The sequence below is a fragment of the Meriones unguiculatus genome, chromosome 8 (genome assembly GCF_030254825.1).
Source record: "Meriones unguiculatus strain TT.TT164.6M chromosome 8, Bangor_MerUng_6.1, whole genome shotgun sequence".
In the NCBI taxonomy this organism is placed as follows: domain Eukaryota; kingdom Metazoa; phylum Chordata; class Mammalia; order Rodentia; family Muridae; genus Meriones; species Meriones unguiculatus.
In genome coordinates this window covers 13,532,423-13,675,635 of record NC_083356.1, presented here as the reverse complement: position 1 = coordinate 13,675,635, position 143,213 = coordinate 13,532,423, and the positions used below count along the sequence as shown (strand labels likewise).

Genomic DNA, 143,213 nt, shown 5'->3' with positions numbered 1-143,213 from the left:
CTGCCTCTGCAGAGGGTGCGGTTTTCTTTAATTCCAAGCAATGTAAGGGGGGGAAGGTCTTAGGAAAGTTATTACCCCTGAAAGCAAGATAAGCTTGGTGTTGTACAGGGTTCCCCCAGCCCTCTGCCACCTATGCCCTACTGAGGGGCCTCTATGGACAGAGTCCTACCAAGAAGGGGGTACAAAACAATTCCCAGTGAGCTAATGTACATAGCCATCTATTTGCAAGTTGAGGACATAAATTTTGTCATGTGTCTGCTGCCTCAATAAAGCTTGAAGGACCTAGAGAGGGGAAAGTGGGCTAGGAGGACTGAAGACCCTGGTGAGGTCTTCCTGCTGATCCAGCCCAGCCTCTCTCCCAGGAGCTCTGTGGTGCGCATCTCTAAGCTGTGCCCAAGGCCATTCCCTCTCAGGGATTCTCAACTTTCCGAACACTGCCACCCTTTAATACAGTTCCTCATGTTGTGGTGACCGCCGACCATAAAATTACCTCATTGCTACTTCATAACAGTGATTCTGCTACTGTTATGAATTGTAATGTGATATGTAATGGAATATGATATGCAGGATATCTGATATGCAACCCCCCAGAGGGGATCATAACACACCGGTTGAGAACAGCTGCGCTAGGGGCCTGTCATCCATCATCTTTGCCAGAGGAAGGTCTGGGTCCCCAGGGGAGCTGGGCATTTTAGAAAATGCTCAGCTTTGCCCGAATAGGGGTCAAAACCCTGGCTCCTGGCATTTCTTCCCAAAGGCTACTGCCTGGAGGGGGCCATAGCTCAAGGAGATAGCCCCACCCGAATTCATTGGGTGGCCCAGCAAGGGCTGCTCAGAAACACGACTTAGATATTTCCCGAAGTCGGCAGTGGCCAAGAGGAGAAGAGCCCCCCAAGAACCACAAAGCAGAAGCTGGGGGTGCCAAGGAGCTTCAGGGAGATGGAACCACCGTTTGTAGACTCTTGGGGACAGGCGCACAGCCTTTGACACATATACTCCAAATCTCCATGAACTCACTAAGACCACGCCACGGGATTCTCCCCAGACAACAGATGCTGGCTGGTGGAACCTGGCCTGTTTACTAGCCCTACCTACTTGTGATCAGGTTCCTGGTCAACAGGGACCCCTTAACCAAGCAGCCAGATGCAGAGGCTATCAGATCAGCTCAACAGCTGTGGGCAAGGATGGGTTCAGCCAGGACTTCCCACAGCCCTGCACCTGGCTTAGAGTCTCATGAAGACAGGAGCCTGACCTCTCAGTGAGACTTTTTCCTTACTCCATTTAACTCTGTCCCTCCAAAAGCACGCTGTGAGCCAGGTGTGGCAGCACATACCCTCAATCCCAGCATTGGGGTGGCAGAGAGAGGTGGATCCAGGCCAGCCAAGGTAAACACCTTGTACAGGTAAGCACCAGGTATACCCTAAACCATTTGATGCCCATGAGACCCTGTCTCTAACAAAACAATGGCGTGGCCAAAATCCCTCCCAAGTTGTTAGCAGACTTCTGCTCAGCATTTGCCAAACGCCTGCATGATATGTTTTTGGGTTTTGTTTTTGCATTCTTGGTTTGGGTTTTTTTTTTAGGTGGGGGCAGGTTACAATTATACATTGCAGGAATTACGACAACCTCAACATATATCCTGTTTATGAAGCACAACTTATTCTTGTGACCTGCAGAAAATCCAGTCACATGTCCAAATGTTTATTTCATGAGCAATGAAGTAAAACATTTTATGTTTATAAGTATTTGCCTATATGTATGCACATGTACCACCCATGCCCTTAGGGCCTATGGAGGTCAGAAGAGGGTGTTGGATTTCCTGGAACTGGAGTTTCAGATGGTCCTAAGCCACCAGCATGTAGATGCTGGGAATCAAATTTGGGTCCTTGAGAAGCCGGTGTCCTTAACCACTTCACCAATCATCACAGACCAATTAAAACATGTTTTAAAGCCAGGAGTAGTGTACTCCTGCCTGTACTCCCATGTACTCCCAGTACATGGGAAGTAGGCAGATCTCCCCAAGTTCAAAGCCAACCTGGTCTACATAGCAAGTTCCAGGCTATCCAAGGGTATATAGTAAGAACCTGTCTGAAAAAGAAAACAGGGCCAGGGTAGATGACTTAGCAGTTAAGAGTGTATACTGTTCTTTCAGGGGACTTTGTCACAGCTGTCTTCACATTACCAGGTTTCCTGGAGAGCCATTTGGAGAGTTCCTGAATGCTCAGCCAAGGGTCATTCACCAAGAACCTTCCACACTGTCAAAGGTAGATACTGTCATCTATCTGGGCTTGGGAGGGACTCTCACCTATGGCCCCTGAGATGGTATGGGTTATGAAGCTAAGCCCCAACGCAAAACAAGATGGGCACACTGGCATCAAGAAGGGATGTAAAGGTAACCATAAAACTAGGAATAGCTGAGCAAGTTACACAGGACAAGATGAGCCCAGGAGCCAGGTCTAGAAAACCTCCACAGACAGCCACAGAAGGGGGACCATGCTTGGAGAACACAGCTAAGTCAACACACCCAGGACAGAGCAAATGCTGGTCCCACACTGGAGAAAGGCCAACCCCACCCTCAGTCTGCACAGAAACCAAAACAGTTGCACCCAGAGGGATTCACATGGCACCAGTCAGGGGCAAAAACAAGAGATGCATCAAACTGGGCGAGGTGGCACACTCCTATAATCCCAACACTCAGGGAGACAGAGTTTGAGGGAAGCCTAGTCTATAAAAGCAAGCCTTAAGACAGCCGAGGCTACACAGAGTAAAACCCTGTCTTGAAAAACCAAAAACCAATCAAACAAAAAAACTAGAGATTCATCAGAATGAGGGACTCAGAAACAAGGGTTCCCTCAGAGAGAGGCCAAGTGTATGAAGGGACCACAGGGCCAATGCTGTGAGTTGTTCCCAAGCACAGTGAGGGAGCTGTAAGTCTGAGCCCCCAAATTTTTCTGGCCTAATCATGTCCCTAAGGAACAGAAAGATGTAGATATGGGAGACCCTTTTCCAAGGATCTGAAAGAGAATCGTTGCTCTTGCTGCCCAAGCCCCAGGTATTGCCCAGGGTAGGACTCATCATCCTGTCCTCTCCCAGCATGATCAAGCGGCTCTGCCTCCCTGGTCAGTGCCCAGCTCCCTGAGCCCCGGATTTTCTATCCTACCCACACTGCCATACACGGGGCTGTTTCATCTTCCGGAAGCTGGGGAGCAACGTGGGACACTGGGGCAAGGGTGCAAGACACAGAGGATCCCTGTCCCTCCCCTGGACCTCCACAGCAACACTCCAGCTGAAGGTACTTACACTTGTGCCAGCATCACTGTCTGGCCTTGCCAACTAGCCATACAACAAAGCACAAGAGCTCAAAAAATGGGAGGCAAGCCAGCTCCCCACTGTTCTCACCGGAAACTGGGGGCAAAGCACTGATTTCTAGCCCTTGCGGAATGACTAGACTAAATAAAAATATCTGATGGATCTCCAAAGATAGCTGGTGCTACTGGCAGGGGAAGGGTCTGGCAAGCTTGACGCTCACCCAGGTACCTGCCTGCACCTGAGCTCTCTACATAAAGCCTTCATCCTATGGGTTGGCTCATTAAACTCTGACCTAGGGGACATCCTTATAGCATCAGCAGAGCTGCAGATGGCACAGCTGGGGAATCAGTCTCCTGGGTAAACGGGCAGATGTGGTGATGAGGTTATGGCTAACCTGAGCCCAAGTTCTGATGATTTAATTGACAAGTTTTTCTTTTAAAGATTTATTTTTTTATGTATACGAGTGCTCTATCTGCATCTACACCTGCATGCTGGAAGAGGGCATAAGATCCCAGTATAGATGGTTGAGAGACACCATATGGTTGCTGGGAATTGAACTCAGGATCTCTGGAAGGTAAGACAGTATTCTTAACTCTACAGCCCCAAATGACAAGTTGTCTTAGTGTTCTGTTGCCGAGAAGAGACATCATGACCATGGCGGCTCTTATAAAGGAAAACATTTATTTGGAGCTGTCTTACAGTTTCAGAGGTTTAGGCCATTATCATCATGGTGGCATTCAGGCAGAATGCTAGGGAGCTGAGAAATGAACCTCAGGCAGCAGAAGCAACTGTGTGCCTCACTGGGTGTAGCTTGAGCATATATGACCTCAAAGCCTGCCTCCACGGTGACACACTTCCTCCAACAAGGCCACACCTCCTCATAGTGGCACTCCCTACGGCCAAGCATTCAAACTCCTGAGTCTATGGAGGCCCTTCCTATTGAAACCGCCACCCAAGCCACTGGGCTACTCATAGGTCTCTCATAGGTCAGACTTGGGTGGAACCCAGCAGCTCAGCAGCCAGCAACAAGGAGACTCAGCACTGCCTCAAGGCCTGGACTCGCTGACCTTTACCTCCCAATACTCTTGCTTCCCCACCAGCCCTGCTTGGCAGGCTCAGCTGGGGCACTCAGAAGTGGACAGAGTCAGGTGAGTCTTCCCCAGGACTTAGCTGCAGTAACACAGAACCCAGGTACCTCTGGGGGAGGGCCTGGAGCAAGGTTTATGGCATACAGCTGCTTCAGTGCCACAGCTCTTTCCCGAGAGCCCCATGGCAAAAAGAGGCTCCGGGCCTGAGGACTGGCATCCCATTGTAAGGACAGCTTGGGGCATGTAGATTAAATGACGTGGCAGGTTTCTGTCCCTTTGTCCCTGAGATATCACAGGCCAAGGGTTACCAGCTCATCCCTGCCCAGCAGGCAGACCTCTCCAACCTAACCATGCCCAGCATGGTAATATGTGATCCTCTTGGGCTCAGCTCTCAGGACCTCATGAGGCAATCTGCTTGCTTTCTCTGTGGTAGGACAGTGACCATCCCGACCGCCCCACTCACACCCCCCTATGCCTTCTCATTACCAGACCTACAAACTAAAAGGCAACTCCTTCACTGGCTTCACTCCTATTTCTATGACCAAGGCTGAGCATTTCTGCTGGAGCCATTAGGAATTACTTCTGCAATGACATAAGTGGGCATTAGGAGTGTAAAGTGGTTGAGCCCAGTGCAGCATTAACCCTGGGCCCAGCCGGGCTTCCTCTGTGGCAGCCTTCCCTTCTCACTGCTCTGGGATTCCTCACTCACTAGGCCCAGCACCCTAGACTGAGCATCCTATCACCTCGTACTCCCAAATGCCCACCTATCATCCAGGGACCAGTGGCTGAGGGGGAAAGGGGTCTTGTGCACTGTGTATTCAGATGCTGATGTCTGTGCCCTGAGATCTAGTTGCAGTCCAGATGTGGGCACTGTCATTTCTATTAAGAGTCCCCTATCTCAATGTTGTACAAAAATTGTTCTCCACCATGTCTGATTGGTTAATAAAGAGCTGAACAACCAAGAGCTGGGCAGAAGAGTTAGGGCCAGACTTCCATCAGATTCCAGGGAGGGGGGGCCCAGGTAGGAGGAAGCAAAAGGTCGAGGAAAAGGCCATGAGATTGCCATGAGGAGGTCACCATGAGGACAAAGATGGAGCAGGAACAACCAGGAAGAGACTAGAGGACAGGTAACAGGGCACATGGATGGGAAGTAGGCCAGACCAAAGTAGACAGGTTAGAATAAATGAGTACCTGCCCAGCTTAGTGCTTTAAATCTTATTAATAAATGTAATAGTTCTGTGTTATTATTTGGGAGCTACAGTGGGTAATAGTAAAAACAAAACAAACAAACAAACTAGGGGGCTGAAGAGATGGCTCAGAAGTTAAAAGCACTAGCTCTTCTTCCAAAGGTCTTGAGTTCAATTCCCAGCAACCACATGGTGGCTCATAACCATCTATAATGAGATCTGGTGCCCTCTTTTGACAAGTAAGCAATTCATGCAGACAGAATACAGTAAAAATAATAAACAAATATTTTTAAAAAAACACCTTATTTTATAGCCGGCTAGTAGTCTGCGAGGAGGAGTAACTGGGGTAACCGAGTCATAAGCTGCTGTCCTTAAGTTCATAAAATAGCAAGGTTTGAGAACTTCCATGAAGACACAGTGGCTGCCTTGTTCACTTTCTAGAAGCCCACTGACCAGCATGGAGGGAGGAAGTCCCCAGAGCCACAAGAACTCAAAGCTCTGTTTCACCATCAACTATATCTAAAATACCAACCAAAAGCCACTTAAACAAAACTGAACTAGGTCAGATCATAGGTTACTAAACTCAAAGGATTCCACCCTGGGCCCAGTGTCCATTGTTCTTCTTGCCACAAGAGAACCACATAGCTAGGGGTTTTTCCCCCTTGTTTTTGAACCATTAGAAATTTACCAACTGTAAAGAAAAATAACTGTGGGTGTAAAGTATAAGTGTTTCTATCACATAACAAGTGTTCAGGCCCACAGGGAAGTTCTGCAAGAGGATGCAGCCACAGGCCTCATCTGCTCTAGACCATCTATCGTATCCACATCCAAATCGCCATAAAGGAAAAGCAGGAACACAGCTCAACCCCTGGACATTTCCTGAAGCCACACTCCCATTCCTCCGATTGCTTGATCTTGATTTGCTGTCCTCCAGCCACAAAGGAAAAGGATGGGGAAGATCCTTTGGTCAGGTGAGGCTTTTGCAACCAGGGTATGCTATTGAGGTGAGGGCAGGTGGGGAAAGAAAGTCACACCACTTGATTTTGTTCATAGGCACTCTCACCTTATTTTTTTTTAATGCTGTTTCTACATTTTTACCACAATTTTTAAAAAGTTATTTTTATGCCCTTTAATTCCAACACTCACGAGGCTTTTTTAAAAAAATCATGGTAAGCCAGGCAGTAGTGGTGCACACTTTTAATCCCAGTACTAGGGAGGCAGAAGCAGGCGGATCTCTTGAGTTCGAGACCAGCCTGGTCTACAGAGTTCCAGGACAGCCAAAGCTACACAGAGAAACCCTGTCTTGAAAAAACAAAACAGAACAAACAACTTTCACAGTAAAAGGGACTAGAGAGGTGGCACAGTGGTTAAGAACAATTGCTGCTCATGCAGAAGACCTGGGTTTGATTCCCAGCTACCACATGGCAGCTCACAACCTGGAATCAAACAACCTCTCCTGATCTCCACAGGTATCAGGCACTCATATGGTGCACATACATACACTGAAAGTAGTAAATATATATATTTGGGGGAGGGGACTTCACGACAGGGTTTGTGTAGCCTTGGCCGTCCTGGAAGTCACACATAAATTCGCCTGCCTCTGCCCAGGATTAAAGGCATGTGCCTTTAAAGGCTCTGTGAGCTGAGCTATATGGGCTTCATGTCTTCTGGTCTACCTTACCTCTCAAAATATTTTTTTTCTCTTAAGTTAGTACACATGGTGAGCTCTACTATGCAATTTTCATAAATACACAGCAACTTTGATGTCTTAGGTCTGAAATGTTAGTAATTCAGAAGGCAACTGAGTGCTGTCTGAGAGCCATGATCCCACTTCCACAGAATCAAGGAAGTCTACCAAAGCGATGGAGGAAGATGACCTGCATCTTCAAGAGGAGGCACTGGCTTGGACCAGCTCTATTTCACTAAAGGGCAAAATCCAAGAGAGATGCCCAAACCACTCATTTCAGACCCAACACAGGGACCAGATGTGACTGGGACCTGGGCTGTTCTCAACCTTAATCAGAGTCGCTTCTTGTGGTGGGCAGCCATCCACAGAGAAATACACAACCAGCTGGTCAAAGCATGAAGAAGAAACTGAATGCTCAGCCCCAACAGGATACCAAGACCCTCACACGCCAGGGCTCAGGGAACATCATGAAAGAGGTGAGTAAAAGAATGTTAAGAGCTAGGTGATGAGGCTGAGTGTCGTGACATACTGTGTTCTGGACACAGCGCTTCACGTTCATGAACTCAAAGCAGACAGCTGTGATTACCTGACAAAACCAACACACTGCCAGCAAAATCCCACAACAGGTGAGGCCCATCATCTCCAGGGCCCCTCCTTACCGAGATGTTGGCAGTTAACAGCTTCTGGAGGAGGGGGTGTTTTGAGGGTGTTCCTACTGGTAGGGTTTCCAAGCTCCACAGATAGCCCCATACCCATACAGACAGCATTAACTGGAACTGGTGGGCTAGTAGAAAAAAAATTTCATCAAGTTGGGAGGATACAGCAAGAGTTACAGAACATGAAGTTGGGGGAGGGGCATGGGCATGTTTGGAGGATACAGCCTCCCAGGACTAAGGATTTGAATCTGAGAGGGCAGTGAAGTAAGGCCCTCCTGAGATACAAAACACACTCCCATGGTCCATGATGGCCCAGACAAGGTTCCACTCTAGGCTGAGGTCATACTCTGTGACCAGGCCATTCCAGCAAAAGGCCTCAGGCAGGAGGATGCTCACATTCCTGCCTCCGTGGCTGATGATACCGAGCAGGCTCCAGTGTGACCAGTCACCTCGTCTATCTGGTACCTACTATGAAGTGCTGATGTCGGGAAGTTCTAGACAGACTGGAACAAGTGGCCCCACCCCACAGTGTGTACAGGGTGAGACCCGGAAAAGGGGCTGGAGAGACAGGCAATGAAAGCTGGGAAATGCCAGGCTGGCTCTAGAAGATTTCAGACAATCTCTTGGGTGTGGACACCTGGCCCTAGCTTCCCAGGAACCAGGGATGATAGATGACAACAGGCTTCAATGCCAGGATAGCTGCCAGTCTCCAAGACCCACTAGGCCATACTCCTGCAGCAGCTCACACCCATAGCCCACACGTGTACCAGCTGCATCCCACAGGCTGACCCAGGGCACAAGTCAAACCAGGGCAGCTCAAACCAGACTCAACAGCAGGAGGCCAGGTGGGAAGCAGCAGACAACAGGTGGAGAGACAGCAGCGTCTGCCCACTGTCGGCATGCAGCCCCAAGGCCTCGGGCCACCCCAGTCTTCCTCACAGAGGTGGACAGGGATGCTGGGCACATGAGCATCTGCCAAACAAGGGACAAGAACTACCAAAGGAAGACTTTTTATTTTCAAGTTTCTATGGAGATATTACAAACATGTAGACTTAAAAGAACATTTAAAATTTTTTTAGTAACTATTTAGAGCTTTAAAATAAAAATATGATTAGGCAAAATAATAAATAATGCCATCCCAGGTCAACTGTTAAGATCAAGTGTGTCATCTAGCTGGTCACACCACCCACTCAAGGCCCTTTCATGTGCCTCAGGCTACAGCTCACCCAGCCTCCTAGTGATGCAGGAATGAGAGGGCGACACTGTCCAAATCTTCACTTTATTTTTAATATAAAAATGCAAATTTGGAAACCCACCCTGCCTTCCCCAACATAATGCTTTACCTCTTAAAAATAAAAATAAACTACTAATTCTATATACATCACATGTACCATACAAAAATGTATCCAAAGGTCTATTGCTACCAAAGTGTTCTAAATTAAAACAAGTTACAGAAAGCCCCTCATTGTAAACAAAAGATTACAAGTTACAAAATCAAAAGTACACACAGGCCAGTCATGTATATAACCACGCAACACATTCTGCTCCCACACCAAGTTGAATTTTTATGTGCCTGTATAAAAATGCATATCAATATACCTTTGCAAATTTATTTTTCATTATAAAGCAAATGAGTACACTTTCTACAATAAATAACCCGCTGGGAGGCACGCCTGCAGGAGTCAGGGCGGAGCAGGAGACTCAGGGCAGACAGAACAATGAGAACGGCCCTGTCCGGCAGCAGCTGGCGGGACATTTTTTGGTGATTTGCAAGTGATGCACACAGCATAAATTTATTCCCTCTTTGCACAAAGTACCATTCAAAATAATGTCATTTTCTTTCTTAAAATACACATTTGTCATTGTAAATTTACATCCGTCTTATTAAATAAGCGGTACTCTGTGTAAAGAGCATGATCTACAAAATTATTAAACATTCAAAAGTCTTTAAAAAAAAAAACCTACAGATTAAAATAAGTGAGGCCTCGGCACCACCAGTGGGACACCCACACCACACTGCTCGGAACCCGCCTGCCTCACTTGCAAAGCGCCAAGACGAGATGGTTTCATAGAAAACTTGGAAGTGAAACCTCCCCCTCCCCGGGGAAAAAGAATTAAAGAACTACACCTAGAAAATCAGAATAAGTTAAGTTCTGAACAATATACAAACATGTACAGCTTATATCAACACTATGGACAGGACTCCCGGCTGGCTGTGGCCTTGGCCACTGCCTTTTGCTGGAAGCCACCTCAGTCAATGTCACTGAGGTCACTGGCTGGCTCCCCATGGACCCGGCTCAGATGATTCATGGCTCGATCAAATGCGATCCTCACAGCCTTCCGGATGCTAGAGTTCCTCCCTTCCATCATTTTCAGCTTGTCAATGGTCTCGTCAACACCAAGAGGAACCATCTTGGACTTGGGAAGCCACTGCCTTTTAGAGAGAAGACAGAGCATATGAACCACCAGCCCATACTCAGTATGGCTCAGTAACCTATGGCCCTGTGCAGAAGAAGAAACCGGGTAGTATACAAGCTCCCCATATGCTGGGCCTCAGACAGGATGGCTGGGGTGCAGAGGGCATCCACCTAGCCAGGTCTCTCTGGACTCAGTTAAGGCATGAAAACCATGATACCACCCTCTTTCCCAAACATATCCAAGTGACTATGGAGATATGCCTGGGAACATACAGCTGTGCACACAGGACAAGCCCAAGGATACACATATGTTGGAGGTTGGTCTGACAGATGTTACTAGCCCTCAAGATCTGGGTACACCTATCCATGTTGTGTAAACCTACCTGATGGGCTAATTAAACAGCCTATACCAAGGCAGGGCAGAATGGGGTAAACGTGGCTAAGGTTTCTTGGGCTTGGAGAGAACAAGTACCATGAGACTGTGTATGGAAGGTAGACCAGATGAGGATGATTAAGGTGGATGGCACTGAATGGGGGCTGGGAGATGGACAGTGAGGTTAGTGAGCCAGTGTAAGTACAATATTTGACTGGCCCAAGGTAAATAAGGCAATTCTAAATTTAACAGATGACTGTGTCTTATTATTTGTGACAGTGAGTTGAGTAATAGTGCCATGATAATCTTAGAGCTAGTAATAAACATTGTAAGCCCAACGCTCTTTTTTTATTTACTACAGCATATATATATATGATATATATATATATATATATATATACCCAGGAACACACACATACGCACACAAGGGACAAAGCAAAATGTATGTGTGCATATAACATGTCAGTGAACCCTGGAGCAGATCCTAGGATGGGTGGGAAGACTCTACAATCAGGACCATCAAGTGGGCAAGGCCAGTGGAAGCTTCATTGATGAACTCCATTGCCAGAAGCCAGAGAGGTAGGGCAGGGAGAAAAGAAGGCCATAGAAAATCTGACAACTCCCCCAAAAGTTGCCACCCACGCCTATAAAGGACCCAGCTAAAACGGGCCAACAGGAAAGGGCTGGATTCAATTAAGTATGGTCAAGACTACACCCTCAGGGGGTCTTAGGATCTGAACCATGGCTTAAGAGGCTCCCCGTAGCTCTGGGTGGAGGTGGGATAGGGGAGATAGACAAGGAACTCCTGGAAGGGAGTGAAACTTGTGTCCTGGCAGAGAAGTAGGGTCAGAAAGTCCATTGCAAGAAAGCCTAGGGCAAGAGATGAAGACAGCCTGAGGCACTCGTGGATCTAAGGAGTGTTAGAAGCTGCCAGATAGCTCTGGAGTGACCGCCACTCCACATACCCCAGGTGTGCCCTTCTCAGTAGACCAGGACCAGAACACAGACTACCTGGAGCCACCCTGACTCAGCATGGGTCAAGCCAAGCCCTGGGACTGCAGAGCCAGCCCCAGATATCACACTCACCAGCTTCTCTTATTGTCGAAAAACAAAACAAGGAACAGCTTCTCCTCAGACTTGGTCTGCATGTGCTCGCCAATCTTCAGCACATCCAGGGGTGGGGCGGGGATGGTGACACCGTTGTGGTGGCCAGGCACTCGTGGCATCTTGGGGTCAATGATCTGCCAAGGACATGCTCCAGTGACTCAGAGCATTCTCAGACTCAGAGCCACATGCCTTTCAAGCTCACGGCCACTCACACACCTGCCTCCAGAGACTTGACAACCGTACACCTTTGGCAGCACAGGAAGTACAAGTACAAAGCATGCACTGGGAACCCACCCCACGTACCACCAGAACACCCTACTCACAGCCTCTAGACTCACCAGTGCTGGGTAGGAGGGATAGCCGCTACACTTGGCCCATACCACTTTCAGGGGCTCCAGGACGGAGGCAGCAGCATCAGTGGAAATCCACATGCTGTTCTGTCCCACCTCTAGGAAAGAAGGAATCCCATAGTCAGGCCCATCAAGAGAACTCCCAACACAGCCACAAAGCCTGCTGGCTGTCAAAAGTCTCAATACTCAGACCCTAGCTTCCCTAGCTGCTGGAACAGGAAGACATATTACCACCTCAGCCTGGAAGAGACAGATTACCTCAATGTTCTTCCTGTGGAGGTCAGGCCTAGAAGCCTATCTAAGGCCTTCTTGGTCTCCATCATTTCCAACTCTAACGCCTGACTCCAGGTTCCCCAATACCTCAGCACACTTGAACCTCTATTCTAAAGATGAAGTCCTTGGCATATATCAGATGCCTACTACAACCAAAAAACCAAATACAAGTCCTAGCTTGCTCCCACCACCTTTGCTCTTCTGGGCCTCACTAAGTGCATCCAGCAGCCCCGGCATGGCCCTGGAATCCACCTCACAGAAGCCCACACTGACTACTCTTGTAAGTAGTGTCCAACCAGTTCCTGTGATCCTGTCTCACAGCAGCAAACTGTATTAGCTTCTCCGTAACTCAGAACCTCCAGCGCTCCTATCACACCTCACTGCAGTCCAGATTCCCTGTAGTCTCTGGCCTGACACCTAGAGCACATGCCTTCAGAGAGCTGCCCCAGCAAAGCCCCAAGCCTCAGTCATAGCAGGTAGTTCTATCCTCGGAGCTGACATGGAAAGTCCACACAATGTCAGCCTAGCAGGCTCCCCTACCTTACACTGTGGCCTGAAGCTAGGAATGACCACCCTGCTGTGACAAGTTCAATTGTAAAGGCCCAAGATAAGACTTTGCTATGGGAGACCCTGCCTCTCCATCCATTGTCGATATTCCAAAATGCCCACAAAAAAAGCCTATCTCAACTCACCAGCTGCAATCCTGGCCGCCTTAGCGTAGTTCCCATTTTCAATACAAGATATCAGCTCACTGCGGTCTTCTAGTGTGTGCCTTCGCACAAGGGCAGGCTTCCCTCGCCCACACTTGGGTGTACTAAAACTTCAAGAGGAAAAGCAGAGATGAGTCAAACTGAGATTACAGTGAAGAGGCCCCTGCCTGTGGCTTCATCTTTTATCAGGTGCTGGGCTGCCAAGGGACTATGTGGTGTGGAGACCCAAGGAAAGTGAGCCTGTCCCAGTGAGGGTACTTGGATCATTCTTACCCACTTGACAAAGAGGCCACCTTAATACAGACAGGCAGAGCACTGCAGATGACACTCTCAATAAGAAAAAAAACTGGGTGTTAAAGGTACAAAGTACAAGTTTAATTATATACTAACTTAGATTAACCATTTCCGTGTTTTACTTCTGACTTCCAGTTAAATTCTACTGAGCAGGAAAAAAAAAGAAAGTATGTGTCCATAACAGCTGAGCTATTTTTATTAAAACCAGAGGTTTAGAGTATGAGAGAAACTTTGGAAGCTACTTCTTTTCACCGCTGTGTACCCTCGAAAATGCTTCATAATTTCAATGAAAGGGTTCTTGTTTTGTTTTGTTTTTCAAGACAGGGTTTCTCTGTGTGTAGCCCTGGCTGTCCTGCACTCCCTCTGTAGACCAGGCTGGCCTTGAACTCACAGAGATCTGCTTGTCTCTACCTCTGCCCCCATGTGTTAGGAGTAAAGGTGTGTGCCATTGAGCCTGGCCCAAGATGTTTTCAAGTGGGGGGGAGGGATGGACCTACCAAGCAGATCAATTTATCCCATGAGAAACTGTCCCTGAATGGCAGAGCACATGAACTAATCCAGGGCAGCCTTCCTCAGGTCTTCAGCCTGCTCCAGGGGACAGGGCCTACCTTGAGTCACAGAGTGGGCTGTTGCTGGAGCAAATACTGGATTCAGATGCACAGCGCCGCCGGGGCGCAGCTTTCCTCCCCGGGGCAATGCCTGGCTCCTGCTCACTTCTAGTGCCCCCAAAGCCATTGGTGAGACCTGGAACACAGGAAGCAGAGATTCACTGTCACCTACACCAAAGCAGCAGCTCTAGCCCAACTTATTCCTACACTTCTGTCCTATCTAAAGTTAGAATATGTTTTCCAATTAACTTTGCTTTTGTAAGGCAGGGTCTCATCAAGCCCAGGCTGCTCTTAAATTCCTCATCTTCCTGCCTCTATCTTCCAGAATGCCAGGATTAGTCATGAGCCATCACATCTGGTTCATGTAGTGCTGAGAATCAAACCCAGGGTTTTGTGTATGCTAGCTAAGCACTCTACAACCTGAACAACATTTTCAGACCCACAAAGAATATTTGTACACAAAACCCAGAATCTTATTTCTCATTTCCATGACCTTAGTGGACACAGATGCACTGGTGAGAGAAATAAGCACAGCAAATCAGAGTAGAAACAGTCAAAGCAGTTCTTCGCATATTCAAAAAGTAATTTTCACAAGTTCCATGAATTCAAAGCAAAAAGAAATCCTTAGCACCTCCCAAGTTAACATCACATAGACTGTGAGCTTACAACAAAAACTGGACTGCCCACTCTACATGGAATGAGCACTGTCTAAACAAAGGCCCTCCAGTACCCTAGAGTGGTGGAACACTACAGTACTCCACAAAACCAAACTAGGGAATATTAAGTAGAAAATTAGGTTTTAGAAACAAAAACAAACAAACAAACAAACAAACAGGGCAATAAAGCACAGTGGTAGAGCACTTGCCTAGCACGCAAGCAGGCGCTGGGTCTTACCACCAGCATCAGAAAAAAAGTAAAATTCCAAATACAGATGTTAACAAGAACTTTTTACAGATGTTGGACAGAACACTTTAAACTAGAAAGTATAGGCCCAATTCATCTGAGCAATCTCAAGCCCCAAACACCAAAGCCATGGGGCTTGGCCCTAATGAGGCAAGCCACACACACACACCTCCCAAAGGGAGCTGAACCATACTGGTAATGAGGTATAATGTCTGAACAAACACAACCACATCATCTGGATATTTGTAAAGTACTTTAATAAAGACAGATCTGAGTCAATGCAACCAGCATATTCCTCCCAAGGAAGTCTGACCTTCAATTTAAGTTAGTAGGAAAAGGCACATCCATCCATGCTCCCTGCACAGAGCTCCCTGAAACAGAAGGATCACGCTCCCAGAGTACACACTTGCCTGCTCCTTCTGGCTGTACCCACTTGAAACAGGGGAGACAGGAAGAGCAGACTGACATTTTTTTTTCATACATGCCCATCTTCCCCATAACTTTAAAAATGGGGGAAAAAACTACTTTTCAAAGTAAAACACTTATTTTAAAAAACATTTTCTTAGAAATACTTGAGATGACTGTCTAGATTACAAGGTCTTCGTTACATGCTCCCACATGCCTGTGAAAAGGACCTGCTTGTACTGAAAAGGCTTTCTGAAAAGCCTCTTGTTTGCGCACTGGCAAAGCAGAAGATACAGGACAAGGAAGAAGCCACAACCCATTCTTAAAAAGCCTCATGGCCCAAGAATCCTTAGGAAGTGGCGGAACATGTTGCTGCCTTGGAGGTTATAACACACAATACAGACTTAGGTCAGCAGAGTCACCACAGAGGCATCCCTGCCAAACTGGATGGACGAACAGAGGGGCAAAGTCCTTGCTCCAGGACCCAGGATCTTACAGACTATGAGCTCAGAATTATCTGCCACTGCTAGGTGGAGCAGGCAGCTGCAAGCAGGTCTGCAAGTCTGAAGGTCTTGGACAAGCAGGTCATCACTGGCATCTCTGTCATAGGAAGAGGCCCCAGGATAGGATCCATGTACAACTGGTGTGCCCAGCAAGGATGGCAACAGCTTTACCCATCACAAAGTGCCTTGTCAGGGCCTAAACAGCCCCTAGAAGAAAAAGGAAAAACTAAGAGGTTTATAATTCAGAGAAGGAAAATATGACTAAATACCTCTCTCTAGTTTTCCCAAGTGTTTAATTACCAAGGCATACTGCATCTGGGCTCCTAAGTTTACACAAAGTTTTTCACACCTTATAGAAAAACACAAAGCACCTGGAAAAGAAGCTGGCACAGCCACTGTGAAACCTGAGAAGCTTCCAGCAAAGAGCCCTGGGGACTGCTGAGCGAAAGAGTTCTTCAGGCCTGCTTTCCAGAGGGTGCTGCAGCATAAACAGGACTAGGGTGCTTTCATGGCCCAACCAGATTCTTTTGGTCTTCCAAGGCCAAGGGCATGTCCTGAGAGGCAATGCGGGCCACACACAGACACAAGCCTGAAAGGCTCTTGCAGCCATAGCATGGACAAGATGTGGCTTTGACACAAAGCCAGGTATGAGCCTGGAGTCTTTGCCTCCCTCCTTTGTGATCCACTTCCTATGTTGACTCTCCCATCAGCTTTGCAGGGTGGGAACCTAGCAAGGAGGCTTACTGTGTAGGATCATACACACACCCGCCACCCTTGACAATCAAAATAAAAAGATGAAATGGCTCCTATACAGAGCCGACAACCCCAAGCACACATTGCAAAGGGTCCTGAGGTCTCCAAAGACCAAGGCAGAGCTCAAACCCCTTCCTCCAGCTCAAAGGAATCCACAAAAGTACCACTGCAACTATGTCCCAAGGTAGGGCCGGCCCCAGACTTTTAACTACCACAGTACCCCTAAAAGCTCCCTCCTTGTGCCAGGTTTTCTATGGTACAACTTGGGTACACAGAGTTACCAGTAAAGGGGCCCCTGGGGTGCTCAGGTCTCCAACTCACATCCACAGGCCAGGAACAAGTCCCAAGTGTTCTATTGGCAAAGCTGAGGCATGAAGGTAAAATAGGAACACAGTCCTTTCTATCCTGGGCTCCCAACCCACACAATGCCAAGAACTCACAAGGCTGCAGCCAGTGAGATTATCAGGGCCTGGTAACCAGGCTCTCCACCCTCTACAGATCCCACATGGCCTATGAGATGTGCCTGAGAGTGTGGTCACTGTGTGCATCCTTATCCTTGCTGCTATACCTACCACCAGAGAGCTATGTCAGCAGAATCCATTGGTTCATCTGAAACATAACAACACAGGCCCATGCTGCCCACAGCTCCAACTTGTTCCCACCTGTTGCACATCAACAACCTTGTGTCCGATACTGGACACTGTGCCCCAGGCTAGGAATGCAATCATTTCAGTGCAATCATTTTAGGGTGGCGGCAGAAGTATCTATTATCATCTGATGACACTTTACTTTGTTGTCTCCAGAAGAACTTCACATTGGGTCAATCTTTCAGCCTTTCAATGAAAGCACAGCAAACCATGCCACCCCACCTACCACCCTGCTTTTCATGAGTTTGGTCTAGGAAGACACTGCTGCACACAGCCAAGACAGGCCAGAAGCCAGGCCAAAATGACCCCTCAAGGGCCATTCCAGCAGGACTTCTCAGTTGGCTCAGCAGGCATTTGCACAGCTACCAACAAGACTAGCACAATGCTTAATAATCCAAGAGAAATTAAAAGAGAAGAAAGGAAAAGGACAATCAGGCAGAGAACAAAGAAATAAAAGACGCTAACAACCAAGTAGGGAGCTCTATTCAGGCCCCGCTTTAGGCAGTGCGCATGTACAGTCCCTTCAGACACCTAGGCCAAGCTCCTCTAAAACCAGAGCCCCCAGTCATCACAGGCCAGTTTTGAACATGCTCAGGATGAGGCTCAAACTGTTGGATTGTGTTGTCCAAGCTACAGCAGCTCTTGCCACAGCACCGGAAGACCTGAGGTGCCAAAGATGTCTGCTCAGGCACCAGGGCTCCTCTCAACTGCTGGGCTCACTTAGAGAGGTGTAGGCTGGCCCAAGACAAAGAGCTCCTCCAGGGGTAGATGTCTGAGTGTCTGTTTAGAGGATGGCTCAGCAGATGGTTCCAATGTGATCCTCAAGAACTAGGAGCAAGGCAAGGAGGCAGCGAAGGCTTTGCATTCCAAGAGGCCATTTAGCAGAACTCCAGTCCAAGTCGAGGTTAAGAGAAAAGAATTAGGATCCAAAGAGTGAGTTAACCAGGCACATTAGTAGTTAACTGAGAACCTAGAAAACAGTAAGAAGCCATTTAGGCTGACTGCAAGGGGCAGGAATCATCTCCTCCCTCAACAGTCAACGGCCATGGAAGAAATTTTGTTTGCTCACCACCACCACCACACCACCCACTTCATTGAGAATCTCCACAGCACCGAGTATCAAAGTAAGAGTTGATACAGGTCCTGGCCTGATGGTCCATTGATGGAAATAAACAGGCAGAGTAAAGAATCTACAACACAGAAGCCAGCTCCAAAATATATATATATATATATAACCATAAAAGTAGTGACACCATGCTCTGCACTGCCCACATGTCCTGCCTGTCCTGCAGGCATGAGCAAGTGAGGTCTGTGGGTGGGCGTTTTTAGAATAAGTCAGTCCATACTTAATCTAACTTGGAATCTTGCAGTGCACTGAAGAGCACCAGAGAATTCCCTAAAAGTTCACAGTGCCAGATGAACCTGGAAAAGATCAGAAGGTTCTGAATACTCCAAGTCCTCAAACAGCGAAGAACTGCAACTTGGAACAAGAAATCCAGGTGCGCAGAGAGCACCAGAAGGTTCAGGTGGAGGCGCAGCCAGCACCGATGGTAGAATGGGCCCATTCAGCCCATGCCTGACCCACCACGGGCCAGGCAGATGCAGCAGTAGACGCCTCCTGCTCCTGAGGGTCAGATCTTAGTGCTAATAAGGCTCCCGGCTGCTCAGGAGTGCGATTAGGAATTCACCATGCATCCACTGAAATCTACTGCCATTCTGGAATAAGAAAGCAGAAATCTCCATTTCAGTCAGAATCAAAGGCACTGGGGAGCACACATACTACAGGTCTATAGTTAAGACTGCTTGGGACTCACCGTTATCACTGAGAACCCAAAAAGAACTCTAGTCATATGTGAACACCCATGACATTTCATGAACTCTGTGGTGTCAGCCCTCAGGTGACAAATGGTCTAGCAGAGCCCATATGGCTAACTGGGCTGCCTGGCAGAAGCTGCCAGGTACACAGCAGGGTGTCTGGCCAGCAGCAACATGGCGAGAGCTTTTCCTACAGTGTCCTGCAGGGTCAAAACAGACTTTTTGTTGCTGACAGATATGAACCCTGAGGGGCCAGAAGGCTGTTTCCATTCCATCCTGTGCACACGTCACCCGGTACTGAGACATTCACTGGGCAATCTCCCAGGACCAGAGCACAGCAAACCATGACCAACCACTTCAGTGACAAAGGTCTTTCAGTGAACTCAAAAAGCCTCTAAAGTCCTTCACATGGCTAGAAAAAGTTACAGAAACTCCCAAGAATTGAAACAACTTCAGTTTCAATCTACTTCTTGTGGCACATTGAAATTGCTTCATAGAAACCAAATGTTACAGAAATTTAAAGTGCTATTATCAATTCATCAAAATAAGATGGCTTTGAGAGAAGTTTCTATAAAATTACTGAGTGCAAAATAATAATGAAATTAGTTGGGCCTGTTGGTACACATACTCAGCTACTTCAGAGGCTGAGGTAGGTGGCTAAAGTGTTAAGGCCTATTTAAATTAGGGAAAAGGTTCAAAGACCAGCCTGTCTCAAAATTTTTTTAAAAGGGTCAGCAAGATGGGTCAGTGTAAAGGTGCTTGCTACACATGTCTGGGACCCTTGAGAGAATCTTCTGATCTACAAACATGCTGTGGCATGCAAGCACATGTGCTTGCTTATGCAAGTGCACACACATACACACACATGAATGAATGAATGAATGAATGAATGAATGAATGAATGAATGAATGAATATAAAAGAAACTACTTTAAAGGGACGGAAAACAACTTGCCACAGGGCCCTGGATTCACTCTCCAATACCTACACACACAAAAGAAATAAAAATTTAAGGAATTATTTTGATAACAAACAAATCACAATTTATTGCCTTTGGTAAGAAATGCTCTTCTGGGTGTGGTGCTTCAGGCCAGGTAACCCAATAGATGGAGAAAGGAAAGAATGAAGAGATGTCAACAGTCCACTGAGAATACCAGGCCAGCCTTGCCTACCCAACTCTCTGACCAGACCACATGGCAAGGTTCCAGAAAACAGAATTCACTCATCAGCAAGACCCATGCAGGAGAAATCATCCAACACTAGTATGCCTGAAAGGAAATGCATTTTTTAAAATGGTGGTTTGAATAAGAATGGGTCCCATAAAATCATATACTTGAACACTTGGTCCCTAGTTAGTGGAACTGTTTGGGAAGGTTTGAAGTGTGGCCTTGTTTGAAAAGCTGTGTTACTAGGGTTGGGTTTTCAGATTCAAAGCCCCCGCCATTCCCAGTTAGCAATCCTTCTCTCTGCCTCATGCTTGCAAGCTCTCAGCTAAGTCTCCAGTACCATGATGGTGGTGGACTCTCTCTCGAAACACGAGGCATAAATTTGATGCTTACTTTTACAAGTTAATCTTCACAGCAAAAAAAAAAAAAAAAAAAAAAAAAAGTAAGACAGAAGCTGGTACCAGGAAATATTGGGGTAACAGGCCTGACCATACTGGATCTTGGAAGACTTTGAACTTTGGACTAGAGAAGTGGTTGAACACTATTAAGTGGGGTTTAATGGGCCATTCTAATGGGAGCTTAGAAGACAGTAGTCTCAAAAGCCCCATTCAAGAGATTTCAGAGCAAACAACATTAGCAACTGGACTAAAGACCATTCTTGTGATATTTCTGCAAAGAATGTGGCTGGTTTTGTCCTTTTCCTAAGAATCAGCCCAAGAAGCCAGGAGGTGGTGGCCCATACCTTTGATCCCAGTGTGCTTGGGAGGCAAAGGCAAGCAGATCTCCAAGTTCAAGAGCAGGTTCCAGGACAACTGTGATTACACAGAGAAAGCCTGTCTTGGACAAACAACAACAATTAAAACAAAGAACCATTTGAAACTAAATTAGAATTTGTAACTTTGGGAGAGGGTAAAGATTTTACCTAATAACAACTCTGTCATATAGCTATTAGTAATCACTCTTACATGTATCTACAATGAAAAAGAGCAAGTGGAACAAAAAGAAAACACAAAATACATAGTTTAAGGACAAAAAGAATACCACAAAATTTAATTTTGGACCCAAGGCTTATGCTGAAAGAGATTAAGGAGAAATGAATGAAGGGAGCAGTATCCTGAGGATGGGACTCTACTTAGCTAATCCTGCAATCTGTGTGAAGAAAGGCCTAGGGGAACAATCTGTTCCTGAAAAGCAACAACAAATCAAAGCTTATGCCAACATAATTCAAGCAAGGGCAGGTTTCTACCCAAGCTGGAAGCCTGATACAGCCCTTTAGCCTAGTGCTTCTGAAGGATTCCAGAATAAAAGGGCTGTGGGATCTTCTTCCTCCACTAAGGAAAGCCACGGAGACCAAGTAGTTGTGTGGCAGGGGAATTCCTGCATGGGGACCTCCAGAAAGTATATTGTGTGAAACTGTGAAAGCAAAGCCTGGATTGCATTGGAGACTTCAAGATGTTCAAACTGCCAAAGTCATGGTTGTCTACCAAGAAGAGCTGCAAACACAGCATGGAACCAGCCCAAGAGAGGTGTGTTTTGCAGTCATAGGTGTGTTTTAGACATACTATGATTTGGAGTTTGCCCTACTGGGTTAAAGTCTTACTTTAGTCTAGTATTTCCATATATGCACCCTTTCCCTTTTGGAATGTTAATGTATTTTCTGTACCATTGTATGTTAGAAGTATGTGATCTGGGTTTTTGTTTGGGTTTTTGTTGTTGTTTGATTTAACAAGCGGTTAAAATTAAGAGACTATCGTGAGTCTCAGAAGACTTTGGACTTTTTAAATTAATCTATTTTTTTGTAATTTGGTGTTCTGCCTACATGTAAGTCTACATAAAGGGAGTTGGATTCACTGGAACTTGAGTTACAGACAATTATGAGCTGCCATGTGGGTGCTGGGAATTGAACTCTGGTCCTCTGGAATAACAGTCATACTCTTAACTGCTGAGCCATGTCTCCAAACCCAACTTTAGACTTTTAAACTGTTGAAATTGTGAGACTATGGAGAGTTCTGAAGTAGGACTACATGAATTTTGCATTGTGATATATGGGCACAGTCTATAGAGGCCCAGGAAATGGAATGTGGGTTTGAATGAAAATGGTCCCTACCGAATCATATATTTAAATGCTTGGTGATCAGTCGGGATAACAGTTTGGGAAAGATTAAGAGGTATGACCTTTTTGGAGAAGGTATGTCACAGGGGTAAGTTTTAAGGTTTCAAAAGCTGAGCCATTTCCAGTTAGCGTTCGTTCTCCTGCTTGCTTGAGCTCTCCCCTTTCCCAACAGCCCCAAGCTTGCAGATCAGATACAGGCTCTAACACCATGCCTGCCTGCTACCATGCTCAGTGCCATGATGGCCATGGACTCTAATCCTCTAGAATTATGAGCCACAAGTTCAAGGATTTCCTTTATAAGTTGCCTCCGTCATTGTGTTTCTTTACAGCAACAGAAAAGTAACTAAGACGGTTATCTAGGTGTGACAGGAGAACAGAGAATAACAACCAACTTTTAATCAAGGACCAAAAACAAAAATACAAACCTGTCTGAAACAGAAAAAAAGATGTTGAAAATCTGATGCTGGCAGTCATTGTTCAAGAACACAAATACACCTGTCCCTACTTTGTTTTATATGGGACTTAGATAGGAGGCTGTGAGGAATGCCAAGCCAGGTTCTTCAAGCACAGCACAGGGAATTTTCATGGAGATGCTAAAGATATAGGTATCTGTGGCGACATCTCAGAAAAAGAAGCACAGCTCAGTAGTGAGCCGAGGTGATGGTACAGTGGGAACTGAATTCCCTTACTGCCAAGCCAATGACCTGAGTTCAACCCCACATAATCAAAGGAGATAACAAACTCCACAGGTGTCCTAAAATTTATTCCCTCCCTCATATGTGCACACTGTAGCCTAGACCTGCACAAAACATACAGGAATAAATTAATATTTATATAGCTATTAGTAATAGCTGTCATATAGCTATAAGTGATTACTAATAGCTATAGGATTATAAAAAAATCTGTATTATAAAAAATAGCTATAGGATTATAAAAAAATCCACTAACTAGAATTTTTTTGTTGCTGTTCTTTTTTAAGTCAGGGTTTCTCTGTGCAGCCTTGGCTGTCCTAAACTTGAACTGTAGAGCAGGCTGGCCTCACAGCAATCCGCCTGCCTCTGCCTCCCCGAGTGCTGGGATTACAGGCATGCACCACCATGCCAGGCTAGCTTTCTTTTATTTTTAAAAGGACTATCTCCATTAAAAGGAAAAAAAGCTTAGGAGTAAATGAGAAACATTTTTTTAGTGTGATGGGGGCAGGTGTTAGCAGTACGATGGATGTATACTAAAACAAGCTACAAAAAAAAAAAAAAAAACACAACATTGAAGAAACAGTAAAATATTCCTTAAACCAATTATGCAAAGTGTAACAAGTAATGAGATGATAGATTATTTTTAGATGAGCCCAGGGAACAAGTAGTCTTCAAGAAAGAAAGGTTCAGGTTCAAATCTATGGCTCTGGGTTTGTGGGAACTGACCTCAGGAGACACATACACTTTGGGTCTATGGAAGTGCCAGGTGTCCCTATTCACAGGTCACAGTTTACACACATCCATGAACATGATAGTCAAGATACTCAACCAAACCACATTCAAAGCTAATGTGTGAAAAACCCACAGGGACAGGAGAAAGGGGACAAAGGACGGGCAGGGCCAGCCATACCCAGCTGCTGTGCTACCAATGGGCTGAATGGCCACTGCCTGCAAACAGCTCTCAGCTTTAGAATGAAAATCCATGTTGTCTGTCTTCACCTCCAGAAATGAAGAGAATGCTGCAGAAACAAGAGCTCAGTACCATGGTTTTGTATTAACAGATCCCTGGAGAGCGCTGCCCCTGACATTTACCTGTATCCAGGCGCTTTCCCGGGGACTCCTCCTCCACTTCGGAGTCTCCACATGTGCTCCTCGACCTTTTCCTTGGCTGCAGTAGAGTCTCCAACCTCGGAAGGACTACAGACAAAAAGGTTTTGGTCCCTAGCTGAGGAGAAGTTGGCTGGGTTTCAGTGTTCTTGGCAGACTTTGGGGGGCTTACACTTTTCGATTTGCAGAAGAGAACAGAAGTGCGTCTGTTTACATCGCTTGATGGCTCCGCCACTGCGGAGGCCGCCGCCGCCGGCACATCGCCACTACTGGCGAGGGTGGGCTCTGGAGGGTGTCCGCTTACCAGTGCGCTCTGAGTGCAAGTGCTATGTGATTCATTATCAAATGTGACTCTTTTGAATAGTTTACTCTGCTCGGGGTTGAGTTCTACTGGTTTGAGGGTTGGTGGTTCTGAATTAGTCTCCGAGTTTGAAGGAAGAGGTAATGCATCTGATGGTTCAAGTTTAGGGGGAGATTTATCTCCTGAAAAAATTATAAATAAAGTGATTTTGAAAACTGAAGATTATAAAATCTATTATAAAACTTATATAAATGTGAAGTCCACCAAAACACTAATTCAACTAAGGAAACAGCATCACACACAATGGTCTGCTGAGCAGCGTGCAGCCCGGGGCCGTCAGGTAACACTGTGTGTGTTTCCCTAACCAAAGATTTTGGGCCTCGTGTCCTAAGCCCAGGTGCACAAGTTACTTTCTGGAAAAAACTGTGAAAGAACATTTAACACACGGCAATATTAAAAATCTTATCTGAGTTCAAGACAATCTCTGTATCAATATTCACTTACCTGGAGGAAGGTGAAAAGTCACAGAACTAAGGGAGCCTAAAAAGGTCCCCACAGCACTTTATGCTGCACCACCAGGTGGTGAAGATAAGAAAAACAAATGTTAAGTTGTCTAACCAGGGCTTTGGAAGTCAAAGCCCAAGCTCTGGGAGTGGGGGGGCTGAGGAAGACTCTTACGAGGCAGGATGACCTTCCACTCCCTTGGACTATCCAGACCTGCGGGCACTACTTTCCCACCTCATTATCTTTAAAAATAAAAAAGACCCACAAAATCATTTCAACCTCTTTAAAAGTGTTTATAATTTACCAACATGGGAGCTAAGAGCTGGCTCAGAGCATCTACTGGTTAAGAGCATTTACTACTCCTGCAAGGGACCCAAGTTCAGTTCCCAGCATCCACATGGCGGCCAACAACTGTCTGTAACTCCAGTTCCAGGAAATCAAACGCCCTTTTCTGGCCTCTGTGGCACCAGGCATGCACACCTGGTACACTTACATAGAGGCAAAACACTGATACACATAAAATAAAAAAATAAAAATAAAGACAAGATGGACCTGATATCCTAACTTAAATTCAACCCCAGAGAGTATTATATTCCTGTCTTCACACATAAAAATCTCAAGCAACAGAATGGCAGTGAAGCTCATGGTGTGCGGTTAGGCCCTGCTTGGCTAAGCAACTAGCTAGGGGTTCTTTCTGGATAACACTTACTCTGAGAGTCTCACTCCAGGACATGACAGAAAAACCAAGAGCATCAATTTAAACAAGCCAACGTAGAATATATTATCACTAGGTATGGTTTTTATTTTGTTCAAACTACAAACTGCCCACAAAACATTTACACCACATCACAAAACTTTAAATTCAAAAGTCCCTTTGAAAATGAAAAGCTACATGATATGAAGCTCCACTCATGCCTCTGGATCACTTGATTAGCTCAGAACAAATGTTCTAGGCCAGAGAAGTTCTCCTAAGCACCTCCACTCAGCAATGCAAGGCTGAGGGTGACAGGAGATTCAAACAGCCGCCCTTGCAAGTGAGTTGGCTTTGGGCCGACTATGTGCAGGTGGAGCCTATTAGAGGCAAGTCTACCACCAAGGGGAGAAAGCAGAGCATCAACAAAAAGCCCGTTAAGAGGTCTTTTGTTGAAAAGCTTTATCTAGAAGATAACAATGCATAAACTCATGCCACAAGGGCCAAAAAAAAATCTGTGCTTGGAGATTAAAATTCAATGAAGTGGAAATGCTGAATCTTGAATCACTGGCATGTTGGCTGCTGACAAAATTCTTCCTGCCCACTTTGGTTAGGGGTTCATTAAGAGTTTTAGAAGCCACAGTGTGTGCAAAGCACACAGGGCCACTGAAAAGATGGGATTAGGAACAATGCAGAGCTATGCATGGCATTCTTGGTGCATATAAACGTGGAAACAGAAATCACTGGCACTAGATCGTATGTAGGCTGGTACAGGAGCACATGGCTGAGGCAGGTGACCACTATCAGGCTCACTTTCACTGCACACTTCTTGACTTTGCCTCCTGCCTCCATCTCCTACCTGAATGTCCAAGCACCTTATCCTAATTCAGGGTCCCAAAATGTCCAATCCAGTCTCTATGGCCTCTTCAGGGCCAAGGCTAATAGGCATCCCCAAGCAGTACAAGACCAGCAGACATGGGACCTGAGGGGCCTCCTGCCCAGGGCTCCAGACACTACAGATATCCTATCCATTCTCTCCATGGCTAAGAGATACCAAAGACCCACTTTCTGCCTATTACTTAACTTTTAGATTCAGTCACTACTGCCAAGACAAGAGTTAATTTAAACATGCCTGGCCCTTTGCACAAGGACTCCACCACATTCCACTTTCCCTAAGCAATGTCTAATCAAAAGCTGCCTGCCCATGCGGGACTGCATGGCCAGGCACACTGATCTGTGTTCTCCCTGGCTCTGTGGTAACCCCTGAGTAGGAAACCAGGTTCCCAGCCACCACCACATAGTTAACTGACATACTCCTGGGTGTTACAAAAAGAATCACACTGGATACAAGAGGCTATGTACAGGCCCAAGTGAAAGGCCATCTCCAGTAGCCATGGAGCCACATGAACCACTAAAATTCTGTGACCCCCAGCAACACTTAAGATTATTAGGTTCCTTGATGAGTGAACCCTCACACCAGCACACCGGGCAGCACTAGCGCCACAGCTAACAACCCCATCAGGTCCCTCGGGCAGAAATCTTATTGGCAGTTAATATACAAACGCAAAACATTTTTATTTTCAAAACCTCACTGTCTGCTAACAATTGGACATTACTTAACTGCATGTTCCAATTAGTTTCCAGAATCAACACCACACAACTCCAATATTCATATTCATGAATATGAATGCCAATATTCAAATAAACACCAACCAGGATTTAGAACATAAAGCAGTAAGGCAAAAGCTGCTCATATTATCACAAGCTGATTATACGGACATCTACTCAGGACCAGCTAGTCCCTGTTTGACCATGATTCTCCACTTACAAGGCCACCAAGCCAATTTAATGCTTCCACCAAAGCCACAGACAACTCTGGCTACCACAGCAAAGTGTGTGGAGACATTCCAATACATAGCTAGAAACTGTACCATCTCCACCAGCAATCTATCTCCTGCTCTCTTCCTCTGCCAGCCCTGAAGAAGCAGAGTCTACACTGTACTCATTGCTGAGTTTTAACATGGGGCACATACAGCAGGAGCAACACCTGGCTGCTGTGTAAACACTGATAACCCATTGGCAGTGTTAATATGTCCTGGAATCTTCAGCATGCACACCCCTACAAGCTACCCATAGACAAGATGTAAGCCCCATTCAACAGCACATAGACCCTGGTTTCCCCAAAGGTCCTAGTTAATCCACTAAAACCTAATGAATAAAAAGGTCTACAAGCTCAAACTTGTCCCACAGGCTTATTAACGGCCCCATTCCATGCCTCTCTCAGCCTTCAACTGACCAGAGCTCTTCAACCTTAAGGTCAACATGGAAAGCCTCCTGAAAAATAGCTTTCTGCTTGCAGTAGCAGCCAGGGCACGACTACCACCCAAGACAGCCAGAACCCATTTCCTTCCTCAGATGGTGGCCTTTAGGGCCTGCTGCCAACAGCTATACTGTTTCCTCTAATGTAAACAACCTAAATGTCACAAAATACAAAAGTATTATTTAATTACTATTTAAGTGAGACTGCTTATTTTACATTAAGAAATGCCTTCCTGGGTTTAAAAAAAAAAAAAATCTATGGTCATTCTCAAGAAAAGAATGGAAATTTTTTTTCCTGGGCTACTGCTATGTAGCCCAGGCTGGCCTCTACACTCAAAGAGTTCTACCTGCCTCTGCCTCCGGCATGTGTGACCTCACCTAACCAACACATGCTCTTTGAGAAGAATATGCTGAACTACCTATGTATTGTGTTGAATTTGGAGTTCCATCCTAACATACACATAGCAATTTCTGTTCTGCTTCTGTTATCCACACCAACATTTATGTACTCCCCTGTTGCCTGTCTGATATTCAATCTCTTTAAGGGCCCTAAATTCCATCCCCACAGTTCTGCCTCAGAATGGACTGCTAAGCTATTTCCTTCTCCATTCATTGATCCTCTCAGCTAAAAGGAAAATGTTCTTTTCCTGAGTTTTAAACACAGGCCAACAACTTTCTAGGCATTTGTCTCAGCTATCACCAATGTTTCCTTCAAAGTGACCCCACGAGATCAGTTCTTCCAATGACACTGCTGGCTCTTCCTTGAGTTGAGGGACTTAGGTGAAAAGAGAAACCTCAACCCTATAAAACTAGCACTCATTTTACAAGAGACCTTTTGGGGAGGAAATGAAATTCTGCACACCTGCACATAGTGGTGAGGACAGAAGTCAGGTTTCTCTTTCAAGAGCAAGCCACTGCAGTTCCAGTGAGCTGTCCTGTCTATCCCCTTCCTCCCTAGCTGACTCTTCGGCACAAACAGTGACAGATCACTGGGTGGCTAGGCCAAGGGTCCTCCTCAGCCAGTTGTAGCAGTAGTAAGAGGCGCCTGCAAAGGGCTATCATGGGAACCAGGAAACAGCTCTAGGTGGAATTCACCACAGAATGCAAAGAATAGCAGTATTTTGGGTGCATCTGTCTGCCAACAGTCCCATGAACAAATGTTCCTTAAAGAAAACATAAGAGTCCTCAACCATGGCAGAAGATTGCCATGTGCTAGTGATTAGGCTTTTAGACAATGAGGAAGAAATATGTCACACACTGAAAAATAATAACTTTACTGTGTGGACCAATCAAGGGAATATGTGAAATTTACAACTGGACATATTAGAAGTAAATTCTAAGGCCAGGAGAACTCAGTGGCGTTAGCCGTAGCTTCTGCTGGTTGCCTAGCATAAGCGTATAAAAGAAGCAACCAGAAGGAGAAAGTGGACTAGAAGATTGTCACCAACAATCTACAGGACTGGCACAAACATAGTGAAACCATGTCACTATGAGGAGTAGGTCAGAGCCATATCTGGCACAGATAGCCATACAGATTAAAATGCAAATCGCAACTACATCTGCCTTGTTTTACTCTTTCCCTATTCTTGTTTGGATGGGGCAGGAAAAACACACAGGCAAATCATAAGCCAAACTGCTAACAGTGGCAGGAGCAGCTCTTATTTTTCTTCCCATTTCATGGAACTGAAATGTGGTGACTGAGCCAAGTGGACTGAAGGGTGTGCTGATTCTCTAGACTTTCCACACTTAGATTCACCACATACAAAGGCCTCCTCATCCATGTACCCCACGAGCAGACAGTCTCTTCTGCCTCTCCGTCCTCCCCATCCTAACATCTCAGCTGTCCAGATCTTTCCCAGATGCCACTCAATGCTGCTAGGACAAGATGGTGTCCACTGAAGGTGGACAGGAAAGGCCTGAGGCTTCTGAGCAATCTGGGAACAGGCCTCTGCCTAGGAGCACAGCAGTTTCCTTCCCACCCTTACAGCCCAGGGCTGGGTGTGCTCTAGCAATAATTATTCCTCTCGGGAAGCTGTCACAAAGCCAGCAAAAGAGCTTAGCAGAGAGAGGTGCTTTCAAGTCCTGACCACCTGAGTTTGAGCCCCAGTTCCTGTAAGGTACCAGGAGAGACACTAACTCACACTAATTTTCCTCTAACCTACACACGCCAAGCCAAAACAATTTTAGGCTGTTTCATTCTCTAATACTCTACACCTCAGTTTACAAAATACAGCAAAGACATTTCTTGCTCCTACTGCAGAAGCCACCTTCAACACAGCATCAGCTCTAAACTACCCTTTTAAAAGCACTTCAGGTTCAAGTTAAAGAAAATCTCATTCCATGCCTTTAGGCTTGTAAACTAAAAGGCAAAATACAGCAGACAACAACCAGAAGAACATCCTTTCAAAGGGCATCAAAAACCTGGTGGAATATGCAGTGATCAGTGTTCTATGACATTCAAAACTTATAAATTCATGGTTACTACAGAGCATCACTCAAGCTTGACAAGAAACACCCATGTCCATGGGTGTGACCCTCCCACCCCTTCATGCTTACCTTCCTCCCCTGTGTCCGGCCCCAGTGGAGCTGCATCATCTTCGAAGCCTCCTGTACCTGCCCCTGTGGGTGGGGACTGGCTGTGCTGCTGGCTCAGCTTGTTTCGGAGAAGAGCAATTTCTTTTTTGAGCAGCTTTGCCCGTTTACTCCGTGAGCCGCTGGACTTCATGGAGCAGGTGAGGTCCAACTTGTCCAGTAGCTCTCTCAGTTGCTCCTCCAAGCTCATGTGGGCCCTGTTGGCTGGGTCCAGCAACCTGTCCACTGAACCAAACAACATGCATCATTAGTCACCTGATCCTTGGGCACCTCTAAGAATAACACATTGGTCCCAACTATTCTTTAGCCCGCCCCTGGCCAAAGCTCCAGCTTCACCATTTGATGCCATACAGTGTCCTCTACCCTCATTTGAACCCATGGGAAGGCTGTTGCCTAAAGGAGAAAAAAGACACTCCTAAAAGACTTTCTCTTCCAGTCAGTATGACACAAAGAATAGTGTGGCCACAGGAGAGGATATGCAGGTAGCATGTGTGGCCTCTCCTGGAACAGGACCCAACTCAGTCTTGCTGTATAAACAGTCCATTCCAAGTGAGGGGCACAAAGACCATCAGAAATGCAGGAGACCTTATGCATCAGCACAGACACAATATGGACTGCCAAAGGAAGTGACAGTGTGCCGACATGTTGACATGGACTGTTTACACATCACAAATGCCATCCTAGTTGAAATACTTGCTTGTGAACCACTGTGTCCATGGACACTAGGCTGCAGAGTCCACAAGTCTTCCAAATGCTGACTAAAGAACTTAAATTAGTGAAATTGCCAAAGAAATTCTTTAAAAGAAAGGAAGAGTCCCTAGGGATGACAGAGGGACAACATAAAGGAGATCTGCCCAGATGTGGTGCCCAGCCCAGAAACCCAAGTCCAGGTGAAGTGTCCTGTTTACAAGAACAACACTAACTAGCAACAGGGTGTGAATAAAGCCCCCTGTGGGCTTGCAGTTACACTATTTCTAACAAAATCTCAACTTAAGCCCTCAAATGAATTCAAGTAAACTAAACAAAGTTCTTTTCATTTAAAGCACCAAAATAAACAAAACACATAATCATCAACAACAATAACAAAAAAAAACCCATCTCAACTTTTCAAGGCTCATTTCTTTTTGTTGAGCCTCACTACATAGCCCAGGCTCGCCTCAAACTTTCAATCCTCCTTCCTCAACCTTCTGAGTGCTAGAATTGCAATCATGAGCTACCATGCCCTTCTTGTCTGCTTCTTTTTCAAAAGGACCAGTATCTTCATTATAGCAGGGCTCAGAACAGTGGCAGAGGGCTCAGAACAGTGGCAGAGGTACCCAAAGGTAGGCTTGCCACAGACCACCCCCTTTCTTTCTAGTCCAATCACTAAAGAAAATACAAATTTCTACTTTTCATTATTACTTTCCTCTTTGGCAAAAAGCCTGGCATAGAAATTTACTTAGCAATGGCAGAGTCAGTTTCCTCAAAGTGTCAACTTTGAGACCTCCAAGTCCCTTCCATCTAGAGAGCATGAGTATCAGAAGCTGTGAGGTAAAAGGCTCCGTATGCCATTGGGCTCCTCTGCTTCTAACAGCCAAGACCATCCAGAGTATAGTCACAGGCACGTGTCCACAACCAAGAAGGATGGAGCACCACGCTTGCCTGCCACACAGCCTGGAGAAGAGAATGTAGATGTACATAAAGGACTCTCTCCATAATCCACGGTGGCCATCAGCTCCAGCAGAGACTGCTACAGACATCTCAGCACAAGATGGCTCTGATCTAACAATACTGGATCTATCTAGGCTTCTAGAAGCTGTTACCTCTGTGCATATGAGATCGCATGCGTGCGTGTCTTATTTTTCAAGACAAGGTCTCATGGCTGGCCTTAATTCACTATGTAGCCAAAATGACTTTGAAATTATAATGCTTGAAACCACCTTGCCCAGTTTATGCTGTATTGAGATCAAACCCCAGGCTATGGGCATGCCAGGAAAACACTAGCAAACCATACCCTCCAACCTACTTGTGTTTACTTCCTAATTATATTTTTTGGATCACTTGTGTTTTTTAGACAGGGACTCAGGATGTGTAACTCACACTAGCTGGAAATCACTATAGTCCAGACTGGCCCTGAACTTTGACAATCTTCCTGAGTGCTGAGACTACAAATGTGTAGCACTACATCCTATCTTGAAAAGAACTCTATCTATCCTGTATGCCTTGCAGATGCCTGAGTACTAACAGACAGTCTCTCTAGGCCAGAAGTCAGGGGACCTTTGAGGCCCTGACTCCTCACTAAGACACAAATGTAGCCCAATGGAAAAGCAAAACAAAGAGTAAGGACACAGCGACCAGTTGGTCATCCAGAAGAAAACAAAGTATGAAGTGAGACATAAATCAGTACAGTCCCACAGCGAAACAGGAGAAAAGTAGGTCAGTCAAAACAGGATCTCAGGTTTTGGAAACAACCGTGAATACAGGAAAACTTCCTGCTCCAAGGTGGACCACCAACCCCCATTCACCTACTGAATTTCCACAGGGGCAAGATGTTTACAAAAACTAACTGGAGGCCAGATGTGGTGGTGCACATCCTTAATCCCAGCACTCAGGAGGCAGAAGCAGATGATTTTCTGTCAGTTCCAAGCCAGCCTGATCCACATATTGAGTTCCAGGCCAACCAAGGCTAACCAGCAAGACTTTATCTCAAAAAACAAAAACAAACAAAAAAACAAACACACCATCTTGCTTGGAGGAAATTGATAAGCAACAAAACAACATGTGATTGGCGGGGCCCAAAGTAAAAGCTCACCCTGGAGGGTTAGGCCAAGTCCTAGAGATAGGCTAAGGCCAGACCCTCTATGAACACCTGCGAGCATCCAAGAGAGAAGGTCAGAGGTGAGGCCAATGTTAGCGCCTGCTTTTGTTTCTCAGCTGAAATACACTACCAATAGCTGTCTTCTCGCTGCAAGACTTCCTGAAAAGCCAGGTCAGGCCCTTCAGGTACAAATCCTCAGCTATACTGTCTTCTCGCCCTATGCCATCCAGATCTGGGCTCAACTAGACATCTGTTGAATGTGAACTGTAGCAAGGCCCAAGATGTGCTGCGTGTACAACACACGTGGAAGCAGAAAATGAAAGAGCATCCTCAGGAGCACTTATGGTGGCCACATGTTGGAATCTTAATCACTGCAGTCTGAGGGAAAAGGCATCTGCCCTCTTCCTGGATGCAGTGCTGGCTTCTTACCCTCTTCCCAGGAGAAAGGCCGCCGAGGGGCTGCGACAGGTCGCTCAGGCAGGTGCATTCCCGAGGCCTCTTCCAGGCCAATGCTGTCCACCTCACGCCGGGCCTGCCTCAAAACAACACCTCCCTGATCCCGCAGCCTCACTGCAGCTCTATAGAACACGGTGTCCTTGGCATTGTACTTCATGCAGTTATCTACAATGAGATTAAAATCCTCCTCAAACGCATGGAGGTTTTTATACCCTTGAGCTTCTAGCCGCTTCCTCATTGTGGCAAAGTCCATGGGATGTTTAATATGATCCAAATAATCTGGTACCTAATTTTAGGAAAAAAAATAAACATTTACAAACCAAAGAAAAAAACAAAATTTATTGTATGCTATCTATAAAATCAATCACACCTGAGACGCACCTCCCACCCAGCAAGACTAATTTCACGTGGCAACAGTAAGCCAATCAAACTAAGCCCAATCTTTGCAGGGACCTTTCCGGTGCAATTTCTTTAACTAAAAATATATCAAATGGAGTACCAGCAAGGCTAACATCACCAGTGGCTAAATTCTGAGTAGAGATTTACACTGAGGCCTTTTCTGGGGGGGGGGGTTTTGTTTTGTTTTAAGATTTATTTATTTATTCTGTATACAACATTCTGTCTGCATGCAAACCTGCAAGCCAGAAGAGGGCACCAGATCTCATTATAGATGGTTGTGAGCCACCGTGGGAATTGAACTCATGACCTCTGGAAGGGCTGCCAGTGCTCTTAACCTCAGAGCCATCTCTCTGTACCTAGGCATTTCAATGCTTTACAATGAGACTCATACTCTTTTATAAAATTAAAATTAGTCATTAAACATTCATTAAATATTAAATAATATATTCATTAAATAGTAATAAGAATTAAGAATGCAAGTAGCCTGCTCTCCCAGTTACATGCTTACTAATCAAACAGCAATATAGATCCAGAGCCACACAAGAGACAGAACAGTGAGACACAGCAACACGCACCTCCTTTAGACTCACGGGCTGGGCAAAAATTTTTGCAGGGTCCTTCTCCTGTAGCTGCTCCAAGACTGAACGCAGCAGCACAGTCAGCGGTGTCAACCGGAGCTCCATAGCCATCTGCTCCACCTTCACCTGGCAACGACAGTACACACTGTCTCTAGAAGACTGTGGGTACACCTCTCTTAGAAACCATGGCACCTCACATACCGCACAGTCACAGAAGTAACACTCCAACCATCAGCACAGAGCAGCCTACACACAGGCTAGCATCCTACCACAAAGCAGCCTTCTCTATGCAAGGACATGTGCTTCTTCCAAGGCAGCAGTCTCCTTTAAAGGCCTTACAAATTCCGGGGTGGCTACCCAAAAATGACACCACAGGACCAACTAGAAAGTAGGGATATGCTGTGGGGTGGGGATAGCAGCATAAAGCCAGCAGGTACACAGGGCCACTCCAGAGCATCTCTAGCCACATTCCATACAGCAGCAGGAGGTTCATCCAGAGACAGCCCTGGAAGGTGGCAGAACCCAAGGGCCTCACCTGCTCACGCTTAAGTTTCTCCCGCTTGCGCAGCAGCTCAATTAGCAGGCGTGCGCGTTCTAGGTCGTGTCGAAGCCGCTGCCAGTACTTGAGCTTCTCTTTGGCAGCTTTCATCTCTTCATCATTTTCTCTCTGAGAAGATTAAATGAAACTTCCCATCAGTCAAACCTAGATGTTCTTCCTGCCAGGGGTTTAACAAGCTCATACAACAAGTGAGACTAAAAGGATTACAGAACCTGTGACCTATTCTCTTTTAAGAGTCCTGTGAATGTGCTGTGACAGAGGAACAGGAGGGTCCAACAGGAGCATAGTGGCTTGATCTGCAGCAGCTGGGAATGCAGGGAGTATGAGAAAGGAGGTATACCAGTGTAAGACTGAGCTATCCTGACTGGCTGTGGAGTATCAATCACACGGGCCCAGTTCTGAGCTCAGCAGGTAAGGTGTAGGGATCATTTCTAACCCCTCAGAGACCAGCATGGGCACTGCAATTGCCAGACACCTGTCTTCTCAGGTGACAGAGCAGTATACCAGATAGCACATCTCCTAACCTAGCCGGCAGCCTGCACCAGCTCCTCTCTACCCAAGTCACCAAACTGAAGTATAGCACTGGAAAGCCAGGAGATTCAAGATAGTGGCAGGAAAGCAGCTGGCTCTACCTGGCCACAGGAAGGCCAGTCCTTGAGCTGCTCTAAGCAGGGTAAAGCCACAGCTACCCACAATCATCCTGAGGCCTAGCAGAGGCCCTCAAGGCCAAAAAGTATCCAAGGGTACCCTTACTACCTCACAAAGGTAAGGGACAAGAGTCACTGCCACAGGGACAGCACACATCCCTCAACAGCCATCAAGGAACTCCAAATAAGATCAGAGCCCCATCTACAAAGAATCAGGTTTTCCACCCACTTTCCAGGTAAGTCATCATGCCACATACTCTCAGTATCTTCTTATTCAAGCAAGATCCTCAAGAGCTCTGCTCCCCAACCCAGATCTCACTTTCATGCCATCCCTTACTTCCCCATTCTGCCACCCCAGAGTCTGTCCAAGGCCCCAGGTCCTCATCTAACACCACAGTGCTCATTAGCCAAAGCTAACCCCTACTCTCTGCTATATGGAAAAGGTATGGACTACCTCCTCAGAGTAACCCAAATATCCTGTCCCTATGACAAGGGGATAGAGAATGGCCTATCTAGAAGTCTATCCTGCACTGCTAGAAGTACCACATCTGCCGCCACGAGTGATGTGCTGCCATCCAGCTGCAGAGTACAGACGTGAGTGAGATCCTTCTTTCTACAGACAGCTTTACCTGTCATGGCCCATCCTCAGAGGACACCACAGCAGGGACTCTGTAAACCAAGGTACCAGCACACTGGTCAAGGATGTAGGGTCTCAGGACAAAGTGTCACCGACCAAACTGTATGGACAGCCACTCTTCCTAGTATAAAAACGACAGCACAAGATGGGTGTGGCATCATCTGTCTTTATCCACACACTTCAGTGCCCACAGCAGTGCAGACTGCAGGGTGTACCTGGCATTACTGAAAATTCTTACGCATCTAATTGGGGTTGATGACAATATCATCCACATAAATGCTAAGTCAGTAAATACATAGAAAGGTAAGTTCAGAAACCAAATCCTGCAAAGTGTGGCAGGTCTACACCTTCAATTTCATCTCTCAGGAGGCAGAGACAGAGCTCTGTGAGTGCAAGGGCAGCCCCAGGTCAACACTGTCTCAAAACAAACAAAAAAGAATCCAAATACCCTAACAACATCTAGACAACTTTCTGCCCACTGGCTGCTAAGTAACCCTGGGAAGCAAAGGAAATCTCCAGATTACCAACAGGCCTGTGTGATCACACACTGTCAAAAAGAAACACATGTACTCCAATACTTCCATTCCCAACACACACTGGGATGAGGGAAGATGGCCAGACCCAACCCAACAAGGACCAGTTCAGCAGTCAGGCCAACGCCTCCCCCCCACCCCTAGTACATGGGGAACAGGTCAGTTCAACTGTGAAGCACACACCAGCTCAGCAGCAAGAGCTCCTGTATGCTACAACCATACAAGGGCAGCTAGGTGCAGCCATGTCAGAGCCCAGACCTCCAGGATGCTATGGGCAAAAGGGTAAAAGTAGAGGCCCAGAGAAGTGAGTGAGTCAGAGAAAGGGAAACAAGAATTTCAACGACTGGGAACCTGCACACAGCAAACTGTTTGACTACTTCTAAGGAGCCATACCAACCCAGCTCCTATCATAACACCACCTCAGCAGATGGCACAAGACAATGTGCCTGCCTTCCTACCAGACTAGGGCCTACAGAGACTCAGTACACAGCTGGGACACCTCTCTAAGCACCACACTTACATATTGGGGTACAGCACCAACAACCTCAGTGATCTCCTCTCTCAAAACAGCTCCACCATGTCCTGCTGTCCCTCAGGCCCATGCCTACAAGCTCAACCACAGTGGAGAAGAGGTTCCATAGCCCTTCTCCCAAAGCCAGGCTGAGCAGAGACAGCCAAAGCCAAAGGTAAATCAAATTCTATCATCCAGTATTTCCAGTTTAAAAACTCGCCACGGGCTGAGATGCTACATTTAATTTAAAAAGCTACATCAACCCTTACTGTCACTGTACAATGTGGGTACAGTTTACAGCCTTCAGCTTCATGTCCTGCCTGGACCAACATAGCACAGCAGACCCTTCTGCTATGGGTCATGACTTCTCCTTCCCTTTTTGGGAATTCTAGAATGCCCTAGGGCTTGCATCCTCACATTCTGTCTGCACCCTCTCTCCAATGGCCTCAATGCTCTCTGCAGAAAGGGATAGCTAGCAGCAGATGCTCTTCCTCAGAGCCCTGCCTCTTATAGGATGAGTCTTCATGAGTGCAGTACTGGACAGCTTTTCCAGAGGATGAGCTATGACCCTCCCAGTGGACTTTCCTTGCTGCTTGTCTTTTTTTATTTTTCCCAAAGCTGAGGACCAAACCCAGGGCCTTAGCAAGTCCTCTACCACTGAGTTAAATCCCCCTTGCTGCCTTGCCTTATTACCCTCTTTCCTTCCTAATGCTTCTTCTTCCCAGCTCCATCTCTAGGCAAGGCACCCACAAGGCCATTCAACATCCTATGACCTCCGTTCTAAGCTCCTATGTACACAAAGGAGAAGAACAGAACAGTCAAATGCTCCAGTACTGCACTGATTGCATTCCATTCTTACTGACAATCTACCAAAGCATTCCTACTCTGGCCCAAGGTCTGGAGTCTCCACTTTTCTCTCTAGATCTTCTTTCCAACATTTCCTCCATCACATAAGCAAAGACCAAAAGTATTGTTTCTACCAGTGCCCGGCATTGCCAAATACTTCCCACTTCATGACTGATATCCCTAAGACTCTCTTGCACTAAAACCTTCTTCTCTTCTGGTACCAGGACCAACAGGCACTCTGGGAACCCCCAATTGGGTTGTGCTCTCAGAGTTAAGGGTGGTAGAAAGAATGGCAGCAGCTCACAACATGTGAGGTAAAGAACATTGCTGATTCACTCAACAATCAAAACGGTCTCTACTGTGCAAAGCACCTCAAAGCCTGGTGATATAATGACACTCCTCAGATAGACTGCCTCACCAACCCCAGTGTCTCTAAGAAGGAATGTATGCCCAGTGAATATACACAGTTAGCCTACAGAATGCCACAGAGAAAAGCTGACACTGGGAAGACCCTGGATTGCCCATTCCACAATCCAGCAAGTTCTGAGATCCCAGAAGAGGGACGCCTGGTCACTTGCAAATACTGGTGTCTAATCCACACAGTACCACTGCATAGCTGCACAGCCAGGGTGCAGGATGAGAGCCCTGAGCTCATTCCACAGCCGTGCCTATGACAACCATAGGGGCTCAACCAGGATTCTAGAAACTTAAGTTTCATTAAAGTTGGTTGATATTTTATAGATGAAATGATTAGCATCTCCCACTGGAACCAATAGAGTTCACCAGATATGTACTTTTGGGGCAATGTGCAAAGGAACTGCATATGCGACAGCCCACTGAAAACACCTCTTTCCTCCTTAAGACACCCTCTCCGAACAGTCTTATACTAGATGGCACCATAAACCCAAATTAACTGCTATAATGGACAGTTTAAATTTGTTCTTTTAAAAAGTCACTTCCTCAGCTCCTTTCCTCCTCCTTGCTATGGTCAATACTAAAACAACCATTAGAACAAGGCCTAATAAATTACCCCTTGTGCAGGACACTCCCAAGGCCCAGCACAAAGTTCCCACCCATAAGATCTAGGCTGTCATCAGGCCTCCCAGTCTTGATTATCCACATGCCAAAGTTTAACTAGCTTCTCTGCTCATTCCCTTCTTCCCCTGGAACTGGCTGAGAACTGGGTACAGAGCAGACACTCGTCAGAGTAAAGAAGGAAGCACAACTCAACACTGAAGTCACAGCAGACCTTGAGGATACATCAGCCACCTGCATAATCTGCAGCTCAAGGCCCAGGGGTCAGGTGTCAGCAGCACATCCAGCCTGAGGGGGCAGTGTCTGATCAGTGTGTTTGGAGACGAGTAACACTGAAGGCGGATGAGGTGTGTGCACGTACCTGCTGCGTGTTTCTCTGGGACTGCAGGCTGGACTGGAGCCGCCGCAGCAGGGGAGCACCATTCCTAGACAGCCTTTTGAGCAACCAGTAGCTGTGGGCTCGCTCCACAAACTGCTTCTTCCGCTGAATGGCCACCTGATTCGCAATCCTATTTAATCTAAAACATGGAAAAACTGAGAGTTTAGCTTTGAAAATGCATATTAAAAAGTGTTTGCATTTAGAAAACTAGACAAGACAAAGTTACCTTCAATAACCCGGCAGTTCTCTCCCAGAGCCATGACATACTGTCCCTGGTACTATGAAAACAACTCATAGCCTTCAGCTAGCTAAAGATTCCATCCACCAAAACAGTCATCAGGTTAAATAAGAAACAGAGTTGAAGAAGACTTTAAACACTTTTGATACTCTGTGCCATGTCTTATCTAGACACACACACGTGTTGATCACTGTCAGCTGAGATGGTGGTGGCTGGACTCTGAGGTCACAGCTTGCTCTCACAGGTGGCACCACTGGCCCTGGTCCCACTCAACCTGAAGAGAGAACAACCCAAAGCAGAACAGCCCACCAGCTTAGCTCAGGCTGGAAATACAGTCTACTCTTAGTAAATGACAATCATCTTCTGAGAAACTTCATCCTTTGGGGGACTAGAAATACAAAGCTACAAAACAAAAGCCTCTGCAGAAGAGAGGCTTAAAACCCTCAAGCCTTTGAAAGCTGGCCAGAGAACTTCTCCGTTTCTTTTCACCACGGCTACCGAAGAAGAGCTCAGTGTGCCTCACAGACACTAAAAACAAACTCCACAAAATTCTACAATTTCAGCAGAACAGTGTTTCGTCATTGAACACCACACATCAAAATTTCTGAACAGACATTAATTTAATATTAAAATTTTCCAACTTCACTTTTTTTTTTCAAGAATGCAAACCTAAATTTTACAGAACAATGAAAACCTACCAGTACCAGGTAGAAAGCCCAGATCTGCCAAAGCTGGCTCACTCTTGAGAATGCTGCAAGCCTTGAGGCTGCCAGCCTCCTGCCTGAGCTCTGCTAAGATGATGCATTGCCCTCTGTGGCTCTGCAGTCAATGTGGGTGGGTCAGACACCAAGGCATGCCACACACCTCCAATGACAAACCTACCAAAAGACACTCAGATGGAGGCAGGAAAGCAGACTGCAACAGAAGGCAATCAAGAGACACCTGATAAACCAAAGTCCCACCAGAAACTGTCCACAGGTCAGGTGTGGCCACTTCATTAGCTGCTATTTTGAGTATAGCTTTTGTTTTCAGCACTTCTAACTGAAGCATGGTATCTGTATAGTAAACTATACATTTCAACAACATGTGCAGCTAAGAGGGCTTTAAAATGCAATCAGATGTTTAACACTACACTTATAGTTATTTCAATGACCAAATGAGGCAGAACAGATACAAGATTTTGTTTGTTTTGTTTTTTCCAGACAGGGTTTCTATGTGTAACAGAGCTCTGGCTGTCCTGGAACTTTGTAGACTAGGCTAGCCTGGAACTCAGATCTGCCTGCCTCTGCCTCCCAGGTGCTGGGATTAAAGGTGTGTGAAACCCTAAAGGTGTGTGAAACCGACACCCAGTCAGATACAAGATTATTTTTTTCCCCCAGACAGGGTTTCTCTGTGTAGTATAGCAGTGGCTGGCTGTCCTAAACCCACTTTGTAGACGAGGCTACAAAGATCTGCCTGCCTCTGCCTCCCCAGTGCTGGGATAAAAGGCGTGAGCTACCACTGCCCAGTGATACAACATTTTTTAACAATTGAAAAATCCAAAGAAATGATGGTTAGCAGTTTGCTTTAATCAAGACTCCAATCTCATTAAAAAAAAAAAAAAAAAAAAAAAAAAGTGACCCCTTCTCCAGTGTAAGAACTTGGGAAAATGTAAGTGTCTAGCAAGCTATAAACAAACTTACATTAAAAATACATTTAAAATGTGTCCTACAGGTATGTTTCCAAACGCTATGTACAGAGCCTGATTCACCTCTTGGTGAGCAATTGCATGCCTTGGAGAAAGATGGACAACAGGACAACAGGACCCATACTGTAAGTAAGCTCTCATAAGCAGACCAGCCAAAGGCAAGCATGGCCACCAGTTTACCCCATACTCAGTAAACCCTCAGGCCAGCTACCAATTCAGAGGGAGCACAAGGGAGAGCCGGCTAAACCACAGCATGACAGGCACTGCACACAGGAACCTGGAAGTAGTAGTCGTGACCAAGATAGGCCTCTAGAAGGAAACAGAGGTGCTGTTCTAGTCTGGATATAGCTTGTCCCAGGTCCCTGGTGGGACACTGGTATGAAAGGCTAGCCACTCCCTGTGCTCCAGCTCCCTACTTCACCACACCATTTCTACTTCCCACACATACCCCTGCCATGATGACGCTGCTCTGACATGATTCAGCCAGAGAATATATAAACTGATGCGATGTCCAACTCTACGCTTTCAGCTCCCCAAATTGTGAACTCAAAATATTTTTCTTTATAAAGTGCCCAGCCATGTCTATTTAATTTTTATAACCAAAAACCGATACAGGTCAAAAGCACAAGTAAGCCAGGGTTATCTAGAGGAAAAGTGCAAGCAAGCCAAGTGGGAGTATCGAATCCCTGGCAAGGGAACGGGACCATGTAGGGGCTGCCAGAAGCACAGTCCCATCCAACACAAACCATGGCTATTATTCCACTGTAACTTATTAACCACATATCTGTTCTGTGAATTTGAGGATATTCTACTTAAATTTTTTAAGCGCTGGCAAGAATACACTCAAGAGTTTCTCAAGCCTTCCTAAATGCAGTTAATAAAAAAAAAAAAAAAAAAAAAAAAAAGCAAGAGAAAACTTAACCGGAACATTCTGCTGAAAAGTCTGAAGAGATGTTTACTGAAGATGGCAAGTGACTCACGGTCAGGTCAGTCTAACCTTTGGAGGCCTAGGATCTGCCCACTTTTAGCTAGAAAAATTCTAGGTCTAAAGCTGAAGTCAGCTGATTATAGCCAGCTTGTGACTTCTTACACACACTGCTACAGCACAGCTGCTTTTAGACAGTCTACTTATAGATACGGCCAGGATTTCTAGTACCTCAGTCAATAAAAACAAAACCCAAGAGAAAGCAGGGCATGGCAGCACAAACCCACCAAGAGTCTAAGGCAGAAGGATGGGGAGCTCAAGGCCACCTAGACTGCATACAGAGACTGTCTCAAAAGTAAAACTAAAGAACAGCAAGAAAAATAAAACTAAATCCATCTCATTCTAACACTAATATTCATCCATGGAAATAATAACTAGTCTTTTTAGAACTATAGTGATTCAGGTATACATTAAGTATCATTTATTGTCAAGAATTCTCAAGAAGCCAGGCACAGTAGCACACACCTCTAGTTCTATCACTAAGGAGGCAAAGGCAGGTGGATCTCTCTGAGTTGGAGGTAAGCCTGGTCTACATAGTAAGTTCCAGACCAGCAATGGCTACACAGTGAGACTGCTTAAAAACAAACAAAAAACTTCCGTAAATAGCACAGTACACTGTACAGCATCAGCATTAATGCCCTGCTGGGCAGCTCAACAGGCAGGCCCTATCTGAGCTTGGGTAAAGAAGCTGAAAGATCAGAAAAGCCCACCCAAAGCATCATGTTCACAGACATTATCCACAAAAATATTCTAATATCTATAGTAAGTCAATGTAAAAACAAAAATCCCATAGCCTTGCAAAGTCACAAAATGGCAATTTTAATTCTGTAGACCAGGCTAACCTTGAACTCACAAAAATTCTCCTGCCTCTGCCTCCAAGTTCTGGGAATAAAGGTGTGTACCACTACTGCCCAGGATCTTTATACACTGCAGGGTCATGGAGTCACATGGTTGTGACTTGTTTCTAAACAAGGGAGGTACAGGGGAAGACTGGCCAGACACAAGAACTTTTGAAGGAACAAATGGGTTCCCTATACTTTTTAAAGCTTTTTTCTTTCTCACTTTTTTCTTTTTTTCTGTAAATCAGAGCGATCACTAAAAATGAGAAGGCAGGCCTTGCCAGGATGAGAGACACAATGACTAGTGCACAATGACCCAGTATAAGTAGGAACATGCAAAAAGACACATATGTAAACCCCACTGAGAAGGGTGTCAGGGTGACAGTACCAGGCAATAGGATAGCCTGCCTACCTACAGCCACTCACACTGTAAGCAAATGTGTGGACATACATCCATATCCAAATACTATCAAAACAGCTCCTGCAGAGGTTTGATGCCACGTGGCCCCTCAAGGAATGGCCACCTCTGCACTAGATTCTTGAGCTTCAGCTAGGGATATGCAGGGCCAAAGTGATGGCAGCAAACACCACACAGGTGGAAGAGGAGAGCTGCAGGAAGTTTCACTAAATAATCCCCTTCAAGGTGTGTATACAGTAACACAACTATCCATCTCAGATTTACGTGAATGCTGTTGTAAGAATGAGAATGGGGCCAAGGACTGCAGCACTCCAAAGGTCCTGCTGCTTGATAATTCAGACAGTCAGTCTAAGAAGTAGGAAAATGACATCACTACTGTGTGTGTGCACAGGTCGTCTCTGAAGATGGCCTACACAGTCATCTCTGAAGACTGAAATTTTAGAAACCAACCTCCTTTTTTACCTACACATCTCCTACACATCCTAAATCCTTATAATGAACTCTTCATGTTCAGGACAGTTCTGTGGTCAGGCTGGCAAGTGTCTCTCACTTTACAGTATCAAGGAGTAGAATCATTAAGCTATTAAAAAAAAAGTGCATTTTAAAACCATGCTTTTTTGCCTCCAAGGAATCGAAAGCCTAGAATTTACCGCTAGGCATATAGCATACACACACCCTCTGGTCAATAGATGGCCACGTGAGGCCTGGCACTGTGGATGGTGGTGGCAACACACCTTTCATCCTAGCATTCAGGAGACAGAGGTAGTTCAAGGCCAGCCTGGTCCATAGAGTGAGCTCCAGGGCAGCCAGAAACCATGTCTGGAGGGTTACAGTCACAGAGAGAGGCACATGGGAAGCTGGGCTTCCTCACTGGCTGCCTATAAAAGGATATTCACTACAGGAAATGACCAGGGGCCAAGATCTCAGAGGTGGCAAAGGTGACAAATCAACTGTGGCAGAGACCAATTTTATAATCTTATTATAAAAGCTACATATGGCTGACCACTCATAGCACATGAAGTAGTGAGAAACGGCTGCCCTCAGAAACTCCAGGCCTCCTCACAATGCCCAAGTCCTATGTGGCGGGTGACTTCCCAGCCTACTCAGGTAACCGACAGACCAGCACAGAGACAGAAGAATGAAAGCACTGTGGAGAAGAAACACAGAAGGGGACCTGAGGATGAACACATCAGAGAAAGAAACATCAGAGAAAGACTGACTGAGCAGATACAACCCTCAATATGGATGTGTTCTGAAGTCTCCACAAAGATGTCATACCAGACACCAGGAAACACTACCCTCAGAAACAACGAAGTAAAAAGACCTTACAACAGCAAGGTATGGCTGTATGTGCCTTTAATCCCAACAGTTGGGAGGCAGAAGCAAGAAGATCTCTGTGAGTGCTAGGCTAACCTGGTCAACACAGACTTGTCTCAAACAAACAAACAAACAAAAAGACCAGTAACACTCTACACCAGTGGTTCTCAGTCTGTGGGTCATGACCCTTTTGGCCAAACCTCCATCTCCAAAAATATTTACAATTCGTAACAGTAGCAAAACTACAGTTATCATGTAGCAACAAAAAATAACTTTATGGCTGGGGTCACCACAACATGAGGATCTGTATTAGAGTCACAGCATTAGGAAGCTTGAGAATCACTGCTCTCCACAACCACAGGACGAAGACTTACTCCATATTCAGGCAGTAACCAGTGAGCCACAAGGAAATCCAGACAAACTCAAAAGAAAGATAATCTTCCAGGTATCACAGAAGACAAAAACTAAAAATATCCAAACCCAGAAAGGCTGAAGAGATTCAACAGATACAGGAGCTGGAATGGCTTCAGTGCACTATGACCCGCTGGTAGTGACTGGCCTGCCTGCCTACCTCCAGGCCCTCTGGCCCTTTCCCTTCCATTTGGCCCAATGCTCTATCAGCTCAGAACAAAGCAGGTATCAGAATGGTCTTCCTATGACTCACAGGGCCTGAGTACTGTGTGAGACAAGCTGGGTTAGTGGCGTAGCACTGGAGTTACAGGGTATGAAGTAACAGCCAGGCATCTCGATCGCCTCTAAAGGTGGGCGTGTTCAGGACTGAAGACATGTTGGTGTCCTCCCCTATTGCAAAGGCCTAACTTAGAACCTGTCCTAAGGGCACCTGACCATGAAAGGGCATGTGTAAGCCTCTCCTAGAACCCAGGTATAAGGATGTACACAGTTCACAGTAGAACACTAGCAACAAGTAACTGGGTGATCTAATGGGATCATTTTTGTTCCTTTTATTTTTAGGTTTTGAAAACTTGTCACCAAAAAAAGAACAATAGTCAAACTTGGGTGTCCTGCTGACCTCAGAGTCCAGGGGAAGAGATTCTGGGCAGTTCTGGCACCAAGTCCATCCCACTGTTAGCTTCAAGTGGTCTCCCACTTGGCAGCTAGTGAGACCACAGGAACAACCTACCCCCAGCAATAAACTTCTGAAGTATCTACTTCTACCTGTGCCTGAGGAACTATGATGAAAATTAAGAGGAGGAAATGAGCCATAGTGGGGATGCCCCTCTGCTGAGTGCCTGGGCACAAAAGACCCAAGCCCACTAGGTAAGGTGTCCAGATAGTAGGAACGCTCTGTAAAATGGGTGGTCTGTATACACTGATGATGACACAGCTTTGCAAGGGACTATAACACACTAGAAGGCATGCTACTACAATGAGTACAAAGACCGCTGATCTCCAGACGATTCAGCTCTTTTCCACTTGCCAGTTATCAGGGTGGGCTCCGTGCCTTCCACACCACAGTATGTCATTTGCACTTTTCAGTTGGTTGTTTTAATGCTTCTTCCCCAGTATCACTACTGTAGATGTATCTGTCTGCTTCCAAGGCCCCCATAGAGCAGTAAACCCCTACACTGCTCTCAGAACACATAGGGCAGGGCTTCCACTTGGGAGGAATGAAGCCAACCTGTGGCAGATGGAAATGTTTATCAACTACAGATGCTTTTGATAGGACGGGGCTACATGCTAATAACCTCACACAACCAGTCAAAAGCTCATCTGCTGCATCTATCCTACCAAACAGCCTAGTTAAACAACACAGCTCCCCACCACGTGCTCGCTGTCATCCTCTCTGTGCAGCTCACTGCAAGCTGTGGTTCATATCAGTGCACTGCCCAGCATCTCTGGGGGCTAGGATCCATACTGCTGGCCCAGAAAGAGCAAAATTGTTATTTTTTTTAACTGAATGCATAGTATTTCTGCATGCACTGTTTTTCAAAACTGGTAACTCAGTCAGGTATGCTGCTACACACCTTTTATCCCAATGCTCAGAAGACAGAGGCGTGTGGATCTCTGTGAGAATGAGGCTAGCCTGGTCAATATAGGAAGTTCCAGGTCAACCAAGGTTACATAGAAAGACCCTGTCTCAAAAGTGTTTTAAATAAATAAATTGGTTATGGTGGTACACACCTTTAATTCCAACACTTGTAAGGCAGAGATAGATGGATCTCTGATATACAGAGTGAGTTCTATTACAGCTAGGACTACACAGAGAGCCTGTCTCTTAAACTCAAAATAAATAAACAACCAAATAAATAAAGCTATGCCATTAACAAAGAAAGAAAAAAGAAAAAAACAAAAAAGCTGATAAATCAAACCATAAGTCAGGGACTAACTCCACAGTTATAACTGCCAGAAGCATGGAGGAGGGAAAATATACAAAAGCCAGAATTAAATACTATACTCAAAAGCAAGACCTACTCTACCCAATGAAGTGCAATATCTTCACACTCCATTTGGTCTTTTTCCCAAAGCCAGTTCAAGGACTGCCACCAAGTAGAAGGAGCCTCAGTCTCACTGCTGACCCAGTAACAGCTCACCACTTAGACATCTGTACTGAATAAGCTGCACACCAATTATCCAAATGGCTAGAGGCCCTAAGTCCAAATCCAGATCCAGGCAGACAACAGCTACGCACTCACTAGCAGTCCGTCTTCTGGAGATAAAAAGCATGGCCCCGTACAGCCAGGGCAGAAAAAGTTACCAGGCTGGATACTTAAGGGGACTTGTAGCTTGGGACTCAAAAGGAAAGAAGAAACTCCACCCTTTCCTGCTCTTTCTCTTCTATCCTCTGGCAAACAGAATGAGGTGGATGAGCAAAGTAACAACAAACTGCCTCAGAAGAGCATAGAAAAGAACTACTCTGAACACACAGAAAGATACTGTTTTTCTCAGAAAAAAAAAAAAAAAAAAAAACTGGCAGTGCACACCTTTGGAAGGCAGAAGCAGATGGATCTCTGAGTTCAAGGCCAACCTGGCCTACAGAGTGTGAGCACCAGGACAGCCAGGACTACAAAGAGAAACCCTTTTCCTCTTGGAGACAGGGTCTCTCTAGGTAGCCCTGGGTGTCCTGGAGCTCACCATGTAGACAGGATGGCCTTGAACTCTGAACAGAGAGCCTCCTGCCTGATTCCCAAAGGCTGGGATTAAAAGTAGGTGCCACCACACCCAGCAATGCCTGCCCTCAGTCTACCGGTTACAGCCGGTGGCAGGGGTGTGTCCAATCAGAGGTTCACAGAAAGTTCCTAAGCAGGCAGACAAAATTTGCATTCTTCACAGTTCATGGCTTAGATAAATAAAAAGCATTCTTTATGGTTTACAAATGTTAAATAATAAAAACATAAATACAAGGGATACGCTTTTTTAAAGTTCTCCTTAAACAACTGTTTGAACAGGCCCTTGTCCCTCCCTCTTCCAGCGAGACCTGCCTGCTCCTGAACTAGCCTAGAATGTCACAATATGACAGACACTCTAGTTGGCTCTCAACTTTGAGCAGCGGCAGCCTCAGCCTCCAACTACAGCCCACACTATGCACAGGCTCTGCCCTTCACACCCTGCCAGGCAGGTCCAGTCCCATGTAACAAGCAGACTGAGGGCCATGGGAGCTTGTCCAGGGACACAGTAGCCAAAAATATCAAAATACCCTGGAGACTGGGTACAACACAAGCACCTAGTTTAGGTACACCTTTTACCTCTATTCAAAGCTGACTTGTTTGTTCCAAAATTAAGAAAAAAGGGGGACTGGAGAGATGGCTCTCTGGTCAAAAGCACTTGTTTCTCTTGCAAAGGACCTGGGTTCAATTCCCAGCAACTCACCAAAAACCATCCATAACTCTAGTTCTAGGGGATCTGAAGCCCTCTTCTGACAGAAGAAATCTGCTATACACACGGTGCACATCCATACATGACATACACACAGGCAAAACATTCATACACATAAAATGAATAAATCTTTTAAAAGCAGCAGCAGCCAAACACTGTGCCTCACACCTGTAATTTCATTGTTCAAGAGGCTGAAGCTGTGAGTTTGAGACCTGCCCATGCTAAATAGTGAGATCTCGTCTCAAAACAAAATAAGGCAAGACAGGACAGGTCAGTCGGCACTTGACAGGCCGAAGCAAGAGACGCAAAAGCCTGAGGCTGACCAGGCATGCTCAGTAAGTCCCAGGTGGTCTCAGCCTACAGATAAAACCTTGTCTGGGAGAGAAGAATAGGAGCCAGGCTGCACTTCTTATCTGCTGAGCTCTACACCTGAAATTCCTAAGTCTGAAGCTTCAAGCTCTTTCCTCAACAGGTCTGACCACGGAAAGCCAAGGAGCCTTTGTTCTCACCTGCAGATCCTCCTTCCAGCAGTCCCACCCACCTGGCAGCTCTCGTTCCAAAACCTGAACATCAGGAACCACAGGACAAGACAGAGGATCGCACCCACCACCTGGAACAGTTGATATTTGGCGCTGGCCAGAGGAGCAATGATAGACTATTTCACTTCCTTCAGTTTTGGTAAAGCTGAAATTCATGGCTCTTGAGAGAAGTCCTTCATATAACCCTATCCTTTCTGCCTCTACAGAGAGAGAAACCCCAAGGAAGACATCTTTTAAGTCAGGCTGAAAATTCTACAGGCATGTTGATTCTGACAGGAGTCTTCTCTGAACAAGGGACTACGAGCTCTCTACTTTTGATTCACTGACCGTAAGTAGTAGCAAAAGCTCTACAAAAACAAACAGCATTTACCCAATTTAATCTCTGCTAATACAAAGGCAGTCAGTGCTAGCTCTTTTTAGGTTAAAACTGTGCTCCCAGCTCTGCCAGTAAGCTCACAATAGTGTCCAACTCCACTCTATAATCACAACATGCTAATGAGTAACTTCTTCAAAGCAGACATTCCTAAGAAAATCACACATAGAAAACAAACAAAAAACACCTAATATTCACTGTATTAAAGGCAGCGTCTGAGTCGGGCGGTGGTGGTGCACACTTTAATCCTAGCACTCAGAAGGCAGGAGAGCCTGGTCTACAGAGTTCCAGAACAGCCAAGGCTACCCAGACAGAACCTGTCTCATTTAAAAAAAAAAAAAAAAGCTGTAATCCATTGTCCACTTGTTGGCTCAGTGAGTGTTTTTACAAAGCAGTTCCCTGTTAACAATGTCCCATGCGAGCTGCTTAAGGACAGCTGTCTGCCTCACCAGAACCTCATCACCTTGGGCTTTACGTGCAGACAAGACTAAAAGCCCACACCCTTCACTTCAAGGCTCAAAAAAGAGCTCAAATGGGTGCAAAAGGAGTGGGTAAGAGAAAAGGAGTACTTCTTTGGCATCTACAGGCTATGAAGTAAAAGAAAACTTTTGAAATAATTGAACAAAAAAAGGCACTGAAGACACAAGGATTGAGGGCAGACCAGGGAAGATGAAGGGGATTTGAAGCAGTCCCTAAATTGCATGGAAAAGCCAGCAGGACAGCTCCTATCACCAGCAACACAAACTGTGGGCCTTAGCACAGCAGTCCTGCAGATCAAGCAACATTTGCATTACAGGAGACATCAGCAAAAGAAGAAAAAGTCAGGTGTGATGGTGAGCACCCTTTATAGCACCTGGGAGACAGAGGCAGAAATTCCCTGAGTTCAAGGCAAGCAAGAAGACCACCAACTTCCTGCTGACAGTAGCTCCCGTTTCTAACCTCATATCAGTGGTCACCTTCTGAGGGTGGTGGTTCACGTTTCCAGACAGATGTTTTTCTGCAAGGTCCTAGGGAGTTTAACTGCATTTTAGATGGAAACAAAACTTGGGATGGTATGAAATCCAGAAACCCGAGGTTGAATGAATACATGTGTGGCTGTGGTTCCCATAACCATGCCTTCCTTATACTCAAGGCCAACCAGTGACAAAGAACTGTAAGTTATCCCAACCTATAACTTCATGTACATTTATGCCTTACTGGACAGTAGCAAATGAACGGAAACCAAAGCTTAGGACACAGACTATCAGGAGGTACAACAGACATGTGGTAGGACTTCCTTGCAGGCCCTTGATTTGTGTCTTCCACTCCAGGACCATCTGAGCCAAAGCTCAGATGCACTTACCTCTGAGGGGGAATATACGGAGCACACACGGTCGGGAGGACCGCACAGGGCTCAGCCAGTGTTTTCTTAGCCTTTTTTGCTTTTTTCCTGACCTTGGACGTAGACCTGACCGTTTTGACTGAGCTTTCTTTTCGACAGACACCATTTTTCATCTCAACGTCTCCATAAATGTTCAGAGGCCTCCGGGTACAGCCTGGAGGTGTGTGGACATCACAGTAAGCAGTCTTTCTGACAGAGAACGTGGTGCTGCCTCCAGTCAGCTCCTTCACAGGCTCCATCTTCATGTACAGGCCAGCCTTCTGGGCACATGTCACATGGAATGCTGTGTAGCAATTTGCTTTGTGGCACTGAATGCAGGCACCCACACCTTTCTGCTTACAGAGGTAGCATGTCAGTTTCCACCGGGCAGGAGGTATGTTCCTCACACCATCGATGGGCTCAATGAATACCGTGTTGGCAAAGCCAACCTCTGGGATCCACAGGGCGCATACCACATGGCCCCAGCGGTCATCATCTGTCTTTTTGAAGGCACCACCCTTATTCGGGCACAGCACGCAATCCGCAGGGCGGGCCCGAGACTGAAGGCAGTGGCGGCAAAGCCACTGGCCCTCGGGGATATAGGGCACCCCATAGCACTCCTGGTGCACAGCTAGGTTGCACATGTCACAAAAGAGTATAACATTGCTGTTCTGACACTCCCCATCCATGCAGATGCAGCAAACGGCATCCTCGTCAATCAAGGACTGCTGCTCACCCTGCTTCTGGTTCTCACAATAAGACTCCTTCTCAAAGCGATCCATCAGAAACTCAAACATGTTCTGGGATACAGCAGAGACACAGTCGCCCTTCCGCTTCTCATTGATGATCTCTAGCCAGGCATAATCTTCCTCGTCCATGTCATACTCCACCTCATTGTCCAGCTCCTCGGCTGACTTCTCGATGAACTTGTAGTACACAGGGGGCCGCCTGGGTGCAGATGGGGGACTATACTCCACAATCCGCACCTTGGGCTCAGGAAGGGCATTGGCTGAAGCCGGTGTGCCATGGGTGCTGGGGAGGACTTCATTTTTCTTTTTGACTCTGTTGTTTTTGTGACGCTTAGTTCTTAAGCAAACAGGCGGCCTCTCGCTATTTTCTTTATTACTGTTGCATTCGCTCATTTCTTGAGCAGTGAGGTCATCTTCTAGTATGATCTCCAAGGGATCAAAAATACTGATCCGATGCAAGCGCCCTTCAATTTCTATCTCCACCATCCTTTGAGCTTGTGCGTATGTCAGCGTTTCTCGAGTGGGGGAGTGTTTAATACTGCACGGGGAAGAAGGATGCCTCGCTGCAGAGCCTCGATGACATCGTCCTTTCCTCCTCATTTGGCAATGATTACCTAAAACAAAGTCAAAGAAAAAGTTAATTCCATGCCAGGTGACAGAGGACTTCAGAAAACCACAAAATATGCTTGGGTAGCACTAATAAATCAACTCAACATCCCACAAATGAAGCTCAGCGTTGGAATACCTCGAAGACTTCCAAACAACTACTAGGACTCATGATCACATTTCAACAAGCCTCCTCCAACAGCACCCCTCCCTCACCACAACCGAATAAAGGTTCTGATAGGCAAGGAGGCAGCAGGAAGCAGCTGCCCTCAGAGTTCCTATTGAACAGCTAGGGCACAGGCACACAGCACCCACAAGTGACCTTTTTAGACCAAGCTAAAAGTAACCTACAAAACAGCAACATACCCTCCAGAGTTGAGACCTGGGCCTCTCATCTACAAGTATAGATTGTTTTTCAGAAAGACTTCACAACACACAGAGTTATGGCCTGTGGCCACTAAGCAGCCCTGCTCAGTGGCCACTGAGTCTTAACATCCCCTTAGGTCTCCTTTCTCTTTCCCACTACTGCCCAGCAGGGTACTCCTGTGAATTTTGCTGCTGGGGACCATGAACACATCATACACACAACTTAGAAGAGAACCCTGAGCCGGGCCGTGGGATATCTTTGACCCAAGAGCCCAATGTAGCTTTCACAAAAGCCTTAGCAGTGGCCACCCTGGAAACTCCCACAGGCAGCATCAGCCTTTCCTTGTCACTCAGGCCAGGTCCTGGCCACGTGCTGGGACACATACTCTTCAGGTAAGCCTAGCTGTGGGCATGATGTCAAAGGGCATCTGATGCACTTGAAAATGCTCAGCTCTTGCTCCACTGAAAGGATGGGTTCCCTCTAACCACCAATAGCTTGCATCCCCTCCACCCCAACAAATGAGAGTCCTTATCACTGGTTCACGTGCATGACTACATCCATGCAGAGATTTACTCCCTTCCAGTGTGGACAAAACCAGGGAGCTAACAGCCTCCACTCACACTCACTGCAGTTTACTTTAGTTTTCCCTGATGTGACATGGTGTCTATGTATCTTATGAGCAAACAGGCCCACTCTGGATGACCACCAATCAAGCAGGACAAACACACAGTGCAACAAGGACAAGGACCACTCAAACGCCTCTTCTGGAAAAGGCCTCAAAGAGCAGACTTCATGCTCAAGTCCAAAAAGGAAATCTCTGCAAATCTTATATGCATTTTTAAAGACAGACCTCACAGGTTGCAGAAACCCACATTTTATAGATACTGTCTCTCTATGAACAAGGACATAAAGACCCCAATGCACCTGTATCTGAGGGGCCTCCAGGTGCCTACTCAACCCTGAGTTCTCCGGGAGCTGTCCACAAAGCCACCCTAGCCAGCCCTGAGCCTCTAGCAGCAGCGCTTAGGTGAGGTGGGTGCACATCCAGGTGTCAGCACCGTCTTCTGCACAGTGAGCCATGATGCACCCACGGACTCTTCACAGATCACTACTGAGGCAGGGCAGAAGCAACAGCTCCCAGATTAAAAGACAAACATGTAATTTTCTCCTCTGCAGTAAAGCACTGTAACCAGCCTGTCAAACCCCACATTCTTCTAGTGAGCACTGAAGGTCTTCAAACCACTTTTCTACAAGAACTGAACCTAATACTTAATGGGCACAGCCGCTCTGTAATTTGAAAATGTAATTGTGACCCGGGGAAAGAGAGCATTTAGCAGCACTGCCCAGCACAGAGTGACTGACAAGCTCAGCGGCTTCCGTGTTTTCCTATACCCAGCACTTTGACCCTCCGGTTCTATGCAGAAACAAGCATTTCCATCAGCAAAGGCAAAAAGCATGCTTCTCCAGAAATAACTGTGCTAAACACATCCTCAAAAGCTTTGCTGGCAAAAAGAGGGGAAAACTCTATGCTCCAAGTCGGCCCAGTTCATTTCCTGCCTGGTTTGCAGGCAAGCCAATGAAACACCTCCGGCCGCTTCTACCCTTCTCTATAAAAGCACACAGGAAAGAGACACACCTCTAAGGGTGGTGTGACCATCCGAGGAGGTGAACACAGACTCAGGACAGTGCTAGCCCCGGCAGGCGGTAAAACAGTAACTAAATAACCAAGTTCTGTAACTCTATGTTACCAGATGACAGAAACTCTAAAACAGTCGCAGCTGGGTGAAGGGACTGTCCTCCAAAAAGGGGCGGTTTCCTAGGTGTGTGTAAGCGTGTCCCAAAGGCAGTGCACGGAAGAGGAGCTGTGTTTTCTGCAAATTATGCACAGGAAAGTTGCTTCTCTCCTAAAGGCCCAAGAAAGCCGCGCACGCGCGTTCGTTTCTCAGCGTTTCCTGCACACATCCACGGAGTTTGGCGGAGCTGCAGGCTTGCTCCGGAGATAGCAGGCCGCGCACGACTTAGGAAATCTTCCGAGCCCGTCCCTCTTCAAGGGAGTTTCCTGTCTTGGCAAAATAGATCGGACCTATCTGTTACATAATGCGACCCGCTCCGCACCGCCAAAGCTGCGCCGGGAGACCCCAGGCCTTCCGCCTCCTCCGCTGTCCGATGCCCGGCCCCTCGGTTGGCCCAGCCGCGAAGACAGCCCGGAGCCCGCCCGGCCCGGCGGCTTCTCCGCCTCCCGAGCCGTGCCGCCGGCTCCATTCTCTTGGCCGCGCCTCCCGCGCCGCGGCGGCCTCCTTCTACTCCTCTGTCTCCCCGACCCCGCCGCGGCCTCCGTGTCCCTCTCCGCCCCCACCCGGCTGCGGCCTCCGCCTCCGAGATCCCGCCGCCGCCTCGCCTCCCGAACCCGGCCTCTTGGGCAAGCCGCCGGCCCCGATCTCCGCGTCCCCGGCCGCGCCGGCTCAGGGCGGCACACGCAGGCACCGGCCCTCTCGGCTGCTCCGGGCCCCGCGCCCGCCAGGCCTCACGGCCTCCCGGCCTCGCCACCCCGACTCTCCGGCCTCCCCGCCCGCGGACAATGCGGAGCCGCCGCCGCTGCCAAACATGGCGCCCGCACCTCCGCCCCGGCCGGCGAGGCGGGCGGCGAACGGCGACCGCCGGACACTCACCTTCGGGGCGCCGCGGCCGCGGGAGCCCGGCGGGCGGGCGGGCGCGGGGGCCGGCGCGGCCGAGGCGGCGCTAATGGCGCCGCGGCTCCTCCGCCAACGGCCGCGCAGCCGAGCCCCGCCGGGCTCCGGGGCGCGCTCGGCCGCCGGCTCCGGGCCCGCAGGGCGCCGCGGCTCAGGCGGGGTCGGCGGCGCCGGCACGGCCGGCTAAGGCCGGCTCGGGGCCCGGCCGGGCGGAGGACGCGATCGCGGAGCTGCTCGGACGCCTGCCGAGGCGCTGCTCGCTCCTCAGCGAAGCAAACAATGCGGCGAGCGCTCCGCCCGGCGCGCTGCGTGCGAGACGCGCCCCGCCCGCCGCCGCCATGACGCGCGCCGCGCCAAGCCGGGGTGAGGGGGCGGGGCGGGACGCGAAGGCGACAGTGGGGTGACCAGGAAGGGTGGCTCTCGGGGAGTTAGGGTGGGGATCTCGAGTTGGGGTGAGGAAGGGGAAGAGTGCCTCAAGAGTGGGGTGACTGGGAAGGGTGGTTCTCAGGGGGACAGGGTGGGGCTCCTGAAAGGTGAAGAGTGAAGGACTGCCACAGGAGTGGGGTAACCAGATGTTTACTTTGGGGTGCACTGAGTAAAGCAAGCATGCTGACCCTGATGAGCCAGGTGGCGGTTTCCTGAGAGTGTTTTCCAAGGGGTGGTTCATGAAGGAATCAAGAGTAGGCATCCTCAGGGAGATAAGTTGGGTTCTAATAATGTCAGGTGACCAGTGGTTCGTGAAGGGTGAGTTAGGAGGGGATGGAAATAAGGGTCCTGAGGGGGGGTCACCTGACAAGAGTAGAGCCGTCTCGGGGATAAGGATTGGGGGACCCTAAGGTGGCACTAGAAAGGCACTAAAAACAGCACGAGGGGAGGTCACTGGTTGGGTAGGGCAGGGTATGGAAAGGAATTGATGATGACTTGTGACCTTAACAAGCAATGGAGGTCTCAACAACTATGGGACAGCCAGGTCTAGGGGGCATGCCCCCAACTCCTGTCTTTTTTGGTTGGTTGGTTTTGGTTTTTGGTTTTGGTTGTTGTTTTGACACAGGTTCTCACTCCGTAATTCTGGCTCTCCCAGAACTCTATGTAGACAGATCTGCTTCCTTAAAGGCATATGGGCCACCACACCTGGCTCAGGCCTTCCGCTTTTAAGCATTGTACTACTTGAGGTAGTTAAGTGTTGATGTCTCTGCCTAGGACCTGGTAACACTGTAGAGCAGTGGTTCTCAACCTTCCTAATGCTCTGACCCTTTAATACAGTTGTGATGACCTCCAGCTGTAAAATTATTCCATTGCTGTTTTGTAACTATAATTTTGCTACTGTTAAGAATGTAAGTGTCTGATACGCAGGACACTGGCATGCAACCCCTATACTGGTTGCTGACCCACAGGTTTAGAAGCACTGCTGAAGAGCCTTAAAGGTTGCAGGATCAGGGCCCTATGGGTAGGTGGTCAGAGACCCCCAGTCTTACCCTCCAGCTGGTTACTTCTACTTTAGCCTTTAGTTTGAAACTCTAAAGGTTAGTTGTTTCCTGAGACTTTTCATTGTGAGATTAATTTCTAAATGTTTTGAAATGAGGGCGAAGACCAGGTGGTTCTTCGGTTTCCTTTGAAGGCTTATGATGGATATGGTGGTAATGAAAGGAGCCACCAGCAGTGTGCCTGTGACATTAGGGTAGGTCCCTCAGGTAAACAAACAGGTCTTTCACTCAAGAGCAAATCCCCCATAACTCCTGAGTTGCTGAGACTTTCTTCCATATAGTAGGCAGAGCAGGACCACTGCTCAGGCTATGGCACCAGTTATTGGAATAATACAGCCTTGCTTGCTGAAGCATCCCAGAGGGTGGCTGGGGCTGGCCAACGCTCAGGCCTCATTGCAGCCAAACTATGGGTTGTCATTGTTTTGTTTTTCAATGTAGAGTCTCTCAGTATAGCCCTGAACTTCCTTGGTAGATCAGGCTCAGAGATTTGCCCGTCTCTGCCTCCAGAGTCCTGGAATTAAAGTCCACTACCTAACTGGAAAATAAAGTCAAGGGTGAGTAAATTCTGGAGCCAAAGTCATCCTGTGGCCACTCCCAAGCAAGGTCCCGTGTTTAGCTAGTACTCCATTGTCATGGTTGGAGCAACCCTGGAAGGCCTGAGCACATTTGCCACAAAGCCTGCGAATTTTGCCTCTACAGATGTCCCGTTTCTGAGTACAAGCATGCCAGGACAGCCAGCAATAAAGAATAAGTAAGATGAGCCCTCAACCTTCTCTCTAGCTTAGGAAAGCTATATGCAGACCAACAACACAGATCTCCCACAACACAGAACAAAAGTAAGATAGAATCTCATAAAACAAAAGATGAAAAGACATGAAACCTTCACAGAGCAGGAAGGACTGAGGGAGAATGTGACTTCTCAGAGAATGAAAGCAATGCTTAGTAGGCTGGGGGAGTCCCACATTCAAGCATGAAACCAAGACATCCTGCAACTTCAAGGATTAACTGGAAGGACCTTCCTCCTCTTCTTCTTCTTCTTCTTCTTCTTCTTCTTCTTCTTCTTCTTCTTCTTCTTCTTCTTCTTCTTCTTCAAGACAGGGCTTCATTGTAGCTCTGGCTGTCCTGGACCTCACTCTGTTTACTAAGCTAGCCTCAAACTCACAGAGATCCACCTGTCTCTGCCTCCTGAGTTCTGGGATTAAAGTCATGTGCCACCATTGCCCAGCAGAAGAACCTTCTTTATGGTGACTCAGATAATGTATAGGAGGAATTACCAAAATTCTAAATGAATTGAACCTAGAATTCATATACAATAGAAGCTGGTGTTCAAATGAGACAGCAAAATAAAAATGAACTCATTGCCCCTATACAGTCAAGTTTACTGAAACAAATCTCTTTGAAAATCACTAAAAGATAGACATTAGCAAAATTAATAATTAATTCAGTAGCAAAGAGAAGAACAGAGGTAAAAAACTAAAGCGCCAGGCAGCATTGGCTCACACTTTCTAGGCCAGCCTGGTCTACAGAGCATGTTCCAGGATAGCCAGGTATAAGAGTAACTTTTATTCACCTGGAGTAACTGTCATCTTGGAGGCTACTGCCTCCATATGTTATGTTAACGTAGGCATAGTCCTTGAAGCTTCTAGCCTCCATACAATCTAGAATGCTTTTAATCTCTGAGACTTACTGCTGAATAAGCTCACCCTTACTAGTTCTTTCTGAACTCTCACTGGCTGGTTCAACTCAGCTGTTCTGGCTCAAACTCCTCTCCAAGCTGACTGATTCAATGTGGCTTCTCTTTCAGCCTCTGAACTGCTTTGCTTGGCCTGATACTAACGTTGACAATCTGTTCTAATCTTCTGGCTCCTTCCTTCTCATTCTCTGGTTCTTTCTGTCTTCACCTGTGTCTAGCTTGTTCTCTCTTCAACCACTCTTTGTAAAACTCTCCCAGTAAAAACTGCCACTGAATTCTACAAACTCAACTCCACTGCACTGTCTCTCCACTCACTGATGAGGGGAGGTCACTGGTTGGGTAGGGCAGGGTATGGAAAGGAATTGATGAGCGCTCAGAGATCTGCATGCCTTTGTCTCCTAAATTCTGGGATTAAAGGCTTGTACCACCATGTCTGAACTTAAGCTTTTGTGTATTTGGAACTTGCTCTGTACCAGGATAGCCTTGAACTCCGAGATCTGCCTCCATCTGTCTCCTGGGATTAAAGTTGTATTTGTATTCTAGCTGGATCACACAGACCTAGAAGGTTTATGGATGTGATCTCTTGCCAGAGCAGCCATGTTCCAAATTAAAGTTCCTCTACAGCTAGGGCTACACAGAGAAACCTTGTCTCAAAGCAAAACAAAACAGCAGCAACAAAAAAGACTGAATCATAGTCAGTAAGGATCATAAAATGAGCTAGGCATTCTGTAATGTGCACATAATCCTAGCACTATAGTGGCTAAAGGAGAAATATTGTGAATTTAGGACCAAACTAGGCTACAAAGTGAATTCCAGGCCAACCTGAGCTACAAAGGTAGACCTTGTCTGGGGGGGGGGGGGCAGGGGGACAAGAGATGGCATAAATAATTAAAGAATTATTATTGAGTTAGATTCATCTATCAAAAAGAGCTTTTAATCTGGTTGGTTGGTTATTGTCTACTTTTTGGTTTTGAGATAAGGTCCCAATATCTATCTCAGGCTAGATGAACTGACTATAGCACAGGCTGGCCTTGAACTCAAAATCCTCCTGCTTCAGCCTTCAAAGTGTGCAGAGATCACAAGCATATGCGATCATGTTCAACTCTTTTGTGCTATCTCCTTTTAAATTTTTTAATGTTATTTCTTACAACAACTAGTAACTTTTTAATATATTAAATTAGGTATATATGTTTGGGTTTGTTTTTACATATGAGCCCAGTGCCCACAGAGACCAGAAAAGGGCTTTGGATGCCCTAGAGCTGAGATAACAGGTAGTTGTGAGTTATGGGATGTGTGTGCTGGGAACTGTGTTAACCTCCCATTCTAGTCTAGCAGATAGTTTGTTCCGTTCCCTCCTCCTTTCTATAACTTAACTGTGAGAAACTTCTATACATCACTTATCTCAGACCCCTTTTGTGGGCGTTTGGGCCTCTCTCAGGCAGAACACATCACTTACATCTATGTATGCACCATTCAAAAGTGTGGCTTTGGAGGTATCACTGATCCCCAGAATGTTATCCCCTGCTAGATGCAGACATAACAAAAAACAAGGAACGGGGCATTAGTGGATTTTTCCAAGCTCTGTTTGATGGCACAAATAAAATAGTCTTTTTTTCTTTCTTTATTCTCTCCCTGCCCCCATCCAGCTAGTCTTTAGTTAGCTGTGTTCCCCCAAAATGAAAGAAATGCCTTAAGCAGTAGTATAGTATTTTTCATTAGAATCTGGGGGAATATTTGTTAGAGGATCGCATTAGTTTCTTTTCATCTTGCTGTGACAAAAGCACCTGAAGGATGACAGCATTTACTCGGGCTCACTTGCTGCTTAACGGTACAGAGCATCATGTTAGGAAAGCAGGAGCTGCGGGAGGCTGCTCATCTCACACCCACCGTCAAGAAGTATAGATGAATTCTCCATGTTATTCAGTCCCTCAGCCAATGGAGGGTGCCACCTACAGGTGGGGGGCGGTCTTCCCACCTTAATTACCCTGGTCTAGACTCACTGACATTCCGAGGTTTGTCTCCTAGGTGATTATAGATCCTATAAAGTTGATAATACTGACCACAACAGATGCTTACTCTGTTTTTTGACAGACTCTGGCTGTCCAGGTTATTTTAGAACTCCCTATGTAGCTCAGAGTAGCCTTTACCTCAGCCCTCCTGCCTCAACCTCCAAAGTGCCAAGATCACAGGTATTTGCTTCCATGTCTGGCTTATATAAACCTTTCCTCTCTTAACAAAACCTGAATTTATATAATTATAATAAAAATTAGTTGTCCTTTTCACTGGGAAATAATTTATATACGGTCTTATATTAAGGCCTTTAAGGCATTAAATTTCTAATGAGCCACATGGCATGACCACCATAAAGGAACGAAGTTTGGAATACATATGTTGTTCCACACCACCCTCAGACCCATGCTGGCCATCCACCCATGCTCTGGCATACAAAGGCCCAGCCCTATACAAAAAAAGACAGTGGAAATCCAGGAACTATGGTAGCCACCAAGGCTAGTGAGAAGACAAGAACTCACCTACACTCACAGGGCTGTAAACAAACCTGAAGATTAGTTTGGCTCAGTTTCCTAACCAAGGGATAGAAAGGCAAATCAGAATATAACTTAGGCAAAATTAAGGTTCACTCCTACATTCCTCATGATGACATCTTCAGACAGAGCTGATTTTCCGGCCTTGGTCTTGTGTAATGCATGGCTTAGGTATATCACCTAACAAGGAGGTTCATCATGTTAATTACCCCTTCTTACAGGGCCTGAGTGCATGAATCAGGCCAACACACAAGCGACTGTCCTGGGACAACAACAATCCTTGAAGATTATCATCACAAGTGGGAACTAAGAAAGCTTTCCCAAAATTTAGGATTAAACAAAAGGATAGCATGTATCTTTTCAGCAGCAGGCTGAGTGTAGTCCACCAGACTCACTGAGAGAATTTTCTGATTCCTAAGATCTACATCTTGCTGGAACATCAATTATGATCTTTCATTAGTCAGTAAAGGTAGAAAAGAGATGGTTAAGTTAAATGTTTCTTGTCTGAAGACAGTGCAAATAAATTCAATAGTGAACAATGAACAATTACTTCTGTCTGGGAAAAAGATAGAAAAAGTGGCCTTTTGATGGCCCTGAAAAGCATTACAGTTTTATTTTGTAATCTAGGCTAGCAAGCCTACTCAGACAAGCTCTGTGCCAGTCATTGCAAATGTCTCTCTTCAGTCTCATGAAATGCTCTCACTAACATGCTGGCTTTGCTCATTTATGATTAAATAAATCTCTGACACATCTTTGCTTTAGAGTTGTATGAGTCAGGTTTGTTAATTTTGAAAACCATTCTTCAGCAGCCTCCTTGGCATCTTCTCTAAGAAGCCTAATGGGCCTCTCAGACATAACCCTTCTGGGGCTTGGCTTCAGCCTTCATCCCCAAATTGCAGTTGTCTTCCTCCACTATAGGGAGAGGTATGTCTTCTGGAAAGCTGTTTTGAAGTCCACAGTCACAGTACTGAACCATGACCTGGTTTGGAAAGACAGTCCTCATGTGTTATTAAGGTCATGTCGTTGAGCCGGGCCCCACTCCTGTGCCTCATATCCTGTGGAAGGGGTAAATTTAGATACAGGCGCAGTGGGACAAAGACTGCAGTGATGTTACCACGAAGCCAAGGATGCTGAAGGGCTGACAGCCGCCGGGAGCTAGAAGAAACTGTAGGTCTCTTCCACTGTAGGTTTGAGAGGTAGGTGACCCTGCAGACACTCATTTCAGACTTTTGGCCTCCAGACTGTGGGACAACAAATTTCCTTTAATGAAGCTGCCCACTCTGTGTTCCAGAAGCTATATGACACGAAGGCATTCCCAATTACTGGGACCTTTGTGCTTCTGAATGATAGGCAGCCTTAACTGCGCACATAAGATCCCTCAGCATCTGGACATGGTGGTGTACACCTTTAATTCCAGCACTCAAAAGGTAGAGGTAAGCAGACCTCTCTCTGAGTTCAGCCTGGTCTACCCAGCAAGATCGAAGACAGCCAGAGCTACAAAGTGAGACCATGTCTTTAAAAAAAAAATTCCGTCAGCAAATTCTGAGAGTTCCTCTTCACAATGCACCCAGGAGCAGACCTGCATCCCTCGCCTGGATGACCCCTGTGTCCGGCTCATCACTTAGATAAACCTTGTACCTCTATGCAGCACTTCAAGTGATTCCATCGCTCCCAAACTGAGAACACCGTGGATGCCATCTCCCCCAGAATGGAAGCTAAGGTCCTCAACTCAAAATGATCAAACAAAAATGTTCAAATATGGGCCAAGGACTTGAACAAACTTCTGCAAAGAAGATATACCAATGAGCACAGGGAGACACTCCACCATCAGCCACCAAGGAACTGTAAATGCACTATACAGCAAGCTGCTACTATATATCCACTGGGCTAGAACCCAAACATTGTAGGGTGTGTTGACAAGAACACAGAAACACTGATGCTCAAGCGTTTTGGAAAACCTCTCAAAATGCTGAGCATAAGTTAACCTGTCACTACATTTCCACTCTAAGTTCACGCCCCAAAGAAATGAAAAAACATGTCTTATATGGAACATTAAAACCAGGATTATTCACGATAGGCAAAAAAGGGGAAAGTTACTGATGAATAGATAAATAAAATGTATATCCGTAAATAGAATATTATTTTAAAAAAAAGATGAAATACTGACATGTTATAATGTAGTTAAACCTGGAAAACAAATTCAGCAAAGGAAGCCAGGCACAAAAGGACAGGTGTTATCAGGCAGTGGTGGCCCACACCTTTAATCCCAGCACTTGGGAGACAGAGGCAGGCGGATCCCTGAGTTTGAGACCAGCCTGGTTTACAGAGTGAGTTCCAGGACAGCCAGAGAAACCGTGTCTGAAGAAAAAAAAAAAAAAAAAAAGACACATGCTATATATCTCCACTTAGAGAAAATGTTCAGACTAGACAAATCTACAAAGACAGAAAGTAGATTTAGGGGCTGGAGAGATGGCTCAGAGGTTTAAGAGTACTTGCTGCTGCTCTTCCAGAGGTCCTGAGTTCAATTCCCAGCACCATCTATAATGAGATTTCATGCGCTCTTCTGTCTAATGCCTCTTCTGTCATGTAGGCATATGTGCAAATAGAGCACTCGTGTACATGAATAAAATATTTTTTTAAGAAGAAAGTAGATTTTGTTTCCAAGGACTTTGGGAGAAGGAAATTGAGAGTGACTGAGGATGGATATGAAACTGCTCTAGAAGTAACTGTGGAGCCTAGGATGGGGTACCCACCTGCAGTACTAGCACCCAAGAGACTGAAATGTCTCAAACCAATAAAAAACCAGAGGCTTCTAGTCAGGCCTAATGGTATAAAGTAATTTCTTCCTGCTCCTTCCAGCCAAACACAACTTTTAAGGGACACAGCAGATGATTATGAAAGTCTCAATGACAAGCGGAGGAAAGCAGCCGGCCAAGGCCCTAGAAAACATAGAGCTGCAGTCTCCCATCCCCCACTGAAGTGGGAGCCCATTTCTGAACCTCCAGTCAAGTGGCAAAGGTACCTAGGTACATCTGTGTCTTCCTAGACCCCTGCCCCATAGAGAGAGAAGCCGGAGTGCCTTCCATAAATTCATCAGAGACAGGAGCCTTTAAGTAGCAAGTCCACCTCAGTTGGTCTCTTCTCCTCCCACCCAACAACTCTGGGCAGCACGAGCACTTCTATCCCTACAGGCAACACCAGAGAGTTAACCAGATGCCCCCATGACACCAGGTGACTAAAACAGACCAGAATAGGATGGCAAGGGCTCTGAAACACGTGCTGCCCTAAAAAACACAACCCAGAGAAACAGCCCAGGAAGCCTTCACCTACACAAAACAACTAACTCCCCGACTACGTGACAGGGGAGGCTTAAGGATGATTCAGGCTCATACCCCTAATCCAAACTGTCCAATCATGTTTAAAAGATGACTTAAATCAAAACTCACAACTTGAATGGGAAGAGATCATCAATCAGTGCCAACAGAAAGGAATCAGATGTGGAATTGTCTGACAGAGACGGTCAAGCAGCCATCACAAAAACACTTCAACAGTCATTACAAATTATCTTAAAATAAGTGAACAAATTGAAAAGCTCAAAAAAGAAAGTTATCAAAAGAATCAAAGGGAAGCTATAGAACTAAAAAATACAATGAACCAAATTTTTTAAAAACGTACTGGATAGATTCAATAGCAAATTAAGAATGACGTAGGAGTGGAATCTGAACTGGAAGGTAACATCATAAAAGTTGCCCAACTGCACAATAGACAGAAAATAAACTGAAAGAAATTGAACATAACCTCAGGGATCTGTGGGACTGTTAAAAAATAAAACTAGGGTTGTTTTTTTTTGTTTTAGGTTTTGTGTCACTGGAGTCCAAGAAGATGCATGCAGCTGACAAAATATTTGAAGATCCAATAACAGATACTTCCCAAATATGGCAAAAGACATGAACTGGCACATTCAAGGTTAGCGAGGTCCAACTGAGATAAACTCCAAGAAGCCTGATATATGCATCATGGGCAAACTTCTGAACTGGGGACAAAACATCTGCAAAGTGGACTCAGGGAGATGACACCCTGCCTACAGTCTCAGTCCTTCTCAGCAGAAGCCATTGAGGGCAGGAAGACCTGCTTCTCAAGAAAAGAACTGTCCACCACGAATACTCTGCTTGATGAAACTCTTTCACATTGAAAGCAAACACCTAAAAGGACTCTCTAATGACAGAGGAACAATGAGAAGAATAGAACAATGCACTATGAGCAGAACTATACTAGACACAAACCAGAGCAATGACTCAGAAGTTAAGACAAAAAATAATGTCTCAGAAAAACCCTGTCTCTAAGAAATAGAGATCGCCAAGGAGAGCAACAGAACCAGAAAATTTGAACACAGGGGTCTTCCCAGAGACTCACGCTCCAACCAAGTACCATGCATGGAGATAACCTAGAACCCCTGCACAGATGTAACCCATGGCAGTTTAGTGTCCAAGTGGGTTACATAGTAATGGGAAGAGGGACTGCCTCTGAGATAATCTGTTTGGCCTGCTCTATGATCACCTCCCCCTGAGGGGAGAGCAGCCTTACCAGGCCACAGAAGATGACAAGGCAGCCATTCCTGATGAAATCTGATAGACTAAGATCAGAAGGAAGGAGAGGAGGACCTCCCCTATCAGTGGACTTGGGGAGGGGCATGCGTGAAGAAGGGGGAGGGTGGGATCAGGAGGGGAGGAGGGAGGGGCTTATGGGGGGATACAAAGTGAATAAAGTGTAATTAATAAAAAATAAATAAATAAAAAGAAATAGAGATTGGTAGAGGACACTAAGACACTCTTCTGGTCTCTGTGCATGTGTACAGATACATTTGTACATGTGTGCATGCACACGTGTGTGTGTGTGTGTGTGTGTGTGTGTGTGTGTGCAGGCCAATGCATGTACCTGTATATATCACACACAGAAAAACCAGCTGAAGGAAGCTCTCGAGGAGGAAACAATGATTACAGAAGACAACTTCAGCAAGGACAAAAAATAATGCAGTAATGACAAGACAGGTAAGTGAGAGACACCTCCCTGAAGCCTTCCCTGTCATTTAGTCAGGGAGTTAGTTGTTCTGTGTAGGTGAGAACTTCCTGGGATGCTCCTCTTGGTTGTGGTTTCCATGGCAGTGCAGTTGTCAGGCAGAGGCAGGCAAATCTCTGTGAGTTCGAAGCCATCCTGGTCTCCAGAGTGAGTCCCAGGACAGCCAGGGCTACACAGAGAAAACCTATCTTGGAAAACAAAAAAACAAAACTGAGTATGGGTGGGTGGTGCACACCTTTAATCCCAGCACTTGGGAGGTTTAGGCAGGTAGATCTCTTCCAGTTTGAGTCCAGCCTGTTCTACACAGAAGTTCCAGGCCAACTAAGGCCATATAGATACTGTTTCAAATAATCAACAATAACAATAAAACAGATGACACAGAAACATGACCAAAGCCTGGTATGGTGGTATATGCCTGTAATCCCAGAATTTGGGATACAGAAATCAGGAGGCCTAAGAGTTCAAGGCTAGTTTGGTTTGTTTAGTGAGATCCTGTTTGACAATAGGGGCTCAGTGGTTAAGAGTGTCATTTGTTGCACAGGACTCTGGAAGAGTTTCCTAGCACCTATGTCAGATGGTTCACAACTGCCTAGAACTCCATTTCCAGGAAATTCTCTTCTGGTCTCCCTGGACAGCTGAACCCAACATGCACATTGACATTAAAACTAAAATGTTAAAATATTGTATTTTTATTTAATTTGTATTTTATGTATATGAGTGTTCTGTCTGAATGTATGTTTGTGTACCATGTGTGGTACCTGTGGTAGTCAGAGGAGGGAGAATCAGATTCCTTGGAACTGGAGTTACATTTGTGAGCCACCATGTGGGTGCTGGGAACTGTACTCAGGCCCTCTATAAGAGCAACAAGTGCTCTTATATGAGCCATCTCTCTACCACGTAAAATTAAAAACCAAAATAAAAAAGAGGCATTAGGAAATTGAAATATATTGAATTGAGTGAAAAAAGATACAATGTATCAAAAACTCTTAACATAGGGAAATCTACATGTTAAACTCATATCTTAGAAGGAAAGAAACATGGCCAGGTTTAGTTGTGTATACTTGTAATCCCAGAACCCAGGAGACAGATGCAAGAGGGTTATTCCAAGTTCATACCAGCCTGGTCTACATCGTAAGTTCCAGGTTAGCTAGGGTTACATAGCAAGAACTTGTCTCAAAAAGAAGCAGTACCTTAAAGTAATCATGCAAGATCACAGCTCCCATCTTGAGAACCTAGACCAAGATGAGCAAAATAAACCCAAAACAATGGAAGGAAATAATATAAAGTAGAAACCAATGGAATTGAAAAATGAGAAAAATCAGTGAAACAAAAAGTTGGTTCTTAAAAATGATCAATAAAATTGATAAAATTCAGTCAAGAAAAGACCAAATATAGTACTGATATGGGGGAGACACAGGTCAAATTCTGGAGCACCCAGATGTTGTGAATCAGGAGGAAATTACGATGGCTAATAGGTATCAGTGTCCCTGGGTGTGGTGGCTTGAATGAGAATCCTCCCATAGGTTCATATATTTGCAGGCTTAGTCCCCAGTTGATAAAATGTTTGGAAAGGATGGGGGTGTGGCCTTGGAGGGGGTGTGGCCTTGGAGGAGGTGTGTGTTGCTGGGAATGGGGTATGAGGTTCCAAAGCCTCTCTCTCCCTCTCTTCTCACCCCCACTCCTTGACTCCTGTGGATCAGGGTTAAAGCTCTCAGCTACTTCTCTGGCACCGTGCCTGTCTTCAGGCCAGCATGCTCCCCACCCTGATGATGGACTAAACCTCTGAGGCTTGTAAGCATGCCCCCAATTCAATACCGAGAGTTGCTTTGGTCATGATGTCTTCTCACAGCAACAGAACAGTAACTAAGACACTGGGTCACCATACCCAGTCAGACATCATTTCATATGTTTCTGAATGAGATTTACACTTTAATTACTGAGCTTTGAGTAAAGGAGATTGTCCTCCATAATGTGGGCAGGCCTCTGCCAATCCACTGTAGGCCTGAACACAACTGAAGACAAGAACAAGAGGGAACTCTCAAATAGGCTTCCTTTGAATTTATTCTGCAATATCAGCTCCTTCTGGTTGTACAGCAGATAGCCTTTGGACTGGAATTTTATTCAACTCCTTCTTCAGACTCCAGCCTACTGGCCTCTCTCACTGGATTTTTGACTTACCAAGTCTCCATGATTGCATAGGTCAATTCCTTAAATTCTCCTTCTGGTTGGCAGTATAACTCAGTGGTATAGTATATGCTGCTGAGTGTATAAGGCCCTGACCCAGCTTCCAGCATTAAATCAAATATTTTCTCTATATAGGGAGCTGAAATAGAGATATCTGAGCTGGGGGTTGGTGCCTTTTGTGCCAGCACTCAGGACAAAATACCACCACTAAGCAAAACCCTCCTGGAACAAAGAGCTGGAGAAATGGCTTGGTATTGGGTCTCTAGAAATTTCATTTCCCAAAGTCTGCATTTAGACAAAAGCCAGGATTCCTGGAGGGGCTTAAGATAGTTCCAACTAGCTAAAAGGAGTCATTTTCCTTACCTCTGGCAAAAAGAGGAGCCACAGTTCCATTAACTTATGCCTGCAGTGCCTATTAGCTAACCTTTAGCTTCCTCAGTCCCTACTCACAAGTACCTGTTAAGAGTTCTCCTGGCTGCTGACATACCCTGTCCCCCACTGTAAACTTCTCCAGCCCCCAAGCTTCCCTTCCCTTCCCTCACCTTCTCGTTTATGTCACCGGCCACTTTGGATACCTGGGGGCAGTCATGTCCTTATTTTCATTCACTAAGTTTAAGAGCATTTACTGTTGAGACAGATTCCGGCACACATTGGGCAGCTTACAATGCTTGTAACCAGCAGTTGGGAACCTGACACCCTTTTCTTGCTTCCAGCGAAGCCACACACGTGCAAAACACACAGACTCACAGACATATTAAAAAAATTTTTTTTAAAACCTTCTTGAAATAAGTGAGCTCAGCAAGTTCTCAAGACACAAGCGACTTTCAAATTTGTTCTTTATTTTATGTATATGTAAGTGCTAGCATATGTGTGGAGGTCAAAGGGCAACTTTTTATAGTTGGTTCTTGCCTTACAACTTGAGGCAAGGTCTCTCTTGTAGGTTGCTGGTGCTCCACTGTATGCTCCAGGTTAGCTTGCCCAGGAGTTTCTTTTTTTTTTTTTTAAAGAAAGGTTTTTTTTTAATTTTTTTTTTTACAGTTCCTTATTTACTTTTTTTTTTAATTTTTCATCAATTACACTTTATTCATTCTGTATCCCCCCATAAGCCCCTCCCTCCTCCCCTCTCGATCCCACCCTCCCTCCTCCCTCTGCATGCATGCCACTCCCCAAGTCCACTGATAGGGGAGGTTCTCCTCTCCTTTCTGATCTTAGTCTAGCCCAGGAGTTTCTGGGTGGTTCTCCCCACTCCATGGCCCATCTTGCTGTAGAAATACAAACAACCACTTGTATCATTTACCAAGTTCTAGGATCTTTTATTTATTATTCTGAGACAGGATTTCTCTGTGTAGTCCTGGCTGTCCTAGAACTTGCTCTGTAGATCAGGCTGGCTCCAAAAGAAGGAATAGGAAGAGCTCTTTCCTTCTGGGACATAAACTGAGTAAAAAGGGCCTTTCCACTGGGCGCACTGGCACATGCCTGTAATCCCAGCATGCAGAGAGGCAAAGGCAGGTAGATCTCTGGGAGGTCAAGGCTAGCCTGGTCTACAAAGGAAGTCTAGGTCAGCCAAGGCTACACAGAGAAATCCTGTCTAGATAAAAAAAAAAAAAAAAAAGAAGTCGTTTTTGTTTTTGTTTTTTTCTGGGACATCAGCTGAGTAGGAACATCAGATGCCTGCTTTCTCTGAGCTAGTAGATGGTTAATCCTGTTTACAGAAAGCGCTTGGATTAAAGGTGTGTGCTTAGGTTGAGCCACACCACAAGTACCTGTTTACAGTAAACAGAAAGCTCTAGGATCAAAGACTGAGCCATTCCACAATTAGAAACAGGTTTTTACAGTTCACAGTCTCAGGGTTCACAACAGCATGGAATATCCTGCAACATTTCGAACTCTGAGATCCATCTGCCTCCCAAATGCTAGGGTTAAAGGCATCTACCACTACCTCCTAGGACCAAGGATTTAAATATAAGTCTATATTCTTTCCAAAAAGCACTAGTAGAGAGTCTCTGGGATCTAGAATTAAGCAAAAATTTCTTATTAAACTGAATATGAAAAGTATGATCTCAAAGGAAACATTGATAAATGCGACCTTTACCAAAGTTGAAAGCTTTTGCTCCACACAAGACCCTACAAGGGTCTAAAAAGGTAAGCTACAGCTAGGAAAAGTATTTGCATTCCACCCATTTGTCAAATGGTGCTACTCACTGTTATAACCTATGTATGTCCCTAACTCCTACAGGAAGCTCTCATCCCACAAGTTCCAGCTCACCTGAGCTTGGCAGCCTCTCTAGGCACTGATCTCCAACTTTCTCCCAAGGTAGTTCTCCAAGTGGTGCCCATTTTATCATTTAGGGTATCTCAGTGGTCTCTGTGGATGGTTTCTCACTGCCTCCATAACATCCCAGTGGTTGTCTAAACATATCCCCATCGCCTACATACATACATACCTTGCCACCTGTCCCCAGAAAGGGGCTCCAGACCCAGCCAGCATTCCACTGAGACAGGCAACCATAGGGAATAGATTAGCAACCTGGGACTCTACTTGGTTTAGACTTTCTACACAACCCTTCAATAATGAAATTTGCCAGCTTAGGACTCTCACCTGTATGTACTAGGATCGCATGTGCACACACACACACACTCTTTTCTGAGCACTGTACCCAACAACTTGTTAGCAACCTAGGACTCTCATTTGTATTCAGCTACAGACATACTCCACTCTGAACAATGGAATGTTTCTCTTCCCCTTGAGGACTATCATTGACAAACATATTCTCAATATGTGGGTACAGATAGTGTCTCCTCTAAATGAACTTTTAAGGAGAATCTACTTACTATCTAAAGTCTATGCATAATTGGGTGTGCATATGATTAAAATCAGGTGCACTATGAGAAAGAATATGCACAGCATTAAAATTTATGACTCAGTCTGTCAAAATAAAGAACAATGCTACAGATCCCTAGTAACCAAACTCCTTAAGCTCCATAAAAGGAAGCTCTGTGGCTGGACAGATGGCTTGGAAGCAAAGAGCACTTTGCTGCTCTTGCAAAGGACCCCATTTTGATTCCCTGTATCCACATGGAAGCTCACAGTCATCTGTAATCCAGTTGTAAGGGATCTCAGGTCTTCTGGCCTCTATGAGGTGGTGCATAGACATACATGCAGGCAAAACACTCATACATTTTTAATGAGTATCTTCACTCATGTGGTCCACTATTCTCTTGCAATGTGTTGTGAACTGTTCTATTTTTTTGAATATTTTCTTTGCTACTTTACAATCTATGTGGACTTTTCACTCTTTTTAAAATTTATTGTTTTCACTTGAGTTTTTCATCTTGGCCATTCTGATGAGTGTAAGGGTCTCAGGGTCGTTTTGATTTGCATTTCCCTGATGGCTAATGAGGATGAGCATTTCTTTAAGTGTTTTTCTGCCATTTGATATTCCTCTGTCGAGAATTCTCTGTTTAGCTCTGTTCCCCATTTTTTAATTGGATTACTTGGATTGCTGCTTTTCAGCTTCTTTAGTTCTTTGTATATACTGGATATTAGTCCTCTGTCAGATAAAGGGTTAGTGAAGATTCTTTCCCAATCTGTAGGCAGTCGTTTTGTTTTGATGACGGTATCCTTTGCTTTACAGAAACTTTTCAGTTTCATGAGGTCCCATTTATTGATTGTTGCTCTTAGAGCCTGTGCTGTTGGTGTTCTGTTCAGGAAGTTGTCTCCTGTGCCAATGAGTTCTAGGCTGTTCCCCACTTTTTTTTCCAATTGATTTAGGGTATCTGGTTTTATGTTGAGGTCCTTGATCCACTTTGACTTTAGTTTTGTGCAGGGTGATAAATATGGATCTATTTTCATTTTTCTGCATGTAGACATCCAGTTGGTCCAGCACCATTTGTTGAAGATACTGTCTTTTTTCCATTGAATGGAATTGGCTTCTTTGTCGAATATCGAGTATTCATAGGTGTGTGGATTTATTTCTGGGTCTTCTATGCGGTTCCATTGATCCTCACACATGCTGGAGAGGTTGTGGAGAAAGGGGAACCCTCCTCCACTGCTGGTGGGAATGTAAACTGGTACAACCACTCTGGAAAGCTATCTGGCGCTTTCTAAGACAAATAGGAATAGTGCTTCCTCCAGACCCAGCTATACCACTGCTAGGTATATACCCAAAGTTTGTTCAAGTACACAAAAAGGACACTTGCTCAACCATGTTTATAGCACCTCTATTTGTAATAGCCAGAACCTGGAAACAACCCAGATGTCCATCAACGGTGGAATGGGTACAGAAATTGTGGTATTTTTATACAATGGAATACTACTCAGCAATCAAAAAGGAGGAAATCATGAAATTTTCAGGCAAATGGTGGGATCTAGAAAAGATCATTCTGAGTGAAATATCCCAGAAGGAGAAAGACAAACACGGTACATACTCACTTATATAGACCTATAAGATATGATAAACATAATGAACTCTATAACCTAAAAAAGATAATCAAGAGAGTGGACATGGGGTAAGATGATCAATCCTCGTTTAGAAAGACAGATGGGATGTGCATTGAACGTATGACAGGAGTCTACTGAGGGCATCTGAAAGACTCTAACTAGCAGTGTTTTCAAAGCAAAGACTCATGACCAAACCTTTGGCAGAGTACAGGGAATCATAAGAAAGAAGGGGAGTTAATCTGATGGGGAAAGGATAGGAGCTCCACAACGACCAAATATATCTGGCCACAGGGTCTTTTCTGAGACTGACATTCAACCAAGGACCATGTATGGATATAACCTAGAACCTCCACTCAGATGTAGCCTGTGGTAGCTCAGTAACCAATTGGTTTCCCAAAGTGAGGGGAACAGGGACTATTTCTAACAGGAACTCAATGACTGGCTCTTTGGTCTCCCCACCCCCGAAGGGAGGAGCAGTCCTGTTAGGCCACAGAGGAGGGCTTTGCAGCCAGTCCTGAAGATACCTGATAAAACAGGATCAGATGAATGGGGAGGAGGACCTCCCCTATCAGTGGACTTGGAAAGGGGCACGGTGGAGATGAGGGAGGGAGGGAGGGACTGGGAGGGAATGAGGGATCGGGACACGGCTGGGATACAGAGTTAATAAAATGTAACTGATAATAAAAAATAAAATTAAAAAAATAAAATAAAATTTATTGTTTTATTAGTTTATGTACTACGTATCCAAGCAGTAGCCTCCTCCCTAATCCCCTCCCTCCCGCCCTCATCTCCTCTCATGCCCCTCCCCAAGTCCACTTATAGGGGAGGTCCACCTCCCCTTCCCTCTGATCCTAGTCTATCAGTTCTCATCAGGACTGGCTGCACTGTCTTCTTCTGTGGCCTGGTAAGGCTGCACTCCCCTCACAGGGAGGTAATCGAAAAGGAGGCCACTGAGTTCATGTCAGAGACAGTCCCTGTTCCCATTACTAGGGAACCCACTTGGACACTGAGCTGCCATGGGCTACATCTGTGCAGGGGTTCTAGGTTGTTTCCATGAATGATCCTTGGTTGGAGTATCAGTCTCAGCAAGAACCCCTGTGCCCAGATCTTTTTTTCTTTCTGGTGCTCCTGTCCTCTACAGATCTTTTTATCTCTCCCTTCTTTCCCTGCACTCTGCCCAAAGTTTGGTTATGAGTCTCAGCCTCTGCTTTAATACCCTGCAGGCCTGTAGGGTAGAGTCTTTTAGTCTTACCTCTGTGGTAGGGTCCTGTCCTGTTCCCTGTTTTCTTCCTCCTCTGATGTCCATCCCATTTACCTTTCTGAATGAGGATTGAGCATTTTATCCAGGGTCCTCCTTCCTGCTTAGCTTCTTTAGGTGTACAGATTTTAGTTATGTTTATCCTATATTATACATGTATGTTATATATGTATATTATATGTCTAATATCCACTTATAAGTGAGTATATACCATGTGTCTTTCTGCTTCTAGGATATCTCACTCAGGATGTTCTTTTATTTCACTCTTTAGGATGTTTATGCATTTTACGTATATGAGTGCTCTATTTGCATGCACACCAACATGCCAGAAGAGGGCATCAGGGTCTTTTATAGATGGTTGTGAGCCACCATGTGGCTGCTGGGAATTGGATTCACGACTTCTGGAAGAGGTCTCTAGCCTCTTTAGTTCACTCTTGAACAAGGGGCCAGGAACCTGAAACATCTAGCCCAAGAACCTCTCCAGCGAGAAGACCTGCACTCCTTCCTGTTATCTGGCCTCTCAACCGCTTCGTTTAGAAAAGCTGGCCATTTAGGTGGTTTGACCACTGTGGTGCCCCCGGACAGGGTTGGTGTACAGTCAGGGTAGGGAGCTGTAAGGGATACAGCTCTTCCCAGCCTGCTCCATTTCTCAGATGGGAAATAGAGGCCTCACTGACTCTCAGCAGGAGGACTGGGACAGGGAGCAAGTAAACTAGAACCCCCTGCCCAACTTAGGTCAGTATCCTGGCCAGAGTTCAATGCTCACGTTTTGGTTGGTGCCTGCAAAACCTGTTAAAATCTGTAATGGTCAGTGTTGTCAACTTAGATAGGACCTACACCTGCCCATGAAGAAAGCCTCCAGGAACACTGAAGAATAATTTAGGATAGCCTCTGGGCATGACTGTGACAGATTATCTTGATTAGGTTAATTGAGTAGGAAGACCTACCTAAAAAAGGGTGGCAACATTCCCAGGGTTTGGGTCTCAGACTAAGTAAAAAGAAAGAAGCTAGCTAAACACTCGAATCCATTGGTCTTTATTTCCTGACTGCAGATGCAAAGTGACAAGACCCTTCCCCCAGGACCCGAGGGGGTTCTTATGCTGAGGTTCCAATCTTCTTGGAAATTGGGCATGAACACAAGCATATGTCACAACAAAGCCGGTTTCTGCCTCAAGATCCTGCCAAGATGGACTGCACCCTGGTACTGTAAGCCAGAATAAATTCTTCCTGCCTTGTTTTTGTCAGAGTACTTGGTAACAGCAATGAGAAGTGCAACTGATACAGCATCTATATAACTCCTGTTAAGTCATCAATATATTCAGACTACTTAGTGACCACTGGTGTAGCTCCAAGATCCTAGCGATCAAGACAGCCATTCTGGAGCAGACTGTGAAGGCCCTTGTGGACTTCTGCATGAACACCCTTGGGGCTCCTTCATACCTGGAAACAAGGGCCTCGACTTCTGCTCTTGATCATATAGAAGCAAACACTTCTTTATACAGGAAGCCTAGCAGGCACTTCCTTTCTGAACCCTGGAGCAACAGACTCTTCTCTGTTGGGTGGTTCTGTGAGAGCAGAGATGTAAGAGGTCATGACTAGACCCTTCCCCCAGGACCCAAGGGGGTTCCTATGCTGAAGTTCCAATCTTCTTGGAAATCGGGTATGCATACAGGCACATGTCGCAACAGAGCCGGTTTCTGGCTAACCAAACAGTGCTCTGCTTGCTCTTCCCCTTCTCAGGGACAGTCACTCTCAAAGGGCTGACGCTCTGCCCATAGCATCCTCCTTCCCGTTGCTGGGCCCACTGCCTCACTCTAACAAATAAGAACCAAGTAAGATTTCAAATGTCATCAACTCTTGTCTGGTATTTGCCTCTTAGGGTCCCTATGGACATGCAAATGTGTCCTAGCCCTCCAAAACCCTGGACATCTTGACACTACCCAAGACACAGAAGGGGAAGCTTGTTCCTTGCACGCCAGGCAAGTAGCCTCATTTCTCTTCCACTTCCCTTTTCTTTGTTCCCCTGCACAGCTTGGGCAGGGCTAGGAGGACTGAAAGAGTTTAGTTGGGTGGGTTAGTATGAAGCGGTACAAACAAGCCAATTGAGACCTCCTGCTGGGCTGAGCCCTCATGGGCAAAAGTTCATACTCTCTCCTAATTATTTCACTTGTTATTCTGGAACTGTTTTCCTGGGGCTTCTGAAATCCTTCCTGAAGCTAATATCTGTCCCATCTGTCCCTCCGGCTATAAGAAGAGATGGATCCCTGTTACCTTTTGCATGAGGTGTGGAGTGATGTGCAAGAGGGGGACAACATTGAGAGGTAGATTAGTAGGGAACCTGCTAGCTAAAACCTCCACCCAAGCATGTCTGGGGTGCTCCCCATCTAGACGGATATCAACCACAGGCATCAGATACCCTGAATAAAAGGCAGAGAGAGAAGACATAAGTAAGATAGGCTCGGGGTTCCAGACCAACGATGGCCAGAAGTTCCATCTGAGGCGCTCTGGCAGCCCAACCACCTTCCCTTCAGGCCTTGTCTTTGAACCTTAGACACGGAATTCCAAACCATCTTCAGTGGCCAGTGGCCGTGAATCAGGGCAAGCAAGTTGCTTCAACCTGTGACCCTCATCTGGGTTTATAATCCTAAATCACAGAAGAAAGTAGTCCAAAACAGCATGACAGAAGACAGCAGAGTGTGGGACAGAACTTCCGCATAAAATGACAAGCAGTGGTCCACAATGTCTGCATAGAAAGCCCTCTGGGCCAAATCCCACTTGCAGAGATAACTTGGTCCGCACAGGAATTTGAAACTCCTTATTTCTTCTACCCAAACAGGGCCCCAGGCTCTGCGCAGCTACCACCTGCTGCGTCTAGCCTCCACCCACAGTCTACCGAAAGAAGCTGCGCGCACGCCCCGACCACAGCCCGGAAACCCCGCGGCCAGCCGTTGGGAGAGCGCAGGACCACCAGTAACGGCCAAGCCCTGAGAAGAAACCGCGATGGACGCGCGCTCCCGACCGTGCAGCAAGTCTAAGCAACCGCCGCGGCGACTGCGCCTGCGTAGTCTTCGGACGAAAGCCTGACGGGTCAGGTGCGCCGGACCGCGCTTGCGTGGTTTGACGCAGAGGCCGGCGACAGTGCCCAGAATGTGAGCCTGCGCCGGCGTAACCTGACCTCCGGAGGTGGGGGGCGAGAGGAAACTGCGCCTGCGTCGCCTTGGCGGCCTCCGCCCCATTTGCCTTGCCCCGGCCCTTCCAGCGGTCCTCTGGGCCCAGCCCCAGGAGGGGCAGGTGCGCACGGACTGCGCTTGCGCGCCCCAGCCCCGCCCCGGGCCCCGCCCCCGACCCGCGCGGGGCCCTGGGAGGGGCGCAGCGTCCGGCGGCGTCGCGGGCGGCGGGGCTGGGGCGGCGGGAGGGGCGGCGGGGGCAGACAAAGCGGCTAATGAATGGGCGCGCCCGTCGCGCTGTCCGCAGCCCGCGGGCCCGCGCTGCGCCGCGCGGAGCCGGCGCCTCAGGTGAGTGCGCGCGGGACGCTTGAGTGGCGTCCTCGACGGCCGGCGCCGCGCAGGGGTCGGGGACCGCGCCATTGTCCGTGCGCGGTGGGCCGGGCGGGGGCTGCGTCCCGAGGGTGCGCCCGGCCCGGCCTCTGACAGCTGCGCCTCGCGCCGCCGGCGGGCCCAGGCCGCGGAGAGGAGCGGCGGCGGGATGCCCCGCGGGGTATTTCGTCAGGTGCCCGGCTGCTCCCGCCACGTCGTGGCGCCCCCAAGCCGGTGCCGGTCGGCGCGCGTGTCCGGGAAGGGGCGCCGGCAGTCTGCGCGGCGGTGACATGGGGTCGGTGTCACGCTTCTGGGTGCCTGGCTGCAGCGCGAGCTTCTGGGTCTGTCGGCCAAGGCTTAACGAACGCAAACTTAACTCACGCCTTGGCTCCGCAGTCGCAGTACCTGCCGTCATTTTCGTTCCTTTTGTCCTTTTTGGTGCGACCCGCTCGCCTCGGCCGGGATGGCTGCGGGTCCTCGCTCTGTGTGTGGGGAGGTTCTCACGAGGCTCGTGCGCGTCCTTTCTAGTCCCAGCAGTTCGGAGCCTCCGGAGGAGCTGCTGTCGCTGTTCTGGCGTTTGTGAAAAAAGGAAGTCATTTGTTTTGAAGTTAATTAGGATAAGATTAAGTGCAGTTTAAAAAAAAAAAAGATACTTCTGGCTTTTGGCTTCGTAACACCAGTCCGCTAAGGCAAGTGCATTCTTGTGACTTTGTAGGAAGAAAGAAAAAAAAATCCCTTATATCGTGGTGATAAAATTAAGACTAGGGAAATTTTAGTGTTGAGGGTTTTTTTTTTTTTTTTTTGAAAGTTTTATGACTAGCATAGTTTCAGGCATGAATTAATTCCACGCTAACCAGACTTGAGAGGAAGCTACAAGTTTGACTCTACACTTTGAGGGTTTTAGTGGCCTGTTTATGAAGGCAGTGATGTTCACTTTCTCGTGTTTTTATTTTCAGGGAAAGATCTAGGATAAATTAAAATATTTTGTGAATCTTTAGCAAGTTCCAAAGTCTCAATGTGCTGGTTGGTTTTGTCAGTTTACACAAATCTAGATAGATCTTGGAAGAGGAAATTTTTTAACGTTTTATTTATTATTTTTTTATGTCCATTGCTGTTTTGCCTATATGTATGTCTCTGTGGGAGTGTGGGTCCCCTGAAACTGGAGTTTCAGACAGTTGTAAGCTGTTTTGTGGATGCTGGGAATTGAACCCAGGTCCTTAAAGAGTAGACAGTGCTCTTAATCACTGAGTCATCTCTCCAGCCCCCAGAAGAGGAGGATTCTTAATTGAGACAATGCCTCCATAACATTGGCTAGTAGGCAAGTCTGATTGGCATTTTCTTGATTAATGGTCTATGTAGGCAAATCCAGCCCAAGGGGACAGGGAGTGGTATGGTATGCCATCCCTAGGCAGGTGGTCTTGGGTTGAGCAAGCCCTGAGAAGCAAGCCCTTAGGCAGTGTTCCACCAGGGCTTCTGCTTCAGTCCTGGCCTCCAGGTTCCCTCTCTCAGGGGTAGACTGTTACTAGGAAGTATAAGATGGAATAAACCCTTTTTCCTTCCCAAGTTGCTCTTGGCCATGGTGTTTATTATAGCAATAGAAAGCTTAAGACACTCAGTCTTTTAGGCAGGTATACAGTCTCTTATTTGGAAGAAAGCACAGGCTGTAGAGATGGCTCAGTGGGTAAGACTGGGCTGTTCAATTCCTAGCACCCACATGTCAGCTCACACTTGTCTGTAACTCCAGCTCCAGGGCTTCTCACACCTTCATAAACAGACATACATGCAGGCAAAACACCAATGAACATAAGTAAAAATAAGATTAAAAAAAAAAAAAGAAAGCTCTTAGTTTATTTGACATTGATTACTTAAGTGTGTCCCCAACCAGACTTTGGTGGTTGATGTGTTTATAAGTAATAACTCTTTGATGGTGATACAATACATACACAGAGTCCCTAACATCTTTGAAAAGGTTTTTAGGAAATTATGAGGGGAATTGGTTGAATTATGTGTATGTGTACATGCGCTGATGTGTAGTATTTGTTCAGTGAAAGAAGTGTGTGTGTGTGTGTGTTTCAGATCTCTGATGGGCCTGTAGCTTGGCAAGAGAGAACTGGGAAGAGTAGTTCTAGAGGCCTGGAGACAATAAGTGGCCATGGTCACTGTGTCTATCTCTTCACTTCATATCTGTGTTTTCTGTGTGCCTGGCTTTAAATACTTTAGTTTCTTTTCAGGTTGACCTGACCTGATGAGAGGAGGGAGTAGTAAGTGACTCTTTACTCGCCACTGACTTGGTTAGCCCTGTGGTGGAGCCACAGGGGTTAGAGACCCAGCCACTAACCAGAGGCTCTTCCAACCAGAGTGGTTTCTTTCTGAACATCTGCAGAAGGAGTAGACCAGTTCAGGGTCAGCTCTGTCATTCTTTTCTTTACCCTTGAGGATACTGTTGCAGGTGTTTTGTATGTCACTGAAAGGCTGCAAGACTGTCAGCATGCCCTTACCCTTCCTGAGTCTCTCAGTCTGGCCTTCACTTAGATCTGGGAAGTGTTGCAGCTTGCCAGGCTCTGCACCCCAATCTTTCTGTTATTTATAGCCCCACTCTTTAGTGTCTAGGCTTTTCTTTATTCTGGAATATGCCTGTAATCAGAGTCCTAGGGACCAACTGTAGGTTTCAGCATACTAGGTACAGCCGCTTGGCCCTTAAGAAAGCAAACAAGCCAGGCATGGTAGTGTATGCCTTTGAGCCTTTAATCCCAGCACTCAGGAAGCAGAGGCAAGCAGGTGTCTGAATTCGAGGCCAGCCTGGTCTGCAGAGCCAGTTTCAGGATTTCTCAGAAGGATGGGAGGACATGAAAGGAGTATAATCAAAATGGCCCTAATTAGGGGAGATAAAAAGTAAGCATTTAAGTCCAACTTTGGGGCACTGACATGAGCTTTAGGTTTAAGCAGAATTAGCTAGGGGCAAGAGGTATGCATAGTTAAGTAGCCGTGGTCACAGTGTGGTCTGGTTGATCATTGTCTCAGCTCTGGTTCTGCAAGGTGGTGAGATGACAGTCCAGTTACCCTGAGATGAGCACTCTGCTGGGAGGGTGATCTCATCAGGGGGTCATCTGTCTATGGGATTAGAGCAAGTGAAGACTTACGGCACCTTCTGTGGGTTTGGGGCAGGACATTGGCAAAGCTGACAGTAAGATGCCTCAGTTACTGTTTGTGCCTTTGGCCTTGAATGAACATGAAATGGGTTAGCTATCATCAGCTTGTAGACAGACTCCTTGAAGATTTGATCTATCTTCACCCAGAATTAAACAGGTGAGGGACCCAGAGTCTTATGACAAAGGGGACATGCAAAAAGAACCCAGGAAATGCCATGCTTTTGTCTGCTTTTAGTTACTGTGTGGTCCCTGGGGAGGAGTTGGTGCTTTTTAGCAAAAGTGTTTCAAAATACCTGTTAATCGCAAATTATTTTCTTAATGATCATATTTTAAAATTTTATTTATTACTGTGTATGCCAGAGTTCTCTGATGATAGTTCTCTGTAGAGTCAGTTTTCTCCTTCCACCTTTATGTACATTCCAGAGCTCAAACTTTGATTGTCAAGTTTTTGTGGTGGACACCTTTGCCCACTGAGTCATTTCAGCAAACCATCTTGTTAGTTATTTCTAATATTTTTTTGTTTTATTTTATTTCTGTATTTTCTTGTAGTACTGGGAATCAATCCCTGGGCCTTAGACATGCTAGGCACATACTCTACCACTGAGCTACATGCAGAACTCACAGTCTTTTTGCTAATTATTTGATGCATGGTTTTAGTACTTCAAATTTTGGAAGGTATCATTAGGGGAAACCTATAGGTTTTGTTTTGGTTTTTCGAGACAGGGTTTCTTTGTGTGTAGCTCTGGCTATTCTGGACTCACTTGATAGATCAGGCTGGCCTCGAACTCATAGCAATCTGCTTGCCTCTACCTCCCGAGTGCTGAGATTAAAGGCATGGGCTACCACACCTGGCTCAAAACCTATAATTTTTAAAATAGTGAAACCTTTCCTATTTCTAAGAAAGGACGCTGGATAAACAGAAGACCTTCACTGCCTGGTGGGCCATTCTTCCCTCTCTTCCTGCACCTGGAATTGCACTATCTGCTGTAATAGTGGTGTTTTCATATATCTGCTGTAATAGTGGTGTTTTCATAAATTCCTGTTCTCAGAGAGTTTTATAGAGTTTTATAGGTAGGGACCTATATAACTAGAGAAAAGGGCCCTCCTTATACCTGCATACATCCTTTGTTCCTGGCTATAGAAGGAGTAGGCTAAGGCAAGAGGATTGCTTGAACACAGAAGCTCAAATCTAGCATGTACAAGATACTGAGATGATGTCTCTAAAATAAAATAGAAATCCAGTTCCCAAGTAGTATTCTTAGGGAAATTACAGGCAGTTAAGGGACTTGTTGTGTGCTTCTGACACACTTGAGGCTCTGAGTGTCCTGGTGTTACAGAGTATACGATGTGCCTTCAAGGGTCTGGAGCCAGTCTGCTGCACCTTCCTCACCAGATCTTTGGGGTGATGTTTTGGGAAGTTAGTGACTACACAGTTTAAATGATTTGGTGTGAAAATGCTGGAACAAGAGTCTAACACGGTGTGAGATCTGCTTCCCTCATCCACCATGTGAGGGACTCTCAGCTGTGGCCCAAGTTTCTCTTTTTCTTTTGTACAGAGTCTACACTGCCAGTATCAGTGAGGCTGGGATGGGACTGTCCTGCACTGCTGCCCTACAAGGATGCTGTCATGTGGTTGCTGTAGCCACCTGCTCCCTGATCTGGGGTCCCTTGGCCTGATGAACTAGCAACCCCAAATTTTGCTTGGTTCAACTGCCTTACCTCTGCAGACAGCTATTGTGAGCAGCTGAATTTCACTAAAGCAGCCATCATGGCTGTTTACTGAGGCTCACCTTGTCTCTGCTCCATCTGCCAGCCACAGGCATGGGGCTGTTTGGCCACTGTATCATGAAAGCCACATCTCACATCCTGTAAAGGACATTTAAAGACTTCCAGCGACTTTCAGCCGAAACTGTGGCTTAGGACTGTCACTGGTGACTGCTTAGACCACAGAGGAAAGGGTAGCTGGTGAAGATGTTGATGTTAAGTTCAGGGGAAACACAGAAAGAGCAACCAGAAAAATCCAGGCTTGTGGTATGTGACCCAGAACATATCAGGGACTGAACAGGGACCAAGTGACCTTAATGTGGGCTGTTTGCTTACTGTGGAATGCGCTTTGTTTCCAAGGTAGCCTTATCGGGGTTTCTGACCACAGCTGGTGGAAATAACTCTGGTTCTAGATTTCTGTATTTTAACTCTTTGTGGCTGTCTTTGGTGTTTAGCCTTGGGCTTTCCATCTTGGAATAGCCCTAGCAGTTATCATCTATAAGACTCAGTGACTCTGTGGCATATCTCCGTGGCGGTGGCGTTAAGGCTCTTGGTGTTGTTGCTTCCCCTAAAACATGTTAGTTATGCAAAACACTTAGTAGGTTAAAGTTGCCCTCAGGTGTAGGCCAGGTCTTAATTAAGGTCTTTGGAAACAAAGACCCCCTACTTGTAGACAGGTCTGTAAGGGCTTGCACAGTCCCTGTTGAGGACAGAGAAGGTTGCTTTCTTAATTTATGTTGTGAAGTTTCTGAACTGCAGAGTTGGTTGCCTTGTCTCTAGATGAGACCCCTAAGGGCTGCCAGCTGTTTTTCTCCATGGGCTTATAAACTTTTTGGAGGAAATTGTAGAAGTTAGGACTCCTCACCCCTAGGAATCTGTTTCTCTCTAATCCATTTCCATCACTGAGAGTCTAAGAACTGAAACAAAAAGCCCTGGTGTCACCCAGGGGCCAGTCAACAAAGCATTTGAGTTAACTGAATGCAAGTAAGTGGGTGGTTGTGTAGGGAAATCATTTAGTGGTTCCCATTCTCACTGGATACTGTAGCAGAGCTTCAAATGGAAAGGAACATTTTTTTTCCCACATCAGAACATATGGCTTAAATCGAGACAATTCCATACCAGGCTGTCTAAACTATGGAAAGGATCCTTTGAACTAACTACTATAAATTTAGGAGGTTCTTGTTGTTGTTGGCTGGTTTTTCAAGACAGGGCTTCTTTGTGTGGCCTTGACTGTCCTGGAACTCTGTAGACCAGGCTGGCCCCAAATACACAGCAATCTGCCTGTCTCTACCTCCCAAGTGCTGGGATTAAATGTGCGCCACCACAGCCTGGCTTCAAAGTTGCTTTTTGTTTGTTTGTTTGTTTTGTTTTTAACTTTATTTACTTTACATCCTCTCCTTCCAATACCCCCTTCAAGGTTGTTTTTTGTTTTTAATTGTAATGCGGCCTGTTGTATCTATCTCCTTATGGTAGCTATATATGTTTTGCTTTAACTCCAGTGTGTAAGGATATTCCTGTATTACATCCTTTACTGTGTTGTTTTGCCTCTGCTGTTCACATGGATTTAAGTTCTAGAATGGTATGAACTATGGGTCATGTTTTCTAGAACAATCTAATTGACTAACTTTGTTCACATACCTTTTTCCCCCCCTGAGGTAAAGTCTTACTGGATTTCACAAGCTGTTCCTAAAATCTGGGGCTGAAGTAATCCTCCTGCTTCATTTTCCCCAGAAGCTGGGATATAAGTGTGTGTCACCACGCTGACAAGAGGTTTGCTTTGGTTCCAAGCACTGCTTCAAAGTCTGGTGATGGCCTTCTGCTGGCAGAGCCCCTTAGAGCATGGTACCATGGAGTTATAGCCAGACTTGTCTCTTATAGCAGACAGCTGCAGACAACCCATTAATCCATTAGTCACATGAATGTTATTAAGCCATTCATGAGTGCAGGGTTCTCATCACCTCTCAGGCACCACCTGGTCTCACTTCTTAAACATAATGAGGATTAGATTTCAACATGAATGTCTGTGTATTCAAGATAGAGCAGTCATGTTCTGAACAAGGACACCACCAGTAGACATGCTAGCACTAATATCGAAGGGGGAAGCTCACAAGGCCTTAATTGTAGACAAAGAACTACAGAAAATTAAGAACTGCTGAGAGCTGGATAAATAATCTTTCCCAGGGAAGAGCACACTGATTAGTTATCTAATACTAAATGGTCAGCCCTCAGAACATATATACAAGTGACATTGTATATACTGAGCATTTGTATTGATACATTTAGGAACCTACACACACAGACATACATTGTATGTATGTAACAACAAAGAAAAGGGCCAAGAGGCTGGAGAGATGGCTAGGAGGCTAAGAGCACTGATTGCTTTTGCAGAGGGCCCAGATTTAACTCCCAGGAATCACAAAGAAATCTGTCCCAGTGTATCTGATACCCTCTTCTGGCCTCCATGGACAGCAGGCATATGGTGCACAGACATACATGCAGGCAAGGCACAGATACACATAAAATCAATCTATTAATGACAACTTTTAAGAAATAAAAAGATCATGAATTTAAACAAGATCATGTAGAGCGTGGGGTGTACATGGGAGGGGTTCGAAAGAAGGAAAGAGGTAAAATAATATAATTATAATCCCTCTTTTTATCCTTGAGACAGGGTCTTTCTTCGTGTAGCCCTGTCTGTCCTGGAACTCACTGTGCCGACCAGCCTGGCCTCAAATTCACAGAGACCCACCTGCTTCTACCTCCTGAGTCCTGGGATTAAATGTATGTGCCACCATGCCCAACTTAATCTTAACACACACACATACACACAAGTTAAAATATGTTAAATATATGTTGACATATATGTGTGGGTTAAAAATACAAATTTTTAAAAAGATACCGTAGTGTCCTCCACTACACTTATTTAGAGGAACCTATGTCAGTGTTCTACAGTGTTGCTACTGGTTTCTTGGGTGCAGTTGTTTCAATAATTTCATAACCAAAAGGAGGGCAACAAGTGCTTCTTAGAATATCTTCTTTCCTGCCAAGATACTACATTTCCTTAGGATTTGTGTTCATACCACAGTCACATGGTAAAATATGCCTGTTGTGCCCTGGCTAGTCTAGAATTCCACCTGCCTCTACTTCCCAGGTGCTGGCTTTAAAGGCATGCACCACTATGCCCAGCTTTTCATAACTTGGCTTTAGTCACTGTTGGAAATGTTTCTTTTTATTGTTGGCTTTGAAATATGGGGCCTGGGCTGACTTCAAACTTGAGATTCTGCTTCAGCCTCCTGAGCGCTGAGATTATGGGCAAGCGCCATCATGCTCAGCAGACTTTAGTTTATTCTGACAGTTTCACCGCCTTGTCTCCAAAATCATCACTGCTTAAGCATCTGGTGATTTTATCTCATCTTCCCCTCACTGCCAGGGTGAGGCCTGTCCTGTTTAGTCTGATCTGTTCCCATGTTGTAGGGCAAGGAGTTCAGTGATTGATGTCAAGGAGTTAGTGCCAGTAAAATTCTCCGTGTCCAATTTGAAGCAACTGGGAGATTTAGAAGGAGTGGCTCTTAGGCTAGGTTGTCTTGGAGTTCATTCTTCTACTTTCAATTCTGGCTGTCCTGTGGGGAGAAAAAAAAAAAAGTAAATAAAATGGCTGGGTGGTGGGGAATGCCTTTAATCCCAGCACTTGGGAGGCAGAGGCAGACCTCTGAGTTGAGGTCAGTCTGGTCTTCAAAGGGAGTTCTGGGACAGGCAGGGCTACAAAGAGAAACCCTTTCTCAGAAAACCAAATAACTAGACAAATAAATAAGTGAATGAATGAATGAATGAATGAATGAATTTCAGTTTCTTCATAGAATCTGTTTTGGAAGAAAATTGTAGTCAAACACTATAACCAATACTAAATTTTATAACTTAACAAAACTTTTATCTTGGTGCCAATGAATGTTTTTTTAAATAAAATGCTTTCAGTAAGGTATCTTAGATGTCTGTTGACTCTAAAATAATTGTTTTAGAAGAGCATTTATTTCTTTTGAATATTGGAGCAAGGTTTTTTTGTTTTTGGTTATTTTTTCTCAGCCTCATTTTCCAGAAGTAACATTTGAAAGCACCAGACCCAAACCATTCCACCTGGAAGAAAGCTGAAAGTTAACATTTCTGTTAACATTTGTTGGTTGTTTTTTATTTTCTTTTCCAAGACAGGGTTTCTCTGTGTAATAGCCCTGGCTGTCCTGGACTCACTTTGTAGATAAGGCTGGCCTCGAACTCATGAAGATCTGCTTGTCTCTGCTTCCTGAGTGCTGGGATCAAAGTGTGTGCATCTAGTTTCTGTTAACATTTTAATTATGCCTGTCTCTGGTAAAGCCCTACATAGCCAGTTTTGTTTTGGTTTTGTTTTTTTTTTTCAACCCCCAAATCTATAGTTAGCTCTTAATTATTTTCAAAGGAAGAGGAAAACATAGTCCAGAAATCATTCCCAAATGATTTAAATGTAGCACAAAATTTAAATCAGGCGTGCCAGGAACAGTAATTTTAGTATGTGATAAGTTCCGAAAATGGAAAAGAAAGTGGGCAAGGGGTTTGCTGCTTACTTATTTTCAGGAACTCTTTGGGCCAATTAAGTTTTTCCCCATAATAAGTTACAAGAGATTAGTTAACTAGATTTTTCCTTAGAGGCATCAACACAGTACAGACACTGTTTTCATGGTTATATAAACCATAATAAAGATTTCTTCTACACTCTGTTCCTCTGTCCCAAATGGCTCAGCAGAACCCCAATGGCTCAAAGAGCTTTAAAAGACCAATGCATTTCAACCTCCTTTCCATGTGGCAGATACAAAAATCATTCAGCAGATTTTCTCACAGGAGCTTCCTAATTGACAAGGCCTGACATAGAAATGGTACAACAGCCAAAATAATTCAACAGAACCTCAGTGGCTCCAAGGAGCTCCAAAAGATAAGACCAGTCACCAAGTGGCAATTGCTAAGATGGTTCTGAAAGAACCCAGACAGGTCAAGGGAGCCTAAACTAACAGGAAGGCAAAATCTGAGGTCACTGATCTGGAAAGAACGTACTCATTCTCTGCTCCACACAGTGCAAGTAGACAGCACTCAGTGCTGGCTGAAGTGGGAAGAGAGTTCAAGACTAGTGTCCCCACAGCTGTGCGGCACTGCTGGTCTCCTTTCGGGAGTCCACATGCTGTGAGTGGCTGACAGGCAGAATAGGTCTTTTTTTCCTGCCCATGGCTCAGATTGTAACTAGAGTTTTTAGGGTCAGAACCTGGCCCCTGTTAGTCTTAACAACCTAAGCTTAGCACCTGCCTATAATAGGCTAACTAAACAGAATAGTAAAAAGCAGAGAAATATTTATTCAGTGTGGACACATTGGGGAAAGGAACAAACAGAGGTCCAGTGACTACACCCTCCAAATCCATCGCTGGGTTCCTGACGTGAGGCTAAGGTTTAAGTGGAAGACAGGATATAAATATAACTAAGCAGTCCTAGTCAAAGTGTAGACCTGCCCACCACTGACCCATCATTATCTAAACTCCAGTGTCCTGCAAGGTAGTTCAGCAAGCTGGAACTGAGTCATATCTTCTTGGAGACAGATTTGCTTTTCTTTGTTGGCACCAGGCTTCAGCTTTTTACTTCCTCCAGCATGAGATTTCTAGGGGAAACCCCAATTTCTTGGTAGCTTATTTCAATAATCTGATAGTGAAAGGAATCAGATTTCTTTTAGAATAACTTTATTCCTGGCAGGACAGTTACAGCATTGCCTTTATGGAAATGAAGGCCATGTGTATCCTGTCTATTCTTCTACCTTACCCTTGAGACCATCAGTCTGTTAGCTGTGGTGCCACAGGGTCCTCTTGCTTTGTGTGTATGTGTGTGTGTGGTTTCATTATTATACATGTATACATTATGTACATGTATACATTATTGTATATGGTTTTATATATGCATTATTTTATTTATTTTGGTTTTTCAAGACAGTTTCTCTGTGTAGTCTTTGCTGTCCTAGACTCACTGGCCTCGAACTCACGGAGGTCCACCTGCCTCTGCCTCCCTAAAGGCTGAGGTTAAAGGCGTGTACCATTGCTCCCGGCTTGCATTTTTTTTTAAATATTTGTTATATGTGTGGGTGTGGATGTGTCACAGTGCACATGTGGCAGTCAGAGAACACCTGCATGAGTTGGTTCTCTGCTTCTGCCATGTGGATTTCAGGCATCGAATTCAGACCATCAGACTTAGTGGAAAGTTCCTTTATCTGATAAGCTAATTTGCATTCCTGTATATTTTTATTTTATTAAGATAAAGTCTTAATCCTTTAGCCTAGGTTGACCTCAGACTCATGGCAATCCTTGTGCCTCAGTTTTCTAAATACTGGGATTACAGATATAGAGATATTTATGTCCCTAAGCCTCTTGTTTTGGTTTTGATTTTGTTTTGTTTTCGAGACAGAGTGTCTCTGTGTAGCCTTGGCTCTTCTGGACTTGCTTTGTAGACTAAGCTGGCCTACACAGAGATCTGCCTGCCTCTGCCTCCTTGAGAGGTTCCTAAGCCTTTTTAAAGTGGATGTGTGGATGTTGAAACTGAATGAAATAGGTGTGTCTCAGTGTATGCTGAGCACATTTGTACCAATATTTAGTCTGGAAGTACTGTCAAAGGTACCAAATTATTTGGTACCTTTGACATGACAAATAACCCTTGCCCTGTGTATCACCTAGGGCTAATTTGGGTTGGAACCAGGAGCAAGCATCACTAGTGGCTCATGGCAATGCTGTGAGTGGCAGGTTGTAAGGCATTTGGACATAGTAAGGATGTTTTAGGTTAAGATAAAGCCAGCAATTTTGTGTTAGGTTGGACACAGAGTAGTTGAGGAAAGAAAAGGTTGCCATTAGCATAGTCAGAAGAGGCACCCTTGTTGGAAGGGTGGGCAGGGGTGGTTTAAGGGGATTAGAATAGGCAAGGCAGTATTTGGCAGATCTATGGGCCATGGGCACACCAGGGGAACCTTAGGCACTGGGAGAAGGTACATGTGTTACCTGTGGGTTTAGGTATCTCAGACTGAACCTCTTTTCTTTGGAATGTAATCAAAGTACCTGGGTCTTTCATGGAGAGCTATAACCTAATTACCCAGGTCCTTTTTGTGTCCCAGAATTATTTGGCTGGGGAAAACTTCAAGGTTCCAGAGTTTTAAGTGTGAAAGTTATAGGGTTGCAATATCCCTGTTTACAGTTGGGATTAATCTCTGTGGGGTTGAGAAAGAGGGTAAGAATAGCTTAGTGGGACTTTTCCCAAGGGGCAATAGTTCTACACAGTTCCAAGAGGCACAGTGGTAAATACCATCACCCTGGCAGGATTTAGGGCCAGGTGTACCTTATAAGTTTTTCTCAAGTTTTAAAGTGTCACAGTCTTCCCCCAAAGCACCCAAATGAAGTTTCCAATCCTGGTTCAGCTCCTTCTCCATGAAGGGGGAAAGACTGCAGAGATCTATTTTTAACTGGGGTTGTTCATCAGTTGTAAGTCTAAGACTTTTCCAGTGTCTGTTAGCCTAAGTTCCCATTTCCAGGTCTGGGGTCTATGCAGGTTACTATAGATCAAGTTAAAAGCATAGATACAATCTAATAGGACAAAGCTAATATTACAACTTTTGTAGTATAAAATGGGATCAAGAGCAGGTTAACAATAAAACGTTAAACCTTGGAAAACTTTAAACTTGAGGAGATCCCATTCAGTCACTGTAGCTTTAGTGGCCCATCTCAATTCCACAGAATTCTCTGTTGCCTTTTTGTGATGTAAATGGTGGATCCAGGCATGGACAACCAGAGAATCATGATGTAGGATCCCTTCCATCCTACATGGTTTGAGGCAGTCACTTTTAAAGTAGCAGATCAGCACAGAGTCACCAACAGGTTGAACTGACTGAGGAAAGATCTTCTCTAATAGAGTTAATTAAAGCAATCCCTTCAGGGATTCTGAAATAAGGAAGATTTGTTTTTTGTTATTGTTTTTGTTTTTTACCAGCTCTTGATGTACCTGGAGATCGTGGTGAGGATGGGCAGCATCCATAGACTATTTTATGTGGGGTGAATTTTTCATGGTAAAGCAAAAGGTAGGAGATTAACCTAGTTACCACCAGTCTCAAGAGTATATTTAGTTTAGACCTTTTTTAAAATGGGCAGTGGTGGCACATGCCTTTAATCCCAGCACTCCAAAAACAGAGGCAGGTAGATCTCTGTGAGTTCAAGGCCAGCCTGGCTTACAGAGCAATCTTCAGGACAGGCAGGACTATGAAAAGAAACCCTGTCCTGAAAAAAACAAAAAACCTCCTTTAAAGTCCTATTCATCCTTTCTACCATTCCTGAACTCTGAAGGTGAAACATACAATGTAGTTTCCAGTTTATATTGAGAGCTTTTTGAAATCAATTGAGAAAGCTTGGCTGTGAAGGCCAGGTCATCATTAGACCCCAGGGTTAAGGCAAGACCAAATTGTGAGATAATTGTGTTGTGGTTTATTTATTTATTTTTTTTAAGTTTTATTTACTTACTATTTATACAGTATTCTGCCTACTTGTGTGCCTGCAGGCCAGAAGAGGGCACCAGTTGCTGGGAATTGAACTCAGAACATTTGGAAGAATATCCAGTTCTCTTAACCTCTGAGCTATCTCTCCAGCCCGGGATTTTTCACTGTGAACTTTTTTGCTACTCTTTAGGCCATTTCTGTTTGGGTTAAAAAGGCCTCTATCCAGCCTGAGACAGTGTCAATAAAGACCATGTATTTATATCCTTATGGCCCTTGTTTGATTTCAGTAAAGTTCAGTTCCCAGAATTCACCAGGTACTGTGTCCTAGGGGGAGCATGACCTTTTTGCCATTTATCTGAGATGTTTTGAAGTATCTCCTCATGTCTAGACAAACCAAACATGGGGGGAAATGAGTTCTGAGATTGGGGGAGGGGTGTGACAAATGCATTAACTTGTGGAGAGCAATCAGCCAATTCCTTCCCAGTAACTTGATATGTAAATTTTTCTGTCCAGTAGGATTCATCATCCTTGGCGATTTTGATGGGCTCCTATGCTGAAGTATAATCTAATTTGATCTTCTGGAAAGTGTGTGGGGACATTTTCATTGAGGCAGAGTGGGTGCTGAGGGGCGGCCAAAAGCTCCAAGATGGTTTGGGGGCAAAGGTCCTCAAAAACTGCTTCCGTAGGTACTTGATCTGCAAAATTGTTCCCCTGGGCCTGGGGTCTGTTGTTGATTTTTTTTTTTTTAATAATTTATTTTATTTTATGTGCATTAGTGTGAAGCTGTCAGATCCCTTGGAATTGGTGGTATAGACAGTTGTGAGCTGCCATATGGGTGCTGAGAATTGAACCCGGGTCCTTTGGAAGAGCAGACAGTGCTCTTAACCACTGAGCCATCTCTCTAGCCCCATCTGTTGTTGTTTTGATGACCCAGCTGTATAATAACAGCCAAATGGCCTCCAAGAGTTGGGTGATTTTTTGTTTGTTTGTTTGTTTGTTTGTTTTTAATGATTTTCTTTCTGAGGTTAGTAGGTAGGTCTCTTTGTATGTTTGTTCGTGAACATGAGCTGTGGCAAAAGCATATCGGTTATCTGTGTAAATATTCACTGTCTTTCCTTTGTTCCATTTCATTGCCTGAGTTAGGGCTGTTATTTGTGCTCGTTGGTCCAGTGTCCCTCTGGGTAGGGCTTATGCTTTTTTTTTTTTTTTTTTTCTCTGTATAATAGCCCTGGCTGTCTTGGACTTTCTTTGTAGACCAATGTAGACTAGGCTGTCTTCAAACTCAGGAAGGTCTGCCTGCCTCCTGTGTGCTGAATTTTTTTTTTTGGGGGGGGGGTGTAGTGAGCTTTATTAATGGTATTCAAGAGAATAGGGCTCTGTGGGCCCCTCCCACTCTTCTGGTGGTCTAGGATGGAAACTGAGGGAGATGTTCAGTGTTAGGGGCTGAGTTGGAATAGGGACTCCTCAGCAGCCGAGAGCCTCTCTCTTGTTCTCTTGTGTTCTTGCTAGGGTGGGTGGTCCAGGACTTCTTACTCCTTGGAGGCCACATAGGCCATGAGGTCCACCACCCTATTGCTGTAGCTGAATTCATTGTCATACCAGGCATTGAGCTTTACAAAGTTGTCATTGAGGACAATGCCAGCCCCAGCATCAAAGGTGGAATAGTAGGGGTCACTATTGAAGTTGCAGGAAACAACCTGGTCCTCAGTGTAGCCCAGGATGCCCTTTAGTGGGCCCTCAGATGCCTACTTCACCACCTTCTTCATGTCATCATGCTTGGCAGGTTTCTCCAGTTGGCATATCAGATCCACAACAGACACGTTGGGGGTAGGAACACGGAAGGCCATGCCAGTGAGCTTTCCATTCATCTCTGGGATAACCTTGCCCACAGCTTTGGCAGTACCAGTAAATGCAGGGATGATGTTCTGGACAGCCCCATGGCCACCATGCCACAGCTTTCCAGAGGGGCCATCCACAGTCTTCTGGGTAACAGTGATGGCATGGACTGTGGTCATGAGTCCTTCCATGATGCCAAAGTTGTCATGGATGACATTGGCCAGGGGGCTAAGCAATTGATGGTACAGGAAGCATTGCTGACAGTCTTGAGTGAGTTGCCATACTTCTAGGGTTCAAGCCCCTCACAAACATGGGGTCATCTTCAGAAGCAGAGATAACCCTTTTGGCCCCACACTTCAGGTGGGCCCCGGCCTTCTCCATAGTGGTAAAGACACCGGTAGACTCCACAACATATGTGGCACCTTGCCCCTTTTGATGTTAGCAGGATATTGCTCCAGGAAGATGGTGATGGGCTTGCTGTTGATAACAAGCCTCCCGTTCTCAGCCTTGACTGTGCCATTGAACTTGCCATGGATAGAGTCGTACTGGAACATGTAGACCATGTAGTTGAGGTTGATGAAGTGGTCATTGATGGCAACACTTTGCCAGAGTTGCAGGCAACTCTGGTAACCAGGCTTCATATACATGTGTATATATATGTGTGTGTGTATATATATATATACATATATATATAGATCTGTATAGGCATGTGTCACAAGGCCCATTTTTTTAAACATATAATTGTTTTCCTATTATTTCTTCTTTTCATCTTACTCCTGGCCCCCACCATTGTGACTCTGATTGAAAGTGATGAGAGCAACCTCCTAGAGATGTTCCCTATTTTAGGAGGAGTGTTGAGGGTTTGTTTAAACATGGGAGATATTAGAGCTCATTTTAGATTCCTTTAGCAGATGATGGAGGCTCTTTTCTTTTTCATTTTTTGAGACATTTCAAAATGAATGGGTGCTGAATTATTTAAAGTGCTTTTTCTGCCTCTAGAAATTATCATTGTTCTCTCGCTAGGCTGAAATATGGTCATTTTTTCTGAGACTCCAACCTGACCTAACCACAGTTTCCCTAAGTGGAAATTGCCACAGTTGCCTGGCTGATCCTGGCGCTTTCTCCTAAACCATTTTCGAGCACACGATAACCAAGACTATTAGGATGCTACATGCAGTTTGGTGAGTGAACCCAGGAATGTGCCTGAAGTCAAGTGGTACTAGCTTGAGGTAAAGAACCTTGGATGCTGTCTCTTTTGATCTACTTGGAGCCCCTTTCTTGTGAGAATATTTGCTCTCATTGCCCAGGACCATACTTCTGTTAGCTGATAGAATACTGATGTGAAAGTTTTATATGAACATTTCTCTTGGGTAGTATGGTAGCGTGAATGAAAATGGCCACCAAAGGCTCATATATTTGAATGCTTGGTCTGCGTTAGTGGAACCATTTGGGAAAGATTAGGGGGGGTGAGCTTGTTGGAGGGAGTGTTTCACTGGGGGCAGCCTTTAAGGTTTCAAAAGCCCGTGTCATTTCCAAAAAGTTCTCTATCTGCCTTATGATTGTGGATCAGATGTAAGATTTCAGCTAGTTTTTTTAGCAAGATGCCTGCCTGCTGCCATGTTCCCCACCACAAGCCCCTAATTAACTGCTTTTTTTTTTTTTTTTTTTTTTTAAGTTGCCTTGGTCATAGTGTCTTTTCACAGCAATAGAAAAGTGACTAAGATAGGTAGTATCTGGCAGTGGATCTGCTGGATGACATCCTGAGTCTGTTTAGCTTTTGAGGAACTGTCAGGCTGCTTTCCAGAGTACTTACCTGTCTTCTCTATCCAACAGTGTTTGAGAGTTTTGTTGCTCTGCATCCTCATGGAGACTTGAATTTCTTTTTCATCCATCCTACTGTGTTTATTAATACATAAGTTTTGTTCGCATATGCTTTTCTAATTGTTGTGTTTAATTTTCCAAATCTAGCTCTCATTTAGTCTCTTCTATTTTTCTTTGTTTGGTTTTCCATATTAAAAATGTGTGTGTAATTATGTATGACTACATATTATTTTATGTATAGCTGCATGCAATTGTGCATGTACAGCCGTATGTGGTGAGAACATTTGTGTTTTGAATTGTATTTTTTCTTTCTTTTTAATTTTTATTTATTCTTCTCTCAAAAAATGTCTTGACACAGCCTCCCCAACCTTCACTCTGCCCCAGATCCACTGCTCTTTCCTTTCCCTTCAGAAAAGAGCAGGCTTCCCAGTGATATCTATGGAACACAGCATAACAAAATGCAATAAGACTATACAAACCTTCATCTCAAGATCCGGTGAGGCAACCAGTAGAAGGAAAAGGGTCCCAACAGCAGGCAAAAGAGTCAAAGAATCCTCTCTCCTATTGCTAGGAGTCCCACAAACACCCCAAGCTAAACAACCACAGCGTGTATGCAAAGGACCTAGCCCAGACCCATGCTGGCTCCATGGTTGCTGCTTCAGTCTCTGAGCCCCTGTGAGCCCTGCATAGTTGATTCTGTGGGCTGTGTTCTCCTGGTGTCCTTGACCCCTCTGGCTCTAATAATTCTTTCTCCCCATCTTTGGCAGAGTTCCCTGAGATCTTCCTAATGTTTGGCTGTGGGTCCTTGTATCTGCTCCTATCAGTTTCTGGATGAAGCCTCTCTGATAATGATTGGGTTAGGCAGTGATATATGAGGATAGCAGAACATCTTCAGGAATAACTTTCTTTCTTTCTTTCTTTCTTTCTTTCTTTCTTTCTTTCTTTCTTTTTCTTTCTTTCCTTCCTTCTCTCTCTCTCTCTCTCTTTCTCTCTTTCTTCTTTTCTTTCTTTCTCAGTTGTGTTTGGTTCTACCTGACATCTCTAAGTCATCTAGCTTCAAGTTCCTGGCCATCCAGGCAGTGTCAGGCATGGGCTCTCTCCCTCTTGAGGCTTTGTCTCATTAGGCCAGTCATTGGTGGCCATTACACAAGCTCTGAGCCACCATTACCCCAGCACGTCTTGCAGGAAGGACAGGCGTGGTTCCAAAGTTTGGGTTGGTGTTCTGTTTCCATCACCGGGAGCCTTGGCAGGTTACTCAAGATGGTTTTGTTCTGTACCCTCCATTACTCGGAGTCCTCTATAGGGTCATTTTCATGTAAATTCAGAAGTTTCCATTGTACTGTTTGTAAATCACTCCCTATTCCAGCTATTCCTCCCTTTACCTGATCCCTCCTGTTCCCATCCTCACTCGCCCCTAGTATACCTACAAAACCTATTTCCCCTTCCCAGGGAGGTTTTACCTCCCACCCCCACACCCCACATGGAGGACAAAAGTGTCATTTCTCAGAATCCTGTGTGTTTTATTTTGTTATTGAACTTGGAGCTTACTGAGTTGACTAGTCTGTTTGGCCGATAAACCCAGGGATCTGCCCATTTTGCCCCCTCAGCACTAAAATTACAGGCATACACCATCATGCCCAGCCTTTTCTTATCATCACATGCATGTGCATAGTGTACAAGCACACACTCAACACACACACAAACTTATAAGCAACCTGCTAAGTTCATTTAGTGTTGCCCATATGTATGTGGGTTTAGAACTGGCCACTTGGGAGTGGATCATCTATTTGAGGCTTGTCCCTGGAGTAGACTGATTTTTCCCTCTTTCAGCAGTCAATAATTGCCTATAATTCTTTATCCAGAAGCTGGGGTCTTGTGAGATTTTTTTCTCTCCAGCCATGTTGGTATGTGAGGTTCTGTTATTGTTGAGGTCTTGCTTATGCAACCATATTGAAGCGTAGTACAGCAGGAAAGAAGCCCTGGTCCTCTGGCTCTTAAAATCGTTCTGCCTCCTCTTTCATAATGTTTCTTGAGCCTTCAGTGCAGGGGTTGCATTATAGATGTATCAGTTGTTGTTGGGCACCCCATGGTCAGTTATTCTTTGCGTCTCAACCAATTTTCTCTTTCTGTTGTGGTCTCTGTTGCAGAAACAAGCTTCTTTGTGAGGGGTGGAGCTACACTTACCATGGGTATAAGTGTTAAGATGCCATTAGAAAGTAGACTACTGGTTTAGGGAAGTGGTGGTCATAGATTTTCCTTTTGAGTTCTTGGCCTTACAACCCTGGGTAGGAAGCACAGCTTTTTATGGGTTCTGGATATTAAACCTGAGTTCTCAATGTTTGCACATGCATCTCTTTAGCCTCTTGTATGTCTCCTGGTAGTTAATCTGTATGCTGAATTTTTTTTTTTAATGTGGTGCTAAGGATGTCAATCAACTTTGTCTGTGGCATCTGTTTTTGAGAATGTCTTCTTTCAGAAACATTGATACTTATGTAGCTAGTATTGATATTTATGTAGCTAGTAGTTTTTCCTAACTTTGCCCCAGACAAGTTTGGCTTAAGCTTACTGTCAGTATAAGTCTTACTCTTAATACTGCCCTGATTTGAAAAAGAAGTGATAAGTCAGGGAACTACGTAACAGCTGTTAGTGCTGCAAATTCAGAGCCATCTGCTTAGACCTGTCACAGACATGCTCAGTACCAGTCTTAGTAGCTATTCAGACACTCTGCTCAAGAGCCTTTCACTAGGGTTTCCCATCTGCAGCTGTACCCAGCGTGCCTCATGAAGCACGTTTGTTAAGATAATAATGTTTGTTCTGGCATTTGTGCTGTTGTGGGGTACCTACCAGAGAAAACTGTTTAGAGGTGGGTTTAAGCCAATAGAAAGTTTTTATTAACCAGCCAGTGATTACATTGGATTTTTGGGATCCCAGACTTTCTCAGAGTGACCTTTTAAGCACACACACACACACACACACACACACACACACACAAATACATGTCCTATGTTGACATACTTCAGTTAACAAGAACAGTTAGCCAGGAGCAGAGCTACAGAAGCCAAAAAACAAAGTTAGTACATTTAGAGACTTTCCCAGACTAGGCCTTTGTTTTCGTTTTGGCAGGTGGTATTGTCTACATGCTGAAGTTTGCAACCTGAATAGTACTTCCATCATGGAGTCTGTTGTGCTAAGGTCTGGGGTCCTGTGCCAATGTTAGCTTTTGCTGCTTTGCTTTACATTTATTTTGTTTTGAGGCAGTGTGTGTGCCAAAAGGTGTGTGTAGATCAGAGGACAACTTGAAAGAGTTGGTTCTTTCTACCATGTGGATCTAACTGAAGTCATTAGGCTTGGCAGCAGCAAGTGCCTTTGCCTACTGAACCATCTTGACAGCCCTTTTGGTTTTTAAATTGTTCCACACACCTACAAAAAAGAAAAAATTCTTTTTTGGATTTCAGTCTGATTTTTTTCTATGAATTGATTATTTCATAGATTATTTGGAATTTTTGTTTTGTTTGTTTTTTTTGAGGCAGGGTTTCTCTGTGTAGCCTTGGCTGTCCTGGATTTGCATTGTAGACCAAGCTGGCCTTGAACTCACAGAGATCCACCTGCCTTTGCCTTCCCAAGTGCTAGAATTACAGGTGTCGATACCTCACCTGGCTCTATTTGGGATTCTTTTTTTAACTCTGTACATATTCTACTAGGAAGATAGAACGAATTATTTCAAGTATTTAGGTTTTAAGTAACACTGTGTGGTGCCTTTGGTAGACTGAAAGGTGAGACTTGGATCTGGAGAGCTGGATCAGCAATGAAGAGCACTTGCTGCTCTTGAAGAAAACCTGAGTTCAGTTCCTAGAATCCACGTGGTAGTTCACATATTGCAATTCCAAGGGCTCTTATGGTCTTTGTAGGGTCTACATGTGTGTGGTATACAGACATACATGTATGCAGAACACTCATACTTGAATTGTAAAAATAATCTTTTGTTTTTCAACAGAGTCTTAGTAATGTATTATGACTAGCCCTACACTTACTCTGTAGATCAGGCAGGCCTCAAAACTCAAGAGTTTCTCTTGTCCCTGCCTCCTTAATGATGGGATTAGGGGCTTCTGCCACCATACCCAGCAAAAATAAATAATTCTTTATCCTGGCCATGGTGGCATACACATTTAATCTTAGCACTCAGGAGGCAGAGGTGAGTGAATGTCTTGGAATTCAAGGCAAGCCTAGTTTACAGACCAGCCAGAGCTACATGATGCCTATAAATAAATAAGTCAAGTCTTAAAAAGAAATAAGGCTATAAATTCCTTGTAAAATTCTTTTAGTGTTATCAGTGCTTTTCATTCATATTTGCTACTTCTTTAGTGATACGACATTTTAATTTGAATATTTTTGCTAAATTTACAATGTTGGGGTTTTTGGTTTTTTGGGTTTTTTTTCCATTTTTTTATTCATTAATTCAATTTACATCTCCATCATAGGCCGCTTCCATTTCTCCCCCCAGGCCCACCCACCTTCCCCTTTGTTTTGTTTTTTAAAGTGCATGTCCTGTAAAATGTCACTAGCAAGATTTTTGACTTTAGCTTTCTGTCATGGAAATTGTCTCCTATATAGTTAGGCTGAACCCTGTGACAATATGGATTTTGAATGTACATTTCAGTTCTCTGCTTAATTTGATGTCATCTCTTACAGGAAATGTAAAAGGGCTGTGTGTGCCCTCAGGATGGTGGGGCTCCTGTCCTGGAGAAGAGAGACAAGTCTGTACTGCATGCATTGGTGTACACAGCAAGAAGTATTTGCTTGTAGCTCCTGCAGAACAGCACTCCATGCCCTGTGACATTGTGCTTGTGTGAGCCTCATATTCTGCTTTCCAGTGACATCCGTGGTCAGCCATATTAAATATCCTCGAAGATGAGATTATGAACAAGTGAATGAAATCTACTTTTGGGATTACAAGTGGGCATTATAATCAGTTTTTATTAACCTAAGATGTCAGAATGATGAAGCAGCCAGGATAATTATGGTTGGTCATGGAAGATAAGCAGGAAACTTGTCCCAAGGGGGACAGTGATTTTGTTTCTGACAAAGTACATTTCAAACTAGAGGAGGAAGATGATGATCAAATTCCTTGTCACCGTTTGGAAAGAGTGGACTTTAAAAGTGAGCCAGAGAATATGAGACAGACAGACAGTAGTGATGAGCAGGCAGAAATCAGGGCAGCAAGCTGTGCCTGTCAGCCCTCTGGGAAATACTTACCTGCTGAGAGTGAGGATGACTATGGGTCACTCTTCTCCCAGTATAGTAGCACACTGTACAACGTAGCCATGGAAGCTGTGACTCAGAGCCTTCTTTCTAGCCGACACTTAAGCTCAAGGAAGAAGTCTCCAGCCTGGAAGCATTTCTTTATCTCTCCTCGAGATAGCACTAAAGCAATATGCACATACTGTATGAAAGAGTTCAGTAGGGGCAAAAATGAAAAAGACTTGAGTACAAGTTGTCTCATGAGACATGTGAGGCGGGCACACCCTGCCAAGCTCATTCAAGAAAATGGAAGTCTATCAGCAGGGTCCTCCTTTCCTTCTCCCTCTCTTCTGCTTCCACCACAGCCTGCAGATATGGGAGACCTCAGCACTGTGCTCTCACCTGTCAGACTTGTCCAGAAAATGGCTCCCAAGATCCCATCCCCTGACCAAATAATGGACGAGTCTGTGACTGTGGTCTCCTCTGAAGAGGTGTCCTCTGATGTGTCTGTCACTGAGAAGTATAGCAGAGAAGAGGCCTTGGCAGGCTCATCCCCCAACCTCTCCATGCTCCATTTTGATGACACTGCAGAAACCATGGCAGAGAGAAACCTTTCCCTTCCCAAAAGCACATCTGGGTCCAGGAGGAGGTCAGCCGTCTGGAAGCACTTCTATCTGTCACCCCTTGATAGCTCTAAGGCTGTGTGTGTCCACTGTATGAATGAGTTCAGCAGAGGGAAGAACGGGAAGGACCTGGGCACAAGCTGCCTCATCAGGCACATGTGGAGAGCACATCGATCCATCGTCCTACAGGAGAATGGGGGCAGCACAGGTATCCCACCACTGTACCCTATGCCCCCAACTCTGCTGCCTGCCCTGCTGCCCCCAGAAGGAGATCTCAACTCTGCATCATTGTCTCCAAGCAAACAAGTCAAAGAGTGCCCTTCTGCCTCCTCATCCCCAGACAGGCTTCCTGAGGACCTGTCATCACACACAAATCATGGGGATGTGTCCCGGGAAGATTTGTCTATGTTGTCATCCTCTGATGACTTAGGGGAGGCCTCTGTAGTGTCCTCTCCAGAGAAGCAGCCGGCAGACACAGGAAGTCCAAGGTTTGAATCAGGCACTGTCTTCCAGCAAAATAAGAAGGTCATGAGGAGACTGAAGTCAGAAGTCTGGCATCACTTTTCCCTGGCACCCATGGACAGTCTCAAAGCAGTGTGCCGGTACTGTAGCTGTGTTATTAGTCGGGGGAAGAAAGGAGATGTAGGCACCAGTTGTTTGATGCGACATCTATACAGACGCCACCCTGAGGTTGTTGGGAATCAGAAGGATTTTCTGGGTGCAGGTTTGGCAAACTCTCCATATGCCACTTTGGCTTCTGCAGAAAGCTCCTCCAAATTAACTGACTTGCCAACAGTGGTCAGAAAAAACCATCAAGGTGTGTTTCCTGCTAATAGCAAGAAGACCTCAAAGCTATGGAATCACTTTTCCATTTGCTCTGCAGACTCCACAAAGGTGGTGTGCCTGCACTGTGGCCGGACCATCAGCAGGGGCAAGAAGCCCACCAACCTGGGCACCAGCTGCCTCTTGAGACATCTGCAGCGGTTCCATGGTCATGTACTTAAGAATGATGTCTCAGAGGCTACTCTGTCCCGTTCTTCAGGCATCCCGAGGCCTCTGGGCACGGAGCTTTCAGGGGCTTCCTCTTTCTGTGACTCCACAGAGAAGTTCTATGACTCTCACCCAGTTGCCAAAAAAATCACAAGTCTCATAGCTGAAATGATTGCACTTGACCTTCAGCCATACTCCCTTGTAGACAGCGTTGGCTTTAACAGGCTGCTCGAATACTTGAAACCTCAGTACTCATTACCCTCCCCTTCCTACTTCTCTAGAACAGCTATTCCAGGTATGTATGACAATGTGAAACAGATAATTATGTCACATCTGAAGGAAGCTGAGAGTGGTGTGGTCCACTTCACCTCCGGAATATGGATGAGTAGCCAGACTCGTGAGTACTTGACCCTTACAGCTCACTGGGTCACCTTCGCATCTGCTGTCCGACCACATTGTGAGGACCACCATTGCTCAGCACTTTTAGATGTGTCACAGATCGACTGTGACTATAGTGGAAACAGCATTCAGAAGCAGCTGGAGTGTTGGTGGGAAGCCTGGGTGACCTCCATCGGCCTTCAGATTGGCATCACTGTCACTGACAATCCAAGCATAGGGAAGATGCTGAGTGAAGGTGAGCATTCAAGCGTACAGTGCTTCAGCCACACGGTGAATCTGATTGTCAGTGAGGCTATCAAGAGCCAGAGGATGGTGCAGAACTTACTGAGCATTGCCCGAAAGCTATGTGAGCGGGTCCATCGGTCACCCAGGGCAAGAGAGAAGTTAGCAGAACTGCAGAAGGAATATGAACTGCCACAGCATCAGCTGATCCAGGATGTACCATCCAAGTGGAGCACCTCATTCCACATGCTTGAACGGCTAATTGAGCAGAAGAGGGCAGTTAATGAAGTGTCCATTGAGTGTAACTTCAGAGAATTGATCAGCTGTGACCAATGGGAGGTCATGCAGTCTGTGTGCCATGTGCTGAGACCCTTTGATGCTGCAAGCCGAGAGATGAGTGCCCACATGTCTACTCTGAGCCAGGTCATCCCGATGATCCACATCCTTAGCAGGAAAGTTGAGATGCTCTTCGGGGAGACAATGGGCATTGACACCATGCTTAAATCCCTGAAGGAAGCCATGGCTAGCCGCCTGTCTGCCACCCTCCATGACCCCAGGTACATCTTTGCCACACTGCTGGACCCTCGCTACAAAGCTTCCTTGTTCACAGAGGAGGAGGCAGAGCAGTATAGGCAAGACTTAATCAGGGAGCTAGAAATTTTGAATTCTACCTCAGAGGACACGGCCACCTCCAATGGCTGTGACTCAGGGTCCCCACTTAAAGACACTGGCACAGGGGAAAGCCTGTGGTCACTCGTTGCACCAATGAAGAGAGATCAGAGAGAGAAGCTACCTGAAGACATGGTGCTTGCATATTTGGAGGAAGAGGTGCTGGAACACAGCTGTGACCCACTTACCTACTGGAACCTGAAGCGGTCATCCTGGCCTGGGCTGTCTACCTTAGCAGTCCGATTTCTGGGTTGTCCCCCAAGTACAGTCCCCTCAGAAAAGCTGTTCAGCACACCCATGGAGGCTGGCAGCTTTAGCCAGCCTAGGCTCATGATGGAGCATTTTGAAAAGCTCATCTTTTTAAAAGTGAATCTCCCCTTGATATGCTTTCAGTATTGAACTCAAGATGGAGCCACCAGACTGGAAATGTACTTCAGAGTGCTAGCTATTGTACCAGGGCTGACTCGCCTGGCAGGGCCATGTAGGACACCAGACCAGGCATCTGGGGCCACCTGCCAGCTTTCACCATAATACCCACATGTGCCTTACTCCTCCTTTAGGCCAGGTGTCAAGGTGCGTTTTCAGAAGCCCACTAGAAACAAAATCTTGGCAATTATGAAATAGGATGATCAGGTTTAAAACTAAAGGTTTTTTTGTTTTGTTTTTAAGGGGATAGTAATTTTGTTTTACTAGAATGGAGGGAAGATGTAAACAATTTTATTGTGTAGGGTTTTTATTCAGTTGTGTGTAAAAACCACAAATCAGGTGCTGTATTTTAATTAATATTATTTTAATTGCAACAACACAGCTTTTGTGGCTGTCAGATGAAACCTGTAAATAAGAGGTGGAGGTTAAGCCATCCTGACTGAACAGTTCTTAACCACAAACTCCAAAGTATGTCAAGGAAAGAATATTCTGGAAGCTGTTTACTGTAACAGAAAGCAGACATTTCAACAAAACTGAATTTAGCCATATCATGGAGTATCAGTCACGTGGTTGGTTGGTCATGAGAACTTTCCTGTGTCAGGTGTTTGCATTCAGGTTTTACATGGTCAGTTGACTCAGAGATTTCCCACTTATCATGAGCTCCTTGAAATTGGATCCAGGTTTTAAAGTCATGCTTAGGACTTCACCAGTGCATGATATGACACGTTTACAGCAGATGGCCTGTTGATCAAATCTCCATGCCTCTGATTTAGTTTTTGTCTCTGTACAATAAAGCTATCTCATAAGAAGTGTGCACTGACCACGCCCCCTCAGTTTGATCAGATTATGGCTCAGATTCTTCTTTGAGGAGGTAGCTTATTAACAGGGAAAGCGCTTGTTTATTGCAGTCATGAGAAAAAAAGCCTTAGGCGTTTAGTTTTTTTCCTATGATAGGGAAGATTCAACCATCACTGGGGTATTACAGAATCCCAAGGATATCAAAATGAAGTATCAGTTGTCAGATTTTTTTATCAGATTCTAAAGTTTTTGCTTTAATGTCTAAATGGAAACTTTTTTTCATTTTCTCATTTCACATCAATTAAATATTATGAGTGAAACAAATCACTCATTTGCCTCTGACTTTTTAGAAAACTGTTTTGTTAAAATACTGTATGTAGGCTCAGTCTAAATTTGCGTGCACTATGCTTTAGTGTATTTATACATGATGAACTTGGATTCTGAAATTAAACTTTTTATTTGCAATTTTTTATTACTGATTGCTGATGGCTTTTTATTTTTAGGATACTAAAACAGGGATGCCTTTTATATGTTAAAACATACAAACTGCATTTGAACAATGTTTGAAATGTCAATGTAGTCACAGGTAGGGCACTGGGGATATAGGGGCAGTATTCCTAACAGTTGCTTTTTTGATGATGGTAATAATGGTTAGACTTGCTCGCACCTCTGCACATACCGTTACCTGATGTCTGTGCTTTTACCCCCTGAACACCAGCCTATTTCCCGAGGGCCATGGAGCTCTTGATCTGGGACATGGCTTCTACAGTCCACCCACTACACTGTCTCAGGCCAGCACTCCTAGCATACAAAGGGTTAGTTGTAGGTAGAAGCAAGGAAGTGATAATTCAGCAGACCTTGCCAAGCCCTGTCCTATAGCAATTACCATCCTGTTTCTTCCCTTTGCTTTCATTTTTACTTTTTTGAGGCAGGATCTTATGTAGACCAGGCTGGCCTCTAATTCACTGTGTAGTCAAAGATGAGAATGAGCTTAAACTTCTGGTTCTTCTGCCTCTACCTCCCAGTTGCTGAGATGGCAGAGTATGTTACCATGCTTGGTTTTATGCAGTGCTAAGAACAGAGCCAAGAGTTTTGTACATGCTAGGCAACTGAGCTACATCCCCAGCCCCTCACCTGCCATTCTATTACTGTAAATTTCCAGCATCACAGTACCATATTCTAGTTTAAATGCTCAAGTCACAGGATAAAAAAGAGATTGCAGGAAAATATGCTTGTCTGTCTCAGCAGAAATATGGCTTATGTGACACTGAAAGCACCTCTATATTGAATATTACATTGACAGGTGATGGATGTGTGTTGACACCTGGCACTCTTAGCACTAAGGACCTAACTGAGCTATCTCTGTCCTCAGTTGCTAATAGCCCAGCAAAAGCCCCAGTGTTGGTAACCAGTTCTCATGGCATAGGCTTGCATAGACAGGCATTTGTGTGGTAGATTGTAGGTATATTGGCTTGTTCTTCATGGCTTGCTCGGCCTGCTTTTTTTTATAAAACCCAGAACTACCAGCCCAAAGATCGCATCACCCACAATGGGTTGGGGCCTCCCCTTTCAATCGCTAAGAAAAGGCCTTGCAGCCTGAACCTTTTTGAGACAGGGCTTCTCTGGGTAGCCCTGGCTGACCTAGGACTTGCTTTGTAGACCAGGCTGGCTTTGAACTGCCTGTGCCTCCCAAGTTCTGGGATTAAAGGTGTGTGCCACCATTGCTAGCTTTTACAGACTGATCTTATAGAGGCATTTTCTCCATTGAATTTCCCTCCTTCCAGATAACTCCAGCTTTTGTCAAATTGACATAAAACTAGCCAGCCCAGTAAGTAATAAGCCTTTTGTAAAAGCCTCAACTAAACTTCCATTTGAGTTAACATAACTGACAAATACTGGACTTCAGTTGAAGCTGAAAGTGTTTTCTCTTTTGCTTCTTATCACAAGACAGCAGCTGGTATCAGAGTAGCTCTCACCACAAAGCTATCAGTTACATATTATTAGAACAAGCTTTCATGGCTGATGAAATGGTTTAGTGGGTAAAGAAAGGTACTTTGTACTAAACCATACAGCCTGAGTTTGTTCCAAGAACATATAATGGAAGATGGGGAGAACTTCCAAAGTTGTCCTCAGGTCTCCAATCTCCATGTAATGTGCCATGGTGCAAACACTCAGAGCGGGGCATCTTCTGTACACCTGCCCACTTGGGTAGCAGAAGCCACAGGGTTGCTGTAAGTTCAAGCCAGCCCGGTCTGTACATTGAATTATCTAGCTAGCCAGTCTCCATAAGGTGGCTGAGAAAAACAAAAGTAACAGCAAAGTTTTCTAAAGACATCAAAGAGTGATCAAGGCTGCTGGAATGTAAAGCAGCTGGGAAGAAAAGCAAATCATGTAATTTCTAGCTTTTCTTCTTTTTGAAACATTTGCTGGTGGCCTGGATGTGAGACCCAACAGAAGAGATATCAGAACTGGCAGAGGGACCTGGGCTATAAAAACCACTGGTACTTGAGAGCTGTGGAATCATCTAGCCAACCAGAGAGGAAGGTCTTGAAGAAGAGAGAACCATATGGGTCACATGTTCTGTGTGCACCTTCCCCTGAGGAGACAGGTGCTACTTTCTCTCCGGCCACTCCTATTCAGGACCAGTGTTTTAGTTAGGGTTTGTTGTTGTGAAGAGACTATGACCATGGCAACTCTTACAAAGAGGAGCCAAGAGTTCCGCATCTTGATTTGAAGGCAGCAGAAGGGATGTGTTTCATACTGGGCCTACCTTGAGCATTTAAGACCTCAATTCCAAAGTGACACACTTCCTCTAACAAGGCTATACCTCCTAATAGTGCTACTCCCTATGGGCCAGGCATTCAAACACATATGTGTATGGGGGCCAAACCTAATTCAGACCACCACAGCAAGCCAGAATCCAAAGCAAGGGTCCAGAAAAGCTGACGAGACAAGTTGATGTACGGGGACAAACCCATACCCAAGTGCCTGCCACAGAAGCCCCAAAAACTCCAGTTGAGTCAGACCCTCAGGGCAGTGAAGGTGAGCAGACTACACAAGCCTTGAGTGCTTTGAGTCACCAACCCATAGCTATACCAGGATGACTTGCCCAACCCACCTTTTTATTTTTCTTTTGTTTTTTTGTTTGTTTTGACATAGGGTTTGGCTATCCTGAAACTCACTCTGTGGACCAGGCTGGCCTCAGACTCACAAAGATAGCCTGCCTCTGCCTCTTCAGTGATTAAAAGTGTGTGCAGTGATTAAAGAGGTTCCAGCCCTCTTTTAAATGAAAAAATCAGAGCATCTGCAGGTTCACATCTGTATACTTGGACTCATTAAAAAATACCACTGAAATAAAAGTAACAACCAAATTCTAAAAGGTAATAATAATAAGAGACTATAGAGAAACACTTAGCCAAGCACTGTTTTCCATGTGGGTCTCATAATTAGTTCAGTAATACAGACACCTTAATTTAGATGACTAATGCCTAAACTAGGTGGTAATGGTGCACACATTTAGTCCCAGCACTCGGGAGGCAGAGGATTTCTGTGCTTTCAAAGCCAGCCTGGTCTACAAAGGTAGCTCCAGGACAGCCAGGGCTGACAAACTCTGTCTTAAAAAAAAAAAAAAAAGGCAGGGGAGGTTATGCCCTGACCTGTCATAAATGGGAGATAGAAGATGGTGTGTTTAGTACATAGTCTACTGAACATAAGAGTAACACAGAGCACCGAAGGGCATCATGGTTTTCTTTGTAATTGCTGAGCTAACTAGAAGTTGTGGCTCAGTGTCATTAACTACCTCCAGAGATGGTACATACTACATATAAGTTTAAGAAAAGAGAAATTCAAAGTCTGAAGTACAATTTCTCTTGACTTGAATTTCACTCCATCATGAGTTGTGCCATTGTAAATTAGAGAGTATTTATATAGGTGAAATGGTAAAGATTGTCTCCTATAAGAATCTTAACTGACATTCTAGCCAAGCTGTGATGGGTGCAGTGGTTGGTGAGGAGCAAATCCTATCACCTGAGGGCATCAAAAACAACCCTGAGCCCCAACCCTGTAGCTAACAAACAGCTGAGCCTCTAGAGCTGCCTTCTTGCCACATGTAGTTTGCTGTAGACAGTCTAAGGTAGGTGACTTGATTTCTACAGCCTGTCATTTATCCCCTTCTCATGCATATCTCATGCAGGGGTGGGGTGGGGGTCTCTGCAGCCACCACCAGCAGATTAATAATTCATGGAAGGCAGTTCAGTTCAACATGATTAAATAGCTGTTGTTGGTTCAAACTTTGGGAGTCTAACCACAAGTAATCTATTTTAGGGATAATTTGGTGAAAAAAAAAAAAACTGGTGATAAATAATACAATCCCATGTGCACAACAAAGCTCAAGACATTACTGTATTGAAATTTGTAAAGTACATGTGACATCGTCCATAAAGATGGTTCTATAGATTGACCATATGGACATTTTCCATATACAAAGATTCTATAGATTGCCAGGCTCACAGTAAGGGTGAGGAAGGGTTTGATGTTAAAGGGAGTTTCTGCAACCCATATTTTTCACCCATGCCCTGATTCCCAGAAATAAAGCACCTGAAACGTAAATATATTTACAAGAGCCTAGGCCAATATAGCTAGGCATGTTCTCCGACTTGCTCATAAGTAATATGGGTTTTTTTCTATTTGAAGTTTTGCCACATGGCTTTTTACCTCTGCTCAGGTTTCAGGTGTCTGTCCTCTACATCCCCAGGATGAATTCATTGCACAGTTCACTCTGTCCCAGCATTCACTGTCTACTCCTCCCTCCTATTTTCTGCCTCAGCTGTAGGCCAATCAACTGTTTATTGACAGGTGAAGAATCCATACAGTATACAGGCAAATATATATATATATCTTCCCATTTTAGTCCAATAAAAGCTGTTTTCTCTTACAATAATAAGCTATATACAATAATAACAATTATATTGAAACAATATATATTCCTTCTCAAGTCTCTGATGGGGTTGAAGACTAAGTTATAGTCTCTTATTAAGCTTAAGTTGTTTACAATTCAAGATGATGTTTTTAGATTAGTAATGCAAGTTAGGATAAAAAAAAATTGTTTAGGTACAAAACTGAACTCAACAAGATAGGATACATAATAGAATACTTTCTTCCAAAGTTGCAAAGTACTTACAGACTGGACATTGTGAATGTAAATCTTACCTGACTGCTTCATAGTTATTATTGTATAGTTTATTATTGTAAGAAAAAGAACCTTTTATTGGACTAGAAGGGGGAGATGTGGCCCACAGGTAATGCAAAAATCACCTGGCTATTAGTAGCCTTCTGGGTGGATAACAGGTTATGCATCCCCTCCTTTGAAAGAACAACCCTGTGTGGTTAACATTCTTGGTTCACCCAGGAGACTCAAATAAATGAGATCCTGTCCACTCCACAGGCCACAAAGCTGAATGTGGCCACCATTGGCTCATGGTACACAAAGGGAAACTTGTAACTTGAATAGACTTGATGAACAACTGTCCTTCCATCTGGCCTGACCCATGGCCAATTCACAGCACCAGGCTGAATGACACTCAGTTACAACTCAACCTTCCTTTCCACCCTGCATATTCCAATATTAGAGAACTCAGAAGCCTTGTTCTTTTCAGGTTTTTAATATTTTTCTTATTTTTACTCTATTATAATACTATTTCTTTTTCTTTCTTTCTGTCTGTCTTTCTGGTTTTTGTTTTGTTTTGTTTTGTTTTTGTTTTTGTTTTTTTTTCAATACAAGGTTTCTCTGTGTAGCTCTGGCTGTCCTGGATTCACTTTAGACCAGGCTGGCCTCAAACTCACAAAGATCTCCCTGCCTCTGCCTCCCAAGTGATGGGATTAAAAGCATGTGCCGCCACACAGGAGTTTGTTTTTCAAGACAGGGTTTCTCTCTGTAACAAGCCCTGGTTGTCCTGGACTCACTTTGTAGACCAGGCTGGCTTCTAACTCACAGAGATCTGCCTGCTTCTGCCTCCTAAGTGCTGGGATTACAGGTGTGCATCTGCTTTTTTTGTCTTTGTTTTTGGTTTTGGTTTGCAATACTGTTTCTATTCTTTTGTGTTTATAAAGCTGTTTTATTATTTTTGCTTTTATCCAATTCTTGCTTTTATCTAATACATTTTCCTTCATTCTATAATAAGTTTTTAAAAAACAATTTTTTTAATGTGCATTCGTGTTTTGCCTGAATATATGTCTGTGTGAGGGTGTTGGACAGTTGTGAGCAGCCATGTGAGTGCTGGATCTCTGGAAGAACAGCCAGTGTTCTTAACTGCTGAGCCATCATCTCTCCAGCCCCGTATAATCAGTTTTTATCTTGATCTTTTCTTTATACTTTTCCTTTACATTATTTTTAACATTTTCATTCCTGTGATTATTGGTATAATTTGCCTTTGGTTTTTTTTTTTTTTTTTTTTTTTTGGTTTTGTTTTGCGTTGCTTTTTCTTTTTTCAAGACAAGTTTTCTCTGTGTAACTTTGGCTGTCCTGGACTTGCTTTGTAGACCAGGCTGGCCTCAAACTCACAGGTATCTGCTTGCCTCTGCCTCCCTGAGTTCTGGGATTAAAGGTGTGGAATGCACACCTGGCTCTTTGATTGATTTTTGTATCCGGTTTGGTTTGGTAGTGTTGCTGTTACAGTTTTGCTACTGACAACTGAGCCTCAAGAGAAAGCTGCTAATGAGGAGGACTCCCAAGCGAAACTGGAAGAGAGAAAGCCATCTACCCAAAGGGATATGAACTGTAGCTTATAAACATGAGAAGTATGAAAAACCAAGGCACCATGACTCCTCCAAATGCTTAGAACTCTTCAATAACTAAGACCAAAGATGTGGAGATATAAGTACAAGACAAATGATTCAAAAACAGTATTTGAAATGACAAATTAAGCCAATTCAGAACTGGACAAAAAAGTCAGCAACATTAATGAGAACTTTGGCAATGAGACAGTTTGGAGAAATAAGCAGAGATATTGAAGTTGAATTCAGGAAATAATTTTTTAAAGTGGAAATCACTAATAAACTAGAATAAGAAGAAAAATATCAAGGATTAAAACCTGAGGAGATTCTACATTTAGACATACGTGAACATCACCACAACTTTAAAGAATTTGGGGCATGGGTCAAGAGATTAAACCTAAGAATTGGAAGAAGGAGGAACAAAGATAAAAACAATAGGCATGGGAAACCTAGTCAACGAAATGCCAGAAAAAAAAGAAGTCTAAATGAAAGAATATTATACCAGGAGTTCACCAAATCTAGGGATGTTCTAGTGGATTTAGAACCCCAACTAGACCAAAACAAAAACAAAAAAAACACAACACCTCTCAGTGAAACATTACATTTAAAATTCTGTGTCTCTTTTGCTTTTGTTTTTAGAGACAGGATTTCCCTGTGTAGCCTTGCTTTCTTTGCAGAAACCAAGAACTTTGCAGAACTCACTTTGCAGACCTGTAGAACTCAGAGATCTGTCTTCCTCTGACTCCCAAATGCTAGAATTAAAGGCATATGCCACCACTGCCTGGCTTACAGTTAAATTCTAAGACTACAGCAAAGAACAGCAAAAGTTGCAAGAGGAAAACTCAAAGGCAAAGTCATTAGAATATCAGACTTCCACAAAAATCCTAAAAGCCAAGAATATATCGGTTGATTTATTTCAATTCTTGAGGAAAAATAACTTGCAAGCAAGACTTACTGTATCTAACAATATCTTGTATCTTTGAAATCAACGGAGAAATGAAAAACTTCCAAGATAAATACAAGTTACAAAATTTTTATGGCTACTAGCCAAGATTGAAGAAGATGATTAAAGGAGTCCTATACACTGTGGAAGAAGAAAGATGGTCACAAACAGTAGAGCTTAGGATAAAATAAATTTCATGAGAGAAATAAGTGAGAAGTAGAAAAGAATCAAGCCCACTTCAGTAAGCAGAAGAACACTACATGTATAAAGGAGAAGGAAAAGAACATCAGAATTCAAACAAAAAGAGTCAACAAAAATCCCAGAAACCACCAAACACCTCAATAAATATAAATGGACTTAGATCTTCAATTTAAAAGTATAGATTAGGGCTGGAGAATATCGCTCAGTTGGTAATTGCCTAGCACATACAATGCTTTGGGTTCAAACACTGCAGAAATCTGGTATGATGCATGTATGTAATCTAGGTATATAGAAAGCAGAGGCAGAAATTCACATCATCCTACAGCTACATAATGTGAGGCCAGCCTGGGATACATGCAAGCCCAAGATTAACTGATGGGATTAAAAAAAAAAAAAAAGATCCAAATATTGATTGCCTATAAGAAATTTTACACTGGGTGTGGTGATGCATGCCTGTAATTCCAGCATTCTGGGAAGCAGAGGCAGGTAGATATCTCTGTGAGTTCAAGACCAACCTGGTCTACATATTATGTGTCTGGGTGCACACAGAGTTCAGGACAGTCAGGGCTACACAGAGAAACTCTGACTTGAAAATCCAAAAATAAGAAAAAAAGAAAAGAAAAATTCACTTTACTGGCAAAGACTCACAAAGGGAATGTGTAGAAAATTATATACTAAGGAAGTGAAAGCAGAAAGGGAAAGAACTCTTCCAAACTCATTTTACAAAGTATTTGAACAGATATTTCATAAAAATATACTTCAATGACCAGTGTACATACAAAATAGTCAGCATTGTCAGTCATCAGGTAATTGTCATGCAGATCCCAGAGGCACCCCACTGCACTGAAGTCAGGGGCTAAAACTAAGACCCCACCACTGTCACTGATCTGGAGGTGGAGGGACCTAGGAGGATGAAGCCCATACATGAGGCAGACTAAAGTCTCATGCTACAGCCAACTTTATTCAGAGCCTCAGACAAGTGATACTCTGAGGGTTAAGAAAGGTCACATGGGTAAAGTCCTCATGAGTTCAGGCTGTATACAATCACAAGGATGAGCAATATGTGGTAATGTTTTTTCATAGAGGTATATAAAGGACAGATTAAACATTTAATTGAATAACAGCAGCAAGCAATAATGAGTAATCTGAAGTGAACGCGCTCCTTCCACCACACCTGGGAGGAGCACAAAAACACTTTCCCAGAGCAATTCTGTATTTTGAGGTCACAAGGTTTCGTCTTGTTTTCTTGGAATGTTCTCACAAGGACTCAGAATTCTCCTCACAAGACTTACATTCCTGGACTATGTTCCAACACACCACCACTTTAGGCCAAAATGCAAAACTGAGCTACATATTCTGCACCACTGGTGGGAATACTAAATGTTTAAGAGAAATACCACTCTGAATGAATCATGCACTGCACATTCATAAGTTGTGTTCATAAATTGGCGCAATTATATCTGAAGAAATGATGTACCACTCTAAGACACATAGATCCTGGCTAAGCAATTCTATGAGGCATCTACCTAGCAGAGATGGAAACACATCTATGTGAGAACACACATGCACACATTCACGGAAACATTTTTAATAGCCAGAACTGACAGCAACTCAGACATCAGCTGGTCAGTGGACAGGTCGACTGCGGTATCCAGGGTGAAGCTATCTCAGAGGCAAGAGAAGCAAAATACTGATGTGTGGTCAGATTACATCTGAGGTATCTCAGAAACATCACTGGCCTGGTTGGTTTTTCAGCCTGACACAAGCTTGAGTTATCTTGGAAGGGGAACCGCAGTTGAGAAAATGCCTCAATCAGATTGCCTGTAGGCAAAGTCTGTAGGGCATTTTCTTGATTAAGGATTGATGTTGGAGGACCCACATCACTGGGGACAGTGCCAGCCTTGGGCAGGTAGTCCTGGGTGGTGTAAGAAAGCCATGGGGAGCAGGTCAGTAAGCAAGTGCTCCTTCCATGGCATCTGCTTCAGTTCCTGCCTCCAGGTTTCTGCCTTGCCCTGACTTCTCTTGGAGTGATCTTAGTGTTGTAAGATGAAACAAACCCTGTCCTCCCCGAGTTGCTTTTGGTAATGATCTTTTTCACAGCAATAGAAGGCAAATTAGAACACATTACATGAAAGAAAGAGCTGCAGCACAAAAGATGATGCATCATATACTGTTTATGTCCCATTCTAGAAAGGGCACTGTAATGTCCTTTTAAGTTCAGGGTGAGGGAGGTCACCCTGAAGAACAGCTCCACGGAGTGTATGTGGTGTCACACAGACTTAAGATACAGCCAAAGTTGGCAGTAAGAACCAGTAGTGTTTATACATAGAAATAACCCAGTAGGAGGGCATGGTGAATGAGAAAACTTTATAATAGCCACAAAACAATTCCATTAGGAATAAGTTTAATAACACAAATTCAAACTGTCATGGGAAAAAAAAAAGGATAAAACATCCTGATACACTTATAGGACATATGGCACAGGACAGGAACTGCCCTGTCTTCCCTGGGAAACTTCAACAGCATCAAGGTGTGCCTACTTCCTATGCAAAGTGTATTTGAGAGTAATCCCAGCGCAAACGTGAGTTTTCCATGGATCATACTTGCATAGAGAAATGTTATTTCCGGGACAAAAACTGACAGGAAAATACTGCATAGGAAGAGCTGAGTACCCAGGAAGCACAGCTGCATTCTGGGTATGGAGGAAGCATGGCTCCCTCTGCATACAGGAGAAAGCTGATGGTGTGACATCCTGACACTGGCAAGCAGCAGAAACACCCAGGAAGAAGACAACCCCTTCACAAGGTACTAGACTGACAGGGTGAAGAGGTCATTAACCATGAGAAATAAGATACAAGTACTTCTAATCATTACATCATTTTATAAAGTGGAAGAAAATAACCTAAAAGCCAGTAGAGAAATGAACAAAAGGTACAAACAGACAATTTCACAGAATCTTCCTGAAACTCACAATCTGCTTTGCAGGTGGAAGTACCAAAATGACAGCCACACCGAAGGCTGTTCCTGTCCATTGAGTGATGGTAGGACATGCATAGCACAGTGATCTCTCTCAGCCCAGGTATGTCTACCTCAACCTGCAGACATACCTCAAACAGTATGTCCCACAAGGTTATCCTTTGAGGCATTGAATTGCAAAAGGCCAGAAATACACCAAGTACCCAGGAGACAAGCTACATAAGCTATGTCAAGCCTACCAGGTGGAGTTCCACTCATGGAAGCAGAATTTCCAGAGATACTGGTACATGGCAAAACCCATCCACTGAAAGACTAAAATGTGCATCTCTGCCTGTCTTTACAAAGATAGAAATGACACTAATAACCAAAAAGAGGGGAGGAGGTGTATCAGAACAAAGTACAAGATGGAGCCATGGGAAGGAAATTCTGATGCTTGTGAGAAAATTCCAAGTAAACAAGACAGAGCCTTGTGAACCCAGTCTCTTTAAAAACACGGGTTTGGGTGTTGGAGAGATGGCTCAGAGGTTAAGAGCACTGACTGCTCTTCCAAAGGTCCTGAGTTCAATTCCCAGCAACCACATGGTGGCTCACAACCATCTATAATAAGATCTGGTTTCCTATTCTGTCGTGCAGGCATAACTCTGTATACATAATAATGAATAAATAAATCTTAAAAAAAAAAACAACACGGATGTGTTCTTGGAATGTGCTTTTATGCCCCTCACAGGTGTAGCAGATAGGAGTGAATTTACTTTAGATTATTCATTGCAGCTGGATATTGTTATTTGTTCATATGCCTCAATGGAAAACATGTTTGTACCACGTGTGACTGGTCCTTGTGAGCGTACACTTTATTCATTTGACTCTTAACCCTCAGGGTATAAACTGTCTGATGCTCTGAATAAAGTTGGCTTTTGCATGAGACTTTAGTCCACCTCATTTATCACCTTTATTCTCCCATGTCCTACCTCCTCTAGAGCAGTAAACGGAGGTGCAAGAAGAAATCTCCCTGAAGCTAAGTGTGGTGGTGTATGGTGGTGTATGCATTTAATCCCAGCACTCTGGGAGTCAGAGGCAGGCAGATCACTGTGAGTTTAAGGCCAGCCTGATTTACAAAGGGAGTCCAGGACAGCCAGGGCTACACAGAGAAACCCTGTCTCAAAAAACAAACATCAAAAAAAAAAGCAAAAAACAAAAAACAAAAAACAAAACAAAACAAAACAAAAAAACCCACAAAAACTGTTGTGGATACAATCATGGTTTTTTTTTGGTTTCATGTGTGGGTTGTGAGACTGATTCAGATGGTCCACAGCAGCAGACTATTTGCCTCATGCTGGCTCTGGGAGGAGCTTTTTTTTAAGATTTTATTTATTTATTATTTATACAACATTGTGCCTGCATGTACATCTGCATGTCAGAAGAGGGCACCAGATCTCATTATAGATGGTTGTGAGCCACCATGTGGTTGCTGGGAATTGAACTCAGGACCTCTGGAGGAACAGTCAGTGCTCTTAACCTCTGAGCCATCTCTCCAGCCCTGGGAGGAGCTTTTTGCCAGCTGCAGATAGTTTAAATCTGAGGACTTTGGAGACAAAATAAATGCCAGAGCCCAGAGTGTGGAGCTCAAGGAACAATGCTGTTCCTGCTTCTCCCTTGCTGCTCCTGGTAGCTGTTGTGAGACAAGAAGTTGGAGATCTCCTGAAACGAGGATTGGACTGGCTCAAAGAAACCCAACGACCCTAATCAGTAGTGAAGCAGCTAAGAAAACTGGCCTTCCTCTCTCACTAACCCTTTCTCTCTCCTACCTGGTGTTGGGGTGTTAGAAGGGATTAGGGTGGAGTAGGGAGAAAAAGACAAATGTAAATAAAGGAATTTTTTAAAAGTACACCACCAGCAACAACAAAAAGATAAAAAAGAAAGCAAAGAAACCTCCCTGTGCTTACTTCTAGGAGTGACTTGATCCTTACAAGTACAGTCATGTCCTACAAACTCAAAATGATGGGTGGTAAGCACTGAAAGCAAGTGCAAAGGCTTACAAAACACACAGACACACATTACCCGCATTTCAAGTAGAAAACAACCACACTGAGGAAGGGCAAAGGCCAGCCCAAGAAATTTAGCAAGTGTTTGCACACCCAGTCGTGGGCAGGAGAGTGAACTGCAAACAGATCTGACCTCTGTCTGGCGAGTTTGTTCTGTGCAGCACACAATTCCAGAACTTCGTAATGTATGTTTTGTTGTTGAACAAAGTACCAAATGTTTGGACACTGCCAGGAGCCAGGATCTTCATTGTCGTAGGGAGTTGCACAGTTGTGGCGTGGGAAGAACTGTAATGGGTACTGGTGCTCAATGGTACAGGCCAGACTAGCATGCATGAGGCTTTGGGTTCAGTCCCAGGTCCCACAACACAATTACCATATGGCCCCATGACTGTTCATACATGTCATGTGTTTACGTGTGTGCACATGTAGCCATGCCTGTATTTCCTAATCTGTCAAGAGGAAGGGTCTAAGAGAAGACACCCCAAGGGCAACAAAGATACCCAGCCTCAGATCCTGGCTTAAAGCCATGCTCCACCAAAAGGAGCTAGTACACTTGAGGCATGGCTAATCCCACAGGCCCAGGAGGACACACACCTGAGAGTACCATACACCTGGAAATGCTCAAAGGGGCCATGTCATAGGCAAGCACCATGTGACAGGGCTCCCACTGGGCACATCTCACCCGTCAGCATTAAGGATGACCTACAGACCGTGGAAGTTAAGTAGTAAACCATAGTAATCCACATGTACACAGAGACAAAAGACAATACACATAGACATACACACATACACATGTACAGGTAACAACAGGGAAATAAGTGGCTGGGGGGTGGGTATTCAGAATGCTGGCTGGGGGTCAGGGAGGTGGCCTGGAGTCTGAAGCCTGCCCTTCCGCCACCATGGAGGACTGCATCAGGAAACATCTGTGGTGTATGTCATGATTGTGTGCACTGGTAAGCAAGACAGGCCAAAGGCTATGCTTCAAACCACCTGCTCTCAAAGACTTATAAACAGCTGGAAGACAGCTTGCTTTGCAAGCATGGTAACCTGAATTCAACCCATAGAACTACTTGGTGGTGGGGTGGGACCCAAGCATGCCTGTGGAACATGCTTATAACTCCAGCACTTGGAAGGTAGGTCCCTGGGCTCACTTGCAGGAAAACAGAAAAATAGTAGATGGTGCCTGAGGAACAAAACCCAAGACCGGGACTGGAGCGATGGCTCAGTAGTTTAGAGCACTTACTGTTCTTCCAGAAGACCCTAGTTCAATTCCCAGCACCCACATGGCAGCTCACAATTGTCTATACTCCAACAGCTGACACTCTCACACAGGAATACATGCAGGCTAAACACCACATAAAACACAAAAACACATAAAACAAAAATTTAAAAAAAAATTCAAGATTGCCCCCTAGCCGTAATATACCTGCATACATCTGAGTGTACACACACACACACACACAGCTTTATAGCTGTGTACTATCTTAGCAGAATGTGCTATCCAGGCTATGAATGTGTGGTATCTGTATACACATGAGCTTGTGTGGTATGTGCCTGCATATCGGATGCATGATGTGCATATGTCATCTGTATGATTAGCACTGTCACACTTCCACATGAATGTTCAGCATGGACTGGCAGAGCCAGTGGCTCCTACTAAGAAACCAGGGCAGAGACTGTCTCCAGAAGTAACCACAAAACAAGACACAATATAAGAAAACGTAATTTTATTCTTGTTCTTTATGAGCATGTGTATGTTTTAAGGATTAATTTGAAATGAGGATGACATGCCTTAGACTATAACAGCTGAAATAATGGGTGCTGTGTGTGTGTGTGTGTGTGTGTGTGTGTGTGTTTGTCTACCCTGTGCTGAAGCTCTGGGTTTATACTGTAGTCTCCTGAGGCCATGGGCAACAGTGGGTTCAGGGACAGGACATACACACCGAGAGTCACTGCAGAATTAGGGTGGCAGGTTGTTCTAGCCTGGCTCCCCATTTCCTCCCCAACTCTTAATAGTTGTGAATATAAATGAGCCTAACCATGCAGACAGGTCTGCAGAGGCTACTGTCCTGGGCTCCACGGTCCCAGCCGTGAGTCCTAAGTGTGGCTATGGCAGGTCGACACCAGGACATGCTGTAGTCCTTGGCCCTTTGCTGTTTTTCTGAATTGTCTTCACTAAGTAGGTGGCCATACTTGATGCTCCCGGAGAGCTCATCCTTCTAGACTGGCCTAGGCTGCCGTTCCAGAAGCACCAGCTTCGTCTGCAGGTTGACATCAAAGGGGGGCAGTTTTGTCAGGTTCAGGCTCACACCTGTAGTGCCCTCAATACTAGCCAGGACACGGTGCGTGTCCCTGTAGAGGGCCACGTGACCAGGCGCTGCCTCCACGAGGATGTGCGTGTAGTCCTGCATGGCCACGGCTCCAGGCTGGAGATCTTCCCTCTTGTCATACCTGGGAGAGAAAAGCCAGCTGTAAGCACGCACTCGTCTTCACCTAGGCCTCATGCCACCTCTCCCCACCACCTAGGTGCCATTGGAGTGCCTTCTAGGCGGCTTCTGTGAGAAGCAACTCCACCTGCAGCTACGGCGCTTCAGAAACAAACCTCCAGTCTCTGTTGACCTGTAGAAACCGCGACACCCCTGTCTGGGCAGCAGCCACATCAATGTGCAGAAGGACATCTAAGAAAAGCAAATCTCAGTTAGACACCGGCATGACACCTCACGAAGGTCCAGGCTGGTTCCCTAGGAGCACCTGTACCGACCTGTGTGGGGAGGCACCAGTTCATGGAGCCGCCGCATCGCGACACCACCAGGATAGTTGAAATGGGACACATAGAGGGATGTGGCTGTATGTGCTGTGTTCACCATGAAGTGTCCTATCACGAGCAGAGTTCCCACCTTGTACAGCCAAGACTTTTTATAGTTATTCAGGCTGAAAAAAGAATGACAGTAAACGAAAAGCATATGGTGGCAAGAACACCAATGTATCCACGCACATCTGGAATATCAACCCACTCCAAGGTCACCAAGTCATTAAAAGCAGTTATATTAATCAAGGCTATATCTGGAGAATCAGCCAAAGAACAAGAGCTGTGAAACTGCTTTTGAGAAAAGGTATTTGTGGTTACTTCTGGAGACAGTCTCTGCCCTGGTTTCTTAGTAGGGGCCACTGGCTCTGCCAGTCCATGCTGAACATTCATGTGGAAGTGTGACAGTGCTAATCATACAGATGACATATGCACATCATGCATCCGGCTCACGTGGGACCATACAGTAAGGAAAAGCAGACAAGCCTGGCATTCCTGGGCCCTTTCTGAATGCCCCATTGATTGATTGGTTGATCGTTTTCTTGAGACATGGCTTCTCATTGTTGCCTTGGATGCCCTGAAGCTCACTCTGTAGACCAGGCTGGCCTTGAACACAGACATCCGTCTGCCTCCCAAGTGCTGGGGTTGAAGGCGTGCAGCACCACCGCCTTGCATCTTCTTAAGACTCTGGGTCCCTCACCTGTTCAATTCTGGGTGAAGACAGATCAAATCTTCAAGGAGTCTATCTACAAGCTGATGATAGCTAACCCATTTCATGTTCATTCAAGGCCAAAGGCACAAACAGTAACTGAGGCATCTTACTGTCAGCTTTGCCAATGTCCTGCCCCAAACCCACAGAAGGTGCCGTAAGTCTCCACTTGCTCTAATCCCACAGACAGATGACCCCCTGATGAGATCACCCTCCCAGCAGAGTGCTCATCTCAGAGCAACTGGACTGTCATCTCACCACCTTGCAGAACCAGAGCTGAGACAATGATCAACCAGACCACACTGTGACCACGGCTACTTAACTATGCATACCTCTTGCCCCTAGCTAATTCTGCTTAAACCTAAAGCTCTGTCATCTGTTCTTTTGAATGTGCTCATTCAACTCTTAATTGTCATATGGGCACAGGCAGACTGTTGGGGGTCCTGACCTTAGGCTAAACTTGCCCTAAAAAACTTAAGTAACCAACATGACCAAAATTCCATCTGAAAACTTCACGTTGTATGCAAGAGCACAGGCCCAGAATCCTGGTGCGGGGAAGGCTGAAGAATGATGGCAAATTTGAAGCCAGCCTGGATTGCATAGCAAGACCGTCTCAAAACAACTAAAAGGGCACTTGCCTTGTAAGCCTGGTAACCTGAGTCCCCAGAACCCACATAAACCTGGAAAGGATGACTCCAAAGATTTGTCCTGTGACCTCCACACTCAAGCCACGGCATGTGCGCACACGGACCCAATAATGCACATACATAGAAATTTAAAAGTAAATAAGTAAAAACAAATTTTCACTCAAGATGCTAATTCAGGTTTGTATTAGCTTTTTCAAGGGACGTTTAAAAAGGCACCACATCACTGCTTAGAGTAGAAGTCCAGGTCACTGCTTGCTTCTGTTGTGTATAAACAAATGCCACAAAGCAACTCAAGACTTCCGCAGAGTTCGAGAGGGTGCCTTATACTGAGATAGCTTTCAGCATGATCGACATGAGCAGCCAAGTCTCACACCCCCTGTGGCTGCCTGCTGAGACGAGCCCAACCCTGCACCGGGGCCTGGGTTAGCCCCAGGCCCCTTACCTTCCTAAGACTGACTTTGGTTGGGGAATGAGTAACTATGTGTGCACCTTGGTGCACAAATGCAGGCATCCAGGTGTGCTGTGCGGATGCCAGAGAAGGACATCAGGTGTCCTGCTCTACCTCTCTCCATCTTATTGCTCTAAGACAGTGCATCTCAGTGAACACGGAATCTGCCAGTTTTTCAATTAGGCTGAGTCTTAGCAATCCATCTGTCTCTGTCCCCCATCACCACTACCACAGCGCTGGAGTTAGAAGTTAGCTTTTTAAAGAGGTGCTGAGGACCCAAATGCAGGCCCTTATGTTTGGACAGCGAGCATTCTCTTACCCATGCCACCCATTCCTTGGCCTCCTGAACACTGGGATTACAGGTGTGTACTATCATACCCAAGCTCCAAGAATGTCTTTTTGTTTGATGGTTTTTGTTTTTTAAGACAGGTTTTCTCTATGTAGCCTTGGCTGTCCCGGACTTGCTGTAGTCCAGACTAGCCTTGAACTCAGAGATTCACCTGCCCCTGCCTCCTTCAGTGCTGGTGTGTGTGTGTGTATGTATGTATGTGTGTATGTGTGTATACATATATGTATGTATGTATATGTGCATGTTATTTAATTTAATGTATGAGTGTTTAATGTATGTATACCCACATGCCAGAAAAGGGCATAAGATCTTGTTATAGATGATCATGAGGCACTATGTGGTTGCTGGGAATTGAATTCAGGACTTCTGGAAGAGCAGCCAGTGTTGTTAACCGCTGAGCCACCTCATCAGCCCAAATGTCTTTATCTTTAGTCTTCTTGGTCACTTTCAGGGAACAGCTTTACGTGTATTCTCTAAGTCATTCTGTCTAAGTCAGTTTGCTACTCACCTACACTGATGTAGATTTTAAACTTATTTATGTATTTATTGATAAAGGGCCATTTATTTATTTATTTAGAAAGGGTCTCCTGTAGTCCAGGCCAGTCTTGAAATGGCTATATAGCCTAAGATGACCTTGAACCTCTACCTCCTGAATGGTGGGGTTACAGGCCTGTACACCTGAACCTAATTTATGTTATGCTGGAGACTGAACAGAGAGCTCTATGCACGCTGAGCAGGTACTCTGCAAACTGAACTTCATCCCCAGCCCTTTTGCTGATTTTTGTTTTTGAGAAAGGCTCTGACTATAGCTCAGCATGATCCGGAACTCATTCTGTAGCCATCCCAGCTAGGGATGGCACAAGCTGGTGTTCCCAAGTGTTTAACTTCCACTACACCTGCTCCATCTAGATTGCTGTAGACAATACCATCCCCACCCTCCCACCCCTGAGGGTGCCTCTAAGACCTGATTATGGCTATAACACCATAGCACACTTCAGCTTGAACCCCTGTATCCAAGCTGTAGCTCAGGTCATCCAAAATAAACTCTGGATTCTCTTCTGTTCTACCTCAGTGTCTTTAAAGGAAATATTGTAAACAAGCATTGATGGGACATGGCGCTCACTGTCTGTTTTCACATGGCGCTCAAGGTCTGAGGTTGACTTTAAACAACAATGGTGGTAACAATGGTGTTAGCAGCTGTGACAGAGACTGTGCAGCCCAGAGAGAAGAATGTGTGCTCTTTGACCCTTTAAAAAATAGTCTACAGGGGCTGTAGAGATGGCTTAGCAGTTAAGAGCCTTGTCTGCTCTTCCAGAGGTCCTGAATTCAATTCCCAGCAACCACATGGGGCCCACAACCACCTATACTGGAATCTGATGCCCTTTATTGGCCCTGCAGGTGTACATGCAGATAGAGTATTCATATACATAAATAAATACAATCTTTAAAAAAAAATAGGCTACTAACCAAATTTTAAAACCAAACAAATTTTAAATATAGATTCTTAGCACAATTTAGCCCACTCTATCCCCCCAACTAAGGAATAGAGTAAAACAGTGTCAACAACTGGGAACCAGTGTTCAAATAGGTGAGCCTATGGGGACAGTTCTAATTCAAACCACTACAGGGCCCCTCACACTCACGTGTCAACACTTGGCCCTTAGCGAGTGGGGCTATTTCAGGAGCCTCTGGAAACCAAGAGGCTGGAAACACAGCTGGAGCCTCTCTGTGCCCCACGATGAACAAAAGCACCACCTCATCTCCAGCCATGACCAACACCTTCTACCTGATTGATGGATCATTCAGAGCCTTGGAACCCATCCCAGGACCAGCTATCTCCCTCAGTCTTGAAGGCCTACCTTGGCCATGTCTCCCAAGACCAGCTCTGGGACAGTTAGCAAGGTGCTGGGTAGAGACAGAAGCAAGACTCAAAAGCAGGGCAAGAGGCGTTGAGCATTGCCCAGAGGCCTCCTGGTGCTCTGAGGACCACAGACATACAATTTGTCAAAAATCTCAAGTGACAAGGACACTCAATGACAATCCTTGAATTTAAGCACATAACTTTTTTTTCCTTAATAAACCAAATAATCTTTTTTTAACTTAATAAATTTCAAATTTGATTCCAAAACAAAACAGCTCTACTCATGTTAAACTTGCAAACTTACTTTTTTTTTTCTTTTTTTGAGACAAGGTCTCACTATGTAGACCGCGTTAGCATCAAAACCAGAGACCCACTTACTTCTGCCTCCTAAGGCATATGCTACCCAGCACAGCAAACCTATTTCTAATGAAACTGTAAAAATACCTAATCAACCAGGTAATTCCAATCAGCAACCCAAAAAACACAGTCAAAATGAAAACGCAGACAAGAATGTCAAGGATGGAGCCCTCACATGTAGGTGCAGCCTCTGGCAGCCATGATGTTGAAGGCAGGGAAGGTATAGATGATGAACCGCAGTTCCTTGTGTGGGAGGAGTGAGTATAAAGCCACAAATCCCAGGCTTGGCAGGGACAGTGCATGGGTCCTCCTGTCCACTGCACCCAGGGGTATGAAGAGAATGCTGCAACCCAGGCCTCGGGGCAGGGCAGAGTAGAAATACCACAGGAGTGGGGAGGTCTTCAGGTTGGGGTTAAGGAGGCACAAGTATGTCAGAGACAGAGTCACTGTCCATAATGGAACTAGGACGGTAACAGCATAAAGGCTGAAGTAGCCCCAAAGGAAGTTATGCCAAAGGACACGTCAGAGGCCTGCTTAGGAGGTATGGGGATGACTGATTTTGAGTGCAGCATACCCTTCCTAGCCACAGTACAAGTGAGGGCCCCTGAGCACTATGGGAAGGAAGTTCCTTCCGCTTTCCTTCCTTTCTTCACAATATTAGTAGAAAAAGCCAATATGTCATCAAGTCATAGCTAGGCTGTCCTTCCTTACCATGAGTCTGTCTGAAGTACTCCAGGATAAATGTGTTAAGAAGCAGACTGCCCTGTGGACCATGGGTTAGACTAGGTGATTCATAGGGAGATGTTGCCACAGGATAGCTAGAAGGTAGCATGGGCCTCAGCACCACCCATGGGCAGCAAGTCTCAGGTGTGAGCCACAGCAAAAGCTCCTGCCCTGACCCTCAGACAGCCACCCTACCTGTGCTGGACCAGCTGGCTGACAGGGAGTCAGGAGACGGAGGCCAGAACCATGGCGCTGACTAGCCCGTGCTCTCTTACTCTAATACTGAAAGGATACGCCCCAGTTGGAACTTTTATTCAGGACAGTATTGTACCAAAGCACCATTCCTTCTGGCCATACAAGGTATTGCCAGAAATAGGAGTCCACAGCAACCGTCAGCCCTAATAACAGAACAGAAGTGTCCTCAGTAAGGAATATGGCCAACTATAAAACTCAAGCCTCAACCCACAGATGCCTTGTGCTTAACTGTCCTCACAAAGTGGCCGCATGGCCACAAAAACTGCCAGCAGCTTCCCATGAAAAAAGCTGGTGGTGTGTGACACCATTAATCATCAAGCGTCTTCCCCAGCACAGGACACACTGCCCTCTTCCTGCCTGGCCAAGCAACTTTAAGGACAGTGGGTACATGCAGGCTTCTGAGTAGAAGCCACCTCTATGGACAGGACTGGGATATTCTAGTGCTGCCAGTTCAGATCGTCTTATTTACATCTTTAAAAAAGAGGGCTAGAGAGATAAATCAGTAGTTAGGCGTGCATACTGCCCTTTCAGAGGACCCAAGTTCAGGTCTCAGGACCACAGAGAAGGCAAACAATTGCCTGTACTCCATACCAAGAAAACAGTCTTCTGGACTCTGTAGGTGCCTACGATCACACACACATATTCCCATATACAGACACGTGTGTGTGTGTGCGTTCATAAATAAAAAATAAAAGCTTTAAAAAGTTTTCTTGGGGGCCAGTGAGATGGCTCAGTGGGTAAAGGCTCTTGCTGCCAAGCTTGATGACCTAGTTTAACCCCTGAGACCTACATGGCAGAGGGAGAGAACTCCCTCCCACAAGTTGTGCTCTGACCTCCAAAGTGCCTTGTGGTGTGCACAGGCTCATGTGTGGCCATGTATGTACACAAAACACACGCGCGTGCACACATACACACAGACAAGCTAAATATAATACACACACACACACACAAAAAAAACAAGTCTCAAGGGTTGAGGCAACAGCTTAGTAAAGAGCTTCCCTTGCAAGCAGGAAGGCCTGAGTTGTATCCTTGAACCCACATAAAAAGCCAGGTATGAGTTGGACGTGGTGGTATATGCCTTTAATCTAAGCACTAGGGAGACAGAGGCAGGTGGATTTCTGTGAGTTCAAGGAAGACTGGTCTACAAAGCGAGTTCCAGGCTATATAGAGACCCTGTCTCAAAAAAACAAATGGATATATATGTATGTATATATGTGTGTATATATATATATATATATATATATATATATATATATACATACATACACACACACACATCCATCCAGGTATGGGGCTGGAGAGATGTCTTAGCACCCACACGGTGGCTAACAACTGTCTGTAACTTCAGTTCCAGGGATCTCATGCCCTCTTCTGGCCTCCATGGGCACCAGGCACACAGACAGTACACAGAAACATGCAGGCAAAATACCCATACCCATAAAATAGAATTAAATATATCTCAAAAACAAACAAACAAACAAACAAACAAACAAACAAAAAAACCCTAAAAAAAAAACAAAAAAAAACCAAAGTGGACACTGAGGTTGACCTCTGGATGCTACATGCACACACACACACCAAGTTTCAAACTGATACACTTGTAATGCTAGTGCTGTGGAGGCTCAAGCAGGAGGAGCTCAAATTTGAGGCCAGCTTGGGCTATACAATGGGTGTGGTGGTTTGAATGAGACAGGCCCGCATAGTCTACTAAATCTGAATGTTTGGTTTCTGGTTGTTGGACAGTTTAGGAAGGACTAGGAGGTGTCGCTTTATTGGAGGAGGTGTGTCAATGGAGCTGGGCTTTGAGGATTCAAATGAGCCCACACCAGGCTGGGGCTCAATCTCACTGTCTCTGCCTGCTGCCTGTAGAACAGGATGTAAGCTCTCAGCTACCGCTCCAACGCCATGCCTGCCTGCCTGCCACCATGACGAGCACGGACTAACCCTCTGAAACTGTGAGCAAGCCCCAATCAAGAGCTTTCTTTTATAAGCTGCGTTGGTCATGGTGTCTCGTCACAAAAGAACAGCAACTAAAATAGTAGGACTCTGTCTCAAAATAGCAAACACTGAACATGAAATACACACAGACAAAGCTGAGGTGCTGACTTGCCTAGACAGAGAATCCCTGCTGGGATGGCATGCCGGAACACTCTGGCCACAGACATTCTTCTTTGGTACAAGGTCAGCAGCAGCATAAGGCCCAGCAGCATGCACAGCTCAGCTCTGAAGCCAATAATGACAAAGGCTGAGAGCCAGATAAAGCGGGCCCACCTACGCTGCAGCCAGGCTGTGAGGGCTGGTAAAACTGTAAAACAAAACACACAGATAAGGGGGACTCACTTTCTTATTATAAAACACACACCCACAAATCCCTCTATGGGGGCTGGAGTGCTGGCTCAGCAATTTAAAAATTGGCTGCTCTTGCAGAAGACCCAGGTTCCACTCCCAGCATCCACATGGCAGCCCACAGTTGCCTGGAAATCCAGTTCCAGAAGACCTGATGCCCTCTTCTGGCCTCTGCAGGTACATAAGGACATGATACGCTTAAATAACATACAGCAGAACACTCAACACACATACACACAATCCCTACAGAAGCTGTAATGCTCAGCACTGCAGAGCTTAAGGCAGAAGGATCTAGCACTCAAAGGCCAGCCTGGACTACATAGTGAGACTATGCCCCCAAATACCAAAAACCAAACTACACACAGACAAACCCTAGAGAAGCCTACTTGCCTAGACAGAATGCCTTCTGGAATGAACACAGGTGCTCCAGGTAGGATTTTCTAGAAAGTAAGCCTGCTTTGATAACAGAGACCCAGAGCAGTTTATGAGGAGCCCATGAGGTGGGGGTCAGTGCTTAGCTGAGGTGAGGGGTCAGAAGGTACATCCTGAAGCTACATACCCACAGCCAGGGCCAGCACGTTGGGCAGTGTCCTCGTACAGTAGAACATGAGATGAAACTGTGTGGCTGATATCCAGCAGAACATGGCTGCCACCTTGGCCCCGAACTGTCGTCTCACTTCTTTTTGTAACGTCCAGAGTCCAAAAATCACACCAAGCCCAAGGACTCCTCTGACTAAATCAAATGAGCAACAAAGTCACTGATGTGAGCTACCCAACAGCACACACAGATGATGAAGCCAGGGGCTCTTTGGGTGTCAACCACAGTGCCAGCCAGTGCCAATATACTACCTGGACCTCACATTTGGTACCAGAAGTGGCCATTAGGGACCTGGGCCTGTGTCTGCACTGAGACCTGCACCATCCAAGCTTCTGACTTTGAGCCCCACAGAACTAGCTGTCTGTTTGTCAAATGCTGGGCAAAGCTGGAGAGCAGTGTTGGAAGGGCAGGATAAGCAGTGGCCTCTGGCAAGGGGATATAGAGGACGTGGCTGAACTCAAATCCAACTTATAACGCATTCAGATCTTGATGCATGCAAACACCAGCGGCAGAGGCAGGGGCAGGGAAGATGAATGGGAATTGTCCCTGAAGGAAGTGATCTTCTGAAGATAGGTGAGTCAGGGACCTCTGAACAGGGCCAGTCCACATATTCTCAGAGTAGACGAGCCTTACTAGCCAGTGGGTGCCACGTCCTAAAATGACGGCACAGGAAGCTGGCAGTCATGGCAGGACGGGAGCTGCAGACTTCTAAAAGCCGACCCAGGCATTCAGAGTGAGCACCAGGCTTCCCTTTTTCTGCATGCTCATGGATTCAAAGCACAGATATTTCACTTCGGGAGCTGTGTCCACAAAGGTCTGGGTTTGGTTTCTGCCCGATGCTAGCAGGGAGCCTGTCTAGCACTTCTGTTTACAGTGCCCAGGCAAAGCTCTTTACTTCCTCAAGGTCCCATCTGCTCACTCTGCACCCGAATCCTAGGGCTCCTCCTGCTTTCCATCTTCCCAAACTTCTGTTAGAGCCCTGGACAAAGACAATTGGTCACACAACCTCCATTCTCGGATGGCTACCATAACCCTGAGAAGAATCTTTGGGCCTCTTGCAGGAGCTGGCATCATCAGAAATCCCAGGCTTACAACAGCCGAGGGGGAAAATGTCACTGTGCAAAGGCAGTGGGCACACCTAGCTGCCCCAAACAAAACTACCACAGATTTCCTTCAGGGAATGAGGCCTACAAGCTGCCTCTACATTTGGGGCTTCCTGATGATCGCCAACACCAAGGCTGTGACCTACAAGCTGCCGGGGCAGTGGCAGGGCTCCCTATCCTAATCAGCCTTTCTGAGAAGTGGGCTGAATGTCTCTTGGGAATTCAGTTTTTAAAGCTTTCCACATAGGCTAGACAAACTGAACTCTAACTATGGCCAGCTGTGTTAGACACAATCAAATTTTTTGAATTTGAAATGTGTGATTGTCGGCTAAAAACGTCAGGCAGGATGTGTACACACAAATGTTCTTAACTTAGTATAAGATCAGGCATGATGGTGCACGCCTTTAGACATAGCACTTAGAAAGGCGGAGGCAGGCAGAGCTCTATGAGTTCAAGACCAGCCTAGTCTGGTCGACAAAGTGAGTTTTAGGACAGCCAAGGCTACATAGTGAGACTATGTCTACAATAAAAAAAATAAAAATAAAATAAAATAAAAATCCTCCAGTTCCAGGGGATCTGGCTCTTCTTCCAACTACGATGGGTACCAGACACATACATACATTAAAAAAAAAATAAAATAAAAAAGTAAGGGTATCAGCTACAGAAGCAGTGAGCTCCGATCTCCAGCACAGCAGTGTCTTGGGTCTGTCACCCATGCAGAAATCATTTTAGAACACCTCAGAGAAGCCAGGTATGGTGTCATCCACCTGCCATCCCAGCTGTCAGAGGATGAGGCAGGAGAACTGAGTCCTAGGCCATCCTGTGCTACACAGTGAGACCCTGAACTTAAACTAAAACAAACAAATAAACAAATAAGCAAATATAAATAAAAACAGGAGCCACAGTGTTCTCAATACCCCAAAACAAATATCTGAAGATACAAAAACGTTCAATGCTCTGGTCTGATCATCACATCATATATCTGGCTAAAATACTGTATTCTCTCCTACCAGTAGATCTTATCTACCAGTCAAATCTTCTGCAACAATGAAAAACTTTAGGAAGTACTCATAAGGGCACAGAGAAGGGCTCAGGAGCTCTGTATGAGGACCAGCGCGATGACCTCAGACCTCGAAGTCTGCCGCACATTCCCTGTAGAGTGTGCAGACTCTTTAACAGTCGAGGCTGTGTGTTACTGAGGCCCCGAGCTGAGACAGGAGCAGTTGGCACTGTCTTCTAGCCCTGCACCTAAAGTATGTCATGAGGACTTCAGCCGAGTCTAAGGTATAGCTTCTGCTTGCTTGTCCCAAGTCTGGCTGCAAGGCTACAGTGAGTCCTCACATCTCCCACTCTCCCCTCCCCACCCCACATGTAATGTCACAGTTCTCACCCTTGTGAGGTCCTTACCTGTCAACTGAGAATAAAACTTGGATATTTCCAACAATGAAAGCACATAAACCACAGGGCTGGAGAATACTGCAATCAACAGTGGCCCAAGGAACGTCCTGGGAACAACTCCAGGAAACTCAAGGTGGTCGTACTGCAAGGAGAGAGAATGGTCAGTGCAGAGGCTGGGGAAGTACAGCACACCTCAGCTCCCTGCAGTGCCTCACCTTGTCTATGTCCATCTGGTGGTACAGCAGGTCATGTGTAGCCTGTAGGTTGAAACTCTCCTCTACCTTGGTGTAGGGACAGGCAACAAGATGGACGGTAGCTACAGTGACCAACAGTCCCAGAAGCAGCAGTGGCTGCCTGCCTGATGACTTCTTGCCAGCCATGTAGAACTTTAGATTTCATGTACCTTCACATGACGAAAGACAAGAAATTAACACTGTTACCTTATGCATTCAGACAGAAAGAGTCCTTAAAATTCTTCTTGAGGTCACAGTGGTAAGATGTGGGGCAAAGAGGAGCACAGCCTATAAGCTACTCTAATAAATACTGTATGTGTATGTGTGTGTGTGTGTGTGTGTGTGTGTGTATATATATATATATATATATTTCATTCTATCAGATCTATTCCTCTAGAGAACCCTGACCACTACAGCTTTTAACTTTTTTAAATTAATGTTTATGTGTATGGGTGTTTTGCCTGCATGTATATCTGGGCATCTAATCCCCTGGATCTGGAGTTACAGACAGTTGTGAGGTGCTGTGTAGGCGCTGGGAACTGAATCCTGATCCTCTGAAAGAGCAGTCAGCACTTGTAACCACAGTCCTCTCACCAGCCCCAACCGTTTAAAATATAATAATTATTGTCTTAGTTAGGGTTTGTATTTCTGTGATAAAATACCAGACCAAGAGCAACTTGGGGAAGAAAGGGTTTGTTTCATCTTAAAGCTTATAGCCTACCACGCAAGGAAATCAAGGCAGGAACTTGGAGGCAGGAACTGATGCAGATGTCAAGAAGGAGCGCTGCTTACTGGTTTGCTCCTTGTGGTTTGCTCAGTCTGCCTTGTAAGAGCATCCAAGACCAGCAGCCCAGGATGTCACCACTCACAGTGACCTCCCATATCATCAATCAAGAAAATGGCCCACACGCATGAAGGCAATCATGAGACTTTAGCAGAGCGTAATAAAACACGGCTGGCAACTGCTTCTCCCAAGTGTGGTTTCAAGGCTACAGTGAGTCTGGCCAACACCCAACCCCACCTGGCCGGCTGTGTTAGACAATAAAACACGCTGACCTGGAAAAGTGTGACTGTTGACTAAAAGAAAATGGTCAGGTTATGGAATAATGTGTACGCTATGTTCTCAACCTGGCACAAAAACAGACTGGGGCATAGTGATGAACCCCTATAATCCCAGCACTTGGGACACTGAGACAGGAGGAATAAGAGTTCAAGGCCAACCTGAGCAACTTGTTAACACAAAGCCCTGGGCTTAGTCTCCAGAACTACACTGGTGCATTGGTAGTGTCTGTATTCCCAGCACCTAGGAAGCAGAGACAAAAGGATCAGAAGTTCAAGGTCATCCTTGGTTATACAGAGTCCCAGGCCAGCTTTGGCTATGTGAGCCCCTGTCTCAGAAAGAAGGGTGAAGGAGCCAAGCCATTGAGGCAGCAGCGTGGGATGTGCTGTCTGAGAGATTCCGACGTAGCTGTTCCAACTACCTGCTCTGCACATCTTTGAAGGAAAACCAAGCTTTAGGGTGAATATTATCCATAGAACTCACCCAGTCCTCCTCCCTCCCAGTCAGGACATTTCCTCACAGGCAGAAAGGGGTGTGTTTTCTGCTGAGGACCAACAGCAGCTATTTTCAAAGACAACAGGAGACCAGGGTGAGTTTGGAATACTCAACGAAGAGCAAAAAACAACACGAGGTGGATATTGGCTAGTACATAAAAAAACACGTACCACGGGAGTGGGGGAAAGCTGCAGGGCAGCTGTTGGCCAGACATATGGCTAATCGCCTTCCAGCAGCCAAGCTCAAAAAAGCCATATTCTTAGCAAATGTGGTTTCGAGAAGGAGGGCACCTCAGATTAGGTAGTACGCTTCAAAGATACTGTTGTCCCTGTCAATTAGGATTCCAAGGCTTCCTCGGAAACTGTCCGAATCATTCGTTCACATTGTGGCTCTGAGCTGGTGCAAATGAGGCCTACTTGTCAACCAAAGACCAGACGAAGCTGTATTATTTGTACAAACAGGTGTTCTCCAAAAATTCAGATAATGCATACTGCTCCTCACTCAAGCCATCTGAAGTTCGGAAGGTCACGTGAGCCCACTGCCCGAGGCCCCCGTGGAAATGTTGGCTACTTTGTGGACCCTCAACCACATCGAGCCGGTCCAACATGCAGAGCTCAGTTCACAGGTGACAGCTGCGGCCGTCAGGTGAGGAGGGTGGGGAACGGAGGAAAGGTCCAGGTCTCAGGTGAGATGCCCCCAGGAACACGCTCAGTCTCTAAGTGAGAAGCCCGATCCCCAGGTGAGTTGTTCAGCCCCTAGATGAGGAACTCAAAGGCTACCACGCGCGCTAAGACGGCCCGCTCGGAAAAGCCCCAGCCTGGCCGCCACCTCCCGAGTACCCAAATCCCGGCGGCGAATGCTAACCTCTTCCGCTCTCCGCATGACCCCTCCGAACTCAGCAGACTGCCCTCAGCAGGAAGCGAGCTGCGGAAACACGGTCCAGAAGCGAAGTCTTTTGCCCGGGCTTAACATGGCCGCCATAGCTCAGACTAGCGACAGAGGCGGGCTCTTTGGGCCCGGAGTAAAGATGGCCGCCACAGGCTATGAATGGAGGGCGGGACACGAGGGCAGGCTAGAAGACCGCGGTCCCGCCCCACTCTCGCGGGATGCTGACCCGGGGCCTTCTCATTGGTGGATTTTCGTGGCGAACCCCAATTGGTCCACATCAGGCAAGGGCGAGTTCCTCTAGCCAATGGCGTCGCGCAGGGTGAGAGATGGGCGGGGCCTCGGCGACGCAGTCAAGTAGCCCAGGGAACGGCTGGCGCGCGGGCCGGTGGGCGGAGGCCGAGACTCCGCTGCTGTTCTCCGCCGGTCGCCGGCAACCCGCCCGCCATGCACCTGCCACTCGCAGCCGCATTTGGGCTGCTACTGCTGCTGCTGCTGCTGCCGCCGCCCGGGACTGTAGCTTCCCGGAAGCCAACCATGTGCCATAAGTGCCGGACGCTTGTGGACAAGTTCAAGCAGGTGGGCGGGCGGCGAGCCCGGGGCAGCGGGGCCGGGCGGGGGCTGGCGGGGTTCACTGCGGACCACCGAGCCGGTGCCACCTCCTCCACAGGGGATGGCCAACACGGCCAGAAAGAATTTCGGCGGCGGCAACACAGCGTGGGAGGAGAAGTCTCTGTCCAAGTACGAATTTAGGTGGGTGCCCAACTGCGCGGATTGGCGGCCACGGCCACCGGCACACGGAAAAACCCCTTAGATGGTGGATACCTTGTCATTGTTCATCTCTGCCTCTGGCCACTCGCTGGCCTGTGGTTTCAGCACTCCCTACAGCCACTTCTGCTCGTACGTAGACACACTGAAAGACTTTTTCACGCGTACACACACACCACAGAGGGAGGCTTTTTGAGAACACAAACTGGAGCTGCCAGCTCTCCTAGAGACTTCTAGCTTCCCTGGCTGATGGAGTAAGCTCTCCTCATCCTGTAGTGATGAAGCACCTAACCAGCTTTGGGGGTCTCCTGCATAACCCAGGATTAGCCTCCCCTCAATGACTAACCCTGCCCATGGTTGTGGAGGTTTTACCGGTGCTTTGGGGTGCTGATGGGCTGTGTTTCAGTGAGATCCGGCTTCTGGAGATCCTGGAGGGCCTGTGTGACAGCAGCGACTTTGAGTGCAACCAAGTCTTGGAGGAGCAGGAGGAGCAGCTGGAGGCCTGGTGGATGACACTGTGAGTGCCCTGTGCTCTGATCTGTGGCTTTGCAGTCTCTTCCCATGCCGTACCTCCCTGTCCCATTCTACCCCTGCGCGCAGTTGTCTCTTACTAGAGCACAGCTCTTAAAGAGTCAGGAAGCTCGCTCGTTCTTGCTTCTCCCACCACATAGCTTTGAGGGCTTGTACAGTGCCTCCTACCTCCAGGTACTTCAGCCTGAAGACAGGAAGTGAAGACTCCAGGGATGAGCCTCGTTGCAGTGTTTTGCTATTTTGTCATGGATCTCCTACTGCCTGATTTATAAATTAAACCTCCCCATCGCTATGTTTGTAAACACACTCATAGCATATATTCAGGGCTTGAAACTGTCGAAGGCTTCAGACATCCCCTCATGGTGTTCTTGTGTGTATTCCACCACTGAGCCTTGCATGCCCCCCAGCCCAGTATTTCATGGGATTTAATGACCATTTCTAAATCCTCAGGAAGAAGGACTATCCTAACCTATTTGAATGGTTTTGTGTACACACACTGAAAGCTTGCTGTCTCCCGGGCACCTATGGGCCAGACTGTCATGGTACGTTTTCCTTGGGGAATCCCAACTCTCCATTTTTCCTGTTCTTCCTCTCTGACTCCCCTGTGTTTAAAAGCACAGGGCACTCGCACTATGCCATCTTTCTATGAAGTTGGTGTCCCTGCCTCTCTCCTCAATTGGGTAGCTATCCACCCTTACTCTAGGGCTGTGAACCTGGAATGTAGGCTCCTGCATCACTGCTCACTTCTCTCTCCCTTGCTGTGTAGAGCTTCTAGTCCTAATGTGTTTTTAGAGTAGGGATCACAGACTCAGGAACTCATCTGTATTTCAGGAGAGACAAGTTGAGAGGAGTTGCAGGTGGTGGGCCTGCTTAGCTGGCCCTGGGGTTTCTATGAGGTGAGCCTGGAGACTGGAGCCAGTCATGTTGCTCGGGCTGGGTCAGGTGGCAGAAGTTTCAGTTTCAGGCATGCCCGGAGGCTGAGCCGCCTCCTGCTTGTCTCTCCCTGCCTGTACGTTGAATACAACACCAGATTTCTCTTCCAAGCACATAACACGTTGTCCCTTAGCTGGCTCCCCACAGGCGTTACAGTGTTGATCCTGCAGGTTTCAGGAAGTCAGGGTCTGTCTCTAGCCCTTTCCTTCAGCTTTCAGGCCCGTTTCCCCCCTGGCAGGAATGGTGCCGGGTTTAGTTTATTAAAAATCCCAATGGACATTAGGTTGCGCTTCTCCGCATGTGAGAAAGACACAGTCGATCTCTAGGGATTGCGCCTAACAAAGATTTATGTCTTCCAAGCATGCCAGGGTGGGTCCGAAAGACCTTGCAGCGGTAATGGCTACTGCAGTGGAGATGGCAGCAGAGAGGGTGACGGGTCCTGCCAGTGTCATGTAGGCTACAAGGGACCACTGTGTATCGACTGCATGGACGGCTATTTCAGCGTGCTGAGGAACGAGACCCACAGCATCTGCTCTGGTAAGCAGCAGCACCCGTAGTCTAGGCAGCTCGGTTGACGGTGAGGCCATGGGGAGCAGTCCTCTGCCGAAGCTGCTTGGCTGGGAACAGAGTGGCTCTTGACCCCCTAGCCCCAGGTGTCCAGAGCAGTGCAGGAGGCCTAGCGGTGTGGCCTTTTTGAAGTATCGATAAAGTACCCCAGAAGGAAAGGGTGCTTGCTTCTTGAAGCCTTTCTGGGAGGTTCAGTGCCTATGTGACAGCGTTTGCCTTGCCTATACCTGTTGTTTGTTTGTTTGTTTGTTTGTTTGTTTGTTTTTGACCTAGCACTTAGTAGTGGGCCATATTCCATGTGATCACCTGAAATGTACTGATGAAAGGCTTGCTCAAAGCCTATGGCTGTCCCTAAAGGATGGACAGGTCCTTCAGCTTCCTGCCAGGTGTTCTTGGAGTGAGGAGGCAAGATACAGAGGCTGGGACGTGTCTGCAGTCAGTCGAACAACTCAGAGGGAACTAGAACTTTCCGGGCCCGCAAGACCCAGCTGCACATAGAAACCAGGACTCTTGGGGGCTGCTCCTGAGCACTGGCCCCAATAGCTCCTTTGTTGTCACCTGGCTTGTCAAGGTTACCTGGGCAGGTTCTTCCTGAGACTTAGGTCAGCTCTACCTGTCAAATCAGTCAGGGGAGCACAGGCCTTGCCAGCCTTCTCGGCCCCTGTGGTTGCTGCCTGCACATGACAGCACCCTTGGTTTAGTTCACACACTTGGTGTTTTATGAATCCATGAAGGAAGTAGTCAGCAGTACCTTGTTATTGACTAGAGGCCTGCTGCATATGGTGACAACTTGCCCAGAATTAATGGCTGCTTATTTTCTTGTTTTCATCACTTTTTGTCATTTTCCTGCCAATCTTAAACCCCTATTCCTAAAGGAACCTTCCCGCTGTGTGGGAGACGATAGGACCCTGTTCCCAGAAGGGCCCTCCTAACACAGCCTTTGCTTTCCAGTCTGTGATGAGTCTTGCAAGACATGCTCAGGTCCGACCAACAAAGACTGTATCAAGTGCGAAGTGGGCTGGGCACGTGTGGAGGATGCCTGTGTTGGTGAGGACACTGGGTGGGCGGGGAAAGGTTCCATGCAGGAGAGACCCCCAGTGAGGTCTGACTCCCGTCTGATGCCTTTCGTCTCTGCCCTCTCGGGGCTCTGAAAGGAAAGCCTGGCCTGCATGTGGGTTTTGAGAAGGACTCAGATCTAGATTAAGCAGGTGTCCCCACCACAACTGGTAGCATCACAGCACCAGGGCACGTGGCCCTGCCATGGCCCTGCTATTGCTGTGCCTTTCCCCCTTTGATGCTGCCAACCCCGTACTGGGGCCATCAGTGGAGCTGGCACTGGCTTGATCTTCTGTAGCCCCAGGTGCCACTGCCTCCCTTCCTCCCTCTTGTCAGTCCTAGTTTTGGTTTCACCCCTCAGCAGCTGCTTGGCCTTAGGCAGATTCAGAGCTCAGCCCCAGCTGGTTTCAGGCCTTGGGGGAGGTGGTGGTGAAGGAAGGGATGGGTTGAACTTGTGGCTCTGCTCACAGACTTTTTTGTTCCAGACGTGGATGAGTGTGCCGCAGAGACCCCTCCCTGCAGCGATGCCCAGTACTGTGAGAACGTCAACGGCTCGTACACGTGTGAAGGTGACCAGAGTGTCGGGGCCTGTCATCCTCTGTGGGCTTCCCTCCCTTCTTCAACTTGTGTGACTAGAATGGCCTCTGTGTGGTCGGCTTCAGACACTTGAAAGTGGCAACATCATCAGTAGACATACTGCAGAAAAACAGCACATCTCGATGCAGCAAATGTTTCGTCCATCACAGGAATCTTGGACCATGCTGCTGTTTAGGCTCCTTCATTTAAATCACACCAGTCCTTTCTCTTATAGGGAAAACTTTTCACACTCTTAAACAGGACCTTTCTGTGTAGTCCTGGCTGTCCTGGATCTCACTATGTAGACCACGCCGGCCTCAGACTCTCAGAGATTCCTCTGCCTCCTCTTCCTAAGTGCTGGATTAAAGGCGTGCACCACCACACCCAAATTGTCCACACTCTTTTGCTTTCCAAATTTGCCAGTCAAGGTTGTATTTTCGGGTCTTACGCAAGTCAGAGAGCAGCAGGGATGAGGTTGCCACCTGGTGTCTACAGTAGTACTGGGTAGTACAAGCAGGCTACAGTGTCCTCTCAGGGAAATGAGACACTAGGCCTATAAAGCCTGCAGTCTACGCTTGGCTGTTCTTAGTGAGGTCTTGGTTAGGGAAACAAATTGTCACCGGGATTGAGGTGGCTTTGTTTTAAGTTCCTCAGTGTCACTAGGGTCTGTTCTATGGTGTGCTATTCTTGCCCTGCCTTACTATAGTGGAAGTAGTCTGATGTCTTTCCTCCTTGTCTCTAGAATGTGATTCTACCTGTGTGGGCTGTACAGGAAAAGGCCCAGCCAACTGTAAAGAGTGTATCTCTGGCTACACCAAGCAGAGTGGACAGTGTGAAGGTGAGTGAGCTGTCTTCTGGAGAACATGAACTTTCTAGAAGGAGCACATCACTTGCCTTGTGGGTGGGGACCCACAACCTCTGACCGATGCTTCCCCTGGGGTCTGTCCCTGCACAGACAATATCATGGTGCCCGTTGGAGCCATGCTTACCTGAGCCCCTTTGTCACCATCAGCTCCCAGGGGACTTGGCTGTCATCTCCACTCTCTTGGGCAATGCCCGGGGCACTGGGCTTCCCATCCTCACTGCTGAGATATCTCTGCTCTGCCAGTTGAGGCCAGGCCTCTGAGACCCAGGAAGCTCTCCTCTGAACGCCTTCTTGATCTTCACATCTGTATCTGATGGACATTTATAATCCCATTGCTTTCATTGATAATTGTGAATGCGCAGTTTTCATAATCTGCGGTATGTGTGCGTGCAATCATTTATTGAAATGCAGTAATTTTATTTCAGATATAGATGAATGCTCACTAGAAGAAAAAGCATGTAAGAGGAAAAATGAAAACTGCTACAATATTCCAGGGAGCTTTGTCTGCGTGTGTCCAGAAGGCTTTGAGGAGACAGAAGATGCTTGTGTACAGACAGCAGAAAGCGGTGAGTGGCGGAAGGCGAGGAACAGTATGGCCTGCCCTGCCTAGGGCTGGGACTAGCTAGACACTTGAAAACTGCCAAGTAAGAAATTAACACAGAGTTGCTCCATTGGACAACACAGAAGACAGGTGAAATGTTTGCACAGTGCACACCCAGGGTCACAGAGGAGGAGGAGTGTTCAGTAGGAGCCTAGAGATGCCAGTACAGGGGAGGATTCAGTTAGTGGCTTCAGATAGGGTCTGCTGTGGAGAAAGAGAGGAAAAGAAAGTGTGATGCCCCACTGAGGGGGAAGAAGAGCTGAGTGCAACAGCCTCATTGAGGCACCAGCCCCTCCAGGATTCCCAAAAGAAAAATATGGAGTTGTGCAACCCCAGCCCAAGGTCAGAGTCTGTGGCTATCTCTGAGGCTGTGAAGTAGGGTCTGTCAGAGTCCTTCCAGAATGTTTTTTGTCCTTTCGTGGTCTCTATGTGTCCAAGCTTCCTGTTTCATAAAGACTCCACAAGTTATCCTGGATCGGGTCCCACCCTGATGACTAATTACCTGCAAAATAACCTATTTCTAAATCAAGCCACATTTATAGTGCTAGCCAGAATGTCAGCCTCTGTCCTTGAGAGAGACAGTTTGATCTGACAGAACTACAGGAGTTGTAGAAAGTGAGAACAGGCAGTGGTCAGAAAGGCTAAGAGTGACAGGAGTTTCCCAGAAGCTCATTCTGATCAGGGTAAACTGTTGTGCATCTGCACCTAGGCATGTTGCAGTCAGTGAGTTACCAAGGATAAGAGGGACTTGGCAGCCAGAGGACAGGATTGCCTGCTGTCAGTGCCTGCCCTCCACCACACACTGTTGTCCTCTGCTCGAGGCTCTGAAGTACCTGCCTAGGCACCACAGTGGGTGCTGAGGCTCACCCTGAGCTGTCCTTAGAAAGCTGCTAGGTCAGGAGGGAGCCAGGGTGCTATTCCTGGGGTGTGAGCCAACCAGTGAGTGTTGGGACACCAGCACCTGTACCGCCAGCTGCCATCCATCCCACCCATCCTCAAGGCACTTCAGCCCTGGGTACTCACTCAGTGCCCCGCATGTCTTCTGACAGAAGTTGCAGGGGAAAGCCCCACACAGCCGCCCTTCCATGAAGATTTGTGACAGGCATCCGGGCTCCGAAGCCAGACTCACCCTTTTAAGTTATTGAGAGGATATCATCTATAGAAAATGTGGTCCATGGACATCAACCCCATTTCTCCAGGAAGATTCCGGAGGGAGAAGCCGTCTACCCTGAAATAGCTGATATTCACTTGGCCCTTTAAAAAGCTGCATTTCTTGGTGGTTCTTAAGCAGATTTGTATATTTTGATACTGTTCTTTATAATAAAATTGATCATTGAAGGTCACCAGGAACAGCACGTATTGGTTTGTTTCATTGAGAATGTGGACCCTCAACACTGTTCAGATTGCACCTGTCCTGCCAGAGCTGGGAGATGGATGGGAACCTGTGTCTTCCCATGGGGACTCAGAATCTACTGACCTTGGAGGGCACCTGGCAACTTGTCCGGGCATGTGCCCAGTGTGGTAGAGGACGGGGCTTGGGGGAGGGCTCCTGTCCTGCCCTGACTCGTGGTCTATCTGCCTCAGGCAAGCAAACTGTGTAACGTGTAGCATTAGGGGCTGCTGGAGATATTTTCTAAAGGCCTGGTTCCTGCTACGTAGTGTCTGGGAGGTGGGGCCCAGTGGGAGGTGGCATGCCTTCCATGGGAGAGGTGTTGGGATCCTGGCTTGCTCTTCCTTTCTTGACCATGAGGGAATCTTGTCTATGGTCATCTCCCATGATGCTCCCGAATCTACCACTGGTTCACCACATGCCAAAGCAATGGGGCCAGGTGAACGTGCACTGGAACCCCCAAACTGAGCCGGCATAGCCTTTCCTCTGTTGAAGTTGATTGTTTCAGTAACAGGAAGCATGTAAGGACTCAGCATGTAAGCCTGCAATGGCAGTGTTGACAACAGCGTTCACAGAGGAAGACACCAGCTTCAGGAGCTGAGCTGGACAGACTGTTCATCTGGGCATGAAGACAATTTTAAATTAGGATCTGGGTTGTCTGTGGTCCCTGGAGGAGCCCTGGCCTTGCCAGCATGGTGCCCTTCTGCTGCAGCTCTTTAGGGATTTTAGGACCTCATGGTTCTTGAGGAGGTCCCCCCGCCCCTGGTCTGGCCTCGCCACTCCACTCCCTTTCCTGCTGTGCTCCCTAAGCTGTGACCTGCATGTGTCCCTGGAGTCCTGTGCAGACATGTGAAGGGAATGGACACCTGTTAGACCCATGCCACAACTGTCACTGTGCCAGCTGGGCATCTCCACGGTCAGCTCCTACCTGGACACTAGAATGGAGTCTCTGGCAGGCTGAGGCTTCAGCTTGGCGTCTCTTCCATCCTACCTGCCTGGCTCTGTCTGCTGGATGCTGTTCTGATCCAACTGGGATAGGGAGTTCACATCAGGACACTGACCTGGTCGACAGGCCGCTCGCAGACCTGGATGTGCAGGCCGGTTTCCCTGCTGCTTCGCCAGGGTTTGTTCCACAGCCAGCTCTCAGGTAACCGAAGGCGGACTCCACAGCCAGCCATCCTCTGAGAGCAGAGTGATCCCTAAGCGGCACTGGCCAGTGGGTCACCCGGGCACACCTCTTCCCATGGATGGTGCTGCAGGTACAGAAGGCCTGGGTGTGGGGGCCTGCGGGTGTTGTGGCCTTGGGCCAGGTATTCCTGCTGCTTGGATGCGCCCTGGAACGGATTTCACCAACTTGATGACTTGGCATCTCTTTTCAGGCTAGGGTGGCTGCTTGCTTTTTCCTCTTTAAATGTTTCTGATGGAGGAAACTAGGGCCATATTGCAATACAGAAGGTCCATTGTTTGATGGAGGAGGGGACTAGACAGGTATCACTTGACAAGAGAGGTGGACAGGCTCTAGTAGGACCCCATCTGGCAGGCAAATAGAACAGGTGGAGTCCCTGACCACAGTGGCCAGAAGTTCACAAGCTGGAGATCAGCAACATGGACCCTGGGGTTTGAATGTAGGCACCCCTGTGCCAGCACTCTGCCTTCTGGGTTGGGGCAGAGAACCTAAGGAACTTATATACCCAGGTTCCCAGCAGACACCATGTCCAATGACAGAGTTGCTCTCCTCCTTAATTACAGAAGGATGGATGGCTTGCAGTAACCACTTCAGTTCTGCCTGACGCATGGCCGGCAGATGGCGCTGTGGACCTGCACTAGCCAGGCCTACCTTCACACTCCAGGGTACAAAGGCCATGTCCCAGCCTGTCCCATGCTGTGTCTGGGTTGGGCCAGACCTGACTACAGCGACCCTGCCCTACAACTTCAGGCTGGAGTAAGGCAGGAGCCTGGCAAGCCCTTGCCCTACTCTCCCACCAGTGTTTGTTGGAGAGCATCTTCAAAATTGGATGGAAAGGGGAAAAAAAAATCTTGGCTTCATGCTTGACCTGTGGCCTGAAGTCTTGTGTTCCCTCATCTAATCTGGGTA

At 45.9% G+C, this 143,213-nt stretch overlaps 4 protein-coding genes and 1 pseudogene across 11 annotated transcripts; 2 read left to right on the top strand and 3 right to left on the bottom strand.

Moving 5' to 3' along the window:
* Positions 1–8,921: 8,921 nt before the first annotated feature.
* On the bottom strand, positions 8,922–56,218 carry Brd1 (bromodomain containing 1). 3 transcript variants are annotated; one of them, XM_021638996.2, is made up of 13 exons: positions 55,928–56,218; positions 51,519–52,899; positions 39,929–40,085; positions 35,335–35,466; positions 34,797–34,925; positions 33,796–34,108; positions 30,534–30,794; positions 24,148–24,645; positions 14,060–14,195; positions 13,140–13,267; positions 12,163–12,272; positions 11,804–11,958; positions 8,922–10,361 (listed from the first exon to the last, which is right to left on the bottom strand). In XM_021638996.2, the coding sequence occupies exons 2-13, from the start codon at positions 52,883–52,885 to the stop codon at positions 10,178–10,180; spliced, it is 3,570 nt and encodes a 1,189-aa protein (XP_021494671.1). In that variant the 5' UTR covers positions 52,886–52,899; positions 55,928–56,218; the 3' UTR covers positions 8,922–10,177. The 3 variants fall into 3 exon arrangements, 2 of the variants coding, with proteins under 2 accessions (XP_021494671.1, XP_021494672.1); XM_021638997.2 differs by having other exon boundaries at positions 24,148–24,252; XR_002476475.2 differs by lacking the exons at positions 8,922–10,361; positions 11,804–11,958 and having other exon boundaries at positions 24,148–24,252; positions 24,335–24,645.
* A 21,768-nt stretch (positions 56,219–77,986) lies between these two features.
* On the top strand, positions 77,987–105,097 carry Zbed4 (zinc finger BED-type containing 4). The gene is made up of 2 exons (XM_021638962.2): positions 77,987–78,142; positions 99,950–105,097. Exon 2 carries the CDS (start codon positions 100,288–100,290, stop codon positions 103,798–103,800), a length of 3,513 nt encoding a protein of 1,170 aa, XP_021494637.1. The 5' UTR covers positions 77,987–78,142; positions 99,950–100,287; the 3' UTR covers positions 103,801–105,097.
* On the bottom strand, positions 93,133–94,017 carry LOC110549677 (glyceraldehyde-3-phosphate dehydrogenase-like; annotated as a pseudogene).
* Positions 105,098–119,270: 14,173 nt separating the features above from the next.
* On the bottom strand, positions 119,271–133,956 carry Alg12 (ALG12 alpha-1,6-mannosyltransferase). 6 transcript variants are annotated; one of them, XM_021638960.2, is made up of 11 exons: positions 133,811–133,955; positions 132,613–132,694; positions 131,374–131,561; positions 131,168–131,300; positions 128,619–128,792; positions 127,824–128,018; positions 125,753–125,856; positions 124,911–125,134; positions 120,320–120,489; positions 120,161–120,236; positions 119,271–120,009 (listed from the first exon to the last, which is right to left on the bottom strand). In XM_021638960.2, the coding sequence occupies exons 3-11, from the start codon at positions 131,536–131,538 to the stop codon at positions 119,778–119,780; spliced, it is 1,473 nt and encodes a 490-aa protein (XP_021494635.1). In that variant the 5' UTR covers positions 131,539–131,561; positions 132,613–132,694; positions 133,811–133,955; the 3' UTR covers positions 119,271–119,777. The 6 variants fall into 6 exon arrangements, with proteins under 6 accessions (XP_021494635.1, XP_060244841.1, XP_060244840.1 ...); XM_060388858.1 differs by lacking the exon at positions 132,613–132,694 and adding an exon at positions 132,935–133,012 and having other exon boundaries at positions 133,117–133,937; XM_060388857.1 differs by having other exon boundaries at positions 133,117–133,937.
* A 218-nt stretch (positions 133,957–134,174) lies between these two features.
* On the top strand, positions 134,175–141,078 carry Creld2 (cysteine rich with EGF like domains 2). The gene is made up of 10 exons (XM_021638995.2): positions 134,175–134,410; positions 134,502–134,584; positions 135,006–135,116; positions 135,581–135,672; positions 136,424–136,600; positions 137,582–137,677; positions 138,172–138,255; positions 139,005–139,100; positions 139,553–139,693; positions 140,778–141,078. Exons 1-10 carry the CDS (start codon positions 134,279–134,281, stop codon positions 140,825–140,827), a joined length of 1,062 nt encoding a protein of 353 aa, XP_021494670.1. The 5' UTR covers positions 134,175–134,278; the 3' UTR covers positions 140,828–141,078.
* The last annotated feature ends 2,135 nt before the right edge of the window (positions 141,079–143,213 follow it).

Excerpts from the sequence above, each read along its gene's own strand:
- Brd1 (XM_021638996.2), bottom strand. The coding sequence starts at position 52,885 with ATGAGGAGGAAAGGACGATGTCATCGAGGCTCTGCAGCGAGGCATCCT. Across the intron at positions 30,795-33,795 it reads GCCTTTCTCCTGGGAAGAGG|TGGACAGGTTGCTGGACCCA; the intron begins GTAAGAAGCCAG and ends TGTTTGGTTCAG. Across the intron at positions 24,646-30,533 it reads GCCGGACACAGGGGAGGAAG|GAGATAAATCTCCCCCTAAA; the intron begins GTAAGCATGAAG and ends TAATTTTTTCAG.
- Zbed4 (XM_021638962.2), top strand. The coding sequence starts at position 100,288 with ATGGAAGATAAGCAGGAAACTTGTCCCAAGGGGGACAGTGATTTTGTT.
- Alg12 (XM_021638960.2), bottom strand. The coding sequence starts at position 131,538 with ATGGCTGGCAAGAAGTCATCAGGCAGGCAGCCACTGCTGCTTCTGGGA. Across the intron at positions 128,793-131,167 it reads GTTTTATTCTCAGTTGACAG|TCAGAGGAGTCCTTGGGCTT; the intron begins GTAAGGACCTCA and ends CATTTGATTTAG. Across the intron at positions 125,857-127,823 it reads AGCAGGGATTCTCTGTCTAG|GGCTGACGGTTGCTGTGGAC; the intron begins GCAAGTCAGCAC and ends TTCTGTTATTAG.
- Creld2 (XM_021638995.2), top strand. The coding sequence starts at position 134,279 with ATGCACCTGCCACTCGCAGCCGCATTTGGGCTGCTACTGCTGCTGCTG. Across the intron at positions 134,585-135,005 it reads CTGTCCAAGTACGAATTTAG|TGAGATCCGGCTTCTGGAGA; the intron begins GTGGGTGCCCAA and ends GCTGTGTTTCAG. Across the intron at positions 137,678-138,171 it reads TGTGGAGGATGCCTGTGTTG|ACGTGGATGAGTGTGCCGCA; the intron begins GTGAGGACACTG and ends TTTTTGTTCCAG.